The sequence below is a fragment of the Camellia sinensis genome, chromosome 3 (genome assembly GCF_055761805.1).
Source record: "Camellia sinensis isolate YWXY chromosome 3, ASM5576180v1, whole genome shotgun sequence".
NCBI classification, from domain to species: Eukaryota; Viridiplantae; Streptophyta; class Magnoliopsida; order Ericales; family Theaceae; genus Camellia; species Camellia sinensis.
Genome location: NC_138963.1, coordinates 89,941,576 through 90,085,754, shown reverse-complemented (window position 1 = coordinate 90,085,754; position 144,179 = coordinate 89,941,576). Strand labels below are relative to the sequence as shown.

The 144,179-nt window shown below is 34.6% G+C and overlaps 3 protein-coding genes and 3 long non-coding RNA genes across 20 annotated transcripts; 3 read left to right on the top strand and 3 right to left on the bottom strand.

Annotated features, from left to right (window-relative positions):
- Positions 1-35,943: 35,943 nt before the first annotated feature.
- Positions 35,944-40,157, bottom strand: LOC145821674 (protein FAR1-RELATED SEQUENCE 5-like). Its single transcript, XM_082918224.1, has 2 exons — positions 39,948-40,157; positions 35,944-36,660 (listed from the first exon to the last, which is right to left on the bottom strand). Exons 1-2 carry the CDS (start codon positions 40,155-40,157, stop codon positions 35,944-35,946), a joined length of 927 nt encoding a protein of 308 aa, XP_082774350.1.
- Positions 40,158-59,850: 19,693 nt separating this feature from the next.
- Positions 59,851-69,680, bottom strand: LOC114264033 (uncharacterized). 14 transcript variants are annotated; one of them, XR_014364292.1, is made up of 12 exons: positions 69,286-69,680; positions 69,127-69,206; positions 66,359-68,534; positions 66,164-66,250; positions 65,291-65,439; positions 64,475-64,580; positions 63,427-64,000; positions 63,256-63,345; positions 62,521-62,606; positions 61,187-61,667; positions 60,974-61,102; positions 59,851-60,210 (listed from the first exon to the last, which is right to left on the bottom strand). It is a non-coding gene; the product is annotated as an uncharacterized LOC114264033 (long non-coding RNA). The 14 variants fall into 14 exon arrangements; XR_014364293.1 differs by lacking the exon at positions 60,974-61,102 and having other exon boundaries at positions 61,187-61,285; positions 61,617-61,667; XR_014364290.1 differs by lacking the exon at positions 60,974-61,102 and having other exon boundaries at positions 66,359-66,571; positions 67,547-68,534.
- A 3,810-nt stretch (positions 69,681-73,490) lies between these two features.
- LOH2 (LAG1 homolog 2) lies at positions 73,491-95,657 on the bottom strand. 2 transcript variants are annotated; one of them, XM_028204633.2, is made up of 6 exons: positions 95,198-95,657; positions 87,657-87,865; positions 86,455-86,610; positions 75,725-75,910; positions 75,456-75,634; positions 73,491-75,001 (listed from the first exon to the last, which is right to left on the bottom strand). In XM_028204633.2, the coding sequence occupies exons 1-6, from the start codon at positions 95,312-95,314 to the stop codon at positions 74,919-74,921; spliced, it is 930 nt and encodes a 309-aa protein (XP_028060434.2). In that variant the 5' UTR covers positions 95,315-95,657; the 3' UTR covers positions 73,491-74,918. The 2 variants fall into 2 exon arrangements, with proteins under 2 accessions (XP_028060434.2, XP_028060436.2); XM_028204635.2 differs by having other exon boundaries at positions 73,491-73,917.
- Positions 74,632-84,158, top strand: LOC145822660 (uncharacterized). The gene is made up of 2 exons (XR_014364280.1): positions 74,632-74,959; positions 83,746-84,158. It is a non-coding gene; the product is annotated as an uncharacterized LOC145822660 (long non-coding RNA).
- An 18,035-nt stretch (positions 95,658-113,692) lies between the features above and the next one.
- Positions 113,693-114,656, top strand: LOC145821058 (uncharacterized). Its single transcript, XR_014363098.1, has 2 exons — positions 113,693-114,151; positions 114,570-114,656. It is a non-coding gene; the product is annotated as an uncharacterized LOC145821058 (long non-coding RNA).
- Positions 114,657-120,188: 5,532 nt separating this feature from the next.
- On the top strand, positions 120,189-122,380 carry LOC145789199 (diacylglycerol kinase 2-like). The gene is made up of 4 exons (XM_082917667.1): positions 120,189-120,244; positions 120,460-120,517; positions 120,594-120,758; positions 121,993-122,380. The coding sequence occupies exons 1-4, from the start codon at positions 120,204-120,206 to the stop codon at positions 122,011-122,013; spliced, it is 285 nt and encodes a 94-aa protein (XP_082773793.1). The 5' UTR covers positions 120,189-120,203; the 3' UTR covers positions 122,014-122,380.
- Positions 122,381-144,179: the final 21,799 nt, after the last annotated feature.

Sequence of the window (144,179 nt, the reverse complement as noted above, 5' to 3'; positions counted from 1 at the left end):
CTCTCTTGCTAACCCTTTGGTTAGTGGATCCGCTATGTTGTCTTTAGACTTAACATATTCTATGGAAATAATTCCATTAGAGAGTAGTTGTCTTACGGTGTTATGTCGACGACGAATGTGTCATGACTTACCGTTATACATATGACTCTGTGCTCTACCTATAGATGATTGACTATCGCAATGTATGCATATAGAAGGCACCGGTTTTGGCCATATTGGAATATCTTTAAGGAAGTGGCGAAGCCATTCTGCTTCTTTCCTTGCTTTGTCTAAAGCTATGAATTCTGATTCCATAGTAGACCTAGCAATGCAAGTCTGTTTGGAAGATTTCCAAGATACAGCTGCCCTACCAAGAGTAAAGATATACCCACTGGTGGACTTTGAGTCTCTTGTATCTGATATCCAATTTGCATCACAATATCCTTCAAGTACTGCTGGATATCTAGTATAATTCAGCCCAATATTACGAGTAAATCGAAGATACCTTAGAACCCTTATAATAGCTTTCCAGTGTTCTACTCCCGGATTACTCGTTTACTTACTGCATAAGGTATATCCGGGCGAGTGCAGTTCATCAAGTACATTAAGCTTCCAATAATTTGGGCATACTCTAATTGAGAAATACTTTCCTGTATATTCTTAGAAAGATACAAATTAACATCTACAGGTGTTCTAGCAAGATGATCATCATCTTTGCTGAATTTGTCAACTATTTTCTCAATGTAATGAGATTGTGACAAAGCATATCCTTCTGATGTTTTGGTAATTTTCATACCAAGAATTACATCAGCAATGCCCATGTCTTTCATGTCAAAATGTTTATTCGACATTTTCTTAGTAGTTTTAATCATGTCATTATTTCTACCTATGATGAGCATATCATCTACATAAAGACATACAATGACATAACATTTGTCTGTGTTTTTAATATAAACACATTTGTCACACTCATTAATTTTGAATCCATTTGACATCATTGCCTTGTCAAATTTCTCATGCCATTGCTTTGGCGCTTGTTTTAAACCATATAATGATTTAACCAATTTACACACTTTCTTTTCTTTTCCTGGAACAGAAAAACCTTCTGGTTGTTCCATGTAAATTTCTTCCTCTAACTCACCATTTAAGAAAGTGATTTTCACATCCATTTGATGAATTTCTAAATTGTATAAAGATGCAATGGCAATTAACATTCTAATGGATGTTATTCTAGTAACCGGTGAGTATGTGTCAAAGTAATCAAGACCTTCTTTTTGTCTAAAACCTTTGACCACAAGTCTTGCCTTGTTTATGTCAATTGATCCATCTGCTTTCATTTTCCTTTTGAAAATCCACTTGTACCCAAGAGGTTTACAACCTGGTGGCAAGTCCACTAATTCCCAAGTGTGATTTTGCAAGATGGATTCAACTTCACTGTTAACAGCTTCTTTTCATAAAGGAGCCTCAGGATTGGGCATAGCCTCTTTATAAGTTAAAGGCTCATTTTCTAACAAATATGTTAGAAAATCTGGATCAAAAGATTTTGAGGTTCTAGCATGTTTACTACGCCTAGGTTCCTTTTCCTCATTTTGATCTAACTCTTGTTTTTGATCATGTTCTTGATCATGAGATCTTTTATTGTTACTAATCTCTTATCCAGTCTTATTTGGAAATACATGTTCAAAGAAAGATGCATTCCGAGATTCAATAATAGTATTTACATGCATTTCGGAATGTTCTGATTTATGAATCAAAAACCGATATGCACTACTATTCTTGGCATAACCAATGAAAATGCAATCAATGGTCTTAGGTCCTATCTTAGTCTTTTTAGGACTAGGAATAGCCACTTTAGCCAAACACCCCCACACTTTTAAGTATTTGTAGGATGGTACTCTTCCATGCCACAATTCATAAGGTGTTTGATTCACTTTCTTTCGGGGTACTTTATTAAGTATATAATTAGCAGAAAGTATTGCTTCCCCCCACAAGTTCTGAGGTAATCCAGAACTTATTAACATGGCATTCATCATTTCTTTTAAAGTCCTATTTTTTCTTTCAGTAATTCCATTTTGCTGAGGTGAGTAAGGAGCAGTGGTTTGATGAATTATTCTATGTTCTTTACAAAACTCACCAAAAGGTGATTCATATTCACCACCTCTATCACTTCTAAGCTTCTTGATTTTCTTACCAAGTTGATTTTTAACTTTATTCTTATATTGAATGAAAGTTTCCAAAACTTCAACCTTGGTTTGAATTAAATAAACATAACTATATCTAGTATAGTCATCTATAAAAGTGATAAAATATTTTTTCCCACCTCTTGTTTGAATTGACTTAAAATCACAAATGTCACTATGAATTAATTCAAGTGGTTCTGTACTTCTTTCAATTGAATGAAAATGAGTTTTAGATAATTTTGCCTCAACACAAATTTCACATTTATGATTTGAATCAATTGCAAATTTAGGTAAACATTCCATATTAATTAATCTACGCAAAGATCCATAATTAACATGTCCTAGTCTACCATACCATAAATTTGAAGACTCAAGCAAGTAAGAAGAAGATGTATTATTATTAATAACTGAGGGTACAACAGTCATTACATTTAACTTGAAAAGGCCATCAGACATGTTACCTTTTCCTACATACATCCCATTCTTAGTAAGTACAAATTTATCACTCTCAAATACTAGCCTAAACCCATTCTTACTCAACAAAGATCCGGAAACAAGATTCTTGCGAATGTCCGGTACATGTAGCACATTGTTGAGAAAGTTCCTTTCCTGATGTCATCTTTAGTACAATCTTTCCTTGTCCTACAACTTTGGAAGTTGAGGAGTTGCCCATAAAAAGTTGTTCACCGTTGCCCACTGTAGAATAAGATGTGAACATTTTTTTGTCGGCACAGATATGGCGAGTAGCACCAGTGTCCACCCACCATTCTTTAGGATTTTCGACAAGATTTGCCTTGGAAACAACTGCAGAAAGATTTATGACATCTATACCATTGAAAATTATATCCATTTCGGTCATTTTGGCTTTAGCAACCTTCTTACTTGATCTTCCTTTGCCTTTACGTTTGTAACGGCGATCTATGGCGCGATGTCCCTCTTTGTTACAAATGTAACACATGCCATTAAACTTGTATTTCTTAGCTTTCCCTCCTTTAGATAGCATTCTCTTCTGCCATCTTTTAAAAACAGTTCCTAAGAACTTTTCTGGTTTTTCACCATGATTCACTGGTACAGTCCCAACATAAGGAGAGGTTGGCGTAATGACAATCACCATATCAGTATTGGTTTGAACATTAGTTTGACTAGTTTTAGTAGCCATAAATTCTAAATTATAAAATTAAATTATAATTAGAATTTTATACTACACAGAAAATTTAAACCAAAAAACACAGAATTTTAAATTCTGTAAAAATAAAAGAAACAAGAATTGTAACTTTTATTTCCAATTAATTTGAAAATAAAATAAAATTTTATTTAAACAAATTAAACCAAAACTACAGAAATAAATTCTGTTAAAATAAAAGAAACAAAAGCAAAAAGTAACTTTTATTTTCAATTAATTTGGAAATAAAATAAAATAAAATTTTATTTAATCAAATTAATTCCAAAACTACAAAAAAAAATTCTGTTAAAATAAAAGAAACAAAACAAAATGTAACTTTTATTTTCAATTAATTTGGAAATAAAATAAAATGAAATTTTATTTAACCAAATTAATTCCACACAGAAAACTAATCCAAATTCACAGAATTAAATTCTGTAAAAATAAAAGAAACAAAAATGTAACTTTTATTTTCCAATTAATTTAGAAATAAAATAAAATTTTATTTAACCAAATTAATTCCACACAAAAAAATAAATTTCTGTAACACTTCAATAATTAAAATACTGAAACAGAATTTTAATTAATGAAAATCCAGAAAATAATTTCTAAAAAACCCAAAATTAATTTCTGAAAAAATTTCACAAAAATATATTCTGAATTGTTAATGACACCAGTATCGTACTACTAGTTATCAAAGAAAATAGACAATATATTACTACCATCTGTCAAATAGCATATAATCACTATTTGTTTTTCCAACCAGGATATTATTTTGTAAATCCACAGAAAATAATTTTCTTAAACGAAAAAAGAGAAAATGAAACAAACAAAAAATTCTGTAAACAGAATAATTTGTGTCTGTCTTAAGATTGTTGGAACAATCTTCTGTGTAAATAAAATAAATTAAAACAAAGTCAAATAAAATAAAATAAATAACTTACCGAATTTATTTATCGAACCGAATTAAAAATAAAAGACCAAGTCGAGTGTGTGACACTCTGTCCTTAAGACAGATTCGCCCCGCTACGCTGCTTACGGTTGAGTGGCATCTATCTCCCAGGATACAATGATCTTCACAAATTGTAGTAGCACTCCAAACAATTTATTCGGTGAACCAAACCTGTGTTCTAACTCTCTGAAAATTACCCTAAAATAATATGAAGAATAAAGGACGCAAGAGAGCAAAATAAAGGCAAGGAAAATGAATTTTCGGAATCAATCAAAATTTAAATGGGGCTGCCTTTATATAGGCTTTGTTGGCACCTTTTCAATTTGAATAGAAAAGGTATGAAGAAGGGACATAACCCCTTCATTTAAAATAAAGAGACACCATAAAAGGTTTGCACCCTTTCATTCAAATGGAGGTTTGACCCTTTCTATAAAACAAAAAGACACCATGAAAGGTTACACCCTTTCATTCAAAATGGAGTCTATTTCAATTCACAGCTACCTCTTTATAAATTTTCCAACAGAATCATGGAACAATTGCATGAATTGAAGCATCTATAATTAGTTTTGTCTTTAGAGCAAACCCACATATAGATATATATATATATAGCAATGAAAAACATGAAAGAAATCTAAGCAAAATCATCAAGGAAAATAAAGAAAACTTGCTTGATTTTGCAAGAAATTTGATGAAGATTTGTCATTTTAGAGAGTTTTAGGGGAAGGAGATAGAGACTTTTGGGTGTTAGGGCTAATAGCTGCGAAGGGGAAGTGAGAGAAACAAACGAAGTTGGGGGTTTTAAACTGTCTAGGTGGCCACCGGTCGACCGCCCGATTGACCACCCGGACGACTAGTTAGGCAAAAACATTCTTCTACTTACTGGGCTATTGCGATACTCTTGCTAGTTTGCTTTGTCAAAGGCTAAGGGTAATGAGGATGATTTTATGAGGTTAACCGTGTATAATTGTATATGTAATACCATATTAATTTCACAAAGCAGAGAAGGTTGACAGATTTTAAGTATGAGAAGAAGAGAATAAGTATAATTAGTCAAGCAACATATTCATATTGATGAAAATATGTATGAGTGTTTTTTATAGCATTCAATTGATATAAATATTTCCATTAAAAAAATTAAAAAAAAATTCACAGTGTCAACAAAAGATTTAAATGAAATTCGACATTCTAACTTTGCCATGAATAAAATTGAAGCGATCCTTGCTAAAAAGGTTTTGTGAAAATATTTACCAATTGCTTGTTGGTGCATACAAATTCAATAATAATATCCCCTTGTTGAACATGATCTCGCAAAAAGTGGTGCCGAATTTTAATATGTTTTATTTGTGAATGTTGAACTGGATTTTTGCCTAAGTTGATAGCACTAGTATTGTCACATTTAACGAGAATATGATCATAATGCAATTCAAAATCCTCTAGTTGTTGTTTCATCCATAGTATTTGAGCACAACAACTTTCGGAAGCTACGTATTCAGCTTCGGCAGTTGATAAGGCGATATAATTTTGTTTTTTGCTAAACCAAGATACAAGTGAGTTACCAAGAAAGTGATAAGTACCGCTGGTGCTTTTTCTATCAAGTTTGCACCCAGCAAAGTCAACATCTGAGTAACCAATCATGTCAAAAGCTACACCTCTAGGATAAAGAAATCCCAATTTAGAAGTCCCGGCAAAATATCGAAAAATACGCTTAACGGCAGTAAGATGAGATTCTTTTAGACACGATTTATATCCTGCGCACATGCAAACACTAAACATAATCTCAGGTCTACTAGCGGTTAAGTAAAGAAGTGAGCCGATCATACCTCGATATTTTGTTTGATCAAAGAACTTACCCTTCTTATCTTTGTCCAGTTTAATAAATGTGCTCATGGGTGTTCCGATTACTTTTGAATCCTCCATACCAAAGTTTTTAAGTAATTCATTTGTGTACTTTGTTTGGTTGATATAGATTCCTTCTTTAACTTGCTTGATTTAAAGTCCAAGGAAATAATTGAGTTCTCCCATCACACTCATTTCAAATTCACCTTGCATAACTTTAGCAAATTTCTTGCACAAAGATTCATTTGTAGCTCCAAATATTATATCGTCAACATAAATTTGCACAAGTAACATATCATGATTTTTTGTCTTGATAAAAAAGAGTAGTGTCAATTTTTCCTCTGGAAAAATCATTTTTAATCAAAAATTTTCTAAGTCTTTCATACCAAGCACGTGGAGCTTGTTTCAAATCATATAAAGCCTTGGTAAGTTTGAAAATATGATTTGCAAATTTATGATTTTGAAAACCAGGAGGCTATATACTTCTTCATTTATAAAGCCATTCAAAAATGCACTTTTTATATCCATTTGGTAAAGTTTGAAATCTTTAAAACATTCAATGCAAGTAACATGCGAATAGCTTCTAATCTAGCAACAAGAGCAAGTGTTTCATCAAAGTCAATACCTTCTTCTTGATTGTAACCTTGTGCCATAAGTCTAGCTTTATTTCTAACAATGGTTCCGGATTCATCAAATTTGTTTCTAAAGCTCCATTTTGTGCCAATATTAGAGTGATCTTTAGGTCTTGGAACTAGATTCCAAACTTTATTTCTCTCAAATTGGTTGAGCTCTTCATGCATAGCCATCATCCAATGTTCATCGAATTCGGCTTCGTGAAAATTCTTTGGTTCAATCTGTGAGAGAAAAACCAAGTTACCACAAATATTTCTAATTGAGGAGCGAGTAGCAATACCTTTGGTTGGGTCACCTAGGATTAAACCCTTAAGATGATTATGAATAAATTTCCATTCTCTTGGTAGATCGTCATTGTTTCCTCCTTCTTCTTGAGATGGGAGAATGGGTTGTTCATCCTTTTTGATCTTTTCACATGGTTGATCGTTTTCCTTCTGGATGCTTGAATCGTCTAAGTTATTTTCCAATTCTACAAAGTCATCACAATCAACTTTCTTTGGAGAATAAATGGTAGATTCATCAAATGGCACATGAATAGATTCTTCAACAACAAGAGCTCTTTTATTGAAAATGCGATAAGCTTTACTAGTTACGGAATAACCAAAAAAATAGCTTCATCAGATTTTGAATCAAATTTACCCAAGTTGTCCTTACCATTATTGTGCGCATAACATTTATAACGAAATACATGCAAGTGACTAATGTTGGGCTTTTTACCATTCCAAATTTCATAAGGAGTCTTTTTGAGAATTGGTCGAATCAAAGAAGGATTTAAAATATAGCAAACGGTGTGCACGACCTTGGCCCAAAAATATTTAGGAAGATTGTTTTCGCAAAGCATAGTTCTACTAATTTCTTCTAAGGTTCTATTAGTCCTTTCTACTACACCATTTTGTTGAGGGGTTCTAGGTTTTGAAAAATTATACCCAATACCATGTTCATCACAAAATAATTTAAATTTTTTATTTTCAAGCTCTCTACCATGGTCGGTTCGAATATTAGTAATAAGAAAACCTTTATCACTTTGAATTTTGTGACAAAGTTTTGTGAAGGAAGAAAATGTTTCATCTTTGTGTGTTAAAAACATAACCCATGTAAATCTTGAAAAATCATCAACAACAACAAGACAATAATATTTACCACCAAGACTAGATGTCATTGAGGGACCAAATAAATCCATATGCAATAATTGTAAAGGTTTAGTGGCGGAAATATGAGATTATGACTTAAAAGATATCTTGGTTTGTTTTCCTTATTGACAAGCACCACAAAGTCGATCTTTTCAAATTTAATTTTTGGAAGTCAAATACCAAATCCTTTCTCAAAAGTTTAGAAATTAAATCCATGTGAGCATGACCAAGTCTTCTATACCATAACCAACTATCATTAATAGCAGAAAAACATTGAATATCACTAGCATAAAAATCATTCAGATGAAAAACATGAACATTATCGAGATGATTACCAATAAATAGTGCTTTGTGATCAATTGAATTTTCAATGGTGCAAAGTGATTTATCAAAAATAACACGATTACCTTTATCACATAATTGACTAATGCTAAGTAAATTGTGCTTAAATCCATCAACAAGAAAAGCGTTTTCAATAGTAAGGTTAGGAGAAATACCACATTTTCAAAAGTAGGGTTAAGAGAAATACTAATGCTACCAATACCAATAATTTTTCCTTTCTTGTTATCTCCAAAAGTAACAAACCCTTCATCTTTGGGAGATAGAGTGGTGAAAAATGATTTGCCTCTAGTCATGTGTCTTGAACATCCACTATCAAGGTACCATCTTCCTTCTTTAGCTTTAGACTTGAGACAAACCTACAATAATTGGTATCCATGATTCCTTGAGTCCTTCATGGTTAGTGTGATTAGTTCCTTTTACAACCCAAACCTTTTTAATTTCCATGTTGATATTTTTATTAAATGGACAATTAGAAATATAGTGACATTTCTTTCTACAATAATGACAAGTGATATGAGGATGTATCATATGAGGAATTTTTTCAAAAATTGGTTTGAGTTCATTTTCTTTCTTAATAGGGTCATATCTAATGCCCGCTTTATCAAAAACACATCTTTGATTTCCAAGTACTTTGTTGAGATTTTCTCTTCCTTTTACAAAGTTTTCAAGAGTTTTGTAGTGTTTTTCAAAGTATTTTTCTCATTAGAAATAACAATAAAATCATTCTTTAACTCAACATTTTCTGTCCTTAGTTCTTCCACTTCATTGGATAAAGATGTGATTAGTTTCTTTAACAATTTATTTTTATCACAAACTTTTCTAAATTCATCATGCATTTCTTCAAAAGCAATTTCAAGTTCTTTAAATGTTACCTCATCTTGAGTCGTTTCTTCATCTTTGAAAGCCATAAGACATAGGTTGGCGACTTCGTCATCATTGGCTTCATCATTGGAGCTATCATTGTCACTTTTTCCCCAAGTGGCTACCATAGCCTTTTTGTTTCTTTTATGATCTTTTCCGACTTTCTTCAATTTTGGACAATCTGTTTTGATGTGTCCCGGATTCTTACATTCATAGTAGATGATAGGTTCTTTCTTTGAGATGTCATCTTTGTTGTAGTCTTTCTTAAAAGGCCTTCTTCTTCCAAAGTTCTTTTTCTTGAATAATTTCTTGAAATTTCTTTTGAACATGGAAAACTCATCATCTTCACTTGAATCAGCATTTTCTTCTTCATGACATGAGGCTTTGAATGCAATTCCTTTCTTCTTTTTGTTCTCATTGTCCTTTTGTTCGTTTATGGTGATTTCACGAGTCATAAGCGATCCCATCAGTTCATCCAATCCTAGTGTAGAGAGATTCTTTGCTTCTATAATGGCAGTGACTTTTGCTTCCCAGGATTTTGGTAGACACCTAAGAATCTTTCTCACCAATTCACTATTAGTATAAGTTTTGCCAAGACATTTTAAAGCATTTACAATTTCAGTAAATCTACTAAACATACTTGAAATAGATTCATTATATTTTATTTTGAATTGTGAACAAGCATATCAATACAAGATTCTTTCACTTGGTTAGTTCTTTTATAGGTAACTTCAAGTTTATCCGAAATCTATTTGGTTGTGTTATAACCAGAGATTCTATTATATTCTTTTTGAATCTAAACCACATACCAGAGTAAGTTTTGCCTTAGCATTTGCCTGCAATAGTCTATGATGACTTTTATCACATTCTTCTTAAATTTTCGGTATGGTGATATTTTTTACCACTTTGGTAGGAATCTTTGGACCTTTTGCGACAAGTATCCACATAGCATAATCTGTGGCTTGAAGATATAGAGTCATCTTATCTTTCCAATGACCATAATTGTTGCCATCGAACAAAGGTGGCTTATTGGTTGCTTGACCTTTTGTAGTGGTTACTATAGATCGAAAACTCAAATATGGTTAAATCTTAAACAAGAGACCAATCTCTGATATCAATTGTTACTCAAAAAGGCAACCCAAGAGGGGGGTGAATTGGGTTTCTATAAATTAATTTAGCAATTACCCAATAAAAATTAACAACTAATTTTGAAGATAATTAAATAGATGAATATCACAAAAAATATGAAAGTAAAAGAGATAAAGGAAGAGAGGACAAATAAGATTTATAGTGGTTCGGCTTAAATCAAGTCTACGTCCACTCCTCAAGCTTCACTTGAGATTTTTCACTAATCTTCAATTTTCAAGCTTCACAGAGGTGCTAACAAACTCATACACAAGAAGCAATTCTCCACAAATTCCCTAGCTTTACTGGACAACGAGTGACCTCTTACAAGTTGGCGATAAGTGATTTTGCTCTCAGAGAAAGCTGAAGTGATTTTCTCTCTTAGATACATACATAAATTTATCGCTCAGTATTTTTTAGAATAACTCTTAAAAGTGAATAAGCCTAAAGCTTAAGTACAAATTTTTTTTTTCTTCTAAAGAGGAATAAAAATAAGAATGAAGATTAATTCAGAGAATTAGGAGTAGAAGAATGATGAAGAATATGACAATGCATAGCTCTGTTTCATTGTACTTGTTGTTCTTTTCTTCTCTACACAGCTCAATATATATATACAGAGTTCTGTACTCTGCTTCTCGTTTGAATTGTTACCGTTAGGTTTGATAGACGACAGAGAATATCCCAGAGAATGTATTCTAAGAATGTTTTCCACCCACATGATATTTGTTTGTTGAAGTGTAGGCGTGAATTAGATAGTCGTTGCAACGTTGGATTTTGAAATAGAGTCGTTGTAGCAGAACTAATTCAACATACTGGTCGACCACTCAGATGTCCAAACTTAACATTTGCATTAGGTGGTCATCTGCCCGGTCGACCACCTGGACGTCCGATCATGTCACGGTCATCAAAGGTGACTATCGCGGTCGTCGAGCATTATGTTGGTCTGACAACCGAACAGAGGCAGAATTGAACTGGAGTGAACTAGGCCAAATTGCCATGGTTGGGCAACCGCCTCTTTGTGAGTTGGTCTCATTCGGCTGTTGCTCTCTACTGCTGCTATGGTGTACTGGTTTGGTACCTGTTCAAGCTTCATTTTGAACTAAAAAACAACATCGTGACAAAGTAAATTGATATGGATAAATTATAACATTTTTACCAATTTAATTCATTTAAATAAATCAAAAAAAATAAAAAATAATCATTAAAAATGCAATATGTCTAAAAATGATATATTTAATTAAACGAACCAGAAAAGTGAAGAAATAAGAAAGTCGACACACCTAAGGGAAGTGATGGCATTATCAGAAGTCCCCACAAAAAGAATGTGTTGTTCCAAATTAAAGATCGCATTCTCTGATGAAGACCTGACATGGATTCATCATCCTCATAGCGATGCTCTGGTAGTGACCTTGCAGATCGGGGAATTCATTGTCAAAAGGCTATTGATATCAATGAAGCTCTTCGAAAGTCATGTATATGAACATTTCAAAAAGTTGGGGCTATCGCATGACGGCCTACTGCCAACAGATTCACTGCTATATAACTTCAATTCCAGCCCAGTCTTCCTTTGGGAAAGATCTTCTTGCCAGTAAAAGTAGGAGTGATAGTTCAACAAGTTGAATTTCAAGTAGTAAATGTGTCTTTCCCGTACAAGACCATATAATGGGAATGGCATGGCTCCATAAAATGAAGGTGGTCTTATCTACATTCCACTAGGTTGTACGCTTCCCAGAAGGGGATAACATAGGCAAAATAACGGGAGATCAGGCAACGACAAAGCAATGCATGGTTGTGTCCACTACGAATCAGATAATTCAAGAGGTCCGAACACATGAGTTAGAAGAAGAAAAGGTTGGCAGCAAGCCTAGTGCCAAAAGCATAGAAGAACTTGAAAAACTACTAATCGACCTCGCAGATGAGAAAAAGTTCTTTCTTGCAGGAAAGGGTCTCACCTCAGAGGAAAATAAGCAATTAATCCACTTTTTACTTTGGTTGAAGGACGTGTTACATTTTTTATCGTAATGTGGCATTTGTTCCATGAGGAGGAAAAATTCAAAACCTCTATAGTGCAGATTGCCCAAATGTGTAACTTTAGATTTGGAGAAACCCACTTTTATCCTTAAAAAATTAAACCCAAACATGTAAGTAACTACCATTTTGTATAATTTTCACTTTAATAAGACTTTTGGATTCATAAGAAAAAAAAGGACTAAACAGTTCACAATATCACATTTTGAGATTTATTGGTGCTTCACCCAATATATATAAATCTTATATCCAATAGTTTTATATTTAGATTATGATTTATTCCTTCATTTATATTTAGGACTTTCTTTTACCCTAGATAAAGCAACTTTGTACTCATGTTTCATTGTGTTCAAGAATACAGATATTTTCTCTTTTTTCTCTCTCTTCATAGAATGATATTAATAGTAAGAATAAATTGACTAAGATTATGAATATGATGCAATTGTTTGCTAGTGTGGTAATATTAAGTTATGGGTAAACTACACTTTGTTCACTTTTTATTTGGCAATTTTCTCACTTTAATCTTTAAAGTTTATTTTTTCTCACTTTGGCCTTTCATGATTTAAGTTTTTTTTTTTTTTTTTTTTTTCAAATTTACTTCTAAGGTAAAATTATGTTCAATATTAGAAAGAAAATACCAATAACTGTCATATAATATAAAAAATATATATTATTATATTAAGATTTAAGTTTATGTCAAAAGTGTGAGTTATATATAATATAATATTTTTATGTTACGTAACTGTGAATGTGTTATTTTTTAACTAATTTTTAACATAAATTAATTTTATGAGTAAATTTAAAAAAAATTTGAAATATGAAAGCGAAAGTGAGAAAGTAGCCAAACTTAAAGGGCAAAGTGTAATTTACTCTTAAGTTATTAATAAATTGACTAAGAAATGATTAGCAATCTCTCCACATGAGAATGTTAATCTCACATGATCATATAGTCTATGTAAACAAATGAGTTTTTATTTGTTTATTTTTTAATTGACAAAGAATTTTTTTTATTAAAAATATTGAATTTAATGGTATAAAGAAAAAAGATGTATTGAGAGATTTGAAGAGTGCAAACTCTTTTACTATTGTTATTTGCATTCTTACAACTAATCCCTTGACTTTATTTTATTATGATTTTTATTTTTTTATTTTTTTTTTTGAGTTGACAGATTATCTTCTTCTTTTTTAACCATTGATCATGTAATTCAACGATTATCACGCGCTATTATGTATGGACTTAGGGCTTGTTTGGCAAGGAGGGTTGTGCTAAAATAGTCACATAAGACAAAATAAGTTATTTTAGTCAAATAAGACAAAATGTCGCATCTAATCCATAATCATTTTATTTATCTTTATTGTATTTGAATTCTATAAATAAATAAATAAAATGTTATTATTTTTTATATGAATGCTACACACTACATGCGTCTTGTGCTGTCTAGCACTAAGGTGTGGTTTGGGATCTTTGAAAAAAGATAAAAAGACAAAAAATTACTAAAAAAGTTAAAAAGTTGTCACTATTCACCAAAAAAATTATAAAAAAAATATTTTTATACAAAAAAGGTACAAATCACGTTGATGTGAGTTGTCTTTTGTTAACTTTGGTGAGAACAAATTACACAGGTGGAGGCAAGCTTAATGGGCGGTGTTGTTCGGCCCATAAGGGGGCCATCACGGGTCCCATTTTGATAGTCTGAGCCGTTTAATGTGTAGAACTCGTCAAGCACTATATGCTTGTAAAAAATCATGTTGATCGGATATTGCTAGCTATATGATCAAATCAGTTTTGTATAAAAAAAAAGATGGTATTATAGTTAACAGTAGACAAAAAAACTAATCCAATCAAATAGCTATCGATATCCGATCAACGTGATTTTTTACAAACATATAGTACTTGATAAATTCTACATATTGAACAGTTCCAATTACCAAAATGAGACCCGTGGTGGCCCCCACGCGTTGAACATCACCGTCCAATTCAATGCCTGAAAAAGAGGTAAGCATATCCTATATGCTAGTCTGCCACGGCTTTGCCAAGTGTACGGCCTATTTCTCTCTCTTCTCCTATACACTAAATTATATAATTTTTTAATATACATTTTTTTTTTGTAAAAATTTAAAAAGTTAACTCAAATATTCATATTTTTTTCTCAATTTGTGAATCTAAAAAAATTAAAAAATATATACTTATATAAGACACCCCAAACAATCTCTTAAGTCTGTCTTTTTGGAATTCTAGAACATTGTGTAATAAAGCTGATAATAATGTCTTATTATGATGCAATCAATCAATGATGCAGGTGTACTTGGTCAACGGAAGGGAATGAATGTGATGGTGTTCTTGTTCAACGTGGGGAGGGAATGAATATGATGTTGATATTTGGTGGACTATTTAATTAATTGGACGGTGCAGTCATTTGAGTTTATTTCGGAGTTTGTTTTACTAGCGTAAGTAATTTTTTTTTTTAATATATCACGTAAAATATATTTATAAAAAATTAATTTAATTGGATATTAATAATTCTTTCATCAAATTATATTTATATTAATTTTTTTTACATCAAATTATATTTGTTATTTATTTTTATATATATAAATGTAATTCGATAAAATAGTTAATATTATCCGATCAATTTGATTTTTTACAAATATATTCTAATCAATATATCTTAAAAATTAACTATTTAAATTATCGAAACAAACCCTAAAATGGGCCCAAATGCTTGGACAACAATGGCTACTATGCGGAGTGACTGTTGTGCTTCACGTATAGTAGCCACCGCATCACCGACTAATTTGCTATCATAACCTTTTTGACTTCTACCTTTGACCAATCCTAACCGTCACATTTGTCGGACACCTATTGTTTGTTTTTTAACTCTACTTAAAATTTCATTTTTAGATCTATGGTTAAAATTTTTGATATCACAAGGATAATATGATATAGTTAAGATTAGTATGATCTATATGTTATAGTATTATAAGAGTTAGTTAGAGATACTTGAGTTTTTATCTTATAAATAAGTGGTTAGACCCCTCTAGTATTAAGTATTATGATATTTTGAAATTGTATTTTTAGAATGTGAAAGCGCTTATACCCATTTTAAAATTTTTTATCTAATAAAATCTCTTTCTTGATTTGGCTCCATCATTTTGGTATCAGAGCTTCAGGCTCAGATTCTTGTTCCTAGTCTATGCATTGATTGTATGATTCGAGAGAGAATTCACTTGGCTCTGTATAACCAGACCTGAACTGAGAGAAGAGCTTTCCCATCAAGAAACGCAAGAAATCAACTAAAAAACTCAAGAGAAGAGGGAATTCCTGTGTCTCGTTTCATAAATTGACTCAAGAAGCTCGATTCTTGTCAATTAAACTGAAAGTGTTGTGATTTGATTTTCAATCTTAAAAGTGTTGCATCACAACTTGGATTCAACTTTCAACAAGTTCTTTTTACTATTGATCTAACTTCGCAAATCTGAGTTCAAGGTCGAGTTCGCAGTGTATTGCAAATTGATCTGAGTGTCGCACGTCTCTGATTTCCAAATTTGATCTCAGTTCTGGAATTGTTTTCGTGATCTAATCTCAACCTGGACAATCAATCTTGGGTACTTCTTGACCTGTTCTTGGTTCGATTCTCTTGGTCAAAGACTTGAGGTTTCTATTGAACATATTCAGAACTCTGGTAGAAAGTTGGGTTGCTGCGAATATGTTCTTTGATTCGATTTTGTAGTTCGAGTTTTCCCTAGATCTCGACTTGCAATATGAACAGAGGCCTCCGGTTTTGACATAGGTGTTCGCACTTCAGATTTAAATCAAAGCCCTGGATTCGACTTCGCGATTTGAATTTCAATTGGGATTCCATTTCGTGACTGAAGATCAACCTTGCTTGACTTGGTTCCTTGTTCATGCATCGACCAGCCAATCAACTGTCGTAAGTCAACTTTATTGAGTTCTTGAATTGATAGTGTTGTGAGTCCATTCTTGATTCTTGATATTTGGTGAAACAATAATTTGAGAGAGTGATAGAGAATAGAGAGAGAGAAATACTGAATTGTTCAGTTGTTGTATATCTGTATGATTACAAGGAGATTTACACCTCTCTTTTATAGAGAGGAAGAGGGACATTGGGTGCCTTTGCACCGAAAGCATAAAGAGAGAAAGGGAACAACAATTATGAAAGCATAAACATAATAATAGACTACAATGATGACTATACAATATGAATATATAATAATATACTAACATCCCCCCGCAAACTCAAGGAGGGAAAGCATCAACCAAGTTGAGTTTGGAAACAAGATCATGAAAGCGGCCAGGAGGATGAGCTTTAGTGAAGATATCAGCGGGTTGATCGACTGAAGCAATAGGAAGAAGATGAACAGTACCACAGGTAACATGCTGGCGAATGAAGTGACAATCAATCTCAATATGTTTGGTGCGATCATGAAAAACATCATTGTGAGCAATCTGAATGGCACTCTGATTGTCACAATAGAGAGGGGTAGGACCAGAGGAAGAAACACCCATATCAGTAAGGAGCCAGCGAAGCCAGAGAAGTTCCTGAGTAGTATCAGCAAGAGCTCGGTATTCAGCTTCGGTACTAGAGCGGGCAGTGAGGGATTGTTTTTTGCTACGCCAAGCAAGAAGAGAATCCCCTAAGAAGAAGCAGAAACCTGTGGTAGAGCGTCGATCCGTAGGATCCCCAGCCCAATCAGCATCGGAAAAGGCACGCAGTTCAAGAGAGGAGGAAACAGAGAAGTGAAGGCCATGGAACAGAGTGCCTTTGAGGTAGCGAAGGATGCGGAGTAGAGCAGTATAGTGGGGAGTGCGGGGGGCCGACATGTACTGACTGACAATGTGAACAGCATAGGCAATGTCAGGACGAGTGACTGTGAGGTAGGCAAGACTGCCGACGAGCTGGCGATAAAGAGTAGCATCAGAGAGAAGAGTCCCATCGAGAGGAGTGAGACGAATCTGAGGATCAACTGGAGTAGAGGTAGTTTTGCAATCAGTAAGACCAGCACGAGCCAGAAGATCGGATGTATATTTGGCCTGGGACAAATAGGAACCAGTAGAGTCATGAGAGACTTCAAGGCCTAAGAAGTAGTTAAGAGTACCAAGGTCCTTCATTTCAAACTGTCGGTGGAGAAACTGTTTGAGGTGGAGAATACCAGCTTCATCATTACCAGTGATAATCATATCATCCACATATAGAAGAAGAAGAGTGGTACCATGAGAAGTAGATCGTATAAAAAGAGCTGAGTCATAGGAGCTAGAGGTGAACCCGAAGTCATGAATGGTAGAACTGAACGTAGCAAACCAAGCACGAGGCGCCTGCTTGAGGCCATAGAGAGCACGCTGTAGTTTGCAGACCTGATGAGGTTGAAAAGTGGACCCAGGTGGAGGTTGCATGTAGACCTCCTCAAGAAGATGACCATTGAGGAAAGCATTTTTGACATCCATCTGAAAGAGCCCCCAGTGGCGAGCAGCAGCAACGGCAAGTAAACTGCGAACAGAGGTAAGTCGAGCAACAGGAGAGAATGTCTCCTCATAATCAATACCATATTCCTGGTTGAAACCCTTGGCAACAAGACGAGCTTTGTAGCGTTCAATAGAGCCATCAGAATGTGTTTTGATTTTGTAAACCCATTTGCAGCCAATTGCAGTCTTGCCAGGAGGAAGATCAACAAGATCCCAAGTATGAGCTTTGTCCAAGGCCTGGAGTTCATCAGTCATAGCTTGCTGCCAAAGAGGATTAGTACAAGCCTCACGATAGGAGGTAGGTTCATAAGTAGAGAAGGCAGCAGATCCAACAATATAATCACGAAGATGGAGAGGAGGTTGAGTTACCCGGCGTGGTCGACCCGTAGGAGGATCGGTGGGAGGAAGAACCGGTGGAGAAGGAGGTGTGGCAATAAGAGGTAGACCTTCAGAGGGAGCAGGCTGGACAGAATCAGGAGTGAGCAAGGGCGTCTCGATGAATGAAGACCCTGTATCAAAATCAGCAGAGAAAAGATCGATGGAAGGACTAGTAAACAGTACAGAAGTGGAAAGTGTGGGTAGGTGAAATGAGGAGAGCGAGGAAAACATTTGGTGTTCCCAGAAAACGACATGGCGAGAGATACGAAGACGTTTAGAGATAGGATCCCAACAGGGAAAGCCTTTATGTTCAATTCCATATCCAAGAAAGCAACAAAGACGAGAACGAGGTTCAAGTTTGGTGTGTTCATGAGATTGAAGAAGAACAAAGCAGGCAGAGCCAAAAACCCGGAGATTGGCGTAAGGAGGAGGAGTGCCATGCAGACGTTCAAAGGGAGTTTGATTAAGGATGACAGGGGTAGGAGCACAGTTGATAGTGTAAACAGCAGTGAGGGCAGCTTCCCCCCAAAAGTTTTCAGGACAGGAAGAAGACAGAAGGAGAGCACGAGTAGTGTCAAGGATATGCCTATGTTTCCGTTCAGCGTGGCCATTTTGCTGGGACGTGCCAGCACAAGAGCGATGAGGCAGTGTACCATGATGCTGAAGAAAGGAAAGGAAATCTGAATCCCGATATTCCATGGCATTGTCAGAGCGAAAAATTTTGATGACTTTAGAGAATTGGGTGTGGACCATTTGGGCAAAGCGATAATAAATGTGTTTAAGTTCAGACCGATGTTTCATGAGAAAAAGCCAAGTAAATCGGGAAAAATCATCAATAAAGACAACAAAATAACGAGATCCCCCCATAGTAGGAGTAGGGGAGGGTCCCCAAATATCCGAATGTATAAGATCAAAAGGTGCAAGGGAAACAGAAGTACTTTTATTAAATGATAAAGCAGGTTGTTTAGCAAGTTGACAGGGTATACAATCGAAATGATCGGGAATTACATGACCCAACTGTCCACTAGAAACCAAAGACTTTAAGCGATTAACAGAAATATGCCCTAAGCGACAATGCCAAAGATGAAAGGGAGATAATGAGGAAGTAGAGGTAGGAGCAGCGATCTGAGGAGAGGTAGGAACATGAAGGTGAATGAGTTCATAGAGACGTCCATGCTTACGGCCGATCCCAATAGTCTGCCCCGTCTGAGGGTCCTGTACCAAACAATCAGTAGCAGAAAATGTGACAGTTAGACCAAGTTCACATAATTGACCAATGGAAATAAGATTTAAAGTGAGAGCAGGGATATGATAAACTTGAGGTAGAGATAAAGAAGAGGTGGAAACAGTACCAACATGACGGACAGACATGAGGGAACCATCAGCAGTATGAATGGAGGGAAAAGGAGGAGATGAGGAGGAGGAAGAAAAGATAGTAGAACTGGAGGTCATATGATTACAACAGGCAGAGTCAAAATACCAAGAAGAGTTACCTGGGATTACAGACAAAGCAGTAGGAGGAGGTGTACCAGATGAGGAGAGAAGTTGTTTGAGCATGGCCTCTACATCTGTCGGAGAAAAGCGAGATGTAGACGGAGCAGGTGACTCAGAGAACTCCGCAGAGGCAGAAGCATCAGTGTGATGAGACTGATTCCCGGAAGCAGCAGCAGCAGTGTGATGAGACTGATTCCCGGAACGATGAAAGTTTCCCCGGGAAGAGCCACCGCGAGAGGAGTGGCTGTTGGAGGATGATCGGGAAGGATTGCGATAACAATCCTGTTGTAGATGACCAGGACCAAGTTTGTTGCAGTAGCGGCAGGATCTGACGGGGCAGTTGACCAGGAGATGGGTTGAAGAAAGGCCCCGATTCTGACAATAGAGGCAAGCAGTGGGCCGCTGGGTAAATGATGGCCGGGACGGAGGAGTGGCAAGAACAGAGTCCACATGATGAGTTTGAAGTGTACCAAGACGAGTCTCCTCTGAGAGCAACTCAGAAATTGCTTGTTCAAGAGTGGGCAATGGATGGCGATGAAGCAGAGAGGCACGTACGGGCTCAAAGGAGGAAGTAAGAGCCATGAGAAAGTGCACCAATCTTTGCTGGTTGCGATAGATAGTAAATAAAACAGCATCTTCGTGGTTATGCCAAGTTGGTTCCGAAAGAGCAAGCTGATCCCAAACAGAGTACATTTGAGAAAGGAAGTCATTAATGGACTGAGTGGATTCTTGGCGCATGCGATGAAGTTGGTTCTGAAGTTGATATTGATGGGCAAGACCAGTAGTCTGGTATCGTTCTTTCAAAAAATTCCATATGTCCTTTGCAGGAGTATTTACAGAGTCAAGCTGAAAGCGACCAAACTGAAGACTGATAGAGGTAATAGATGTATTACGAAACCAGGTAATGATTTGGTAATTTTTACTGTCCCATTCCTCAAGTTGGTCTTCATATGTAGCAGTATGAGCAGTAGTTTCAGTAGTGACACTGTCTTTAACCGGTTTAGTCACATCCCCGGTGACAATTCGCCAGAGCTTCTTGCCTTTGAGGAAGGAAGACATGGCTTGGGCCCACAGAACATAGTTGGAACCATTCAAAATAACGGAAATGGGATGGGAGGCATCAGGACGATCCATAATACGAGTTGAGTAGGATTTAAAGCAAGAGGAATAGACCTGTAGGAGCAAAATTAGGTAAAACAGAGTGTACCAGTGAGTCCGGAAGGTCGAAAATAGCCAGGAAAGGTATGCTGGACAGAGATGATGTCAGCAATGATGTCAGCGGCGCACGTTAGCAGGCTGCAAGAAGGAGCACGTTAGCAGGAAGCGGCAGCGCACGATAGCGGACAGGCGCAGGCGCGGCGCACGGTAGCCGTTTTGGCGCACGCGGGTGCACTTTAGTGAAGCGGCGCACGAAAGGCGCACAGTAGCAGGCGCGGCGTACGGGAGTGGTAGGGCTGACGTCAGCCGCGGTTGTGTGGGCGCGTGGAGGCGCGTGGCGGAAGCAAGGTGCAACAGATGGCGCGTGCGGGCGCGTGTGAGAGTGGTGGCGGAGGTGGTGACGCGCCGAAGACAAAGGTGGCGCGTGAGGGCGCGTGGAGCGTGTTCTGAGGACGGGCTTGGTGCCGTTGGAATCGTGAGGAAATTCCGAGCGGTTTGATGTATGCCACTGTGTACGGGACTAAACACCAAAATCGAAAATTGCCAGAAATGCAACACTGGGCTCTGATACCATGAAACAATAATTTGAGAGAGTGATAGAGAATAGAGAGAGAGAAATACTGAATTGTTCAGTTGTTGTATATCTGTATGATTACAAGGAGATTTACACCTCTCTTTTATAGAGAGGAAGAGGGACATTGGGTGCCTTTGCACCGAAAGCATAAAGAGAGAAAGGGAACAACAATTATGAAAGCATAAACATAATAATAGACTACAATGATGACTATACAATATGAATATATAATAATATACTAACATTTGGCATTGATTCCTATTCTGAAATACTGCTTGAGAGTACTTTTGAATTCGGTGACATTGAGTTGATTATTGATAGTGAAATTGAATCTGGGTGACAGGAATTGATCTCTGCTATAGTGTCCATTTATTCTTTGGGTTTGCATTGAAGGGTTTGTACTACTTTGTGTTATTTCGTTGAAATTCTGAAATTGGTCTTGAAAATCGCTCAACGAGGTAGGGTTCATAAAGGTGGTCGTGGTAGGCTGTATGCTCCGAATTTGGGTGAAGAAATCGAGATGAATCCCTTAATTGAAAGGAATATTGGAAACCAAAATCAAAGGAATGAGATTAAAGAGTTAAAGTTCACAAATAACTACCTTGGTTAGAAAAGTGAAACATTTGCAACTTCGAGTAATAGTTCCAAGCATCATTAGCTTGATGATTCATTCAGTGCTTCGCATAGGTATAGAGCATATTCACATGGGTTTGATTCTAAATGGAATTGCACCGTAAAGTATTTAGTGTTTTCCAAATTCCATAGAAGTTACGTTTTGAATGTATTCGAGGAATTGTTGAATATAATTGAGAGTCATTTGGAGTGTTATAATGTACCGGAAACATGTAAGGTGAAATTAGTCTTTCAAAGCCTCAAAAGTTGTACCTTTGATTGGTGGAAACAATTACAAATTGGTAGGCAAAGAAAAGATCAAGAAAATATTAGAGAGTAGAAGAAGAAGAGGAAGAAGCTCAAGGAATACTAGTCGTAAGTTAGTATTATTTCACACTAGTTGATGGTGGTTGTTTGGGATTCATCGTTATTAATTCATGCTGGTCATTATCGGTAACAAACCCATTGAGTCTATCTTTAACTCATGCACTAAATATATATATATATATATTAGTAGTTAACCTGTGCAATGCACAGATTAATTTTTTTTTTCTTTTTAAATAATATTTTATAAAATTAAATTAAATTATTTATATATGCTTATATATAAATTATTTTTAGAAACATGTTGCAATATATGTATTATAAAAGAATAATATATATCTATGTATACATATATATAGAACTATTTAAAAAATATATTATGAAATATGCAATGCAATTTTCTTTCTGTTAAATTATGAAAGTGTAGTTTAAATATATATATATATATATATGATACTTTTGTAGTTAATTTCAATACAATAAAATAAACATTCATTTTAATATTAAAAATAATGATTAAATTGGAGAAAAAAAAGTAATTTAAAATTAAAGAATAATTCTAATTATTTATTTTGATAATCTTAATCTTATCGTTCTATAAAAGTGTTATTCAAACAAATATATATAGTAATTTTATTTCAATTATTTATGTGCATTTTGATAATCTTAGCCCTATTGTGCTATAAATGTGTAACTAAAAAAAATATATAATAATTTTATATGATATTAAATTATAACATAGGAAAATAAATTGGCATTAATAATAATAGTTAAATTGGAAAAAAAAATAGTAACATACAATTAAAAGTGATTCTATTTATTTATTTATTTTATTCAGTTGGAAATATTAAAAAAAAAAAGTAAGTATGGAAGTTATAAAAAATTATTTTAAAAATTAAATATAAGTATGTTGCGGTTAGATTAAGAAAAAATAGATAGATTAATTATGTTGACTATTAATTTTTCTTTAATATCTATTTTAAAACTATTTATTAGGAAAGTCCAGTTTAAATTATATATGTGAAAAATAAGTATTTCTCAAATAGAATCTATATAAAATTAGTTATTAGAATTGAAATTGAGTTTGTGTAAAACTTTCTATGTAAATGGAAAAGGCATGGCATTATGACTTAAAAAAACTTTAGAATGTGTATATATATGAAAAATAATTATTTCTTGTCCATATAAAATTGAGTTTGCCTAGAACTTTATATGTAAATGGAAATGGCATAGTGATGTGGCACTCTTAGAAAAAAGTAAGATATTATAATGTGTTACCTAAATATTTGGGGGGGGGGGGGTTAGTTTTCTCTCAAAAAGTTCTAAAAGTCTATTCTTAAATTTTCATAATTTTAAAACACTTTCTTTCTTATGTGGCAACCCTCTTTGATTGTATTTCATGTTTTTTTTTTCTTTCATTTTCTAATTGTTTGATTAATTAAAATGAAAATTAATTCCATGTCTTATGGATAAAGATTTCAATTTCAAAGTTCCTCCCTATAGATAAACATATAAAAACTGATAAATAATTTAGAAAAATTAATTTCATGATCTACATATAAAAATTAAAATTAAATAATTAATTTCATGACTTAGAAACAAATATTTGAATTTTAAAGTTTCTCTCCATAGAAAAACATAAAAATAATTTATAAAAATTAATTGCATGGTCTACAAATAAAGATAAAGATTAAATAAGGGGCATTTACATGCAAGTCCCATTTTGTAAACTTATAATCCATTCAGTCCTATATAAAATTATTTGCTCCTCCAAGTCCTATTAATTTTTAATAGACCAATTTACCCTTCCAAGACCTCCTCACCAGACACTCTCTTCTCCAATGCAAAAAGTCAACACCAAACAAAAGTAGAAATTTCTCAAAATTGATAATTATAAATTTCTTAGTTTGGATAGTTTTGATAATATTTTCAGTTCATACTAGAAAAAAAAAATTGAGAAAATTCTTAGTTTTGATAATTATAAATTGAGAACATTCTCAGTTTTGAAATTGAGAACATTCTCAATTTTGGGATTAAAGGGCAAAACTTCTTTTTACCTGTACATGGGACTTATTCGTTCAAATTTTTTTTGATAGGACCTAAGCTATCACCAAATGTGTAGATAGGACTTTTAGGTAATTAACTCATTAAATAATTTATTTTTAAAAATTAAAATAATAAAATTTAGATAAATATATGATTTATTAGTCTATATCTATCAAAAACATATATATCTAAATTTTTATTTTGATTTACTCATATATTTTTTCTTCTTCCATCACATATTATTCCTTTTTACTTTTAATTTTTTATCTTCTAAAATGTCCTTATCTACAACTTCTCATCTCCTTTTAAATTCTTAACATTCACCTTACAATTTTTATTATTTGTTATTATCTATCAAGTGATAAAGATATAACTTTTTTTTTTATTGGCTCTGAATGAGAAGCGTACTAATAATGGGATGATAAAGGCTGCAGAGGAGGAGACAAAAAAAAAATATCACAAAATTAATTTTCATCATTATATTTATCCAAGGTAATAATTTGGTGTTCTTCCTTTTAGTTGTTGAAAATAGTTTGCATTAGATCATTGCGATTGTAACGCCTCGAAATAAATCAACATGAACTAGCCACCTTAATTGGCGTTTACTAAACAACATCAATAAACCTTTCATCATTGCGTGATTAATAAATGAGTTTATACAAAAGTTTCACATGCGGGTATACATTCAACGATATAAAGAGCACATGAATCTATAGCATGTGAAGCATCTAGTCTCAAAACAAATAAAATGCCCTTAAGGGCTTACATCTTCTAAGGCAATAGCCTGGTTACACAAAATGGTCTCTCGGACCCATACACGTTTAGCCCTTGGCTTACAAAAAGATTTACAACAAAAATAAGAGAGCAATTCACTCTTCACGAAATATCCACGCCATCAATTCGGCAGGATCACCACATCTTTACCTGCACCAAATCCCATAGGAGAGAGCATAAAGCCCAGTAGAGAAATACCAAACAAAGTATATACATTTATGTAAGGTAGTCAACATTGAATACATATGCAAATGCGATGCAATGCCTTTTCAAAAAGTATTCACGCCTTTCTTGAGAAACACCATGCATTTCATTAACAATTGCAATCTCGTCAATTTCCCAAATTTCCAATTTTAAATCATAAAGGGGCGATAAATACGACACAGGTAATTCCTAGGTTGGTGTCTACAAGTAGGCTCTACGAGCACTACCAATACCCCACTTTACCGGATACTAATCGGAAGGGAAGTGGTACCTCCTCCGCGCGTGTTTTCGGTCTTTCACCCCGGACACTCAGGCCAACTCATCAATTCATCTACACCTCCTAACCGGACATTACCAACGTACCCCTTAAACATTTTCCATGGTTTACATGACAACATAATCTTTATCAAAGTAAACGTTTTCCAATTCATGTCAAGATGTGCGGTAATGATAATAAATTGAATGGGAACATGATGCAATACATAATATCTCGAAACAATTCTCCATTTCAAACATCTCTACAACAATATCAATTTACTACGTTATTCATTTCTTCTCCTCAATATTATTTCACAAATGACCACACCATCAATCATAGCAATACAATCTCTATTCAAGCCCAATTCACAACAAGTTAGCCCCCTTTCAAGACTACATGGGATGCTTTTCAAACATCAACTCCAATGTTTACAATTTTCACTAACCCAGGGTGCACAACCATTTATTATTTCACAACAATACACTTTCAAATGTTAAACAATAATGTTAAAATAATAACTCATTTCTCATATACTAAGGAAATTGCCATATTTGCTAAACATATGATGAAAGCTCACTCTCTAATTATAAAGCAACAAGATGCCCCTAAACATGTTTACATCTTTCCAAAAATCCCCAAAATTTCTAGGGTTTTATGTCCAAAAACCAAAACAAACATCTCCCCCTCTTTTGAAAGAGTTTTCTCTCAAAATACCACTCCTCCTATAATGTGAATTAAAGTCCTCAAAAAGATAGTTTAAGAGAGAGAGATCAAAACCCATTTTTGAAACCCTAGCATTTATGAGACAAGACTAAACTTTCAAGATCATTAATGAAACCTTTAAATCAACCAAATCTAACATAAACATATATATAACTCAAGGAAATTTCCCTACCTCAATGTTTGATGATGAAAGAGATGGAAACCCTATCTTTGATAGAAAATCCTTTAATATTCCACTACACCAAGAGGAGCTCTAGCTTAGATCTCCAAGATTAGAGAGAAAGAGAAGGATAATCTAGACCCAAGGATAGCAAGAAATCAAGTGTTTTAGTGCTTGATGATGTTTTCTAGAGAGAAAGGAGAGTAAAAATGTTATTAGAGAGAGAGAAGTGTGAGAGAAATGAGATATAACCAGCCCTAAAAGAGAAAGAAAAACAGATCCTCGAACTGCCCAAAAGTCCCACATGTAGGACACGTGCCCCGCACGTGCGGAGCCTCATTCCCGCACATGCGGCTCCCAACCCTGCACGTGCGACCCTCCCCGCACGCACCTAGCTCCGCACCTGCATATATTGCAGTGTGCTGCCCCAATTTTCCCCTGAAATCCGCACGTGCAGCCTCACTCCCCGCACGTGTGGCTAGCCAACCAGTCCATAAAATTTTTGGTTCAACCCCCGGGCGCTCCGGACCTGACCTCACGCCCTCCGGAACAAGTGAAAACCAACATCGACGAAAACAAGAAGAAGAACAATAACTTTGTTTGAAAGGAAATAACTTATGAACGTTTCAAACCCAACGAGAGCCAAGAGAACGGAGTGAAGATGAAAGAAAAGAGAATAAAACAAGGACCCGGTCATCACAGCGATTTTTCTTTTTTTTTAAAGGCTATCATTTGTTATAGTATTTCTTCAATCCTATCTCTCAATTCAATTAGTCTCTCTTTGAAAAATTTATTTTTCTAATAATAAGGTTTAGAACCAATTTCTTATTAAATTTGTTTCTTGGTGCTTATTTTATTGAAGGATCTAGACGAGTAACATTTTCATATGATATATGAAATTAGTGAACAGAATATAATCATGGTAAAAAGGTACTACATATTTGTCGATCTCTCTGTCTCTATTATTATTAGTTGATTTGCTAAACTATATTATCAATTTAGAGTCCATATGATATATGGGTGAAGCACCAATGAATCCCAAAATGTGATCTTGTGAACTATTTAGTTCTCCATTTCTTCTTATAAACCCAAAGGTCCAATTAAAGTAAAAATTACATAAAAGAGTAGTCACATACATGTTTGGGTTTAATTTTCTAGAGATAAAAGTGGGTTTCTCTTAATGTAAAATTACACATTTGGGCAATCCGCACTATAGAGTTCTTGGATTTTTCCTCCTTCTGGAACAAATCTCACATTACGAATAAAAAATGTAACACTTCAATATAATATACTAAAAAATTCCTTGGTGCATTTTTTTCTAAACGTAACAATGTAACACTTCAAAAAAACTCATTAGTATACTTTTTTCCAAACGTAACACCTTAATGCAACACACAAAAATACTAAAAAAAATTTAATGTACTATTTCCAAACATAACACTCACAATTTCAAATTATATGTTTGCTCAAAACTTACTATGGAATTTTTGTACTTCTTTTGGAATGGTTTGAAGAATCCTACATCGTTTTTTAGGAGTGTTACACTAAAAAGTTTTTTTGGAGTATTATATTGAAGTGTTACATTTAAAAAAAGTACATTAAGAATTATTATTTTTTTTAAGTGTTACATTGAAGTGTTATGTTTGAGTATTATATTGAAGTGTTACAGTTTGAAATTATACATTTTCCCAAAGTTCACTAAGGTGTTTTTGTATTCCTTTTGAAATGTTTGAAGAATCCACACCCTTTTGGAATGTTTAAAGGATTCCATATTTCTAGTCATTTTTGTACTCTTTTTGAAATGTTTTTCAAATAAAAAAGATTCTCATATAAAAATTCATTCCAAAGTTTAATTTCCATAGATTGTGTCCATTACCTTTTTAGCACAAAAGAAAAAAAGAAAAAAAAGAAAAAAGAAACATAATAGAAATAAGGGTATAACCGTAAATCTAATTTTCAAATAATATATTAAATCTACCTTGCCAAAATCAATGGGACTAATTGGTCTATAAGAAAATCCTTGAGACTAAATGGATAATCATTCTTCAAAATGGGATTTATAGGAAAAATTTTCTATGATTTAATTCAATATCCATGACTTTAGTTGCATTCGACTATTTTTTCGTTGAGTAGCCTATATAATATTTTTGTTGGTATGTAATGATTAAAACTATCATTTGTTACATTTCTTCAAATACAATTCAAATAGTTTGTCTTCATTTTGTTTTATAAATAAAATGGATTAAAACTATTTTCTTATATAATTTTTATAATCCTATGAAGATCTTTTCTTGAGTTATTTTTTTAAATATTGTAGAAACTATGCAAGTATTATTTAAGCTATGGAGAAGAATTTATACTTCGATATGATATGCATGTGTCATTGGTAGAAGAGATCAAAGATAGAAAGTTACTGACATGATCAGCTAATGATTTGTTTGAGAAATTCTTTTTATGAGCAGGACAACAAATTTAGATTAAAAAAAATTAAAAACTACTTAGGAATTATAATTAAAGGTTAAGATTTATTCATAATTTTGTCCTACAATAATAATATACACCACTAATTTGAAAGTCTAAATAAATTTATGATAACTTTTCTGAGTTTATAGAGTTTCTCTCTTTTAATGTTTTTTATTTTTATTTTTTTTCTGCATGAGACTATAGTTTGATACAAGTTATTTATACTATACATCAAGTAATTATGATATTATTACCCCCAACAATTTTTAAAATGAACAATTTTTTTATGCATATCAAATTTTATTGTGAAATTTAGTAGGTTAATTATTGTTAACATCTATCAAGATGACCTAACATCATGGCTTATTGCCATTAAGATATAGGGCAAATTACATATACCCCCCTCGAGATTTGGCTAAATTATAGATACCCCCTGAGGTTTGAGAAATTACAAATTCCCCCCTAAATGTTATATTTGCATAAGAAATTAGGGGGTAATTTGTTATGAAATATAAACCTCAGGGGGCAAATTATTATGAAAATACAAACCTCAGGGGACGGGATGTAATTTCCGAAACCTCAAGGGGGTATCTGTAATTTAGCTAAACCTCGAAGGAGGTATATGTAATTTGCCCTAAGATTTATATAATTCAAGGTTAAGATAACTTATTTATCACACAGAATATAAATAGTCTATTCTCTCGTGCATTGCGTGAGTTATCGCTAATATTATATATATATATATATATATCAATGGGCAGGACTATGAATTGTATTCAGCCAAACCATTTCACTTATATAATCTGTTTTAACTTGGAATCGGAGCAAGTATGTCCATTATATCTTCTTCTTCTTCTTCTGCAGCAGTCTCTGTTACTGTCGTTTCTTCTTCTCCGACAGTTTCTGTTAGCCATGCCCACCACTTCGTCTCTCTAAAACTCACCTCCAAAAAATTTTTATATGAGAAGACCCAACTTCTTCCTTATCTTCGTGGCTATATTGATGGGTCCATTTCTTGCCCACCCACTAAAACCATTATTGCAGATATTTCTACGCCGAACCCATCCTACATAGCTTGGCTAATCCAAGATTGTTGAGATATGATTTATATCTCAGATTCTTTCTCATCATCTTATCATTGTTTATTTTTATCCTTATCATATAAAGTGCATAAATATAATAGAATATGTAATACAAAATATTCATTGAATCTGATCAATATATAGAAAATTGTTCTAAGTTGGTATTAGAGTCATGGCATCCGAAAAAACTTCTTCAAGCACTGCTACTTTGTTAGCAACATCACCTTCACCTATCTCTCTCAATCATGCTCATCATTTCCTCTCTCTTAAACTCACATCTTAAAATTTTCTCTATTGGAAAACTCAACTTCTCTCTTACCTACGTGGCCAACAACTATACCAATATATTGATGAGTCCCGATCATCGGCCGCACTTCCCTACGGCCCTCCCTGCCGCGCTTCAAAATGACGTCATTTTGAATTTTTTTTTCCTTCTTATTTTCAGCCCCTTTTCATTTTTGAGCCCTAGCCCCTCTAAGAGAGACGAACATAGCTAAACAATCTAAACGAGAGAGGCAACGAACGCGAGGCGACAAGAGACAAAGATAGAAAGGCGGCGATAAGGCGAGTGGAGGCGGCGACAGACGAACACAAAGGGCGACGAACGCGAGGTGACGAGAGACGAAGATAGAGAGGCAATGGTGAGGCAAGTGGAGGTGGTGAGATACAAACATAGAGGTCAACAAACTCGAGGCAGCGACGAGGTTTGTTTCTTTTGGTGTTTGTGGTTTCACACTGATTTGATTTCTACTTTTCTATCCATTTTATCATTGAATGGAACTATTTGTTGAGGTTTACTGATCCCGGAGCTTAAAAAAGTATAGGCCTTGTTTGGTTTGTGTTTCTCAAAAAATTTTGGGAAAAATTCTCTACAAATAAGTTTTCAAAAGTAATCAAACCAAACAAATTTTTCCAAAACTTGTTTGGTTTACAAGTTTTTCAAACAAATCTCTCTCTCATACACATCAAATCAATCACTTTTTCCAAAACTCTCTCTCAAAATAATTTTTCAAAACATCTTTTGAAAAAAAACCAAACCAAACAAATTTTCGTACTTTTTATTTCAAAACATGTTTCTCAAATACAAACCAAACAAGCCCATAATTTTCACTATATATATACATTTTATCATCTAATGGAATGATTTGGCTGAAGTGAGTAGTATGGAGAAAGAGAAGGGGGATAAGCAGAAGGTGGGTATGAACCAGAATTGGGAGATGGGTTTGGAGGTGGAACCTAAGGGTATCCATAGCCATAGCCAATATTCTAAGGATTGTAATTATCCATCAAATGTACACACTAACATGTTAGGGTTTTTCTACACAGATGCACAACAAAGAGAAGAAAATCAAAAGGGTTTTGTTCCTCATTTACTATTTCAAATTCAATACCCCAGCTTGGTTAATCCATTTGTTCTTTCTGTCTAATATGATTTAAGATTGTAGAGAAGAATAAAAAAGAAAAAAAACAAATTCAACACAAATTTAAAATCCAAACACATCATAATCTATTTCTTATGAGAATTGCATAAATGAATGAACAACAGAGCCCGGCTAAGTTAAAGAAAAATGAACGTTGCTATCAAGTAAAAATTGTTTCAAATCAATTACTTGTGAAAAACACACTGTTGTTAAATAAAAATATAATAAAATTATACTTATCAAGACCACAAACCAACAATTTCAAACCCTAACAAAATAAATGGCCAATTTACACCCTTACTTGAAACTAGTTTATTTCCAAAGCTAGGGAGGTTAACTTGCCTAGTGCAACTATACCACCTTTATGAATGACAAACCAAATGGTCATTGAACATCTCTAGTGGATAGCTAAAGCCTAAAATAGCTACCACTACCAAAATTGCTCTTTACTATGGCAAATTTGGCACAAGGCTTGGCAATGCCTATAACCTACCATATCATCTTTCCCAAAGAAAACACCCAATATCTATGCCAATATCTATAAAATTGCTCTTTACTTTGCCAATATAACCTACCTATAAAATTGCTCTTTACTATGCCAATATCTATGTATGTGTTGTAGTGAACAAAGTTTTGAGTTTCCTTTCATGCTTATTTCTAGGTTTTTGGTTTCTGGGTTTCAGGTCATAAAAGTGTGTTTAAAGGATCTTGATCTCTTGGAAATTTCATATTGACAGAAATGAACTCTTTAATTTTTTACACGCTTAATTAGCTACCTAGATTAGGGTTCCATGGTTGCATCTGAATTTGAATTTTGTGTTTACTTGTAATTAGGATTAACATGTCAATGGTTTCAAACAATGATGCTAGATTCTTGCAAAATAAATGATGCAGATGTGGGAAAAAAGTAGGAGTGTACATATCAAAATTAGAGGAAAATCCAGGGAGGTTGTATTTCAAGTGTGCAGATAAAATTTGTGACTACTATGCGTGGAGAGCAGTTTCTACTGGGAATGCATCAAATATCCAAATGAGAAGTAAAGCTAAAGAATGAAGATGAGAGAGGGTATGATTATGATTTTGAGAGAAACGCTGAAGTTATGAATAGATTGGAACAACTTGAGGCAAACCAAGGAGCTATGAAATTCATTATGTTTACAACCATAGTGATGGTTGGTTTTACCATGCTAATGGTGCTGCTCAAGTGAATGTAACCACTGCTTGTAGAACTTGTATTTGGTTTGTGAAGCTTTTATACGTGCATGTAAAATCCAAACAATGCTTAATTAATGAAGTTACCTATGCTATGTCAATTGTGTTGATTCTAAATATTAGTTATTTGAGAATTGTAGATTCCTAACAAAATCTGAATGAAATTGAGTGTTATTTATAATTAACAACCAACATAATGAAATTGGGTGTTATGTATATTCATAATTATAACAGAATTGTTTTCGCTTGTAATGACCAATAACAATTTAGATGACCCATTTGAAATAAGTTGTACCAATTTAATTCAAATTTAAAATTTAATGATTCAATTGACTAAATTAAAATTTAAAAGAAAAAAAATACAAAGTGCATTACACTCAGGACATCATAAAACAAATAGATGTACCAAATTACCAAATATGTATATGCATGCATTAAACAAAAGTAGGAGGCCACATACTTATCATTTGAGAAAGAATCTGTCCATCCCTATCTCAATCATACACCCAACACCCAACAAAATACCAAATATATATATATGCATGCATTTTGCTCCCAATAGTTAAACCAGTAAATCCCTATCTCAGTCATATAGCCAACACCCAACATAATAAAATTTGAATATTCTTCTCATTCATAGCATAAGAATAAAAAAATAAAATCAAAAAAGACCTAAATCCTTTCCAAACATTGTTCCCATTGCAATGAATGAGAACAACATTGCTCCCAAACATATCATTTCCAACATTGTTCCCATTGTAAAAAAAATAACATAAAAAAAGACCCAAATCCAAACAACATAAAAAAATACACCCAAATCTGAAAATATAATAACATCGTCGTTCGGTGCAAGCCTTCCAGTGATGTCCATCTACATGACTGTCAACAGGACTATGTGAGGCTTGCGACAGTTGGACTGCAAAGTGTTGAAACTAGTACCTCGAAGCAACTCCTGAAACGATGAATGAGTGCGATAGACTAAAGGCATTGACTGAGGCGTGTTATTTCCCTACAATAGTGCTAAATTTATTAAAATATTGATACAATGTATGCTACCCTTTCAATGTAATGTATGTAAGCAATTATAACTCACATCATATGTAGGATACATGACATGATGAACACTTGTACAACCCATGGCAAAAGGAAGTTGAGATTGAGATTGAGAAATATAGACACCATGAGCATGACCCTAAAGTAAACCAACATAAACAAAATAATATATGAAATGAAAAAAAATTTATCATGCATTTCATTTAAAAAAAAACACACACACACACACACACAATATGAAATATTACCTGAACATAATTACTACCCATGGCAAAAGGACGTTGAGATTGACCTTGGGGAATATAAATAGCAACATCCAATACAACCAATGCATGAAAAAATAAATAAATAAGAAAAAAAATTCACCGGACTAGATTGCAAGAAGAACCAATTGAAGATATATGGGAATCTTAGTTATCTAACAAGATTAATAAAGTAAAACAATGGTTTTGTATGAGGTTCAATTTCCTTAAGGTCTATGCATGTCAAAGGTTGCATACAATATTAAATATTACCTGAATTGAATGAATACCCAAGGCGGAAGAAGGTTGAGATTGAGCTTGGGAAAAACAAAAAGAACCACCCTACATGCATCAAAAAAGACTCAAAATAAAAAATATCACCCTACTAGATTGCAAGAATAACCAATCCAACAAGCTTAATACAAGGTTGCACACAATAGTAAATATTACCTGAATAGAGTTATTACCCATGGCGACAGGAGGCTCAGATTGACCTTCGGGAGTACAAAAAGCATCACCCTACATACGACCAATTTATTTAATTCATTATTTTTCCAACACACATCACACAAAATTGGTAACACATATCACATAACACATAACAATCACACATTACACATAAAAAATATCACTTAGTCATATGCAACTTTTTCGTGTAATTACCTGCTTAGATTGCATTCTTTTCTTCTTTGCAATAGATTTTTCAATCCCACCCTTGATCCTTATTCTTCCCTTACTAGTTGCTTGTCTTTTCTTGAGTCCCTTAGCTTGTATTGGAGAATCTACTTCATCACTCTGTGGGCATGTGCTAGTTGCGGAATTTCTCAATTCAATGACCTCCACTTGACGACAAATGTGCACACTTAATTTGTCTTCAACCATTACACTAAATTCTTCACCTTTTGAAAGTGACAAATGATATGTTTCTTCTCTTTCAGCAGTTCTACTTGGTATTACTCTAAACATATTCATCAATGACCTATATCGGTCGCTTTGATGTACTGTCACATCAGCCTTGACGTCATACCCACGACTATCTTTCACACTTTCAGCCCTTGCTTTTTTAGTCCATTATTTCAATATGTATTGTGCAGGAAGGTCTGTTGCATTGAATATATCTCTAAGCACTTCAGACAATATCGACACAATATGCCATTCACTTCAAACTTCTTGCAACTACAACTCAAAGAACCATCTCTATCAATTGTCATATTCTTATCTTTTTTTCCATCTACCACTAGTCTAATTGTGAATATGGTACTTTCACCATCATTAATAGTGCCTACAGTGGACGCTTCAATGGACTGCACGTACTCATTTTCGAATTCCTCAAAAATTGTTTTCGTGTAAATCTCTGCCACTTGCTTTAACATCAAAGTTGGAATTAAAACCCTTGGCAATTTTTGGGACAAATTATACTTGGCTTCCAATTCTTTATATCTCTTCTCATAAAGCACCCTCTAAAAATGCGCGAAAAATTCCATCAAGTTATGATCACAATTGAGATAATCCTTCAAAAATGCATTGAAGGATTCACTTCGTTCAGTAGTACTCATTCTAGCTGCCCATGAATTCATAATATATGGTCATCTCCATTTCTCCTTCACACCCAACCAATGATTGTTGCGTGCATCATACCTATCAAGCATTTGGTCCCATTGTATTCTGAATTCTTCTTCGTCATCATTGTCATGCATAAATTTTGAAAACACACCCTTCACGCCTACATCTTCGAAAAGAGAACTTACATACTTGACAACATTTTGCATCAAATGCCATGTGTAAAGTCAGTGGTTTGTATTAGGCATGACAATTGGAATGGCCTTAGCCATCATAGCATCTTGATTTGTGAAAATAGTTTTCGGAGCTTTGTTTGACATTGCCTCCAAAAAAATCTAAAACAACCATGTGAATGATTCAGTAGTCTCATCATACATCAACGTTGCATCATACATAACTGTTTCTCGATAATGATTAAATCCAATAAAGGTTCCAAAAGGTCTATGCTCGTTATTTAATTTGTAAGTAGTGTCAAAGGTCACTACATCACCAAATTAAGCATAGTCCATTATCATTTGAGCATCGGCCCAAACTATATTACTTATCTGCTCTTCACAATCTAATTGGACTGCATAATAAAAGGATGGGTTTTCCATAGTTTTGTTACGAAAGTACTGCACCACATTACTCATTTCTCCATATTCCAAATCTTTTTGTCTCTTCGATCTCAAGTAATTTTTTTGGTCCAATTTCGTGAAGCCAAGTGATGCTCTTCCACCAGATTCCCTACCAAATAGCTCATAAGCAGACCTAAGAGGAATTCCAAATTCTGAAGCCAATTTTGCTTCAATTGCTTGGGTGGTAGATAGTTTTCTTTGGGATGGCAACATATGAATGCACTCTTGAGGCACTAGGTCATGATTATGATGTTCAACCAAATCAATTACAACATATTTTCCTAAATTTCTGTCTAATTTGATACTAAATCGAGCACCACAACCACATCTCACCTCTTGTCTCGGAAATTTTACTAGTGGATCTCGCTTGTCAATACCCCGAGTTCCCTCTTTGTAATATACAAAAGTCCATGAAGTTACTTTTTTAATCTGTTTGTTCTTGTGTGCATACGCATTCCTAATACTAAAGCCCACCTTTCCGCCATAGGTATTGTAAAAGTCATACGCAGCTTGTTCAGAGTCAAATAACATGTCCAATTTCGGCTTCCAACCATAATTGGCCAACTCATCAACAACATTATTTTCTTCCATTACCTGCAATTCAATTTATAGGCACAATGAAACAATTTATATACCTGAAAACAATTCACTATGACAACTTCATATATACCATATAAATATAACAATGTAGAAAACAATCTATATTATTTGGATTTATTACTTAGATTTTTTTGGATAGGCATGATAGTGTTTAATTTTCTACCTTTGTGTTTCTACTTTAATAAAGTACCTCTATGTTTCTAGTTTAATTACATCAGCAATCTATCAAAATATACCAACTTTCTAATGATGCATGGACATGGGTTTGGAAAAAACCTAATATTTTGTAACCAAATGTTGGCTTGATTTGATTTTGATGGCCATGGTCATGCCTTGGCAGCAAGCTTAGAGATAAGCAGCAACACTGACTTCGTCTATGGGTCAAATTGAACATGCTGAAAGATGTAGCATTGACCCATATAGGGTGGAGTTTCAAAATTTTAGTTTTACAGACCGTTTAAAGAAATGAATTAATCTAATTGACTTGAACAAACTGGATGTTTTCTGCCAATTTATCAAAGGGTTTGAACTAAACAAAATGAGGTGTGATGTCATAACGACAGATTTAAATGATAGGAACAACCCATTGACATATCAGTTTGCAAAGTAATTTTGTTGGTATAGCATTGCTAAATGTTTTATATAGGGAAAAAAACAGAACTTTAGCTTCAAAAGCAGATACGCATTGAGTAGGAGGTTTAAATTAACACCCTTTCTAAATATAATTAACACCCTTAAATGAGTTTTCAACATATCATCAAACCCATTTCATCAAACATTGTGCATATCAGCAACAAATCATTTATATCATCAAACCCATTTCAAAAATACTCATTTCATCAAAAAGAAACAGAAAAACTATATAAAACAATTATGTATATGTATATATGTATATAGCGGCGAGGAAATGAAACAAAGAGTGAAATGGACCTCGTCATGGCTACAATGTCGCCTTGCCGCCGTCACATCACCGCCAAACTCGCATCCCTCCGCCATCCTCTGTCCTTCACCGTCGCGTCCCTCCACCATCTCTCCCCGTCTTTGCTGATTGTCTCTCCGCCTCTCTCTCTCTCTCTCTCTCTCTCTCTCTCTCTCTCTCTCTCTCTCTCTCTCTTTGTCCAACTGCACTTCTCTTCTCTGTTAGGGCTAAATAGAGACAAAGATGAAAGTGAAAAGAAAAAGCGGGAAACTCAAATTTTGAAAAAAAAAAAAACACTAAACAAAACGACGTCATTTTTGCCAAATAAACGTCGTTTTGGTGAGCGTGGCAGGGAGGGCCGTAGGGAAGTGCGGACAAGGATCTAGACTCTATATTGATGGTTCATTCTCTTGCCCACCATCAACTATCATTACCAATGACATCATCACTCCCAACCCTACTCATTCCGCCTGGCAATGTCAAGACCAACTAATCATGAGCCTTGTCATTGCTTCTCTCTCGGATGAAATTCTACTTATTGTCATCGGATGTACCTCTTCTCATGATCCTTGGCTCATGCTTGAACAATCCATTGCATCCCCGTCTCATAATCGCCCTCTTTAACTACACTTGAGCCTTCACCAATTGAAACAAAATGATCCCTCTGCCACTGCATTCCTTCATGATGCCAAAATGATTGGCGATGAACTCGCTTCAGCCGGCACTCCACTCTCTCCTTCTGAGTTTAATCTCTGTGTTTATCAAGGCCTTCATTCTAACTTCAAGGATCTCGTCACAACCCTGACTGCTAGATTGGACCCTGTTTCGTTCTCTAAACTCTATAGCCTGTTGTTTAGTCATGAGTTTCTTCATTACAACACAACAATATCTGTTTCTCCCAATGTTCCACAAGCTCACTTTGCCAAACCCACATCTCGTGGTCGTTCCCATGGCAGCTTTCCTCGTGGCCGTAGTCGAGGCCTTGGACGAGATAGGCATGATAGAGCAATCTATAACTCTGGTCCCCGCTTCTCCTTTTCTAGTTCTAGCACTTCGTATGGTGGCTCAGGTCTTCTTTCTACTCCTCCCACAGATACCCGTGTCCGCTGTCAACTCTGCAATCTACCCAATCACAGTGCTCCTCAATGCTATCACTAGTTTAATCGAATGGTTGCTCCAAGTGCTAACTTCACTAGTTATAGTTTCGAACCCTCTTCAGGTGCATGTGGTGGCTTGAGTTCCTCCAATTCCTCTCACATCAATTGGTTTCTAGGTACTAGTGCAACCCACCATGTCACCCCGATCTCACATCTCTCTCCCAGGTTGATGACTATCATGGTACCTCTCATCTTTGTGTCGGCAATGGTATGGACATTCCTATTACTCATGTTGGTTCCTCCACTCTTCATTCCCCTTCCCACTCTTTTAGTCTTAATTCTATTCTACATGTTCCTACATTCCAAAAATCTCTACTTTCTGTCCATCAATTTACTAAAGATAACAATGTGTTTTTTGAATTTTATCCCTTATATTTTTTGATTAAGGATCAACTCACCAAGAGAACTTTTCTTCAAGGCATGAATGATGATGGTCTTTATCGGCTCTCTCTAACGTCTCCTCCAACTCCTGCAACATTCTCCTCTAAAGTTGTGTCCCCTCTGTGGGATATCATCACCCCATGTGAGGGGTGATCCTCCATGTGTTGCAAGGTTGGCCATGTTAGGAAGCCAACACACATGAGCTGGCCATGTGAAGCCAGCACACAAGATAGCTGGCCATATGCAAGGCCAGCCTCTCCATCTCCATTCTGATTGAGTATAAATGGAGGCTAAGGGGAGGGTTTGTAATAGAGCAGAGCAAGCCACAGATAGTGAGATATGTGAGGCGGAGAGACCGTCTCCCTCGGTGTGAGCGAGGGAGACGGGTGAGTGGGTGAGTGAGGAGAGTGTGAGCTCCTCCTCTATTGTAATCTTTCTGTAATATCTCCATTGTTATAGTGATAACCGGCTACTCTCCCGTGGACGTAGGCATTGAGGCCGAACCACGTTAAATATTGTGTCTCCTTGAGTGTGGGTGTGTTTTTCTGCACGGAATAATTTCTACAAGGTCTTGGGCGGGATCCCAGATCCCAACAAGTGGTATCAGAGCCTCGTTGGTGGCGTTTCGGAACAAAAACAGCGTGCTGTTTGAAACTGCCCAGAAATCAAGTTGCTCGAAATCAAGTTTTGAGCATACCAGGAGCAAGGGCTCGACGAGAGGAGTCCAGAAATATAAAGCAGACACCCAACGGAGGCCGGACGCGCCCCACGCGCCCCTGGAAGAAGGCGCGTGAGGCCCAGTCTCTGCACGCGCCCCCACGCACCGTGAAAGCAGTCGGCGAGTCGTCCCAGTCACAGGCACGCGCCCCACGCGCGGCGGAAGGAAGAAGGTAAGTGGGGGAAGGCGCGTGTAAGGCACGCGCGTACCACGTCAGCAGCGACGTGTCATCAACAACGCCACGTGTCATCCACGTGGCAGCCCCGTCAGCAGTAGCGTCAGCAGCCAGGTCATCGACGCGTGGCAGCCATGTCATCGCCACGTCAGCACGGTTGTGCCATGTCATCTGCCACGTCAGCATCCAGGGAGGGATCCAGTGCTACGCGGCAATGGTACAGCCGCTTGAGGAAGGATCCAGTGCTTTGCGGCGAAGGTACAGCCGCAGATCTGAGGCGTACAAAATGTTTTGGCTAGAACGAAGCCATTTGGAGTCCGTTTTTGATGATCCAATAGTGGTTTCCGACTATTTGGAGTATTCCGGACACATCCGTGCGGTCAGATTTTGGAGACGGAGTTTCTGTAAAAAGAAGACAGATTAAAGTGGCGGACGGCGTCAGGTGCAGTGGACGGAATATTCTGTTGGTACACGGAATATTCCCTGAACTTCTAAAAATTGCAATTTGGCCCAGAATTTTCAGAAAATTGTGGTGTGGCCCAGCTTTCGGGGATAGTTTTCAGTGAGGTCCCCGAAAATGCAGCAAAGATTGGTTCTAGCTAAACGGACCGCTCCGGACGCAACCGCGAGGTCAGAATAGTGAAATTCTGAACGGTTTGGAAAGATTGTCAAAACATGGGTGTTTGTCATCTTTAATACTCGAAGGAAGGTTGCTGGATATTGTGGAACGCTGCGGATTCACTGAAGATGTTAGAATGGGCAGATTCTGACCAGATTGGACAACCAGATACAGATTGAGATAGATCATTGAAGACCAGAGGAGATCAGGCTTGATCAAATGGCAAATCAAGGGAGATCAGGATTGGTCAGGGGTGATCAGAGGATTGCAAAGATGATTATCTCCGGAGTTCGTTGGAGGATCTGGTTCAATCAAAAGAGAAGACCATTCATCGACGGATAGATGATTTGGCAACCAGTACAGGCTCAGGGAAATACTGTGGCTGTTGGAGCTACTGTATACGAGTAAGTACTGGTGGTATGTGGACGTGTAGAACAATAGTTGCAGAGGAGCATACTAAGCGCAGAAGCACAAATGCAGACGTGCAGCAGTGCAAGGGTACGGTAGAGTATCGTACAGAGGCGCAAGAGGAGTATGCAGCAACGGGTTGTTGAAAGTTCACAGGAACTTCCAGACAGAGAAATTGAGACAGGTAAAACGCAAGAGTACGTGTCAAGGAGTGGCAAGTCTTTTTTCTCTATGGTGGTTTCTTTAGTTCCATGGTAGCAGATGATAGAGTTGATGCAGATCTCTCAAGCAAGCTTGACGCAGGGAGACCAGAAGCCATGGGTGCGAGCACTATGCACGAAGTTGCATAGTGGTAACTTGTACAGACCGGTGGAAGTTGTCTTGGCAGAAGGGCTAACTGTCAAACATCAGTACGGACGTACAAGTGAGACAGAACCGAACATCAGGGATTGCAGCACAGACAACGGGCGTATGAGATCGCTGGGAAGTTGTTCTGAAGTGCAGAAAGCAAAGACTGGTTGTTCAGAAATAAGCTCCGAGCAAGGAAAATTGAGGATGTGGATGTGTCAAACTCTGAAGTTTTCTAGTTGCTCCAGTGTTCATCATGCAAGGAGTTGCACGGTAATGCATGACAGTCAAGGGCATCCCAGCAGGGGGTGCAGGACATCCAATCAGGTGGTGTCGGATATCTTGGTTGCACAAGTTCAAGCATAGCAGGTATAGACATCCGAGACAGAAGCGTGGAAGAGATCTGTGGGAGATAGGAGCAGAGGCTCTCTCCAAATCAGAGAGTGGTGTGAATTGAGTTGAGGATGTAGGAATCCCTCCTCCTCTTATATCTCTGGTGTATTATCTCTAGCTTTAGGGGGTGCAAGCATCTCAGTGAGGAGATGCAGACTATGCTGAAGACATCCGAGACAGGAAGCGTGGAAGAGATCTGTAGGAGATAGGAGCAGCGGTTCTCTCCAAATCAGAGAGTGGTGTGAGTTGAGTTGAGGATGTAGGATTCCCTCCTCCTCCTGTATCTCTGGTGTATTATCTCTAGCTTTCAAGGGATGCAGCGTCTCAGTGAGGAGATGCAAACTATGTTGAATTTGGGCGTGACAAGATTAGCAGCAATGTGTGTAGTGGATCACCTCACATGGGTTGAGGGGGTGATTTGTGGGATATCATCACCCCATGTGAGGGGTGATCCTCCATGTGTTGCAAGGTTGGCCATGTTAGGAAGCCAACACACATGAGCTGGCCATGTGAAGCCAGCACACAAGATAGCTGGCCATATGCAAGGCCAGCCTCTCCATCTCCATTCTGATTGAGTATAAATGGAGGCTAAGGGGAGGGTTTGTAATAGAGCAGAGCAAGCCACAGATAGTGAGATATGTGAGGCGGAGAGACCGTCTCCCTCGGTGTGAGCGAGGGAGACGGGTGAGTGGGTGAGTGAGGAGAGTGTGAGCTCCACCTCTATTGTAATCTTTCTGTAATATCTCCATTGTTATAGTGATAACCGGCTACTTTCCCGTAGACGTAGGCATTGAGGCCAAACCACGTTAAATATTGTGTCTCCTTGAGTGTGGGTGTGTTTTTCTGCACGGAATAATTTCTATAAGGTCTTGGGCGAGATCCCAGATCCCAACACCCTCTATGTTGGCATCGTCGTCTTGGTCATCCATATGAGCATGTTCTTTGTTCCATTCTACAATCTCACTCTTTTCCTGTTCAGCATCCACAAACCCGAGGAACAATGTGTCGTGCATGTCCACTCAACAAGTCCTCTTGACTTTTCATGTTGTCCTCTTGTAGTTGTAGTCTGCTCCTTTGGATTTAATTTTTAGTGATGTCTGGGATCCGTCCCCATTTATTTCGAGTGAAGTTCATCAATATTTTGTAATTTTTGTCGATGACTATTCTAAATTTATTTGGTATTTTTTAATGTTTAATAAATCTGATGTGTTTCAAATTTTTAAAAATTTCAAAATTTTGTTTAAACATCAAATTTCTCACAAAATTAAAATTATGCAAACCGATTTGGGTGGTGAATATCATGAACTAAATTCATATTTTCAATCCTTGGGTATTATTCATCGCCTTCCATGCCCACATACACATGAGCAAAATGGTTCGGTTGAACGACATGATCATCACATTGTTGAAACTAGTCTTACCCTTCTCACTCATGCTTTTGTGCCGCATAAATATTTGGCATTTTGCATTTGACACTGCCGTTTACCTTATTAATTGATTGCCCTCTAAAGTCATTAACAATATCTCACCAATTCAATGTTTGTTCTCTATATCGCCTGACTACAAATTTTTTAAAAAAATTGGTTGTCTTTGTTTTCCTTTTCTTCGTCCCTACAACACCCATAAAAAAAATTTCAGTTCGCCCCTTGTGTGTTCCTTGAGTACAGTCCAACCCATCGTGGTTATTATTGTCTTAACCCCTCTATCAGTCATCTCTATATTGCCTAGGACGTTCGGTTTGGTGAATCCACATTCCCTTTCTCTACATCCTCTGCTTCCTCTTCCCACCAGCCCAACCCACCATCTTCTCATCCATATGCTATTGCACTATCTCATGTATCCATCTTCCTTCTCCCATATTTGACCCAACCCCGAACTCTAACTCACTGCACGTAGTTCACTCATCCTCCTCACCCAACTGCTTTGCACCAATCCACACCTCCACCTCACCTTGCAACACCGACCCAACCCAGACCTCTTACCTACTTGGTCATGTCTCCACCTGCTGTTGCATTCCTTTCACCCAAACAGTCCACCGCCACTCCTTCATCACCTACACAGTCCCCTCACTCCCTTGCTTTGACCTCCATTACCCTTGACTCCTCCTCTCTCCATTACACCTGTGGCCTTAATCTTGTTGTTGACCTCAACTCCCCACCCATGCCCACCTCTATTCCCAAATGACCCTATCCAATGGTTCTTCGGAATATGTCAACCAAACCCAATGCCTTCTTTGGCACCTCCGCCTCTACCGATTCGGTCGAACCTACATGTTTCACCACAGCCAATAAATCTCCTATTTGGCGCAAAGCTATGACTGACGAACTCAATGCACTAATTCGTAATGGCACTTGGAGCTTGCATCCGGTCACTCTTGGTATTGTTGGCTGTAAATGGGTATTTTGAATCAAACGGAGAGCTGATGGTTCTATTGAGCACCATAAAGTGTGCCTCGTCGCCAAGGGATTTCATCAACAAAAGGGGCTTGATTATTTTGAAATGTTTAGCCCCATGGTTAGACCTACCACCATTCAAATAGTTTTGTCCATTGCCATTTCCAATAATTGGTCAATTCGGTAACTTGACGTACATAATGCCTTTCTTCATGATTCACTTCAGGAAACTGTATACATGCAACAACCACCTAGGTTTGTCCATGCCAACCATCGGTCATTTGTCTGCAAACTTCACAAGTCACTATATGGCTTGAAACAAGCCTCGCGTGCATGGTTTTCTTGTCTGACGAGTTTCTTAATTACACTTCAATTCAAAGCATCTAAATCTCATAGTTCTTTATTTGTGTATCGCTGTGACGGTATTGTGGCTTACATTCTAATTTATGTTGATTTTTTTTTTTTTGATCGGCAAAAGAAAAGCTTTATTGATGAAAAACATAACAAGTATGATAAGAATACATCAATAAAGAAGAGGGTGGCTTACATTCTAATTTATGTTGATGATATCCTAATTACCAGCAATTCACCTTCTTACCTTTAGCAACTAATTCACACTCTCAGCAAGGAGTTCTCCATCAAAGATCTTGGCCATTTGAACTATTTCTTGGGCATTGAAGATTGCACATAATCACAAGGTCTTTTGCTTTCTCAACGCAAGTATATACTGGACTTCTTACACAAATCCATAATGCTACTCCATAAGCCGGTTCAAACAACAATTGCCACCAATACCAAGCTCACTTCGGCAACTGGCACTCCTTTGGCGGACCCTACACTCTATTGCATGGTGGTCAGTTCTTTGTAATATCTGACTTTCACTCGCCTGAACATTTCCTTCTCTGTCAATTGGGTGTGTCAATTTGTGCACTCTCCAACCAAAGAACATTTGCGGGTTGTCAAATGAATCTTTCAGTATCTCAAAGGCACATCATATTATGGTCTCTTACTTTAACCCACGTCTTCCACATGCCTTCAAGCCTTTTCCAACACTAATTGGGTTGCTTGTATTGATGATCGAAAATCCACAGGTGGTTATACGGTTTATCTTGGTGACAATCTGATTTCGTGGTGCTCTTGCAAGCAACAAACAGTGACGCGATCTTCTGCTGAGTTCGAATATAAGGCCTTAGCCGATGCTTCTGCTAAAATTTCGTGGCTACAATCCTTGCTCACTAAACTTGGCATTCAGTTATCCTCTCGTCCAATTCTTTGATGTGATAATCTTGGCGCCACCTACTTGTCTACCAACCTAGTCTTCCATGCTCGTACAAAACATGTTGAGATTGATTTCCATTTCGTCCGAGAAAAGGTTGCCCGCAAGGAGCTTCAAATTCAATTTATCTCCACTAAAGATCAATTTTCCGACATCTTTACAAAGGGATTGCCTTCTCAATCTTTTTGATTCTTTCAGGACAAGCTGAAAATTCACCCATTGGAATGTTTCACTTGAGGGGGTTGTTGAGATATGATTTATGTCTCAGATTCTTTCTCATCATTTTATCATTGTTTGTGTTTATCATTGTTTATATTTATCCTTATCATATAAAGTGTATAAATATAATAGAATATGTAATACAAAATATTCATTGAATCTGATCAATAAACACAAAATTGTTCTAAGTAGGATCAACTTCTTATGAGTCTCTTAATTGCTTCCCTCTCTGAAGATGTGCTTCCTTTGGTTGTTGGTTGCTCCACCTCCCACAACATATGGAAAACACTTGAATCTTCACTTGCCTCGTTATCTCACACCAGTATATTACAGCTTCATTGGAGTTTGCAAGTTCTTCAGCAAAATGATCGACCTGTTACCACTTTCTCACAAGATGCCAAGACTATCGTTGATGACCTTGTTATTGCCAGTCGTCCTGTTTCTGATGCCGAGTTCAATCTTTATGTGTTCAAAGGCCTCAAGTCTGAATTTTGTGATCTTATCACCACCCTTGCCGCTCGAACTGAATCTGTGTCCTTTTCTGAACTCCATAGCCTCCTACTCAGTCATGAATTCTTCCATACCGATGTTTTTTCATCTCTGACTTTAGCTCACTCAACAACTTCTTCAAGCTAATTTCGTCCTACTCAAGCCAATCTCATTCAGGCTCTATCTAATGGGCGTGGTTCATCTAATGGTCGAAGTTCATACCACTGAGGGCGTGGTCGTGGTCCCTCTCATGCTTGCAGTCATGGCTCTTACTCTTACGCCAGTTCTCATGGGTTTCCAGATGCCTCCCATCCCCGATGTCAAATTTACAATCTCTCCAATCACTCTGCTACAACCTATTATTATCAGTTTGATTGCAATGTTCAACTTGCTACCCAATTTACTACTCTCTCTAGTTATCCTTCTTCGCAGTTGGATTGGTTTCCCAATACAAGCGCTACCCACCATTTTAACCCAGATCTCTCCACTCTTTTCACTCATGAGGCTTTTGCTTTCCGAATTAGGTGTTTCTCAGCCACATCCTCCTCTCTTGTGGTGTGATAATATTGGCGCCAATTATCTCACCGCCAATCCAGTGTTCTATGCTCGAACCAAACACGTGGAGATCGATTTTCACTATGTCCGTGATAAGGTAACAAGGCAAGCTCTTTAGGTTTAGTTTATTTCTACCAAAGATCAAATCACTGATGTCATGACAAAAGGCATACAATCCACCCATTTTCAATTCTTTCGAGACAAACTGAAAATTCAATGTTCAAATTCCCCAAATTGGTGGGAGATAATAGTGATAAGTTAGTATTAATTTGCATCATCTGATAGTGGTTGTTTAGGATTCATAGTTATCAATTCATGTTTGTCATTATCTGTAACAAATCCATTGGGTTTATCTTTAACTCATGCACTATATATATATCAATGGGCTAGAATATGAATTGTATTAAGCCAAACCATGTCACTCATATAATATGTGTTAACTAGGAGCACTTCTTGCCTTCTAATTGTGTGCCACCTCCATTGGTTGAGAAGCAACAAAATAAGGGCATTTCAATTCCGGACATCAATACCAAAGTGGCTTTGCAATTGGACAACCATTCTATGACTATGGCCCTGTTTGGTAGAGCTATGGGAAAGTGATTATAACTTATAGCCTAACAGCTTATAGCTTATAGCTGTAAACATAAGCTGATTTTTGACTTATAAATTAAGCTTCTCCTCCCCCACTCAAAGAATAAGTTGATTTTTGACTTACAAAAAGCTATAAGCTGTATTGTTAAGCTGAACCAAACACATCAAAATAGCTTAAATTAAGCTAAAAGCTGAAATAAGCTGAAAATAAGCCCTACCAAACAGGGCCTATGTCCAAGTTGGTTACTCAACAAGCGTTGGAATGAAAGAGACTTTTGATGATGAATGTCATTCTAAGATGCTCTTTAGTGATGAGATGGTTGAACCAAGATATGATGAGGAAGAAGCTTATATTTTTGGTGAAAAAGACATGGAAAATAATTGTGGAAAAAAAAAAAGATTATGGTCAAGCTCTTTCCATTTGTAACGAAGGCATTCCCATATGTGATCAAGATGTGGAACAAGGCTATGATCAAAATGTTGTCATATTTGACGACGACAATGAAGTGTTGGCTTATGAGGAAGCTATTGTTTATGAATATGATGAGGAAATTAATATTTGTGAATATGAAGGAGTTCCAATTTTGACTATGATGATGAAGATGACTATTTTTGTCGGGAGTGAAAGTGTCCTTGAAGATGAAAGTTTTGTAGGTGAAGAAAGTTTTTTTTCTTACATTGCTTCCCATGAAGGAAGTAGTTGCAATCCCACCTTCTATCCCTTTTCTAGATTCCGAAAAAATTACGGTGGAGAGTGATGATATTGAAGTTTCATGGGTGTTGACTGATCTTTGCTTCTGAGAAATGCTCTTATGGCATCTTCCAAGCCATTTGTTCCACTTTGTGTTGATTTGGTACCCAGCCCGGCTTGTGGAGGAAGAATGAGTTTATTCTTGGGCCATGCAAGAAGTGCTATTTTGATGACATCTTGCTTCCAAAACGACATGCTACAACGTGACCTATTCACACCTCAACATGGCTTCAGTTGAGGTGCATAAATGATAACTCATGTTATGGAAAGATATTTGCCAGGCTGAACTTGAATAAGGACTTACAGCTATTTAGTCATGCTCGTCGTTATATGTCTGTTATACTTCCATGAGTCATTTTGATGATGTTGTTATCTTGAGTCATTTTGTTATAATCCCAACTTGATGATAAGTTGTTTTCTTTAGAGGGGAAGTCTGATGTAGCTAGGATTAGTATGATTGACATGTTTTAGTATCATATGAGTTAGTTAGAGTTAGTTGGGTCTTTTATCCTATAAATAGGTGGTTAGGCCCCTCTAGTATTCAATTTTATGATATTTTGATAATATATTTTCAAAGCTTGAGAGCGTTTGTACCCATTTGAAATTTTCTCTCTAATGAAATCTCGCTCTTGATTTGGCTCCATCACAATAGCATTGTGAAAAATTATATTACTCATATTTGTTCACGTGTCTTTTATTTGTCTAAATGTTATCTACATGTTCACATGTCACCCCCTATTTACCTATATATCCACGTGTCACTTATCTTTTCATCTATTTGTTAACTTAATTTGTTTATCTGTTCAAATCATCACCACCACCCTTGTCATCCCCTGTTAGCCACATTTTTCAACGACTTTTCCAAAGTTAGCAAAGGTGGTGTATGAGGATGTAACAATGCAAAGGTGAAAGGAAAGAAAAATTCTTCAAAATAATAATTTGCCTTTTTCACATAAACTTTGTTATCATGTCCTTATGTACAAAACAAATCAATCATTAGACCTAATGCCATAAACACTTGTGGAAAAAGACTGTTCACCATTTTTTTAAGCCTTAGATTCTTTCAAGTTTAAATATGAACTTGAGGGAATCTAAGAGGCTTCCCCACATATGAGTCATGTTTTGATAATCTGAATCGTTCATTTTGTAGCGCCCTCAGTGTATATCATCTATGGAAAAAATTAGATCGATTGACAACATTTTCATTTTATCACAAATGTCTTCGAAAAAATAAACGACAAGTATGATTTTGAAAATATACTATCTATATTTTTGTAGGCAAACACGATAAAATAAAAATGCTATGATTATCAGAACGATTTAATTTTTTTCAAGAATGATATACACGGAGGACCCTATAAAGTGAACGATTTGAATGATTGAAATAAGACCTGTAATGTGCCCCTACGAACCTCTCAAATTCTCTTAAGTTTAGTTGCTAAACCATTTTTTATACTAGTTTAATAGATGAAAATTGTATTTTATTTAGTAAATTACTGCAACGATTTTTTGGAGCTGCTTATAACAACTACATTTTTCTCATTAGTCTTTCAATTCTTTGATTTTCACCTACCTAAATTGCTTCCTATCATTTTTTTTCTCCTTCTTTTTGAACACCCACCTTGATTCCAATTATACTCTCATCCCTATCAATTTGAAATCTTAACCTTTGTCACCTCTAATCACTGCCACTCCACCTTAGATAGCCCCCACTCTTAGCCAATGCCCAACCCTAGCTCCTTATTACGCCCCAATTTTCAAAAGTTGATTAGGCAAAATCTAATTAACCTAAGTGTGAGATTTTTAAGTAAAAACTCCCATTATTACTTAATTGTTTCTCAAAAATCATTTTCTTTAGCCAATTCTCATTCAATTATGACAATTAGGTTTTTTTCCTTCTAAAACAACCCATTATCTTTTGATTGAAAATCAATGGAAATATTCTTGTTATTCATTTTTCTCTTGTAAATAAAGTAGATGTCTTTCTCAGACATAACACTCACCCTCATATGGTATGCAAACCCATGCAAATTGGAATACATACATAACAAGAACAAGTACAGCATTAAGTTTATAGACCACAAATTTGTTACATTAATTCCCCAAATAAATAACAAGGCTCACATACCCAACTAACTAATGATCTAATCATTACACTACCAAATAATTGCTCTAATCAAGTCATGGTTGAGCGTGTCCATTTGAACATAACAAGTAGGGAGTGAGTAGTGATACTCACCTGATAATAATCTTATTTATTCTAAGTAGGGGTGAGTATGGTCCGAATTGGTCTGAATTGGGGTAAAACCAGGACCAATCCGTTATCTACAGTTCTTGAAAAATTAGAGCCAATCCAATCTGTTTAAATTGTGGAACCAATCCGTTTAAACACAGATTGGATCAATTTAGGGCCATAGATTCACATAATTAAATAACAAAAAAATTATATAGAACATTTAAAGCAAACAAAAGCAAACAGCATCATGTGTTAAATGATCAACAAAAACTACAACATATAAAATAACAAAAACCATTAAAACAGTATCACTAATTCTCCAAAATGTCATCTTATGTAACAAAATTCCAAGCAAACAAACAGCAACAGTAGTAGACAACAAGAAACAAATTTAGCAGTAGTAGACATTTCCCTTTCCACAAATTCTAAGCAAACAAATAGAGATAAACTAGTTTTAGACAACAACAAATAAACAAACAAAAACATGAATAAAACAAAAGCAGCAGCACAGAAGCAACACAGCAGCAACATCAACAAACAAAAGCACCACAGCAACAACAATAGTAGTGCAACAGCAATAGCAGCACAACAACAACAACAATAATAGCAAATTCCACATCACAGCAAGCCAAATCACTTTCCAGCAGCAATGTTGACATTGGTTAGAGCTGCAGAAAAATTAATTTCAATTTAAAGTAAAAAATAACACAATACATTAATGTAATTTAAATGATAAATTGAATATTAGAATTCTATTACCTCTTTCTATATCCTCCAAATCTACAAATTTTTCTTCCATCTCAAGTGGCAATGGCAAAGCACGCAACCAATCTTGTGTACAAATTAAACTTTCAACAAGCTTTGGAGTAAGAGACCTACGAAATTGGTCAAGGATACGACCTCCTGTGTTGAAAGTAGACTCGGAAACAACAGTAGAGACAGGAATGGCCAAAATATCCCTTCCAACTTGACAAAGAACTTTATATCTTGAAGAATTTGTCTTCCACCAACTTAAGATGTCAAAATTTGCAACTTCCTTTTCACAAGATTCTTCCAAATACCTATCTACTTCTGACTTGCTTTTTGAAATTTTGTCATAAGAGACACTTGGTGCTCACTTGCGCCAATGTTTACTTGATCAACAATGTCTCATGAACCATTTCATTGCAAAATGAAGCAACTTTCTCAAATTGTTTATACTCATCAAAAATGTTATTCAAAGTCTCTCTTACTTTTTGAGTGAGCTCACTCACCATGGCAGGTTAATAAACTTCAAAATAACAAAACCTCACATACTTCAACTTATAACGAGGATCTAACACAATAACAATCAATAACATCATATTCATTTTTTCAATTTTTCCCCAATACTTGTCAAATTTAGTCTTCATTTGTATTGCCATGGCTTTTAGAGAATGATCTAAACTCTTTCCCTATTCAGTTAAGGCACTTTCTATAGCACAAACTTCAGTGAAGTACAAGTTGGAAGTGACATACAAAGAACCAGACAAGCGAATAGTTGCATCATAAAACTTTTGCAAAAATTGTGTAAAAACATGAGCATCTTCCCAATCTTGAGTGGTAGGAGGTCCATGATTAAGTTCTAGTTTGAAATGTGGGTCCTTATCCTCTAATCTCTTAAATACTTTTTGAAACTCAAAGAGTCACTGTTTTTAGAAAACTTCATTTTCACATATGCAATAGCTACATCATTTATACCTGCATTATCCACAGTGATTGTATTAATCTTCTCTATACCCCAATCAACAAAACATGATTCTACTGCCTTACCAATTGCCTCCCCTTTGTGACTAGAAATCACACTAAAGTTGAGAATTCTTTTTTGAAAATTCCAGTCTTTATCAATAAAGTGGGTTGTTAGGCACATGTATGAAACATTTTGTAGAGATGTCCATGAATCCGCAGTGAGACAAAGTCTATTGTTTGATTTCTTCAACGAATTTTTTAGTTTTTTCTTCTCACTACAATATAAATCCACAATATCCCTTGCCACTGTAAAGCGTGAAAACTTTTTGAAATTAGGTTGCATCACGCTACAAAATTGACGAAATCATTCACGTTCTACAAACCTAAATGGCAACTCATCAATGATTACCATTTTAACAAGTGAATCCCTACATACTTGTTGATCAAATTTCCAAACACCAAGAGTTTTTTCACCTTCTGTAACAGGTTGAAATACCAAAGTCTTTTGTTTTTTATTTTCTTTATTCTTAGGGGACTTAGGACAGTTTGTAATATGTTTTCTCAAAGTGCTAGTTTCATTTGCACTAATTCAAGCATAAGAAGCTTTACAATGGTTACATTTAACACATACAACAGTCTTACTTCCTTCTTTAAAAATTTTGGTAAAATGCTCTCAAACTTCAGAATATTGTCGAGCTTTTGGATTAGGAGAAAGGGGGCATACCTTTGAACCTTAAGGAGTTTCAGGCTGAGGATCATGCTCTGGTTCAGATTGAGACTGAGAGAGATTGATGACATCATTTGTCTCTCCAGTACTTGACATCTATCAAACAAGAAAAATAAATGCATCAAAAAAATAGGATTAATATTATTAGAGAACAGAAATCATACCAGAAATCAAAGAAAAAACATAAACTGTTTCGCTCCATACCACATAAATCATACCAGAAATCAAAGAAAAAAATTTCAAAAACAAAAAAAATAAAAATAAAAACAAAAAAAGAATAAAAAATAGCTCACCAAGAGAGAGAGAGAGAGAGAGAGAGATCACCCATTTAAGATAAAAATAGAAAAAATAAAAATAGAAACTCTTACTTATACGCCCACACACATTTCAGAAACAGAAAAATAAACACACCCATTTCAGATTATTTGAGATGAAATCACAATCAAGATGTTTTAACTTACATTTATCCATTATAGATGAGATCAACAATCGATTTGAGATTAAATCCATCGATCTGGCATGAAATCCACAAAAAAGGTAACAGAGTGTTAGAGAGAGAGAGTTCACCGAGAGAGAGACAAGCAGCTACAGCTACCAATCTGATCTGAGATTGATGATCTGAGATGAGATGGATGATTTGAGTTGACTGCGTTTGAGAACAAAGGAACAAAAATAGTGTCACCGAGAGAGAGACAAAGAGCTCATCGAGAGAAAGAGGGAGAGAGCTCACCGCGAAAGAGACAAGCAGCTACAGCTACCGATCTGATCTGAGATGGATGATCTAAGCTAACTATGTTTGAGAAGACCGAGAGAGAAAGAGAGAGAGAGAGAGAGAGAGAGAGAGAGAGAGAGAGAGAAAGGGAGAGGGCTCACCGATCTGATTTGAGATGGATGAGAGTGTGAGAGACAGACAGTACCGAGAGAGAACTCAGTCTGAGATGAGAAAGAGAAAAGAGAGAGAGAGAGAGAGAATACCAAGAGAGAGATGAGAGTGAGAGGCAGTGAGTGAGTGAGTGAGTGAGTGGCGTGAATTTGGTTAGAGTTTAGCTTTTATATGAAACAAGAAATGATATTATGTGGAAGGATATATAGTATAAATATAGAATATTTCTATATAGTTCAGATCGGTTCCAATCCAAAACCGTGGGGTTCAATCCGGAACCAATCCGTGGCCTATGAATTTTTAAATTTTCAATCTGGAACCGAACAACAAATTAAAAAAAACTAATCCAAACCTACCAGATTGGACTGGACTAGATCAGATTACGAGTTTTACAAATTCCTTGCTCAACCCTAATTCTAAGTAAACATGCAAATGTAGAGTCCAGTGAAATCATGTAATGATGTGCCCCATTTGTGGATTAACTTAATTTTATAAAGCTCTTCTTATTTAATTAACTCATACTAGAATAATTAAATAGAATAAATAACACTCATCATACTCACTTTATTTAATTAACTCACAGAGTATAATTAAATGAAAGAAACAATACATGGCAAGTCCACTATATTTAATTAACTCACACAGTATAATTAAATAAAAAAATAATGCCCATTCAATCCACGTTACTTAATTAATTCTCACAGTATAATTAAATAAAAAAATAATGCCCATTCAATCCACATTACTTAATTAATCCTCACAGTATAATTAAATAAAATAAATAATCCAAAAAAAAATAAGTACTTGCCAACAGGGCAATAAACCGTCTCGTCACCAATATCGTGACCGAGCCACAAAATCAAACTCTGGTACGAAGTCCAAAAATAATCCCACCAGTACAATGTCCGAAAAATCAATAATAGGTCCCACCTAATCACACCTCAAGCTCCCTCTCCGAGCTGTGTCAAAAAACCACCTTTTCATAGTTAGGATAGTCTTCATTACATAACCAATTTTCAAGAGTCCTCTTCAAAAACAAATATTGTGAAATAAAGCATATACATATTCTTTCTTTCATTTCATCAATATCAACCTCATCAAATTAATCATTTACTTCATTTTAACTAAAATGTTCCTTTGCCCCAAACGAGCTAAAATCACAACTTTTCTCTATTTTTATCAAAAGTCACTCAAATAATTTTAACATCTCAAATAGAGATTTAAGATTTTAATATACCACATTTAAATCCTTCAACTAGTAACACTAACAATCAAATACCAAATCAATTCTTTTAATTCCAACTTTATTCCATGCCAAACAAACTAATCAAATGACTTTCTCAAATATCACACCTAGTCACATCTCAAAAATGTTACTCTTAAATATTTTTTAACACTTAGCCATTTTCTCAAAAATACTCTCAAGACATCACTTACCATTTCACCCCAATTAATCCCAAGTTAATTCCTTACATGGAAATTTCAATAAATTAACCAAAAGTATTCCCAATTGACTATTTTAATTACTTCTAATGAACCAAAAACTATCGGTTTGCCCTTGTAAGTCCCACTTACAATAAATTGAACTCATTTTAACTTATGATTAGTCTAACTAAACTATTTTCCCCATTTTCACAACACTTTAAACAATTACCAAAATTTGAAGTGTTCCAAATAACATACTTTTTACACCATTAATCTTGCAATATGCCATAATTTACACTTTTGGAGATTTGACATAGAAATTCTAAATTTATTAAATAATCATTTTCTTGATTTCAAATAAAGCATAACAACATCATACTAGAAATTTATGAACTCATGCTAGAATAACACTTTTTGAGATTTAAGCAAAAGGCCCCAAACTTATTCCACAATAGTTTGAAAAATATGAGACAAATAATACAACCCAACCAAATCAAACCATCTTTATAACGGGAAGTTATAAGGTACTTCTGGAGTACGACCATGTGATACTCCAAGATATTATGATTGGTAGAGAAGGGGGGTTCATGATTTTTTGTTAGGTAATTGAGAAACATGAAGAAGCATGGTGAATGATGATCAGTGGAGGAGTATGGACTCAATAATTTTCCCTTTATAACTAGGCTATTTAATCCCATTATTAGCCCAACTAAATTATTTTTCCCAACTTTCCAATACTTTAAAGATTTAACAAAAATATAAAGTTAGAAAAATGCTAGGGGAAAAATCTATCCGAGATGTTGATTCGTGATTATGTTTCAATTTTAAATAGTGAATACCAATCACAATCAAACAATCAAGAACAAATCGACACAACAATTTAACGTGAAAAAAACCATAATTGGAGAGCCTCCAATTGTAATAAAAAAAAAAATTTAAAAAAACATGGATCAAAACCACAAAACAATCTACTAAGAAGACAAAAATGAATTACACATGCATACCCTCAATTACCTAGCGAATCATCACCCGAATTACGACTCCGATTTGCCTCTTCCACCACCATCTTCACCTCGAAATTGTCTTGCCCAAAGTTGAATCCACAACGCTGATATCAAATCCACGACGATGAGCCACTCCGGAATCCACCGAAGCTTCAAGCCCAAGTTTTCCAAAATCCACCAAAAAACACCTCTTTCCTTTGTGAATAAAAGATTAAAGATCAACCCCCTGATGATACCAATATGAAACTCGTAGATCCATCGATCACTTTCAAATCATCAAGGACATACTTACAAAAATACCCTTCAATATAGAAAACCTTGGTAGCTCAGCACTCCTAGAATTTGGATAGCTTAAATCCTGAAAACAGCAAATGACGCACTTTATAATAAACAAAATTGCGAAGACCGCCCAAGCGTACACTTCGCCACTCGAGCAGTGAGAGTAAAGGCGGTGCAAAACATATAGGCCGACTAGTCAAGTGCACATTTCACCGCTCGAGCTGTTTCTAGAAGTTCAATTTGCAGGCAAAGATACTAGATGCTCTTATTAACTGCTCGAGCGCACAAATGATCGCTCAAGTGGTCAAACAACTTTGGCACATAGTCAGCAAAGTGACCAGGCAGCTTAATCCCCATACATAGTCAGCGAGATGGCAAACATAAAAGCCTTATCACAAATTCTTCTACGCAATTCAGATTGAATTCACATCTCAACACTCACATCCTCACTAAACCAAAAGAACAAATAAAATTATAACTGAAAAGAGTTTTGTCAAACGAGATTGCCAATTACAAAAATATAACACTAGGCATCATGAAAAATGCTTATGAGGATGATTATGAAAGAATCTCCATCCTTGTATTACACATTATAACTTATTGCATGTATAATCTAAGGGCCAAAAACCTATCATGATCATTTTCATGAAATGAAATAATTTTCAAGATACCTAGCATTACTGATAAAGTTATCCAAAAATTATGTCATTTACATAAATAAAAATCTTAAAATATGGCATAAATAACTCTTTTTGAAATTTGAGCAAAAAGTCCCAAATTTATTAAATAGTGTATTTCTTGAAATTAAATGTAACATAGCAACATTATACTTTAAATTCATGAAATCAACCAACTAAGACACTTTTCAAGTTTGGAATATGAAAATCTAACTTTAACTCAAAAACTACTTCAAGGTGCCATAAACTAACATGTGTATTTCATGATTTAAATAAAAACAATTTAAATCATACTTTTCATACCAAATCATGCCAATAACATATGAAATCAAATTATTAACTTGAATAAACCCTAGCATGTTGTTCTAAGAAGAAAATGAGAAAATCCCTACCTCAAACAAGGTTTAAATGAACTAACAATCGAGAGATAAGATTGAGATGGGGTGTAGGTTTCAAGAATATACCGAGTTCTTCAACAACACCTCAAATTAGATCTTTAATCCAAGCTAAAAATCACTCTCAAGCACTCAATGCACTCTCTAACCTAAGTATATAAGCTCGCAAACACTTATTCTCTCACTACCTTGAATAAATCAAGATCAAAGCAAGCTTTAAAAGTGCATTAATGGTGAATAATAAAGAACAAAGAGGGAGAAAGAGAAATAGAGAGATAGTACGGGTAGAGAGAGAAAGGAGAATAATACAATTTTCTTCTCATCTTTTGTGTATTAAAACACTCTCATTAAGTTATGTAATGATCACCCATTAATCCATTCACTTATTATTTCATCCAATGGTTCAAAATACATCTCAATCACAACCCTCCATTTTAAATTCCATACAATTGTACACATGTATAATAGGATTCTATAGGTTAAAGTGTGATTGGCACAACAAATGATGATTCATTTCTCCTTCCAAGACTTGTTTAAGTGAAGGACCAAGTTGTGTAAAGAAAGGGTATAAAAGAGGAAAAAGATGAGATAAAGAGGAGAGAGAGACGGCTGGCTAGTTGACTCCTCTTGGACTCTAATTTTTATACGTTTTGCTTTGTTTTAGGGTTTTGGGCCCAAAACCCTAGATCAAATCAATAGAGTTCGGACACAGAAAATGTATGCTTTTTGTACTAGAATAAAATAAATAAAATACACATAAATAACACAAAATTAATAATGATTGGGCCCAGAGAGTCCATCTTCTGACTCTCAAATTGGATTGGCCCTGCGTGCAAGCATAACGAGACAAATTGTGTATTGAAATTCCTAATTCACCAAAATGTGCCCAAATTATTAAATAACAATGTGTTAACATATTAACATCTACTAACGGGCTCAGGAATTCCATCTCTCGGATCTTGTGTCAATTCGGATCTAGGTGCACACAAAACACAACGGTCGTCGCGCTGTCTCTCTCAACAACTAATTAAACTCTAATTTAATAGGATTGATCTTATGGTCATATTAGCATCGTACACAGAACCCGAAGGGTTTGTCCCTCAAGTCTTGGGTTGGCTCAAGAGTTAATACACGTAAATCGAGATGACTGATCACATAGAAAAATTAATCGACGAAGGTCTAAACTGAAGCACCATGACTCCATTGGGGACTTTATAATAATTATTCTAAGTTATCTAGGCCTCTAACACAATAATTAAAATTTCAAATTTACCTGGTAATTGCACTCCTCCTATCCTCTCCCACCACTATCGAACCCTTCATATCCATATCACTCCAGCTCTTAGCCTTCCCTAGCTCCTCTCATCCTCTTTTCCATTGCCCAATCCCTCTCAACCGTCTCTTGCCAACCCCCAAGCCCTCTCCTCATTTCCCACCTCTACGAACCCCCTCATATAGCCCTTCTCACCCTATGAACCCCTATTTTTTTTCTTTTCTTTCCTTCTTTTTTTCATCTCTCTCTCTCTAGTGGTCGAGAAGGTGCTAAACGGTGGCTATAGCAGTAGTAGTGAAGAGTGAAGTGTTAGTTTAAGAGAGTGGAAAGAGATTGGAGTGTAGTAGAGAGGGGCTTAGGAAGGTAGGAAGGAGCCAGGAGTGACAGTCGAAAATAGTGGTGATAGATGATAACTGGGTAGGGAAGGTTTAAGGTTAGGGTTTAGATGGTCATCAATTAAAAATTAAAAATAGCAAGACTAAGGATCTAAAAAATTGGTTGCTAAAAGCCTATTTTTAGTCGGCAAAAGTTATCCACGACCAAATTTTTTGGTCGCTAGTTTGGTCGCCAATTGAGGGTCTGCAAAAGTAATTCGCGACCAAAATTTTGGTTGGTTGGGAAAAGTTGGATTTGCCGACTAAATTTTTTGTCGCTAAATATGTCATTACTGCGACTAATCCATTTTGTCGCTAAAATACTTTGGTCGCAAAAAGTGATATTTTCCCAACCCAATATCTTAGTCGCCAATTGTCACATTCCACGACCAAAAAGTTTGGTCGCCAATTATCACATTCAACAACCAAAAAGTTTGGTCGCCAATTGTCACATTCCACGACCAAACATGTTTGTCGCCAAAAAAAATGTTTGCGCAACTAAACTTTAGTCGACAATAGACCTATTTGCGACCAAATCCTTTGGTTGCCAAAATTAATAATTTTAACGACTAATTATTTAGTAGCCAAATGTGCTTAGTGATACACCGACTACTTTATTTAGTCGGCAAAAGTATAACTGATCTTTCTCGACTAATCAATTGGTCGACAAAACCAAAATTTAGTCGCCAACATCCAACAAAATAAACCTGTAATTTATAATAATCCATCCAATTTATTCAATATAATCTGTAATTTGCAAAAATCATTCAAATCAACAAATAAATTGAATCATGAACATTCAACAAAATACATATATCAACCATTTCTGAATCTGTTTAATTAAAGTCAGCAACTATTATAAGTTTTCATCCACAAGTAATTCCAAACTACATATTTAATCTAGCATAAAAATTTAAAACATAACAAGTACTTATTATTATGTTTTAAATTTTTATCCATGGGCATCAACCCAAAAATATAACTAGTAGTCTACCAAATATTTTCCATACACACCCATCCAAAAATATAACTACTACTGTATCCAAAAATATAACTACTAGTCTACCCTAATATTTTCCATATACATCTATACAAAAATATATAATCCTTCCAAAAATACAAAAAATGCCAAAACTCCTGTACAATATAGCTTTGTGCACGAGTTCATCCATCTGTACCAAAGAAAAAGAGAAATAATGTCAGGTAAAATTGGACAAATAATGAAAAATGTCCATGAAAAGTTAAGGTCACATTAGCAAATTAAATGACTATCATTATCAAATTGTACATAAAACAACAGCATTCTTATGTCTATAGCATTACCACTTTGGTATTTCATTGTTTAGTTTTTTGAACGGACTTAAATGTAATTCAAAGAAGAACAAGTCAAAAATAATTAAATAAAACAACAGTTCACAATAATATGCAATGGACTTCTCAACTAGCAGAAAAGTGTGGAGTGCTAAATTGTAGTGTGGAGTGCTAATTAACCAGAAAAGTGTAGTTTTTTAGTTTTTCCTATAACTACTGTAGCGTGGAGTGCTAAACTATTGTGGTGTCTGTTTTGCTATGCTTGGTTTGGGTTGGTATTGGTGCAAATGGGCTACTGATAAAAGGAGTAATTAATGGAGTATGATCAAATGGAGTATAATCAAAAACCCAAGAAATACATAGAGAGAGGATAGTAACTAATGCTTCGATTTTCCCATAATCCAAACGAACAACAAAATTAAGAATTCAATTAACTAATGCTATCTACTTGTACTACGCTAAGTTGAGTAAAACATTTTACATTCCCAATTCAAGTAATGCGAAACCTAATAAATTCAAAATTTTCCTTCTCTTTACTAGATTTTCTAGGAAACCAAATGGAGTATAATCAACAACCCAAAAAAAAAAATAGAGTTAAGAATCCAATTAAAAAATCCTGTTTACTTCTAGGTGGCTGCTAAGTTGAGCAGAAACTTTAAAAATCCCAATCCAAGTAATGAGAAGCGCAATAAATTCAAAATTCTACATTTGAATTTTGATGTTTCTGCTCAACTAATACATTCAACTTGGCCACTGGTTACAATTGAAAAAGGTATCTGTTTAAAAGCTTAAAGAACTGATAGAAGTGTCTCACATGTAAAATAGTTCCAGACTTACATCCATGTAGAGGCAGTGCAATGGCAGAAGGATTCAGTGCATCAGCATAATCAGCAGGTTGATGGTAGCTTCACCGAGGATGGCAGATTGTGAAGAACCCTGATGCCAATTCAATTCAAGATATCATAAAGTTAATCACTATGGGATAATGTGCCTAATAAGTGCAGAAAAATACATGAGGAATAAGAATAAGAATATATTTGAACTCTTTACTACTTCCACATTATATTTATAAGAATAAGAATAAGAATCATTATGGGATAATGTGCGTAATAAGTGCAGAAAAATATATTTATAAACATAAGAATCAAAGTGAAGAATTGGTGAAGAATAAGAATTAATTTGAACTCTTTACTACTTCCACATTATATGGCATATTGGACAAGTTTGTTTATTCCTATCGGGAAGAGTTAAGACAAAAAGTGGTCACATTGCTTTCTTCCATTAGAATCCCCTTAGCCTTCTCGCATAACACCCTAACCTACAACAGAGAGAGAATATGTCAATGGAGAACCCTTTTCCATTACACTAAAACAGAAAGGTATCCACTAAAAGGCGAATACTATAGCATAATAATAACAACAGTTTCATAACATGGATAAGGCAAAGTACAATATATAGATGTCCTGGGTAAGAGTGAAATCTAGGACCTCAGCTTAAATGTGAGCTACATATATAAAGGTTCCTTTTATAATAAATGGTTATTCATTCATCATAATAGAAGAATACTCGAGCTGTCATGGTTCTTCATTCTCCATTTTTCAAAACAAAATAAAAAGGAGAAGAAGAAAGACAAATAGAGAACGAAAGACATAATGAACAAAAGATGGTTATGGTTTCATCCTGTCAAAGATTTCATGAGTGAAACTTCTGGAATCTCGCTGCAACGTTTAGGCAATAATGCCCATGATTATGAATACTTATTTATACCACATGTTCTGTCATGATTGAGTAAATCAAACCATCTCATCCTATCAGTATACTTCTGGTATAATGAATCTAAATCTGCCTCCCTGCTCTGATCATCAATCAATTCTCGTCCCATGATGCCTGAATCAGAGATGCACACCGATGGCAAAGACATATCCATTTCCACATCTTCAGTGTGTGAATCAGAACCACAAGTGGATGATGAATCCTTAGTCATATCCATATCTTGAGTGTCTGAATTGAAACTGCAATCAGAACACACATACTCCTCCAATCTTATATCTTCTTCAACATGCACATTTGGTTCTCCTACAGTCTCTTCCACTAGAAGTGAATTGTCATGTACAGTTTTAATATTGTTCAATCTAATGAATGAGAATAGAGAGACGATACAAGTTATAAACCTGAAAATGCTTGAAGCTACGAAACAAATAGGAAGAGAGACAATGGGTAGAAGCCATGTTTGTAGCAGTTTGATCCATAGGAAGATCTGACAGAGAAAGAGCAAAAGAGGGTGGATGTAGAAGCTCAAATAACACCACTTCAGAAATTCATCTGGGATGATGATAGATTCAATGATGAGCCAACAGGATGTGAGCAAAGCCATCCTCAAAACTCAAACATCGCTTGACTATCTCTTATCTTGGAGGTTTAGCATTCTACTTGCGTGGAATTGGCTTACTTTCTAGCACAAAAATGTTATGTACTTAGAAGAAAATACCTAAAAGAGTGTTCAAAATTTGAAAATTTGTGAATTAAATACTTTCTAAATATGACTTATATCATATCAAATTTAAATTTATATTATAAATTCAAATCTTGAGCACTTTACTGCTACTTTCCAACTATAATTGTGTTGGTTCATCAACATCAACTTTCTAACATCTCTCCTCTTTTCTCTCTCATACACATATTTTAGATCCATATGAAAATCAGTCAGGATCTAAAAGCCTAAATCAATTAAATTGAAACCATAAACAATAGTGCTAGTGATTTGAACGAACTTGAAATCCAAATTAGAACCCCAAATTATGTAAACAATGAGTTTAGATGAAGCTGGACCTACAAATTATGTAAGACTTAAAAGTAGAGAAAAGAACTTAATCAATTAATTGAACATCAAACCACATAAAATTCACCTTCTCAGCCTTGGCAGCAGCCTTTGTAGATTTTCCATATAATTCTTCTCTAATAGCAAGCTAACCTTTCAATTTTTTATCTCGTAAACCCTGCAAATGTATATGATTTTCAGGGCAATAGAAGAAGAAAGAAATAAAAGTGCCTAAGAATCTCAAACACAAGTGTCATACCCCCAAATTAGCACCTTCACCTCTAAGGTACTTTTTTACTTTCATATTTATCTCATCATTAATCTCCTGTAAACCAAGATTTTGAAGTTTCCTGGTGGCATTTGGAGGGGAGGGAGTTCATCAATTTCATGTTTAGCTTCATTCAGCAACCAATCAACCACCTTGTTGGGCTGATTAAGACCTAGCCTTTCTTGAAGATCATACAATTGAATGGCCATTGGGACCGAAAGCCTTACCCGTCTATCTCTCAATCCTCTCACAGTGCAGACTTTGCTATGCCGGTCCTTCCTCCAAAAGCTTGCGAGACGCGCACAATTCGTGGATTATTCAGCTTTGACCATGGGTTTTTGAACTACATGAAGCCTTAGAGTTGTTCTTCCCATCAACTGTGTTGCCTTCCTGTTTTGTAGTAAGATCTTCTTCCCTTGAAGTTGTAATCATCTTATGTCTCTCATTATCGGTGCAAAAAAAAGCAAACGACCGACTGAATTGCCTCAGGTTACAGGTTCCTCAGATTTTTCTTTTCAGTCTCCTCGAATGGCCTTCCTTATAAAAAGTTCCTTACAATTCTCTTCTTTATGATCCATAGAAAATAAATAAATAAATAAATAAGTATTAATAGAGAAGCAATGATATAATACTGCAATCACAACCCTACTTGTCAAAAACTTACACAAACTAGGTTGGTCAAAGTTCATATACCCTATATGAAATTAGCATCTACCACAGTGGATTTGCATAGCCTATGAGTATCACATATATTCACAGAATCACACACAAAGCAAGGGATGATATTCTTTAGCTAGATTGATCAATTGCTTAACAAGTTCTCAAGTTAATGGCAAGTCTTAAGTGCTACAATCAATTTTATGATGATTTGATGTTAATGAATTGGAACTATACAATGATTTGGTGTTAGTCATAGAAAATAGTCAAGATTACAAGTGAGAGCACCTACTTGATGAAGAAATTAAACTCATCATGATGATAGATCATATATATAACAACAACTGATGTTTTAAATTATTATGGTATGAAGCAAACTTACATCTGTAGGGTTTTAGATTTTGGTCTGGCACTCCTCTTGAATAGTTGCAACTTCCTGAATTTGGTATTCAAATCCACCAAGCTAGCGGTGTATATGATTAGGTTGTCTACAGTGAGAAAATTCACTTTCATGGGAGAGAATAAACTTACTGAGAACTAGGTGCAGATTGAGAAAGAGAAGATGCCGGAATTCAACCGACCATGCTCCACAGAAAAATAAAGAAAAAAAGCATGGTGAGTGCACGGACGTGGCAGACCTCGGCATCTATCCATTTAATGTGTAGAGTCAAAATCTTATCATTTCTTTTCTTCTTGTTGAGTTGCAGCTGTATGATGGGTTATTAATTTTGTATGAAACATATGTTTATTTGTTGAGATAATATTGTTCTATGCATTAATTTGTGCTACTCAACCTTCTTTTAGTTACTAAAAGAAGTTCAGTAACTTGTCTAATTAGGCAACCAAAAGGAAGTTTCAACATTTTAATACTAGGAAGTTTCAACATTTGTCTGATTAGGCATGCCATGGTTGGCAAACTTCAGGACCGCCACAGTCTAATAATACAGTTAGGGTGATTCAAGAACTAAACTTGTTCCATACAAAATTATGAATTTTGCAAAATCAATACCTAGGTAACCCAACCAACCCACCCTAGCCAAGCAAACAAAAATCAATATGTAAGCAAAGTCTAGCTAAAGCTCAATTTCAGTCTTGCAATCAAAATGAAGCTCAGATAATAGCAGTAAGCAAAGCTACGTCAAACTGTTCATAAGACCAGATAAATGCCAGCAGGCATGAACTCTGAGGAAAAACTGACCTGTTAGAACTCGTCGATTACGGATCCCAATGCAAACAAATATCCACTCATCTGAAGTATCAACAACTTTGGCAAGATCATCATTGGAAACTTGAAGACTTGGTACTTCAAAACCACATCCAACTAGTTTGCAGCCTTTACTGACAAGCCTGTATAAATTCAACCCCAAAATCATAAGGCAAGCAAATGATTTCTCCAATGAATTATCAGAAGCTGATTTGAGATTTCCACATTCAATCCATTGAACCAAATAAGGATCAACTTGAAACATATATGTGCTAACCATATATGTGGTAGTTAGAGCTTAACTTGCGTATAATCACAACATTTTGAAATATAATATATTAATATTGAGTTACATTTGGATAAAAAAAAGTATAACACTACTATAAAAATCAGTAACTATATCACAAATTATTACAACTTCACTTCAAAAACTGCATATTGTGGTAATCATACCAAAAAAATTACGTAACATTTATTACAAAAATTCATATTCACCAAAAAATAAGTCATAAGGTCATATCGAAGAAATTTCCTTTGCAAATTCGTCATAACAATTTATAAACAGCGCACATTAAATGATACTTTTCTAGTGCTCAATAGACAAACATAAATGATCGTTCATCTCCAAATTTTTCTATCCTCCGTCCCAAAACATTCAAGGCATTGGATCATTGAAAATCTCAAAATGTGATGATCTAAAGACATAATCTAATAAATGTGAATGTTTTGAGACAAGGGAAGCAGAAAATTAGAGACAAAAAGACTCCATATCGTAGATAATATATGAATTTTCACATGGCTTCCCTGTTGTACACACAGAGCATAGGCACTAATGGAAGCAAGTACTGAATGCTTAACATGATTTACCTTTACCCATTACTACCATGGCTTTGGTCACCTAGCAGAGTGTGAGTGTTGAATCTTTTTATTAAGCCCAATTCTCAGGTAAGCTTCCTATAATTTGACACAAGGACTGGCTCAAAATTTATTCTAATAGGAAAAAAGTTAGATATTGATGTTCTTATTATAACAATAACAAAAGAACAAAGAGAAGAAAAATACCCAATACAATGACTAAGCTGACTTTTGTTGGCTATATCGTAGAATACCATATACGTCTATAATACCAGGAGGAAACACTGGATCAGTTGCAGCTCTTACAGCAACCCGTGTCACTGAATTCACGTTCACTGGAGGTGTAAACAGGGGCTAACCAATGGAATTTGGTTGAGTGGCTTCGCATGTTGGAGAACCTGCAGTGGTAACTTAACAACACTATTCTGATTTCATACCAGAAGTCATCTTCTTTATCTCATAATCAATTGGAAGAAATTAATTATCTAAGAATTGTGCCAATGGTTGAGGGTATGAGAATTCTGGGAGCTTCTAAATGCACCCACTAAACTTTTCTCTACACCCACATGTACAAGTATTTCTCCATAAGATAAAAAATTCTACAATGCATATGGTGGGTGTGAAGACAAATTAAGTGGGTGTATTTAGAAGCACACAAAAATAACATACACACATAATTAGTTGCAAATTTCAATTATAAATAATCAAAATTGCTATTAGTCATGATGCTCATAAGATGATTAAAGGATCTTGTAACAGATTATAAATTTATAATTGCCCTTAGAGTTGTGTTGTATTCAGTATATTAAGCTCAAACTGAACCTTCCCACAAAGAAAATGTTCTTTGTGACAATAAAGTCAAAAGTAGATCTTATGACATTCATTTCAATCATTCATAAGAAACTGAAAAAAGATTTGAAGAGAAAAATGAAAGATGAGATGACCAGTTCAATCAGATACCCTCACTGATAATATCCTTCAAAAGATACAACAGTATTGCGATTGTTGCTTGTTATGTTGATTTTCAACTGGACACTCCAGCAGCTTAGGTCCTATTACCCCAATAAAGAAACTCAAGTTCGGGTCTCCTTAACTTGCCTATTAAAGGAAAAATATATTTCCAATTGCCCAATTGTTGCTTACTAGGGAGAAGCTTCAATTACTTTGAGGTAATTGAACCCAAGTATACAAATTGATCAAAGGTAGCACATACAACTTGATCTTAATACGAAATTATTGCCAAAGAAATTGAAGCACAAATCCACCAAAGATGTCCTTTATGCAATGGAACACTTTCTTTCTCTTTTTTTTTTGGAACACATTGACTGAATAAGAACTGTGATGCTGTGCTAAATAGAGATGTCAATAATCTTGAAGAGAGAATAAGAATTTTACCTCCATATGGGAACCTAATCATTAGCTCCGTTCAGCTGCTTTTTGCATCAGTTTATAAAGGTTACATTAGAAAAAAGAGAATGACAAAGAAACTTCAAAAACAAAAGAAACAAAATTGAGATATAGTAGAAATTATTAATTACATGAGAAACATTGCAGTTGTCGAAATTATTTGATGTAAATACAATCTGGAGATATTCTACATTCTGTGTATAGTACTCACCTTTCAGCATTAGTATTAGTTCACATTATACATCAATGCAATTTCTTTAACTCTTTATAATATATATATATATATATATGCGTGTTTTTAATTAAACTAAACAGTAGGGACCATTCACTTCAGTGCCATCCCCTGGGTTCAACAAAACTTTTAATTGCGAAATACAAACAAAAAATGTTTGCACATTTTATTTTTGTTTTGCATAATTTGTTTGCAGTATAAAAATAACTAGAAAGCCAAATAGTACCTTCCCCTCATAATATCCTTATGGCAGGAAATTTGCCAAACTAATTTCCTAAACCCATCAAATACTTTTCAACAAGAACATCAAAAATATATTTAGACAATATTTTCCTATGGTGTACTTTTTCAGCAAGAACATAACAATGTATGCAAAAATAGGTGTAGATACAAACTCACCAGAGAAAGAGGCTACAAGATCTCGAGTCTCTTGACTCCAATTGAACCCACGAATGGCCTCGTGCACACCCACATAGTCCAGCATCGAAGAAAAAGTTTGTGATGCAGCTAAAGTTCTTTAGCTAGTTGCTGGAGTTCAAAGTGATCATCTGTCAAAGGTAACCTTGATTCTTCACAAGTACAATACAATTCTGGAAGTCAGAAACCATGATTTAATGGGATAAAAATAGTCTGGTCACCATAAAACCGAGAAAGAAAAACTTGAAAGAACTATATGGGACATGAAACAAATTAACCTGGAAGCAAGGTAAGCCTTTGATGTCATCTTTAGTGACAAATAGCCACCTAGAAAAGGAAAAATATAAAAAATATAAGAGCATAGAAAAGAAAGAGATAGAAGTTTAGAGGCATAACCAAATGAAATCGAAGAGGAAAAGAAAAGATGCCATGCCCAACAACGGTTCATCCAAAAACCACACTCAAATCAAACGAAGTTTAATACTTTCAGAATCACACCCTTATATCTCACTTTCAAAATCATACTTTCAGAATCACACCCCTATACTTTCAAAGAAAGGAACTAAGAATTTTAAGTAGGATCACACCCCTATATCTCACAGATTGAACAATCAAAGCTAAATTCAGAATCTAAAAAAAGGTCTACTCAACCACCATACATATAAATCAATAAAGTTCCACAATCAAAATCATCTGATTAAAAAAAATAAACATAAACCCCAGAATTCAAATTGACAATCAAACAAGAAACAAAGTGAGACCAACAATGTCAAAATTTTACACATAGAAAAAATGACACTGAACAATCGAGCACTATTACTGCAATACAAAACATATATATATATACATAAACCCTAAAACCATCGTCAAACCCCAAATCAATGACACTGAACAACACAGTCATACAAAATCAACTCACATGTCGTCGATGTAGATGTGGCCTAGAAGATGAATCGAGTAGGGCCATTCGTCCTAGAATGTAATCCCCTGCGTTGAAACCTAGAGAGAGAGAGAGTAAATTAGGGTTTGATAAGAAGAGAGATCAATAATGAAATAGAAGGATGGGTAGTGTGTGTGCCTGGAGGATGAGGTCGTCGCAGATATCGGCGATCTTGTCGTAGGATTTGGAAGCCATTGCGTCGCTGTGGTCATGACGGTTAGATCTCAACCTAGGATTCAAATCTGATTTAGATTTCGACGATCTTCTCGAATCCGGCAGAGGCACCAGTGGAGGAGGAGGAGGAGGAGGAGGAGGAGGAGGAGGAGGATCATCAGTGGTGGGTGTTTAGGAGGGAGAGAGAGAGAGAGAGAGAGAGAGAGAGAAGCACCAGCGGAGGACGAAGGAGGATCATCGACGGCAGTGGGGATCTGCGGCGGTGGCCGTGGCGATCTGTGCCGGTGGTGGTGGTCTGCGGTGAGGTGAAGCTTGGCGGTGAAGGAGAATCTGTGTGAGAGGTTTGAACAAATGGTTGTAAACAGAGAACAGGGGCGGTGATATATATCCCACTAAAAAAAACATTTCACCTTTAGCGACTAAATTTGTTTTTTGTCGCAGAATCTTAACATATAACGACTAAAATTTGGTCGGCCATTGTCTACCAGTGCATTTAGATATCAAAACGACGTCGTTTTGATATCTGCGACTAGATTGTGTTAGTCGCTAAAAGATTTTACTGTTCCGGCCCAATTTTTCACCTCCTGACATCATTTTTAGCGACTAATATTTTAAATTGGTCGCAAAAAATCACCTTTTTGCAACAAAATTACTTTAGTCGGTAAAAGTATCAACTTTTAGCTACGAAATGTTTTTTGGTCAGCAAATATCAATTTTTTGCAACCAAAATTTTTTTAGTCGGCAAAAGTGGTCGGCAAATGTGTAAATTCTTGTAGCTAATTAGCACCATGTTTGTTTATTATGTTAAAATAGCACATATTTTCTAATAGTATTATATTTTGTACTATTTTTTAAAAAAATAAATTACACTAGTCTCTCTTGAATAAGTAAAATACAATTAAACTCCAAAATGAAAATATACACACCATGCATCCTTTAATTTTAGGGGAAATTACCACTCAGTGGCATTTCCACAAAGTTATTAAAATTTGATGGACAATTTTAAACATTTAATTATTAATATTTCTAAAGTTTATCATTGACCTGTAATTATTTGTTAAAATAAATCTACATTGCACTGAAATTTTTCCTAAATTTTTCTTTTACTTCACACCATTGGATTAGTGGCGACTTAACAAATTATTCGTGTTACTATCCGTTTGGATTATAGTTGTATTCATAAAATTTTAAAATGTGAAAACTAGAATTTAGTGTTAACTTTTGAAATAATTATAAATTTTTTTAAAAAAAATTAAGATTTTAATTATTAAAGTTTGTAAACTTTATCACCAATGTGCAATTTTTTTTTTAAACCCTACATGGTATTGTTATTTTCCCAAAGACTTTCTATTAAACATATGCAATTGTTTTATATCCTAGATTGTTTTCTCTGGAGACTTAAAACCTCTCCATTGTGTATTGGTGTGTTTACTGGTAAAAGAATGGGTAAATTACAGTAAACATTTTTAAATTAGGACTTATTTGCACTTTGTTTCTCTAAACTTCAAAATACAATAGATAGTTAACCACCTTGAACTATTATCTTGTTACACTTAACACATTCTGTTAGGATTCTGTCATAGGATTTAAACAAAATCAAATCATGTGTAAAACACACAATGATATCCGTTATTGATTTTTTTAAGATAATAATATCCTTATTTAGTGATTCCATTTGCACTTTGTCTTTTTTAACCTAGTAGTAAAGTGAAAACGAGATTACCATATACGGGCATTATTACTCTAAAAAATCAATAAATATGTCATGTACTTTGTATATGATTTGATTTTGTGTAATCCCTAACAAAATCCTAAGGTAAAGGATTAATTATAACAAAATAATACTTTGAGATGATTAACCATTGAATTTTGAAATTCAATAAGGAAAAATGTAAATGGGTCATAGTTTAAGATTGGTTATTTAATTTACCCTAAAAGAATTGTAGTAATAGTGAAAACCTATTTTGTGTTAAGAATTTGTATATTTAGTGAGTTCATGTTAAATAGAGATATTAAAATGTGTTAAGTGATGTATATATTTTTTATATATTAAAAAAAATAACTGTGTATAAATTTAATGCTTCTCACCCCTCTTCTCCCTTTCTCTCTTCTCATCTCCCCATTTTTTCTCTCCCTCTGTTCTTAACACCGGTCAAGTCCTCTTTAGATTGTATTTGGTTAGGGGATTTGGAAAGAAATTTGGAAAGAAAAAGAAAAAAAGGTAGAAGTGTGAATAAAATATATTTACATTTCACCTAATTTTATGCACTTTTTTTCGTCTTTTCTAAATCTTTTCCTAAATCTCCAATCAAACACAGTTTTAGAATATCCATAGTGGACACTGTAAATGCTCCAATGGAAACATTTTGAGAACTTTGAACATGCTAGTGGTTAACTCAACTGCATAGGGGAGAGCTATAGAGAAGGAGAGGAGAAGAGGCAGAGAGAAAATGACCAAAGAGAGAAAGGGAAGGGAGAAGTGTCAAGAAGAGGGAAAATTAACATTTTTGTTGTTATAAAATTAACACTACAAATCTAAACTTATAAATCTTGAATTTATTTACTAATTTCACGCTTCATCAATTTAATCTCCACTATATAAACATATTTGGGATAAATTATGAATTGATAAAAAGTGTGTTCATAGCATTTTTGTTATAAAATACATAATATCGACGCATACCATAACATATTCTTTAATATCTCTATTATAACACTCACATACTCACTAATCTAACAAACTTTAAAATACAAAATTAGATCTCACTTCTATTACTTTTTGTCACATAACGTATACCAACAAAACAGTTTTAAAATTTTCATTCTCTGTCCCTCACTCCTCTTTGGTAAGCCTATCACTCCAGTTAGTAAGGGTTTTAAAATCTAACTCCAATAGAGCTTTAAAATACGCAACGCCACACTAATTGCATATAACACCTGACCCTACAACACTTTTAGCAATGCTCTTGCCCACCAACATAAGCTTACTTTTGGACACTGAGAGATATACTACATAGTTTAGAAGATGGCAATCTGTGGTTAATTTATTTGATTTTCTTTTCCTTCGGTAGAAAACAATTATTTTTTTTGAAATTTGGACTAGTTCAAATTGCTTGCATAATAGCACTCTCGTAGTACATTTTGCATGTTGAGATCATCATCTCCACCACCCCAAAATCTGGATTTCAAGTTTCATAAAGAAAGACATTTTTCTTCCTCAGCATCATGCAGGCCCATTAATGTAATATGGGTTTCATGTCCTTGATTTTGCAATGTAGCTTCTATTTGGGTAAATTTACACTTAGTACTCTTGCACTTTTATCAATATCTCATTTTAATCCCCTCACTTTCAATTATAACAATTACTACCCTACACTTTAAATCAAATTCCAATCTCACCATTCTGTCCATCTAACGTTAATAAAGCTAACGAAAATTAAAAGTGAATGAACTAAAATGAGATTTTGATAAAAGTGCAAATGTATTGAAGTGAAATTTTAATGAAAATGAAAGGGTGCTAATGAGACAATAAAAATATTACATGCGTTTCAAATGACAAATGCCATCAACTTTATATTAACACTAGATGGATAGAAGAATGACATTGTAACTTGACTTAAAGTATAAAAGATTGACTGTTACAATCAAAAGTGAATGAACGAATAAAGTAATATTTTAATAAAAGTGTGAGTACTATTTGTAATTTACCTTTTCTATTTTAAATTTGAGGACCTGTGAGAGGTCTTCAACTTCTACTAGTGTAGATTACAAATGAACTATGTTGCTCGCAAACTCAACTTGGCTCAATTTCGTAAGGGTTTCAACTGCACTCAGTTCATTATATATATAAACGAGCTTGAGTTAAATTTTTAAGGTTCAAGTTCAAGCTCAAATAAACTTGCTAGTTTATTATTTATTTAATTAATAAAATAAATATATTATTTACATATTAAATAACTTATAATATGTTTCATAGACATATTGTAATATATAAGATTTAACGAGCCAGCCAAACTCGATTATCAAGCCGAAGTTTTCCTTCATCAAGTTTTGCGCCGAGCTATTTGAAGCCCTAACTGCTGGGCTAACAGGGCTCCTGCTTCATGTTTTGTAAGATAGAATTTCAAATAGCATATAAAAACAAAACAAAAAAAAAAAACAAAAAAGGAGAACATGAAGATGATTACTCTTCTTATGTTTTTTGTAGGATCACTACTCTCAAAACAAGGTACATTATCCGTTTACTGAGAGAAAAATAATTATACATTAATACCCTATTATTTTTACATGAAATTTTAACATAATACATGGTCCTACCTCATTTTCTATCCTAAGAAAAAACAGTTGAAAAAAAAAAAGAGGAAAGAGGGTAGAAAGATAGAAGAATTTTCAACCCAGTTGAACTAAACTGAATGCCGAGACAAACCTGCAAAACAATAATCTTCCCATGGCTAGAACATCTCGAAATAGAACAAAAAATTGAGCTGACGAAAGGTATAAAAGCCATGGAAAAGAAATCTTCCTGTGGCGAAATATCTATCAGTGCTATAAATATTAGAGCACAATATTCCACCACCTATTCATCATCCTCTGAATCTGCATTTGGGTTGGAAGAAGTTAACGACTGTTTAACAGAACAATAAAAAAAGACCACAGATGAAAAACAATGCAATTAAAATGAACAGATGATAAATGAAAAAGAATGCAATTAAATTGAACACGAGCAACAAAAAGAAGAGACCCATAGGATATCGTTTTGATTGGCCAGTTTCCATTCAATTGGTTTACATGATGAATTATAATAAAACCTTAAAAAGCCAGGACTAAGTTTTGCCAATGAAATCTCAACGGATAAGAGCTTTGTAATATTTTCTAATCAAAAAAAAGTTCATTGTGGTGACAAATTACATTTTTATTTCCCTTGTTTTTTCCCCTTGTTCCATTTTCCTTCATGTGATCAACACAAGTGCAGGGGGAAAGGGTATTTCACAGAATTTTCGTGTAAATTCAATCTATGAAGCATGGGTACTCCAAAAATGTTGCCGTACAAGTACCAGGTACTTACCGGGTACGGGTACGGCTGCACGCATACCGGGTACGGAAAAAACATATCCGGTACATTTTATACGACCTGTATATATCTGGTATGCCTTGGGTACTCCATTGGTATGCGGTTGGGTATGCCAGGGTCAAAACAAAATTTTCAGAATTTTTTAGGGGCACCGCAGCAAATATTTTTGCCCATTTTGAAAAATTAAACAAATATGGGGTGTTTAGTAATAATAAAAAACATAAAAACTATCATCATTTGAAGAAAACCCTAAATTATTCCAAGAACCAGAGGTTCAAAAGAGTCAAGTCGACTTCCATTCAAAGAACAAAGCTGTTGAATTTGCTTTCCATCAAAGATGACACTGCTGATCGTCAACGAAGCTCAATATTCTGGTGAGTTCCTCTTCTTCTTCGATTTTTCTTCCTCTTTCTTCTTCGCTGGTGAGTTCCTCTTCGATTCTTCTTTCTCTTTTGGCGAAGCTCTTTCTTCTTCAACTTTGCTCTCCATCGAAGAAAACCCTAAAATTCGAAGAAGAGACCTCATTTTACAACACTACGAGTCGTCGACGAAGCTCTTTCTTCGCTGGTGAGTTCCACTTCTTCGATTTTTCTTCCTCTTTCTTCTTCGCTGGTGAGTTCCTTTTCTTTGGTGAGTATCATTTTAATTATTAAATTAAAGAATTATAACAGTTGATTTCTTAACTCATTTATCTTTTAATATTCCCAACTCGTTTCTGATTTTTTCTGATCTATTTGTTTCAGATTTTTTTTTTCCTAATCTTCTATGTACTGACATTAAAATAGTTCGAGGACTTACTTTAGTATTATTGATATTGTTGAAGAATGATTTATTTTTTGATATTGTAATTTTTCTTGGATGTTTAGTTATAAATAAAATAAATAAATAAATAAATTGACGTACCCAGCCGTACCCGTACCCGTACCCTACTTTTTCTAGAATTTGCCGTATCGCCATACCCGTATCGTACCCATACCCGCACCCACACCCGTGCTTCTTACTTGATAGTCTTGCGGAAATGGAATATGAATCTAATCTTGATTTTGATATGCAAAATGCTTACCAGATCGTATATCTTCTCCAACTTTCCCCCTATTTTTCAGCTGCCTCGTGATCATCGAGCATATAAGAACCCACCAGTATATGTGGAACACAAGTAGGGTCAATAACATAGTGTTGAAGACATAGTATAATGACATGGGATATGCCTCCGAACACCTCAAAAACTCACAAATGTGATAGCTGCAATATACCAACCATTCAAAGGGTTATGCTGAAGCATGACAAAACGGTACTGATTAGTGAAATAAAACATTTGGTTTGAGGACAAACCTTGATGAATTTATAACCCAAAATGGGAAGACTATCAGCCTTAGTATCAGCCATGAAATAGCAAATAATCCAAAGAACACACTCGCTCCCAGCTCCTTCTCAGAATATTTGAAAACTTTAGCAGCTTCCAAAAATACATCACTTGCATCATGCAGTGCGAGGATAATTGAGCCAATCCGGAAGAAGCTGTAAAACACACATGAAGAAAAGACGTGATGCAAGTGATGTAATGACGCTAAAAAGAGTCTGCGGTGTGGTGTCCGCTAATTGAAGAAAAGTTCAGCACTTAAGGTAAGTTCCTTCACACTACACATTTCATTATCAACAATAAATATACCCATAAAAAATAAATAAATAAATAAAGAAACAGGCATGAATTATCTTCACAGAAGAACAGCCTAACAGCTACAATTCAACTCAACTGAACTAAGACTTTTTTGGGTGAATACTGAACTAAGACTTGTATCCAAGATTAATTGAACAAAAAGAACTTGAACAAACAAATAAAATTCAGAAAAATAGAAGCCTTGTCTCAACTATTTGAGATTAGCTCAGCTAACCATGCTCACCACCCTGCCCTGCTTCGTGGGTTTCCTGCCTTTGCTATTGCTTTGATGAGTCCCCACTACTAGCTGACACACAGCGCTTGTGCCCCACCAGTTGACACAGACTCCTGGACTTCGTTGTTTTGTTCTTCATCTGTACCGTTGCTTGAATAAAGACCACCCAATCAGCCCGACTTCCCCAAACTCCCACCACCAGCCCTTCTCATTTGCCGTTAGTCCGTCTAACACCTTTCGGTTGGGGTCTTGCACTCTCTCTTCACATGTTCAAGAAGTGGATTTGTGAACCTTGTGAAGACAGAGGTTCAATAGAGCAGCGGTGGATGTTGAGCATAGGATAAAATTCACATCAAGTTGGAGGGCATCTTATTGATTGGCCTCGTTCCTCTATGTCAAAATGCGAGATACCCTCTAGCCCAGGCTAGCTCTTAAAAGACGGATGCTTCCTCTTCTCCGTGTGTATTGAATGATGGAATGAATAAAGCCAAGCAACGTGTAGCATAGTGAATGTTGAAAGCTCTGTGAAGTGTTCTTATTCTTAATGAATAAGTGGTCATCAACTAACTACAAGACGGTAGCTGGCTCACCTTTCCTAGTTTTCCTGGAATGGTGGGCTTACAAGACTAGATGCCATTGGGGGCTGACCAACTATGAATAAATCGATCATACAACAGTAGGAACATCTATTAGTCCATATTGTGGGTCTACTAGTTACAAAAGCTGAACATCTCCATTCCAAAACCTTCACATAGGTCCTCAGGCAAACATTGAAAAGGGGACAAAACCAGAGTCGGAACCATAAGAAAAGTACCAGTTGGAGGGAGCACCCACCGGTAAAGTCATTTCTTGATCTTTGACAACAAGCAATGTTAAGAGAGGCGGAGTATTCATTCACAATGGGTACTACAGAACATGTACAAGCGCCTTCTAATGGAAAAATAAAATTCACTGAAAATTTGGTACATCCAACATGTACACATCATGGGCATCCTGCTTACCAAAGATCCTACTTCTACAATTAGTAGATCACCAGGTTATTCAAATAAGTAGTGTTTTCCATGGTCATGTTAGTGTGTCGGCAGCCCTGTCTGTCGCACTGTCAACTCTATCTATTTATTTTATTTTCTTTACTACCACTCATTTTCCCAAGAATTCATACACTTCCCTAGGAATTCCACATCCCCTTACAGAGTAATTAACTTTAGCCATCAGCTACAAAAAGTAAACCACCCTTTTCCAAGCTTGGATTCACTCTCTGAAGGGGCAAGACGCAGAACATCACACAATACAAGTGTCGCCAAACAACTACAAAAGAGTTGACTAATGACAATACTGAACATCATACTACCATATATATAAATAAAGGGGAAAAAAAAAGTGCATCACCATATTGTCAAAAACACGACAGAAAATATTTCATTTACAATTTCTCACACTTAGAACATCCCTACGAATGCATGAACCATAGATATTAATCATTGTGCAATTCTTGCAAGTAAATCTACATTCTGTCTGGCATGGAAGCCATTGTATGTTGTTCCAGTAGTCATGAACTCAGTTCGTGCTGTCATTGGACAAGGCAAAGATAAGTCAAAAGACATGATTTGACATTTCTTGCTTCTCTATAGATTGCTGCTCACTCCAAAATATATAAAAGCCTCGTTAGGTCCCAACTTCTTGGCCATGACAAACATATTTCATTTTAATTCATTATCATTGACCTTGGGCTTATTCAGTAATGCTATGCACACATAGGACCAAACACAGAACCAAACACAAAAACTGTTCATCCAAGCGACCGGCCGGATGACCATGTGGTCAACCAACCAGAGCTTGTCGACTGCGGCTATCATCTTGTCAACCACAATTGTCATCTTGTCGACCACGGCTATCATCTTGTCATCCGGTTGACCACCTGGTCATCTAGCCGGTTGTCTGGATAAACAGTTTTTGTGTTTGGTTCTGTGTTTGGTCCTCTGTGCATAGCATTATTGTGAGTTTATTTTCAATTACAAGCAACTCTTCATCGAATGCAATTTCACAAACGATCTCTTGGTTTTTTCCGTGGACAATAACTTAATGTTCATGATTATATCATGTACAAAGTAGCAGCTTAACTTGTTAAATTCTCACTAGTCTAAGCCTCAATAGAATCCTTACCAATTTTAGTTGTAAGCACGATTCTACACTGCCAACAATTAATGGACAAGGCCTCCACGAAAGGGCTAAACAAAAGAAAATCAATTCCAACATTTAGCACTTGTAGGGAAGGGTGAAAAAGAAAGAAAGACAGACAGAAAGACAGAAAGAAAGAAAGAAAGAAAGAAAGAAAGAAAGAAAGAAAGAGAAGAGAAGAGAAGAGAAGAGAGTAATAATCACAACATTTTGTGATTTGTGATCAAGTAAGTGATTTCCACTTGCCCACTTCTCACTGGAACAGGTAAAATTTGAGAAAACAATACAGGCAAGGGCATTTTCCAATAGAGCATGCAAAACTCATATGTTATGGATAGTAACTCATACGTTATGGATAGATAGCAGCAATATTTTCGTAGCTCTGCCTTCAGTAAGCATAACTTATTGGAGGACTGACCGCAGAAATTTAACATGATCTTGAACTGGGAGACAAACATCTTTATAACATTCCCTGGGGGTTAAACTTCAATGGAGCAGTAATCCATATTAATAGAACTACCTTGTCGAATCTTATCTTATGCAGATTCCAAGAAAATGTTAATTAGCTATGTATATATTTTCACAATTTGGTTCCTTGAGATACATCAATCTAAAAAAGCTCCCTCATAATCATTGACAAAGGGATCAAGTCACTCAAACTGATTTCTAAGGTGCTTAAATTACCAATAGCTGCCCAACATGAAGGAAAAACATCGGATTAACTCCTTTTTTTTCAACTTATTGTTCAAATATTTACCGGTCATAATATGCCAGGATGGCAAGTGCTATCTTCCCCAGTACTGAGGCACAAGTTCTAGTCACAAGAATCATCCTCTCCACAAATGTGAAGGTAAGGTTGCCTACCTATTACCTCTCCTAAACCTTGTTGCATGTAAGAGCCCTGTGCACTGGGTACGACATTTTCTATTGAATTATTTAAATAAAATGCACTTTGGCATCAAGAATCAGAGACAGAAAGCATTGTCGTTAGCTCATTTGCATTTAATGTGGTTATGGTAGAGGGAGGAAAATAGGATCTTCCAAGGAGTTGAGGAGCCTTTACACAGGCTTAAGAGTAGTTTTTGGCCATGTTCTATAGTTAGGTTTTAACTATGACACACATGTATGGGGTACGGGTACTAGAAATGGTACTTTATGGGCACGTCAATATGGTAAAATCTAAAAAAAGTACAGTACAAGTACAGCTAGGTATGCTCGTAAAAAAAATATTTACTTTTTAATTTGAAGTACCATAAAAATCAATTAAATGGTTTTGTTAAAATCCAACTTACAATTCACATTTAATGCCAAAAGTAAGCTATAAACTAAAATTAAATGTCATTAAATTAAATAACTTAAAAATCAAACCTTAGTTTTAAAATCATACTAAGCATTTAAAAAAAAAAAAATTTTAATTTCACATCTACATGGAATAAAATACTATTCTGGCTGAGATACGACATGAGTATACACTAGATAGATTAGAAGTACAGCAAAAATTAAGTAGAAAAAATTTGAATGTGTTTTGTATACCTGGTATGTATGCAGAAGTACCATGCAAAGTTCTAGTACCCGGTACGAGTACGGCATGCTTGTCGAAGCACCCATGCTATAGGGTTTTAGCGAGTGTTTGCTTCAATCTTGATCATTTTGTAGATTATAGATTCTCTTCAAGTATAAGAATCTTTAGGATTTTTTTGGACATTTGATTGTACATGCTTCTTCTTTTTCCTTTCATTCTTTACAAGTCTTGGTTATCATGGTTTAACCTTTTTCATACATAGGCAACATCCTCTTTTGACGCTCTTTTATTTCAATTTACTTGCACACACGCACACACACAAAAGTAAAGGCAATTTATTGTCCTTTTCATATCTTATTTTATGTTTTTATGGGAAGAAAAACAATAATTTGCTAGCTAGAATTTTATGGAAGCTTGAAATAGTGGATGTTAGCACCAAGAAGATTGTTTCCTTGTACCTTAGGAAGCATGAATAGTATGAAATGGATGCCTTGTCCGTGTTTGACATGTGTCAGACACAAACACAGTGTGGACACGTGTCCACGTGTTAGATACGCCACATGGGGTGTTAATTTTCTAATCATATATATATATATATATTTCATAACACACTAGGAACAACCGATGAAGTATAGATGTGGATACAACACAACAAAAACACATTGACATGGCAAATTCCAAAAAATATAGGACACGGACAAGGTTTGTACACACAACAAATAATTATATATTGATATCATATTATCTAGGAATATAATATAGGGGGGAATTCAGTTTAGCCCCCCTCAGTTTGAAAGATGGAACACTTCACCCCCCTGTGCTTCAAATATAGGCAAAGAGCCCACGTGTTTTAAACTACAGTGCAATCCTAACTCTATTAATAGCATAGATGAAATGGCCTCAATACCCATCCAGTGTCATTAAAGGTGTGCCTAGGCCCAAGTCCCATCTAGGCCCAAGGTTTGCGCCTTGTAGTGTTCCAGGCCAGGCGACTTCAATAAGGCGCGCCTAGGCGTGCGCCTAGGCCCAAATCCTGTCCGGGCCCAAGGTTTGCACCTTGTAGTGTTCCAGGCTAGGCGACTTCGATAGCACTTGACTGGCCCAAGGCTTGCATCTTAAGGACTTCTTTTATTGTTGCTTTAATTGGTTTTTTTTTAAATCTGACCATTGATTTAATATGATATAACTACAGAAGATCCTTACTCTTATTACAGATACCGATACATTGGGCATTTAACCCCAAATCAATGATAGAAGAACAATTAGCCCTAATTCTTAATCTCCAAAAAACACTAAATGTTTGCCGTTTGGTAACACTTACATTTTCAGTTTTCTGTTTATATTTACAAAAATTTAAAAACTCAAATAAAAACTTGTTTGGTAAAATTTTTGATTTATAAATCAGTGATCCCAGTTTATAAATTTGGCCAAAAAATGAAAACACAAAAAATATGTTTCCATTTTCAGTTTTCAGTTTTTTTTTTTTACCACCCAACACTAGCTACCACCCGCCACCATTTTCCACCACCGTCTTCCGCCACCACCACCCACCACCCACCCCCACCTGCCACCACCCACCTACCACCACCAGCCGCCGCCACCCACTCGCCACCACCACCCATCCCTCGCCACCACCACCACCACCCACCTGCCATCCACCCGCCACTACCATCCACCGCCCGCCACCACCACCCGCCACCTACTTGCCACCACCACTCACCACCCACCTGCCACCACCATCCACCACCACCCACTCGCTACCACCTACCACCCGCCACCGTCACCCACCCATCCACCACCACCCGCCACCTACCTGCCACCACCCACCATTACCTGCCACCACCACCCACCACCCACCACCCGCCACCACCACCACCACCCACTCGCTACCCACCGCCATCCGCCACCCACCTGCCACCGCCACCCACCTGCCACCACCACCACCCGCCACCCGCCACCGCCACCCACCTAGCCACCGACCATCACCATCCACCCGCCACCATCCCACTATCCGCCACCCACCTGCCACCATCACCCACCACCTGCCATCACCACCCACTCGCTACTACCCACCACCAGCCACTGTCACCCATCCACCCACCACCACCACCCGCCATCTGCCACCCACCTGCCATCACCACCCACCACCACCACCCACTCGCTACCACCCGCTACCGTCACCCACCCACCCACCACCACTAGCTACCCACCACCCACCATCACCACTTTTCACCACCATATTTCGCCACCACTTGCCACCACTTGCCATTTCTCACTCTTTTTTATATTTTTAAAATTTTTTAAACATTTTGTCAATTACCAAACGCGTTTGTAGTTTATGTTTTTCTAAAAATAAACAAAAATCAATTTATAAAATTTTTGTAAATATAAACTGAAAACATAAACGTTACCAAACATTAACATTTCATTTTATTTATGTTGAACTCTAAATTATTTACTTATGTTAAAAAAAAAAAATTTCCGTACAAGGTGCGCCTCGCCTTGCGCCTTAAGCCTAGGCTCTAGGAGACCTTGGTGCCTTGGTGAGCCTATTGCCTTTAATAACACTGTACCCATCTGACTTCATCTTATTTTTTTGCTTTTCCTATTTTCTTTCTCACTTATAGTATACATATAATTTATAAGTTAACATTAATTTAATTAAACCACAAATTAACACTAAATTCTTAATTATTTATTCTTATAGTTGTCAAATCGGAAATAAAAAATGGTCTTGTACTGAATCGCGAATTGAATTGAATCATAAATCGTAAAGATTCAGTCATTTTCTCTAAATTACTTATTTTTTATCAATAATTCCTAATAAAGAAAAAAAAAAAACTAACTCTCAATTTCTAAGTGACAATAACTTAACAACAATGTTGAAATTTGGACAATAAACATACATACCAATCCAAGTAATAATGACCCAATAATAAGAACGAATTAATTCGAATTCTTTATTTTAGAACTTGAAACATTTTAAAAGATATATATGTTTATTGTTCAAAAAAGTTTTTTTTAAAGAACCCGTATAATCCTTAGTTTTAACTGATCTCGCCAATGTAATATTGAATTATATTTATTTCAATAAAATAGCAATAGATAATTCATGATACAAATTACTTTAACCTTAAATATCTTTAAAAGATATATTATGATTTAAAACAATTGAGAAGAAAAGGTTAAAAACATGACTGAATTTGATTGGATACTATTAAAAACTCATTGATCACCAAAATAAAAACAAGCCATGTATATATTGGTTATTTTCGTATTGAACACTATTAGAAATTGCATTATGTTATTTTCACTAAAAAGAGGAAGAAAAAAATAATCGAGATATGTCAAACACCACATTTTCAAGAATTACATGAATTGTAAAAAGTGAATCAAATCGTGAATCGATACTGAATCATGCAACTCACCATAGATTCACTTCAAAAATTCGTATCGATTTTGCAAAAATTGTGAATCAAATCACGAATCGTAAGGTTCAAAAAATATTCTAAATAACACTACTACATTATGTACATAGATATATACACACCATACATATACATCTCAGAAGCTAAATCTATATGCATAGATAATAGATATATATATATATATATACACACACAATATACATAGAACATCTGGTTATTGTTTTTCATTTGTTTTGATTTTGACAGAGTAAATGTATTGGATTTGAAAGTTTGGGATGGAATAAGATAATAGTTGATTCTAATTTGGTGTGCTTTGAATTCTATTTTTGCAAGGATGGCCATTGTGGTCGAGAATTGAAACGGAAGCACCAGCAATAGTCAAGGAGGGAAAAGTGCTTGGCGATGGTCGTGCAGAATTGAAAGGGGCAGTGGAAGAGGTGGCAGTAATCGTCGGGAGAGGGAGGCAGCACTGGTCAGGGAAGAAACAGGGACTGTACTGTGGCTTGGAGATGGAGATATGGGGGTGGCTGTAAGTGTTGGAGGAGGAAGGGTTTCAGGTTATGGTTATGGGTATGCATAGGATTATGGTTTTTAGGGATTGGGAGTAGTTGATGAAGATGAGAGGAAAAATAGTCTTTTTATTTTAATTTTTTTTCTAAAAACAGCTCACTCTAAAAAATAAGCATTTGTAGCTCACTCTCTGCTAGTTTGAATGGAAAAAGTGACATTTGCACTTTAGTCTAAAACCACGTGGAGGTTCTCTGCCTATATTTGAACCATAAGAGGGAAAAGTGCTCAAGCCTTTAAAGTACAAGGAGCTAAACTAAATTTTGACCTATATTCTAAGAAGCACGGACACTTCTAGGAAGGTGACGTATCCGTGTCGGGTACGTGTCGGACACCGACACTCTTTGGACACTCTCAGGACACGTGTCTGACACTCTTCAAAACGTGTCCTATTATTTAAAGACTTGGACACTCTTTGGACACTTGAAGGACACACGTGTCAATCGTTTAAACACACATGTCTAATGATTAGACATACGTAAAACTAATTATAAGTTTGAACAAAATAACTTAAGATACAATAATAAAATAAAAACCATATAAATTTATAAGAATTAGTATCATATTGCATTTTTTATGATCTTTGAATGATATATTCATATATATATAACATATAATAAATATATAAAATTATGTATTTCATGCGTGTCCTCCTCGTGTCGTGTCCTGCATTTTTTGAAAATTAACGTGTCGGCGTGTCCGTGTCGTACTCGTGTCGTGTCACGTGTCCGTGTCCATGCTTCTTAGCCTATATTATATTTTTATATATGTACATAAAACATACAAAACTAAATAATTACTGTATACTGAGTAAATCTTGTATGCAATTCTCTTACATTAATTTTTTAGACTACTGGACTATAATAGTTAAAAATCAAACAAACTATAGCAAACATATATAATTGCAACATTTCCCTTATGTGAAATTTCTATAGGATTATTCTTAATAATTATACATTTTTTAAGGGTATATGATATTTATGTCAAATTCTCAAACTTTAAAAATCATGTGTTAGCAAATGTCCAAGAAGCGTTGGTCTCATGTTTACTCGTCAGTGATAGACATGGCCAAAAAGTAACGGACACATCACAACATGAGTGCCGGAAGAGTGTCCAAAATTAAGTTTTTTATTTTTAATTATGGGCATAGAAAAGAGTATCGGACACGTGTCCAAAGAGTATATGTCTGACACGTGTCCAACATAGACATGTCACCTTTTTAGAAGTGTTTGTGCTTCTTTGATGGGGAACATGTCACAGACAAATGTGTCCTATATTTGGATACACCTCAGGTCACTTTTGTGGTTTTTTTATTTGTACTTTTTGGAAACTAATGTGAGATTAAATAAAGGAAAATATATGGAAACATATAGGAGAAAAGTGAAAGAAAAAAAATGCACCGAACATATATTGATGTTGGGGAGCACTGATGGAGCGAAACCTTATCAAAATCCTACCTTTAACTTTTTTATACTCTTTAGACAGGGCAAAGCTTTAATTGAAGACATTTTAGTATCGTTTCGTTTGGCCTCTTATATCTTTGTGTCGCAAATTATATTTATATACATGGCAAATAAAAATATTTAATTTTTTTTTTTCATATCCCTGCCATGTCCATATCCTAATTTTTTTAAAATCACAGTGTCTCATGCTTGTGTCCATGCTTGTGCCTATGTCCGTGCCCACGTCCTTAGTTATTAACTTCTACCATTCTACCTTAGCCATCAAATGTCTCATTATACAGAGTTCATATTTTTTCCTCTACGACCTTCCAAATACTGTGCTTTATCTATCTATCGATACTATACTATTATAAAGTGAACAGCTTTGGTGGTGTCTTCTTGAAGCCTTATCTCCTTATGCTGCCAAGTGTTCATTTTCCAATTTAAAACAAAATAATTAGCTAGATGGGAGGAGTAAGACTCGAACCTTGAAATTTGAGTCTAATGAAATAGACTCTTACCACTTGAATGGCACACAATATATAGTAAATATTTTGTTCTACATTTACTTATTTGAATTGCACACGCATTGCGTGTGTCAATTGCTAGTGATTCTAAAAGTGAACAGTTAAAGAAAACTTATGATGCACAGCTATGCAAACCGTTAGACCTAAAGATTTATAACAATCATCTTTCTAAACACAAAGTCACTGCAACAAGGGAAGGAGGAAAGTGGCTATGATCAATTTCTACTTGGCCGGTTTGAGTTCGGCCATGACAGACTCAGGAATTAAATTCAAAAGAACAGTGACTCATACAACTACGATACAAGTGAGGAATTATGGTTCCAGAATGGCTAAGAATTTTGAACTGCAAAGATCTATATACCTTTTCATTCACAGTTCAGAGTTCATGCAACACCAAAATGGGATTTGATCTGGGACGCAGTGAAACAATGATAGCAAACTAAACTGATGCTTGCATGAATGTAAACAAGATTTCAGTCAAACACTCACAAAAACTAGAGAGATACCTTGCAATATATGAATACCCAATCAAAATAACTGTGACCACATGATGAGACATCATCACAGCAAAATCTTTCCTCCGAGTTTCCCATGTAAGAAGGGCAACAATGCTGTAGACATAGAACCCACACTGGCACATATAGAAAAGCTTTAACGGAAGCCTGAAATGATAAATCAAACAGGTCATTTCAGATAATTAAGAAAATTACCAACACTATCAGTTTAATACTGAAAAAAACCTATAAAACTATAAAACAAAAAAAGAAGACGCAGCATTCCAGAGTTACTAGTTTTAACTTGTTGGTGATAGCAAGTAAAACTTAGTTTAATAATAAAAATAAAAATTATTTTGTATGCAACAACTGCAAACTTAATCAATCTGTTCTGGGAAATTGAAAATAATCTCAGCAGACAATGTAATTTCAGTGTCACTTCATAAGCAACTGCAGATAAAATGTCTCTTCTACCGGAAGCAATAATTCACTAATATTTTGTTCATCAGAAGGGACAAGAATTATTTTTTACTGTAGAAGATGAAACCCCTAATTAAAGGGTCACCTATAAGGAAATCAAAAAGGGTGAAAAAATCCAAGCATATATGGCAAGAAATAACACTGACAAAATTAAGATAAAAACATTTTCTAGACCCTTCTTCAAATTCCCAACTTACAGAAAACAATTAGAAGCTCACAAAGAAAAAGGTTGGCCAAATTTTATTTTTTTTTCCCCTAAACTTAAGCAAAATTATCTGCAATCACCATAATATTAAGGTAAGTTGTCCACAAAAAGATGATAACTTCCGGGTGATCAAAGATCACTGACTTCACCACACAAAATATCTATGGCTTTGTCCAAACTGAAACAAGTTCCAATAATAGAAGTTCCCTTTCAACTCCCATGTTGACAACCAGGTAGGTTAGCATCATCCATTTCTTGCAACGAGGCATATGCTAAGATGCTAAATAAGATAGTCCATTAGTTTGTTCCTCCTTTTGTTTTAAACATGCAAAGGTCTTTTATGGCTTAAAGGAGCATTCTTTAGTTCCTGCTGTGGTTGATCAAAATAGTGATGTTTCTAGTACAATAAAGCTTGATGTGTTAAAGATTAGCAAGTTGCAGATTTATAGTGCTTTCTATTAAACATTCAACAAATGAGGTTTATCTATAAAATAGGCCAACAAAATGGATAAGCAAATTTATTACTCACTTCAACTCTTGATTTGGCCAGCCTCTAAAGTATCCTTTTGTATCTTTAAACCATGATTCGTGGTATGTAATTGTTAGAACACATGCTTCAACAGTGGCATAGTATGTCAACTTCCACATAGACTCTGAGCATTTTACCATCTTTGCCCGTGTAGCTTCATTAATCTTTAATGGGATGGCACCGTTGCACAACAACCAAATGGCCAGCCTCTGAAAAGGATGCAAGAATAATTAGAAAATAAAAAATAAAAAAATACGAAGAAAATAAGTGTTGAATTATCAGAAACATTGCCTTTTGTTTAGAAATATAAAAGTCCATCGTTGTCTTCCTAAAGTGAGTTTTAGTTATTATATGTACCAACATTTTATGAGAGTATTCCATTCAATTTTTCTTTATTCAGTCAGTTCCTTGAACAAAACCACTTGATGTCTATATTTCAGTCAGCACAAAAGATGAAAATGCCCAGAGAGGAATCCACAAGTCAAGAGACAATATCCTCTCTCATACTTCTTCCCATGAATCAGCTTTCACAGCTGAAAAGTTAATGAGTTAATGTAAGTTTTCCTTCTCCATGGAGGTCTCAAACCATTTGAATAACTCCAAGCCTCTTGTAGCCATACCATCAGTTGAAGTGCAAAAGTATGGAAAACGTAGAGTAGGGTTAGAGAGAAGGAGAGAAGAAATAAGGAGAAGAAGAAGAATATTATTAAATGTATGTTTTAGGCTCATTAACATAAACCTAAACCATTACTCAACATAAAAATAACATAAACATATTCTAACATCATCTATCCCATGCCAAGGGGCACCAAGTAACAAATAAAAAAAAGAATTTTCTACATTGGCTCAAACAAAGGCAAATACTAGTACGAGGTACACCGATACGGCAAGCCTAAAAAATAAGATACGGATACAGCTGGGATACGTCAATAAATTTTTTATTTTTTATAATTTATAGTTTGAGATTCAACCTACAAATCAAAATTCAATAACAAAACTAAAAGAAGAAATTACAAAACCAAAAGAGAAATCACAGTTCAACAACACAAATACCAAAGCAAGTCCATAAGCTACTTTAATGCCATTAAATACGAGAAACTACTAAACAAAATTTCACTCCAAAACTATGAAGCACAGATACTCCAAAATAGGTCGCATACGAGTATCGGATACGGATACGCATCCGATACGCTTGGATACAGCTAGAAAGTAACCCATTTTTTTTATTTTTTATTTTTAGTGAGTTTCAGATACGGCTCGAATACGCATGGATATGTGAGATACATTCTGGATACTTTTGGGATATGGCGGGGCAGACCAAAGATGGCATACCTGGATTTGAAGCAAGCAAAGTCGAACAAAGAACCCAGAAATCACGAAGAGTAATGTCGACTTGCAGATCTAGGATAAACTTCAAACGAGACTTGCGAACCCTACGAGCAACTTCAAACATGGTTTGCGAAAACTCAGTACCAAGCCTTCCAAGAAATTGCGAGCGAAGCTCCAAAACCAAGTCTGACTTTGAGCCAAGATAGCAACAAACCCAAATCTGACGTCAATTGGCGAAATCAGATTAGTCAGCAAAGTCGATGTGCAAGTCGATCCAACTCTCTCTCTCTCTCTCTCTCTCTCTAATATAAATTATTTATATTATAAAATAATTATATACATAAATTATTATTTTATTTATTTATTATATATATAATAAATTATCTATTTTTAAATATATATATATATAATAAAATCATATATAATATAAAATTAATAGGAATCCCTCTATTCATTAATTTGCTTTAGGTTTTATTTTCATGCATATTACATTATTAAAATTATTTAAAAAAATATTTTTTTTTACGAACATATCCCCGCCGTACTCGTATCCTACTTTTTCAGATTTTGACGTATCACTTTATCCGTATCGCTGAACCTACATCCGTGCTTCCTAGCTCCAAAAGCAAGCTAAACAAAATTTGAAAACTTGAAACTTCAATTTTCACTTCCATCAACTTCATTATTGCTTAATACACCTTTCATTTCTGGCACATTAAGTAAAGGATTTACAATTTCAAGTAAATCAAAACTCTCTAATAAATTAAACGTATCTCTACCAATATCTCATGACTTGGTGTACCTCTAGTGCACCCATCTCGTACCCACAGAGTACCCAACTGCCAAAGAATGTATAGAACATATCCGATACGCATACAGCCTTATCAGTACGCGTAGCAGTACCTATCCCCAGTAAGTGCCTGATACGAGTATGGAAACAATTTCAAAGTACCCGTCCTTCATAGAAGTTAACCCATTGAAGACTAAACAAAAGCCACAGAAAAGGCAGCAACAACCCTTTTCTCAAGCCCCTCTTATACCTCCAACCATCTTCACCCTACCATCACAAATTGATGGTGCTAACCAAATACTTTAACTCCCCACCACATCTAGTTGTAATTCCCTTGCTTCTTGCAGCCATACCATCCATCTTTGGCCTTATTTTTGTTTCGATTGCCACTATAAGCTTCAAAGCATCCTTGTCAAATCCCTCGAGAAGGAGCCAAAAATAAATTGTTAAATCCTTTAAAATTCTTCATTAGAAGAAATAATAATTTCCTCCTAAAGCACGGCCACATGTTGCTCCAAAAAACCCCCCACAACCAATCGCAAATGCCCACCCTTGCTGGCAAGACCTACTACTATGTTAGTATTAGGTCCCACCAAACAGGGTGGTTATCTCTGCTTGGAGGCCCTTGGAGTACCACATGATCTTGCCTTAGGAGCACCCAATAGTCACTGTGTTACCTATCACACCTAATTCCCTTCACCCATGTCAAGAAACCCCATTCTTCACCCCTATCTTCTCCCACCTCAACAAGAATCCCCATTTCCTCATCCCTATCTTCTCCTTCCTGATGCTCCTTCCTAGAATAAATTACCATGATGTCTTCACATGGCCCTAGCACTCCCAAAGGCTTATTGAGAACTAGAAGATTGAAGGGAAAAAAATGAAGGAAGATTGAAGAAAATGTTTCCTATTGAATTCAATAGATTAAATGAAGTAGACAAGTGCTGTCAAAATGCTGTGCAATTATATGATAAGGGAACACTTCACAAGCTGATGTTAGGGCTAATCATACTTTATACTTTTAGTACTCAAAAAGCATGTTTAATGCAATGAGTATAGCTGCAATGAGAATTTTAAGATGGATGAGTAATAATAAAAGAATATACATACGTTTGGGAGCTTCTATTTGCACCACAAAAAGTAAGTTAGGCACCCGATTACTTTGAGCACCCCAACAATAAATTTGAAATTTTATTTATTTGTTTGGACACTCCAAATAATACCTATACTAACCATAAAAACCCTATACAAATCTACTTTGTACACCCCATTACAAATCAAACTGCATTTGGGATCTCTAGAATTCCAAGCAACGAAGAGAGATTCTAAGTTCATTCGAGACGAAGAGGGATTCCAAGACGAAGGTCTTAACTTAGTGAATCAAAATATATTTGTCCAGATACTTAATTTTGAACCTATGAAATTTGTTCGAATACACAGTGCCAAACACAAGGAAATTGGTTCCAATTGTTTCATATGGATATTCAGTGCTAAATAAAATATATTTATCCGGATACTTAATTCCGAACCTAAGAAGTTTGTTCGGATGATACTCAATGCCAAACACAAGAAAATTGGTTCCAGTTGTTTCATATGGATACTCAGTGCCGAACAAAATATATTTGTTCGGATATGTAATTCCAAACCTATGAAGTTTGTTCAGATACTCAATGCCGAACAAAAGTTGTTTCATATGGATACTCAATGCCAAACAAAATATATTTGTCCGGATACTTAATTCCGAACCATAAAGTTTGTTCGGATACTCAGTTTCGAATCAATTCGGAAAACCAACCTACCAAAAACGATGAACAACAATTAAAAATTTACTTTCTCTACGGAAAATTGCTTGGAAAAGTCTTCTTTATTGTCCAATTATTGGTTTCCATATGAAATAGAATGCAATAATGATGGAGCAAATACAGTTGGGTATGAAGATGCAAAGTGATGAAAGTAGAAAGAGAAGAAAGAAAAGGAATATTGGGACTGATGATGAATGGGGAGTCCAAAACACTTTTATGTACACTTTTTCCAAAGTCAAGTACATTTTGGTCATTTTAAATAGGGACTAAATAGTAATAAAAAAAATATCATTAAATTGGAGTGTCCAACCTACTTTTTGGGACACAAATATAAGTTCCCCATATGTTTTATCCATATATATATATATATATTGATAAATTACATATATATATATCAAATGCATTTGTTAAAAGTTAGAGGTTACACAAATTTTAGACAAAGTTGAGAGCAAGTCATTTAAGATGATATGATCATATATAATGAAGATTAAGAATTCACCAGCATAAATGAGGAATCCAAGAGTCTAGATTCATTTGAAAGCACTATCAAAACAAAAGGATGGCAGGAAGAACACATTGATACTTAAAAAGGCAATGAGAGTGGGGCTCCTCATAGATTTTCATAGAGGAACATGATTTGAGTAGTTGGCAATTGCCATGGAATAGTAAAAACCAATGCTTAATTGGGTTGACTAAAGTTGGATCTAGTCATTGTTCTAAACTAAGATGAAGCAAGGAGGTGAAAAGAACAAAACCATATATCACAATGTTTCTTTTCTTACTTTTTCCTTAAATAACCATAGATTAAATAAATAATAACGCTGTGATTGGAGAATTTTAGCATTGAATAGAGTCCTACAAAATCCATTAAAAGAGCAATATCTCCCACTTCCCTGTGATGATTTTCAATAAAAAGGTTTTCTAGATAGTTTAAATTTCAATTTGAAACTTAGGAGCTCACCATATAGAAATTTATGTAAATAATTTCTTTTAAATGCTAGAAAACAAAATTGATGCCCTCACAATGATTAACCATATTCACCAAGTTTTGCTACTCGCATAAAAAATTATTGTGGGGGGTGGTTAGAAAAGGAAACAAGAATGGACAGTAGCATGTTTCTGTTCATGCTCGACACATTTTTGGATTCTTCAATTTTGAATTATTTTCAAGAATGACTTTCAATAAATAATGAAAAAATGAACACAACATATGCAAAATATATAATTTTATATATTTATTATATTGTCAAATATAAGAATAACTAAGTATTATAATTTATGTCATATTTATAAATATTTAGGTCTAAAATAATAATTTTTAAAGTCTAAAGGAGGGGAATAGGTATAAATTTACATTGCTTTTATTTTTGTTTTATCATTGGATTCTAACTTTTTTATTCAAACTTGTATGTGTTCCATGTCTAAGTTTTGGGAAGTGTCTGTCATGTTGATGTCGGACACCACATGTTAATTTTTAGATTAAGGCAATCAGAGTTGTTTGCTTCCTCAAAATGACTATGCTTGGGTTACAATGACAATCAAGGCAACGGATAGAATAGAATTTGTAAATGCAAATAAATTTCTGAGTAGTTTCATGGAGTAATTGTTCTTCTGAGAACTATTATGAGCCTTCAACAACCTCTTAGTTGACTAACTAATGTACAATTTGATAATTTGGCGCCTAAAAACTTCAATTGGCAAGCCTCAATCAATTCTCCTCAATTTAGTTAGACACCCATGGGCCCTATGTTACCTAGAACATGTATTGTTGTGATACGTGAAACGGGAACGGGAACGTAATATGTCATATGCTCTAAAATGTGATATGATAGGATAGATATGTATATATTATATTTAAAAATTAATGGTACTTCTAAAGTAATTTTCTTTTAACTATTGAGCAACCAATAAATTTTTATTTTTTAATTTTTTAGATGTTTTTGTCTTGTCAAAACTCGACTCACCTTAGATTTTAGTTCATTTTTTTTATTTTTTTTCCTCCTAAGGTAATATTTAAAGAAATATATTGAAAAAAACTTTTGGGATCGCTTTGGATAACTAAATTTATCATTTTGAAACGAAAGTGTACTATGATTTTGAACATGCGTACCTATGAAGCACGGATACTTCAAAATAGGCGCCATAGCGGTATCGAACATGGGAACACGTACGGTACATGCAATTTGGCATGTCCCTTTAATTTTATTATTTTCTTGCAAGGGACACGACAGGGACGTGTTGGGTACACAGTAGGGACACGCGTGTCCAAATCTGGACACATCAAGGGACACGGCCGGGGTATTTTTTAATTTTTGTAAATATCTTTTGGGGTCAAAGTATAAAATTCAGAAAGTAAAAAACAAATATTGTTGAATGCTAAATGTTTTTCCCTCATTATCTTCCTCTTATCGTTTATTATGTCTTTTTTATGGATGGCTGATCTATTAATTCGTTGAAATGTAGCGATTTATATATATTGAATTAAAGATAGTTTTTATTAAGTTTGATTGCTTGGTAATATAATATTAAGCTACATAGAAAATATATATAATAAATATAGAAAAAATTCCATGTTCCCACCGTGTCCGTGTTCTCATTTTTTTGAAATCACTGTGTCCCGTGTCCATGTCCGTGTTTGTATCCATACCCGTGCTTCATAGGTGCATATCAATACGTAATTTGTTAGAGTATTGGTGTTTTCTAGTAATACAGCATGGGCCATGGCATTGTAGATACAATGGATAGATTTCTCAACACAGCATAAAGTCCAATGGCCTTAAAAAAAATAAAAAAATAAAAAAAGAAAAAACAAAGAAAGCCATATCATCATCAAACCAAATCAATTTTGATTGAACAATTAAGCCACAATTTGCTCTCTAAAGAATGGTATCAATACCATATGCCTTTTCTAACCAAATTTAGTGGACTCACACAACGCTGCCACATCAGATAAAACAGACTACCTTGTTCTATCATCGATATATCTTCCTTCTTGATATTTTCAGCCTTTATTTTTTTTTTTTTTGCATAAACAAAATTAATGGATTCACACAATGCTGCAACATAAGACATCATATAATAACTCTCCTTGATATTTTCACTTTTGTTTGCATTTCTAGAGGCCCATTCGGTTCTTTTAACTGCACAAAGCCACAAAGTTGCTCTCCCTAAAAAAAATAAGTGTTTCTTTATTTACACTTTGAAAACATACTTAATTATTAAAGAAAAGAAACAAAGCTATATGAAAGCACTCTTATATCATTGAATATAAATGGAGTGGCATAATGTGACTACAACCATCAATTAACTCAGACCAGACCGAATTTAAGTGACATCGAAATGGCATAAATCTTATGTACTTGAGCTTATCTTATGCTTGTTTGCATTCTAGAGATTGATTCTCTCTTGTACCTTTCTTCGAATAGGTGTGAATATGTATATATTGTATGTGCTTGTATTTACAAAGTAAATTGGGCAACAATCAAACATTTTAAGCATCACATGACTCAAATTGAAGATGCAACAAAAACAACAAAATATCTACATTAAAATGCTTGAAATTCGAAACGAAACCGAACATTATAAAAGAGAATGTAATACAAATATAGCAAGAATCTTACGCGAAAGATGAATCTATCAAGGAAGAACCTGGCGGCGACGAAGCCAAAAGCGAAGTATAACACCAACGAAAAATCCCAAGGGCTTGGGACGCTATTTTTAGTCCAGATCGAGTCCATTACAGGCTTCCAACGTCAAATTCAGAGACACGCTTCAATCAACGGATCCATCCACCGCTATGTTCGATCTTCGCTTCAAAAATCAGCAATACCACACCAAAAAATGCATGCTTTTCAACTATCTAATTTGCCCTAATCTCAACCAACGCCAGAGAGAGAGAAAGAGAGAGAGAGAGAGCTTTTGTGGAAGAATTATTGAGAGAGAGAGAGAGAGAGAGAGAGAACGAGACGAGGGACGGGAATGAGGAAAAGCTGCGATGTGGGATGTTGATTAGCGTGCACACACCATGGAGCGGCCCACATGATTTTGTTTGAGGTCCTTCCAAAAAATATTCCATAATTTGAACTAAAATGGTGGGGGCTTTTATCATATTAAGTCAATTTACCATCTTAATTTTCAAATTAAGTTTAATTTGAACGAAATTTTTAAATTAGATTAAAGTGTTATTACAAATCATATTTTTACTGTTTGGAGTCAGAAATGTGATGAATAGTGAAAGCACTATTATAAATCATGCTTTTAATTAAGAAAGCATGGTTACAAATCACGCTTTTAACATAAATTTTTTTTCTCAAAAAACGTGATTAGAAAGCAGGTTTTTAAGCAAAAAAAAAATTCTATAAAAAACGTGATTGCAAACCACGCTTTTACTGTGCAGAATTATTTCCTTAAGAAAACTTTTAATATGTATTAAAATGTTATTAAAGCTAGACTTGAGTTCTTTGTATCCCAAATGGTAGTACAATTGTTATGCTTGGCCGAGGCTTGGGTTCAATCCATCCTAACTCCTTTTTTTTTTTCTTTTTTTTTTAACTCTATACTTTATTATGTAATTTTTTTATCAAAAAAAAGTAAAACATTTGTTTGGTTAACTAAAAAAATTTTCTATAAAATACAATTTTTTTCAAAATGTCAACATAATTGTTTAAAAAGTATTCAGTGTATTTGGTTTGAGTTTTTTCGATTTAGTTATTTGAAAATTGAGTTTTTTGATTTTCGTATTTTTTTTTTGTTTTTAGTAAATATTTTTAAAATTTTAAACATTTTTTTTACTTTTTAGATACACCTTAGTTAGATGTATCTAAAAAGTAAAAAATTTGTGAAAAAATATTTAAAAAATTAATAAATACACAAAAATACAAAAAATGAACTGAAAAAATATTTTTGTATTTTTAGTATTTTTTCAGCAAAATGTACTCAAAAAAATATGCACAATGAAAGCGTACTCAAAAAATGTACTCAAAAAATATTTTTTCAACAAAATGTACGCTTTTAAAATGTAGCCAAGTTATGTTGTATCATGTTTCTAACTGCTTTGTTTCTTCCAATTAATCCATTTTGTTGTTTATTTGATTAATCTGATTTTTAGTTCATCTTAATCACCCAAGAGATCGGTCTGTGTTTATCCACCTGGTTTAAGTCACCCACTTTCGTTCCATGTCCAGAGTAAGTCCTTAGAGTTAGGCAGTGTAGGACACTGGGGTCTTCCGAATAGGGTCTGTACTCAAACCATTTTGGTCTGTGATAACATGACTAGAATAGGGTATGTATTAAGATATCTGTAAAACTGATTAATTAAACAAAACAATGAATCGATTATTTCGAAGTAACTCATCAGTCAGTTCTAGGTCAACTACTTTGCCCTCACTACCAAATCAAGGATTAGTAATAAATGAAGAAGATGTTGAAATACAAAATGATAAAATTGATGCTAGATGGAATATACCTAAATTGTCAATTAAAGAAATTTATAAAACTACTTTTATACAGAATGTTTTTAAAATTATTCTACATATTAAAACCATTGAACAAGTTTATGCTTTGGAAAAGCCCCGAGAAACCTGTCAATTATTTGATGCAAAATTAATTAAAAGACATTTAAATAATGGTTACAATTTTATGCATATTGGTTTAATTCAAGTTGGTGTTAATCCATTAACCATAGTCGGTAAAAATACCTCTGTTTTATTATGTTTACGCGATGCTCGATTTCTTGATTACAATGATAGGTTAATGGGTATGATGAAAACTGGTCTGCATAAAGGTCCAGTACATTTTAATTGTTTTCCTGATTTTACACTTAGTTTACGTGATCCACATATTTTAGATGCATTAACATTAAATATTCAATTACATAGTTCATTTACTAACATGAAAGATAAAGTTCATAATATTGCTTTAATATATCGTGTTCATTACAAATGTATGCAAACTAATTTAAATGTTCATGCTTTACATAAGAGTCCCAAAGATAAAACTCTATTAATCCAAAGTAGTAGTAGTGATGGAGAATCACACATTAATGTTCCTCAAATGATTGAATGGAAAAATGTAGATTTACCTGATCAATGGATTACTGTCAATGAAAATTACAAACATAATCAACAACAATCCACAATTCAAGATATCCAAGATATTCACCAATTCAATGATGGTTCTGTTCGAATTAAATTCAATCGAAGTCAATCCTCTCGACATAGTACATCTAGTGTTCCAACTGAAATTGAAACCGAAGATGAAATATTTAATACCCCTTTATTTAGAAAAAATAGTCAAATCCATTTTGGTCAACCTTCCACAAATAAACTCAAAGGCATTGATAATACTACTTCCTCTCAAATTAGTAAACCTGTTTATTCTACACATACACATCAATCTGCAGAAGAAATTGCTTCTAATAATTCTCCAACTCAAACTGATTTTGAAGAATTTATACCACCTGTTAATCCTCAATTAATGACAATCAAAAAAGAATTTAAACCTGATCTAGATAAATTACTTATTGAATTTAAATCTTCAAAAAATAAAACACTTAGACATGCTTACTATGCTAAATATAATTCTATGCAACTATCCCAAATCACTAGACAATGGTATAATTATATGGTCGAATATCGTTTTGAATTACCTCTATTAGAATATGTTGACAAATATTACAAAAAGATTAATACAATCACCAAACATAAATGAAAAACTTCTGACACCACTTCTGTTAATTCTAGTCATCCTCCTTTAGAGAAAATAATTCTTAATCAACAAGGGTCTGAAATCCCTGCTTCTCCTTTCAAATTACATGGTAATGATAATGAGATTAAAAAGGTTATTGAACAAAATAATTATACTAATAAATGTTTAAACACAACTGGTAAACAATTAGACAAAATAGAAACCAATTTAGAATCTGTTCAAACTACATCCACTAAACCATCTTTAGATTCACCTTTACTTAATCTACCCAGTAATCGTTCCAAATGATCAATCCACAGTCAAAGCTATTGAAAAATTATTCACTAAATTATCTACCTCTGATAATGCTTCACCCTCTAAAGATAAAGGTCTTACTGTTTTAAATCAACAACCTAATAATGAAATTGTTTCTACCCAGTCAGACACTGAATCCTCTAATGATGATATAAATCAATTAGCCCAACAATTTCAATCTTCCAATCAGCTTGCAAAACTTCATTACCCTAAAGTTAATCCACAAACTACAAAAAATTGGTACTCTCGACCAACTCCTGTTGATCTCCAATTTGAAGAAACTAATCTTAATAATCAATTTTCTGTTTCTGCTAAAAAATTATACGAATGGAATATTGATGGTTTTAGTGAAGATCAAATCCTCCAAAAGTTAAATCATCTATCTATGGTCTCCAATAGTTATCTCTCAAATTATCCCCAATATACTCAACCTGAAATTGTTAATTTAATTACTTCTGGTTTCACTGGTATACTCAAATCATGGTGGGAGAAATATTTAACTGAAGAACAACGAGAATCCGTTATTTATGCCAATTAAACTGACAATAATGGTCTGCCTATTTTTGATGAATCAATTGGATGTTGCCACCCTGATGGCATTAATGCCTTAATTTATACAATTGTTAGACATTTTATTGGTAACCCAACTAATATTTATTCTCGCATACATGATCAGCTTAGTAATCTGACCTGTCCAACATTAAGTGATTTTCGATGGTACAAAGATGTATTTACCTCTAGAGTTATGTTAAGAGAAGACTGTACTAAATCATTTTCGAAAGAAAAATTTATTAATTGATTACCTAGTTTATTTCCTCACAAAATTAGAGATGTTCTTAGTCAACCTACTGGTGTTATTGAATATGATAATCTAACCTATGGTGATATCATTAGCACTATTCAAAAAGAAGGTTTAAAAATGTGTATTGATCTTAAACTTAGTCAAAAAGCCACTAAAGATAAACACAAAGCTAAATATGAATTAGGAATTTTCTGTGAACAATATGGTTTACCTCCTGTAGCACCCTCACGTAGGAAATCACATAAATATTCTAAGCACAAATATAAATTCAAATATTCTAATAAATACAAAAAGCATTATTCACCTTCCAAATCCAATGATAAATTTTATACTAAACCCAAGAAAAAGTATTACAAAAAATCACATCCAAAATCTAAATCTAATAAAGATATTACATGTTATAATTGTGGTCAAAAAGGTCATTATTCTAATAAATGTAAAGAAAAACAAAAATTAAAAGATAAAACAAATCAATTACAAATAAATGATGACTCTAAAAACAAATATTTGAAATCTTTCAATTAAACCAATCTGTTAGTAGTTCCTCTTCTGATAATCTCGAAACTTCTTCTGATGATCATTCATCCAATACTGATTCTGATAATAATATAACGTTAGGATGTAATGATGTATGCTGTAAACCAGTTAAACAAATTACAGTTCTTACAAAATCAAATCAAGAAGAATCTGCTTTAATAGAACTAATTAGTAAATTAGATGATCCTAATTTGAAACAAAAATATATTGATAAATTAAAATCTTTATTAATTCATTCTGATAACAAACCTAAGTTTGATAAACCAATTATTAGCTTATCTAAGACTCTAGAAAGATTTAAAAATAAAAATAAAGAAATCACACTTTAAGATTTACAATCTGAAATTAACCAAATTAAACAAACCATTCGAGATTTACATAACAAAGATAAAAAATTAGAAGATGAAATCATTACTCTAAAACTTAATCAAAGTTTAGATAATTTTCACCCTAATCCAAATATATCCGAAAACAACTCTGACTCTGATTCTAATCATTCTAATCCAAATAAACTTTTATTTGATGATCGATCGCATCAAGATAATCCTACTAACCTTGAAGACAAACGATTAAATCTAATCAATAAAATTTATATTCAAAAATTAAAATCATTGTTGAAAATTTTGAATTAGAATTAATTGTTTAATTGATACTGGTGCTGATTTAAATTGCATTCAAGAAGGATTACTTCCTACTAAATATTATGAAAAATGTCATGAAAAATTAACTTCTGCTAATGGTAGTCAAATGTATATTAAATATAAATTACCTAAAGTTCATATTTGTCAAGATAATGTATGTTTTAAAACTTCATTTGTTCTGGTTAAAAATATGACTGATAAAATTATTTTAGGCACACCATTTATTTATTTATTATATCCATTTACTACATCTAGTGAAGGCATAACTACTCATGTTTTGGGCCAACCTGTTACGTTTAAATTTTTATCTCCACCCGAAATGCTAGAATTAAATCAATTAAAAAATTGTTCTATCTCTCATACAATTAATCGTCTAACTCGACATTTAAATTTTCTTAAAGAAGAAATTAATTATAAATGAATTGACCAACAATTAACTGATCCAGTTATCATTTCTCAAATTAATGATTTCAAATTAAAATTAGAATCGACTGTCTGTTCAACTTTACCTACTGCATTTTGACATAGGAAAAAGCATGTAGTTACTTTACCATACATTAAGAATTTTAATGAACGACAAATACCTACTAAATCTCGACCTATTCAAATGAATCATGAATTACTAGAAATGTGTAAAAAAGAAATTAATGAATTATTAAAAAATCGAATCATTAGTCCTAGCAAATCCCCATGGTCTTGCCCTGGTTTTTATGTCAATAAAAATGTTGAATTAGAACGAGGTGTCCCTCGCTTAGTCATTAATTATAAACCATTAAATGCTGTTTTAGAATGGATTCGATATCCTATTCCTAATAAAAAAGATTTAATTAAACGACTTAGTCAAGCTGTTATTTTTAGGAAATTTGATCTCAAAAGTGGTTTTTGGCAAATTCAAATTCACCCTAAAGATAGATATAAAACTGCTTTTAATACACCATTTGGTCAATATGAATGGAATGTTATGTCATTTGGATTAAAAAATGCTCCTAGTGAATTTCAAAATATTATGAATGATATATTCAACCCGTTTAGTCATTTTTCAATTGTTTACATTGATGACATATTAATTTTTTCAAAATCAATTAATGAACATTGGAAACATTTAACTGCTTTCTTTTATATTATTAAAAGTCATGGGTTAGCTATATCTGCTCCTAAAATTAAATTGTTTCAAACTAAAGTGAGATTTTTAGGTTATGATATTCACCATAATACTATTTTACCCATTAGTCGCTCCATTGAGTTTGCGTTTAAGTTCCCTGATGAAATTCTAGATAAAATCCAATTACAAAGGTTTTTAGGTTCCCTCAATTACATTGCTGAATTTTATAAAGACCTTAGGAAAGTCTGTCAACCCCTGTTTGATAGGTTAAAGGATAATCCTCCTCTTTGGTTTTCTGTTCATACTTCTATTGTTCAACAAGTCAAAAAATATGTTAAGTCTCTTCCTTGTCTTGGTATTCCTACTGAGAATTCATTCAAAATTATTCAAACTGATGCTTCTGATATTGGTTATGGTGGCATTCTTCTTCAGAAAGTCACTCCTCAATCATCTGAACAAATTGTTCGTTATCATTCTGGTGTCTGGACTAAAGCACAATTAAATTATAGTACTATTAAAAAAGAAATTTTATCTACTGTTTTATGTATTCAAAAATTTCAAGATGATATTTTAAATCAAAAATTTTTACTTCGTGTTGATTGCAAATCTGCTAAATATGTTTTAGAAAAAGATGTTCAAAATCTTGCTAGTAAACAAATTTTTGCCCGATGGCAATCTATTTTAAGTATTTTTGATTTTGATATTACTTATATACCTGGTTGTCAAAATTCCCTTCCTGATTTTCTTACCCGGGAATTTTTAGAGGGGGGTAAGGGATGAGTGCTACTCCACATATTTCCTACCTTCACACCCAAATTACCTATTACAAAACCTTGATTTGCCAAGTTCAATACCGCATTCATCGCCTCAAACTAGCCAAACCCACTACTAAGAGAGCCCAATACATCAATTACCACCAAATTCAAGCTCGTCGCAATTTACTTATTGATTACATCAATCATTTGCATTACTACCAGAATTATTTAGATCTTCTTTCTGGTTGCTAATCATTGTTCCTAATCATTGTTTCTTACTTCACAGATGTCTCGCCCAAGGCCTACTTCCAAGGCTTTGGTCCCTTCTTCCAGTAAACCTAATCAACTTCTTGTTCCTCCTCCTTTGGAATCAATCACCCAATCTCAATCTTTTGAGATGATTAACCGTTACCAAGTTCTTGGTAATATTTACCGACCTAATTACTCATCTGCTTTGGCCACAGATCCTTTTGCTTCTTCCAGCCAAGCAGTTTCAGTTACTCCACTCCCTGCTAACCCGGTTAAGTCTTCCCGACCTGATTACACCAAATCACATATCACTAACCTGTTTTACAAAGAACCCAGTCACCCTAAGAGTCAAACCATTAATGAAATTGTTCAATCCTATTTTGGCTCTGGATGCCATTTCATCATTTCCCATCCAGAGAAAACACTCTCCTATTACAAAGACATTTTGATCCACCATCAATCAATTTTGATTAAACCAATTCAGGATCGAACTTATTCTTACAAGATCCTGTATCATTCAATTTATATTCACAACATTGTCTCCTTAGCTGAATGGGGTCCTCCTTATCAGCTTCGTGATTTACCTGGTCATTCTATTCAATACAATTACCATGATTACGTTGATGCCTGGTTCAAGATCTTCTTGTACCAAAATGAAACCTTCAGTCATTCTTGGTTCATTTCATTTGATCAAAATTCAAGTCTGAATTACCATTCTGGTTTCTGCGATGGTGGACTCATTATGGTGCCATCACAGATATCCTCTCTGGTGAACTTCATGAACTAATCCATTATTTTGCCTCTGTTTACCCATTCACCACTCACCAAAGATAATTTCCATTATTGTTAATTTTTATATCCAAATATAAAATCTCTTAGATATTCAAATGGCATTATGGACTTGATGATAAAATAGTCATTCGTCAGCATTCAGTCAAATGGTGGGCTAAGTTCAATCTGCCCCGCATATTTGAAATTGTTCAAGAAGAATTCCCATCTGATCAATGTGCTCCTACTCCTGCACTTGCTAAAGCCCAGCAGAACCCAACTGCTGCAATCAGTCAAGGAAGTCAACCCAGTCTTCCTCCAATCAACCTTGGAAGCCCCTCATTTAGTGGTTCCAAGCCCAAAATTCAGCTCACATCTGATAAATCAAAGTCCAAGGCTAAGCCCAAAAGTCCTATATTGCCAGCTCAGCCCAAGACTCAATCAAAGCCCAAGTCAAAACCCAAGTCCAAGACTCAGTCAAAGCCCATTTCGCCTCCTGCTCAGTCCAAAATCAAAACTAAAAGCAAGACCAAATTATCCAAAGATGAAGTGCTCCAGCTAGTCCAACAATTTATGGATCAAAGTGAGGCCCATTCATCCAGTTCAAACAATTCAAAAGACGGTTCAGAACATTCACACTCTTCTGAAGGATCAATCCCGAGTTTCAAGATGCTCAGGATCCATTTATTTAATCAACATAGGATTCCCTACAAATACAAATTAGCTTCAATCAAGACTCTTTTGAGAAAAGCTGCCAATTTGTATTTATATTGATTCCTTTATTCACATAAAGTGATGAATAGTAAAAGTTACTATTCACCGTCACTATTCATTCAATCAACTTTTGTTAAAGCTGCTCAACTGCTCAATTAATTAGCCGAAAGCAACCGACAGCATCTGCTTTGCTCCATGCGCTGCCAGCTGCCTTCGTCAACCACAAGCTGAATAGTTAATTTGTTTTCTATATATTGAAATCAATTGTAATCACTTAGCAATTCCAAAAATTTTCTTCAATTCCTCTATTGTAAAAAACCAGAGTTAAGATCCTTGCAGTTGCTACTATGTAATTGTAAGTTATTTTCTGTATTTTAATTAAAAGAGTTTTATATTAAATGATGTTGGTTAATTAGTGCATTAATATTTTAAAAGCGTACATTTTTTGAGTACATTTTGCTGAAAAAATTAATATTTTTCTGAAAAAATACTAAAAATACAAAAATATTTTTTCAATACATTTTTTGTATTTTTATGTATTTATTAATTTTTTAAAATATTTTTTAACAAATTTTTTACTTTTTAGATACAAATAATTAAGGTGCATCTAAAAAAGTAAAAAAAAATGTTGGGGAATTGACCACTAAATCCCATTTTGTGGACTTGTAATCCATAAGGTCCTAAATGTTTTCTTCGTGACTGGATGGTCCCTTAATTTGTTTGTTGACTGTTTTGCCACTGTTAGTATTATTGGTTGATTGGTGTGGGTTTGTATAGGGAAGGTGAATGGGTGTTTGTGTGTCACGTTGATTGGAAAAGCACACTAATACCTTTTTTAATTTAATAGGTTTGTAACACTCACAGAAGTAAAATGTCGTTTCGTACGTGACGTGAACTCAAGAAATAAGGCACACCAAAATGGTTTTGGATTTTGGTTTCGGATTTCTTACGACCCGAATTCCGAAACCCACGTTACAGATGGAGTGAGTAGGTTTACGTTATAGTTCATTTCGTTTCTTGATCGCATTTGAACCGGTCACGATCGCTTCAGAAGAGGCACTGTGACTCCTCACAAACAGAGTCGGTGGAGGAAAAGCAAGGTTCGGTTCCTAGAGTTTACCGTCCGGAACCGATTCAGAGATTGCCTCATCTTCCTCACAATCACCAAGTGAAAAACAGATCTATTGAACGGAAGGAGTTAGCAAAGATGATCCAGCGAATTCGTTCATGTCATCCCTGACGGGAGACACCGATAGCCTACGACGACAGTGAGTCACATTTTCCTTTGCTACGACGACAGTGAGTCACGTTTCTATGCAGCAGACGAAGTTCACATTTCTGTGCAGCAGACGAAGTTCATGTTTCTGTGCCGCAAACAAAGTTCACCTTCACGTTTCTGTGCAGCGAACAAAGTTCACATTCCCTTTGCCTAGGACGACAGTGAGTCACGTTTCTGGACAGTCCAACCAAACCACAATCCGTTTGCTACGATGACAGTGAGTGACGTTTCTGTGCTGCAAACAAAGTTCCCATCCCCCACACCAAACAACTGAATCCAAAGTAATCCTAATCCCACTGTAAAACCTATGTAAACGGCTTCCCTCACCCCCCAATAAAAATGGGATACGACATACCAAAAAAAAAAAAGAATAAAATCTCCATATATCATGGCAGGGTATATTCGTCCAGCAACACTCCCAAACCATTCAAATTAGGACTACCCAGTAACAAATTATGCCGTAAATGGACTTGGCAAACAAAGAGAAAACCCATGGGACCAAATAGATCACAAGATACTCAAATGGGACTTTCTAATAATTTTCCCAAAAATGTTTAAAATTTAAAAAATATTCACTAAAAAAAAGTACAACATAATTGATGTTTTTTGGTTATTAATTTTTTCAGTACATTTTGCTGAAAAAATTAATATTTTGCTGAAAAAATACTAAAAATACAAAAATATTTTTTCAGTACATTTTTTGTATTTTTATGTATTTATTAATTTTTAAAAATATTTTTTCACAAATTTTTTACTTTAAAGTAAAAAAAAATGTTTAAAATTTTAAAAATATTCACTAAAAACAAAAAAAATACGAAAATCAAAAAATTCAGTTTTCAAATAACTAAATCCAAAAAACTCAAACCAAATACACTGAATACTTTTTAAACAATTACGTTGACATTTTGAAAAAATATTGTATTTTATAGAAAAAAATTTTAGTTAACCAAACAAACGTTTTACTTTTTTTTGATAAAAAAATTACATAATAAATATATAAAGTATAGAGTGAAAAAAAAGAAAAAAAATTTTAGTTAACCGAACAAACGTTTTACTTTTTTTTGATAAAAAAATTACATAATAAATATATAAATTATAGAGTGAAAAAAAAAAGAAAAAGAAAAAGAAAAAGGAGTAGGAGTGGATTGAACCCGCCTCTACCAAGCATATCAATTGCACTACCATTTGAGCTACAAAGAACTCAAGTGTTGCTTTGATCACATTTTAATATATGTTAAAAGTTTTCTTAAGGAAATAATTCTGCACAATGAAAGCGTGGTTTGGAACCACGTTTTCTAACAAAATTTAATTATAAGCATAGTAAAAGCATGGTTTGGAATCACGTTTTCTGTAGAAATTTTTTTTTGCTTAAAAGCGTGCTTTCTAACCATGTTTTTTTGAAAAAAAAAATTATGTTAAAAGCGTAGTTTGTAACCACGCTTTTTTAATTAAAAACGTGGTTTGTAATAGCGCTTTCACTATTAATCACATTTTCGGCTCCAAACTATGAAAACGTGATTGGTAATAGCGCTTTAACTTAATTTGAGAATTCCGTCCAAACTAGGCCTAGTTTGGGAATTAAGATAGTAAATTGGCTTAATATGGGAAAAGTCCCGAAATGGTGAGATTTGGGGGGCTTTTCCCAAATTAAGTCAAATTAGTAACCTATTTTCCAAACTAGGCCTAGTTTGAACGAAATTCTCAAACTAGGCTAAAGCGCTATTACAAATCACGCTTTCACTGTTTGGAGCTGAAAATTTGATGAATAGTGAAAGCGCTATTACAAACCACGCTTTTAATTAAGAAAGCGTGGTTACAAACCACGCTTTTAAGGTAAGTTTGTTTTCTGAAGAAAACATAGCTCCAAACCACGCTTTCACTGTGGTTCCAAACCACGCTTTCACTGTGTTGTGAAGAAAGCGTGGTTAGAAACCACACTTTCAACACTGCCCCAAACACACAAACACTATACTCACAAACACTCACACTCTCTCTCTCTCTCAGTCGGACACAAATACAAACAAACACACACACGACTCACGCACACACTCACACTCTATATATATATATATAAATTTTAATATATATTTATAATTTAATATATATATAAATTTTATTTCATAAAATTGAAATCAATATTAAATATATATATATATATATATATATATATAATTTATAATAACAAATAATAATTAACTATATAAAATGATTACTTTTTTATTTTAATTCTTAATTTTTTTTATTTTACTGTTTAGGGATAAATTTTTTATTTTTATTTTAGGGTTTAAGGTTTAATTCTTAAAATTTATTTATTTTTATTTTAGGGTTTAGGATTTATAAAAAAAAATAAATTTTTTACACACTCACACTCAATATATATTTATAATTTATAAAAAAATAAATTTTTAAAAATTAAGCCAAAAAAATAAATATAAATTTTTCCCAAATTAAGCCAAAAAATAATTTTTACAAACCACGTTTATAATATGTGTGATCCCATTGTCATAAATAATAAATATAAATATAAATATTTTAGGCTTGAACAAACATATTTTTTAGTTTATGTTTTAAATTTTTTTTAAACATTTTGTTCAAACCAAACACGTTTATAATTTATGTTTTTCTAAAAATAAACAGAAACCAGTTTATAAAATTTTTATAAACATAAACCAAAAACGTAAATGTTACCAAACGCTACCTTAGTGTTTAGGGATAAATTTTTTTATTTTATTTTAGGGTTTAGGGTTTAATTCTTAAAATTTATTTGTTTTTATTTTAGGGTTTAGGATTTAGAGTTTAGAATTTATAGTTTAATTCTTAAAATTTATTTTTTTTTATAAATCTTAAACCCTAAACCCTAAACCCTAAAATAAAAAAAAATAAATTTTATCCCTAAACAGTAAGATAAAAAAAATTAAGAATTAAAATAAAAAAGTAATCATTTTATATAGTTGATTATTATTTGTTATTATAAATTATTATATATATTTAATATTGATTTCAACTTTATGAAATAAAATTTATATATATATATATATTAAATTATAAATATATATTAAAATTTATATATATATATTGAGTGTGTGTGTGTGTGTGAGTCATGTTTGTGTTTGTTTGTATTTGTGTCACAGTGAGAGAGTGTTTGTGAGTGTAGTGTTTGTGTGTTTGGGCAGTGTTGAAAGCGTGGTTTCCAACCATGCTTTCTTCACAACGCAGTGAAAACGTGGTTTGGAACCACGTTTTTTTCAGAAAATATATGCACAGTGAAAGCGTGGTTTGGAACCACGTTTTCTTCAGAAAAACAAACTTACCTTAAAAGCGTGGTTTGTAACCACGTTTTCTTAATTAAAAGCGTGATTTGTAATAGCGCTTTCACTATTTATCAAATTTTCAGCTCCAAACAGTGAAAACGTGATTTGTAATAGCGCTTTAGCCTAGTTTGGGAATTCCATCCAAACTAGGTCTAGTTTGGGAAATAGGTTACTAATTTGGCTTAATTTGGGAAAAGCCCCAGGATTTGGTGTTAGTTTTGATTTGTTGCACATTTAAATATATAATTTCCAACTAATGAAGTTGAGTCTAAATTATTAATTATTTTCGTACATTAATTTGAAAGATATTAATTGTGTTGTTTAATGAAAATCAAAAATTAATTAAAAGTATAAATAGAATTTGTAATTCAATAGGAAAAGACTAATGATTTGAACTCACTACTATTTACATATAAATGTGATAAAACTAACATTTTTATTAAATTTTGTGCCAAATTTTAATATCATGGCACATTATTTTGTTTGAGAAGTGGATTGATTTTTTTGATTATTTTAGCATATGGTTAACAAGCCTTGTTTGAGAAGGACTTTTTGACTTTTTGTAAGAGAAAAAATGTAATAATTATAAATTAGATATGGTGTTTCGTCATATTGGATTAAAAAACCTATTTTGTCTTTTTGTAGTTAAAATAATCTCAAACCCAACTCAACCCAATCCATCTTCCCAAACAAAGGTTAAAGATAAATTTTGAAGAGTTACCATTAAATTTTGACTTTTAACTTAGTATGTTGTTCAATATTTTTAGAAAAAGTGACATGTTAGCCAAAGAATCATATCGAAACTGTGCCCTTCAACAGTGCATGGCCTTATATTTTGACTTGAAGGCAAACATTTGGGTTTGGTTTTAATCTAAGCCTCAACTTTCGTCTTAAACAAACGTCAGTTATATTACAATTTGCGTAAGAAATTCTTTGAAAATATTAAAAAAATTCTTCAAAAAATTAATTCAGTAAAAAATATTTTAGAAATGAAAATTTAATTGTGTTCTTCAATTTTTATTTTTTTTGGTGACCCAAAAATATTTTCATCAGCCCGGGTTCATGCCACGTGGTCTAATTCAAAAACTACATCCACAAATCATATTATTAACTGATACTTAGCAGTTATTACAACATTTATAATGATTGTACATTTTCTTACATGAATAGATTTTTCAATGAACACCCATTTCATGTTTTTGTTAACCAATGTTATTAGCTTGTTTACATGTGGCCTTGATTATACATAGTTTACTCATCAAAAAAGTTGTGCTAGCTCTAGCTTGGCCTTAGTTGATTTTCATTTTTTTCCCAACTACCAGTAGTGAGACCCTCGCAAAGAATGAATATTGTTATTGATCATTTATTGTGGTTGAGACTTGGCCTTATCAAATGAATTTCATTCTCTACCCCAAAAAAAAAATGAAATACATTTCAGTTGTCATTGGAAATCAAGTCTACCTTGCTAGCAATAAATTTAGTTAGGCAATGTTTTTGGTAAGGTTTGTGAAACTAGGCCACTGTGTTTGGTTTGTGTTTTTTGGATTAAGTTTTTTAAAAATTAATTTTTTTGGTTTTTGTATTTTTTTGTTTTTAGTGAATATTTTTTAAATTTTAAACATTTTTTTTACCTTTTTAGATAGACCTTACTTAGATGTATTTAAAAAGTAAAAAAATTGTGAAAAAATATTTTAAAAAATTAATAAATACATAAAAATACAAAAAACGTACTGAATTCTTGTATTTTTTTTGTATTTTTGGTATTTAGTGAATTTTTAAAAGATTTTTTTTACAATTTTTTTTACTTTTTAGGTGTATTTATGTTAGGTGCGTCTAAAAAGTAAAAAAATTACTTAAAATATTTAAAAAATTCAGTAAAAATAAAAAAATACGAAAAATAAGAAAGTAGAGTTTTCTGAAAAGTGTTTTGAAAAACTGGAAACTAAGCAAGGTGGCACTATCCGATATTGAAGAAAGGTCTTTATTTTTTAAATGAATTTGTTACGTCCTATCGTCTGCTAATCCAAGTAATTTAAAAGAATTATTTTGCTACTTTGTAACTTAATTTAAGATTTATTTTGTAGCTTGTGTATTATGATTTATAAAAAAGGATAACGATGATGGACTGGCAATGTGAATTGGGTAACTAAAAAGGGCTCAATAGAGGGGTTTTGGCCAAAAAAAATTATAAATAACTAGAGTAACACATTAAATGATAAGATAAATTTGTAAAAATAAATAGATGATTGTTGTAGCATTATTTAATTTTATTACAAGTGGTGAAATAGTTTTTATTTGAAAAGACAGTAAAATTCACTACAGAAAATTATGGATTTAACGTCGTTTAATTAACGGCGTTTTAGTAAACGTCACCTTTTCTAATGATTAACGATGTTTTTTAAACATCGAATTTGTTATAAATTAAAACGGTACCGTTTTGTGAATGGAAGACGTTTAAAAAGCGCCTCCAAATCCCGTTTCTCTTTTCACCCTCTTTTGTCTCTCCAAACCTTTATTTTGAAAATCCTATTTTGAGCACTGCCGTCAAGACAATCGAATCCTGTCTCACTCACTCTCTTGCTCTCTCTCTCTCTCATGCTGTGTTTGGTTGAGGTCTCTTATGCTGTGTTTGGTTGAGGGATTTGAGAAGAGATTTGGAAAGAGAAATGGAAAAGGTAAGTGAAATGTGAAAAAAATATACCTATATTTCACATAGTATCACACACCTTTTCTCTTTCCCTTTTCAAATCCCTCCCCAAATCCCCAACCAAACACAGCATTAGAGAATCGAATCTGTTTCTCCAAATCTCTTTCTCTCAGAGGATCAATTCTTCCGAGTCTCTTACTCAGTGATTCTTCTTCGAATCTTCTTCAGTTCGGTGATTCATCTCGGGATTGCGATTTAGAAGTTTGATTTTGAGCACAGCTCCGTGATTTATGTCTTCGATCAGAGGTTAGTTGTTCTGTTTGTGATTTATCCCTGTTTTGGATCAATGTTTTGCTTAGTGAATACTTTTGTTTAGGGCTCTATATAGGTCTTAAGCCCTTAGGGCTCTCAATTTTCTTCACTTTCTTAGTGATTCTTCTTCGATTCTTCTACAAGTCGGTGATTCATCTTAGGATTGTGATTTCGAAGTTCGGTTTTGAGTACAGCTCCATGATTCATCTCCGTGGATTTGGAACTCTTTATCTTCTTTGATCAGAGGTTTGTTTTTCTTTTTGATCTATACAAATTGCATGTATATATATATATATATATATGTATTTATGTGTATGTATGTATACGATTGTGTTTATGAAGTTTAATTTGATTGTTGATTGTTTGTTATTTGAGCTTCAAATCTGTGATTCTGTCTGTGTAGTTATTGAAAAACAGTTTGCTTGAATAATTTTTCTAGAATAAATCACTTTAATTATTCGTTTTTGATCTGTTCTGTTTCTCTGTGATTATTTTGATCGATTCAATTCCTTATTTTCGAGAGTGTTCTACCTAAGGGGTTTGTATCATTTGTATGAGATGAGATGACTTTGCAGTTTGAATCACAAAAAGGATAACCTAGAGCTAGAGGTGTAAGATACTGCTAACGCATGGAATACTGATAGTTTAACAATAAGGTTGGTGGTGTTAGTATACGTTTCTTTAATTGTTAGTAATTATTTGTTAAGTTTTGATATTTAGTGATCCATTTGGGTTGTATGCAAAAAAAATTGCAGGTCAATTCATGCATTTCTTGGGATTGGAATAGCCATGTGTGCCATAGCATGCCTTGGCCACATTGCTGCAGATACTGCAAATGCATGTTGCCCTTCTTGTGTATCCTCTTTTGTATTCAATTTTTGTATTTTTTTTTCTTCAATCAAAGGGGTTTGAAATATATTTTTTAAGCTGTGATTTTTTGAGTTGAAAAGACAAATAAGCCGAAAACTAGAAAAGATACTTAAGCATGAAATGAAAAAAAAAAATAAATTGTTAAAATAAATTGCAAATAGATTGCAGCCATGTCAAGTTCATTAGATTAAGCATGAATTGCAAGCGATACTATATCATTTTTTCATTCCAATCTGTTCAAAATGATGAATTCATTAAAAACAAAAAAAAACACTCAAATCACATTCCCATTATCCTATGAGATTCCTACCATCCAAATTAACTGTAAGCATATGCAATAGAATAAGCTATGAATTTTCAAGATATGTTTTGTATCCTTTGGTATATGTGTTTGAGTATGTTAAACCTTGATTTGGGAAACAAAGTACATGGTTATGATATTTGTGCTTCTCCTGATGGAGACTGCATTCATGGCAGACATATTCCTAAACTCTGATTGGGAGAAGGTATGTAATGTTCTCTTCCCCAAAACTCTCTCTCTCTCTCTCTCTCTCGTGTTTCTTCAACTTTCTGACAGCATTTATATTTCTTACACAATCAGGACTTGCCTGAAGATCCAACAGGAAGGTTTGATGATTTCATTGACTTTGTCAAGTCTAATTTTGACACTTGCAAATGGATGGCCTTGCTCACTGTCTTAGCTCAGGTATTCTCTCTCTTAATTTCATTAGATTGTGTGACACTGTTACAAAAATCGAACTCATGAGATATCATGTAGACTATATTTGAATTATAAATTTAAAAAGAAAAAGAGAAAAAGTGAGTGGAATATGAATGAAATATAATTACATTTCACTCGTCTTTTCTCTTTTTCTTTTCAAATCCATAATCCAAACATAGCCTTAAATGAAAGTGATTCAATTGTTGGGATTTTCTGAACTTTCAGTTTATTATTTACTTGTGAGTTTGGATTTTTAAGGGAAGTCTTAGTGCATGAAGCTATAGATACAAGTCGTCTTACTTTATATATGGACAGACGGTTTCTTTGTTTAAACCTGTGAGGCCTAAGAAAGTACAAACACTCGTCCATGTTCATGCCTGCACATCAAATATTATTTTCATTATTTTCTTGGTAATTTATAGAACTTAACGTGGAAAATATTACATCTTGTAGCAAGTTCCAGATAGTGTGTTCACACATAACCCTACTAATAGGCTTTAAAACTGTTTTTAACATTTTTCTTCTCATAATCATAAGTTAATCAAAACATGGGATATAATACACAATTTAAAGAGATCAATAATTCTAAAGCTAACAGACATTAATTTCATCTAATCTAATCTATCCTAACAAATATGTCCTAAATGGACAATGATCTCTAATAGCGTTTCAAAGTTGTTTTCATTCATCTCAAATATGTCCTGCCTTTACCTTTTGGCAGAGCTAATGCTTTTTGGACTTGTGTCATTGGTAATGGGTCATTGGATCAATCAAGTGAAAGCGTTGTTACATAATTTTCCCTCTTGTTGGCTACAGCCGGGAATGGTAACAACTGATCTTCTGTTGTCTGGAGCTTCTACAGAGCAGGTAGAATGTGTATTGCATATTTCCTTGATTTCTTTTGTGAAGCTTTTGGATCAATCAAGTGAAAGCATGGATCATATACTTGCTTTAGATCTAGTTAGATTGGATCATATACTTGCTTTAGATCTAGTTAGATTGGATCATATACTTGCTTGATTACATAATGGATCTATGTAGTCAGCACATACGAGTTTTGAAGTCAAAATTGTGTTTCCTTAAGCGTGGTACATTGACTGCTTGCCTCTCTTCTCTGTATTGGACAGTTTGTATTCTTGCTTCCCATCTTTCAGTCCTTTGAATTTGTTCACCAAATCTTTGCCTTTCTGCTATGTTTGATAGTTTGTTTTTCTTGCTTTGTATTTGTTGAATTTTGGTATATTGTTCGGATAATACCCTTAACACATTTATAATTCCTCTGCAGTAACATTGTGGATGTGAACTCATATAATGAGTTGAAAGATGCAATTAGTCAGGGGAAATGGGCAAGGGGTCTACTACACTTGTAAGGTTAGTCACCCAAGTCAAAGCAACATTGTGGATGTGAACTCATATGATATCTTTTTATTTGATTCTTAAAATTGTCTTCTGAAATGTTCAGTAAATGACATTCCTAGTTGTCTTAGACCAATAGTTGTCTTCTTATGAAATACATGTTTTCTGGAGGAGAATATTTCTGATTTTATGTTGCAGCTTATTCCCTGTAAATTTCTTCAGTTACAATGTTAATAAGATATCATAAATAGCAGGAAGAAAAAGATTGAGAGGTTCCAAGGGTTCTGCATCTGTATACAGCTGAAAGATTATCATCATTTGGAGAGCTGGCACTAATGTGAGTTCTCTTTCTCTCCATTAAATTTTCCTGTATCTGGGATTTAATTGTCAGTAGCATATTTTCCATAAATGCCGTTCATGTTTACTTAAACGAGTAAAACTCTCTCCATTAATAATTTTCCTGTATTTGGATTTAAGTGTCAGTATCATATTTTCCAAAAATGTCGTTCATGTTTACATAATGAGTAAAATGGTGTATAAATAATTAGCCCTTTGAATAAGCAAAAGCGAATCATCAGCCACTACATTTGTGGATCCCACCTAATCATTGATGGGTTGACTTTACATACTCTTTATTGGTACCTAAGATCAAAAGGTGTAATACCCAAGTTTTAAATATGATTATTTTATTGGATAGATTAGTAATTAAATTAATTTATATGGGTCATTTATTAATATCAAAGAATTACTTATGAGATGGCATTATATTTCCTATTACTTAGATGGGTAATTTTGTAACTTTGCGAAATTAGGTTAATAAGCCCACCTATTGTGGCTTTAAGTCTTGGAGAACAAACAAAACAGAGGCTGTGAATTGCTCCATAGGCGGCTAGGGTTTGAGAAGGTAAAAGAAAAAAGAAAAGAAAAAGAGAAGAGAGGCTTGTGCTGCAGAAAGGGTTTGGAAGAGTTGAAGGTGAAGGCAGCAAGCAAGGGTTTGGAAAAGTTTAAAATTAAAGAAAAGAAACCCAAACCAAGGAAGAGGGAGGATTCATATGAGTGGTGGTTTTGCTTTATTCATCACTTAGGTAAGATTTATTTTATTGTATTCCTATCTATGATTTTAGTGTTAATATATCGATAGATGATTTTATGGGCATATATGATTAAATAGATATATTGATATAGTCTATGTTGGGAGTCTCAATTTTGCTCAATTTTAGAGTGTATTTTGCATCCCATTTGGGTGATTCATATTTTGAGATTGATATGTGATGGGTTAAGTTTAATGGTGGTGTATTTGTGGGATACACGATTGACTACAAGTAATTACAAATTGTTACGTGTATATAAACAACAATAGAATAATATGGGTTGAGAATTTCCGAAACCGTAATGGTTTTGTTTTGATGCTAAATTGTGGGAGTTCCTAATAGACTATTGGGTTAATTTATTCTATTCTTGTTACAAGAAGAGATGAATGGATGCACATAATAATTGTTTATGCGGTGTAATATTTTATTAGGTTTGTGAGATTGAGGTGGATCTTGGTAAATTGAGATTAGCTTGGAAAATATTATTTTAGCTGTTTGAAGGTAAGTAACCCTCTATCACTGTTGGTTCATTTTTATTCCTATCGAATCGTTTAAAATTATAAATATTTATTTATAGCCTTCGTGTTCTCTTAAAATAAAATATGGGTCAAGTATAAAACAACATCGAATATTATTATGAAAATTATTTGAATATTTGGTGAAACTATTCTGAAAATTGTACTAAACGTTTATTCTAAAAATATCGAATGTTTTATTTAAAAGTTGTGTATTGTTTGAATTTTGAACATCACTCTAGTCTGACTATGATTTGGACCCTAGCCAATGGGGGTTATTTATTGGCACAGAAACTAGTTTCTTTTGGGGCTTTACCACCGGCCTATGTGTGGTTCTGGGCCTTGTCACGGGCTATGTGACCGTAGTCAATAAGACTTGGGTTTTGTGAATCAAATCATCGAACCATCTGAATATCGAACCATCGATTTGAACAACGAATTTCTTTGAATTATCTTGTTGGCTTTTCATTTAAAATGTATTGTACATTGTTTATTTTTAGCTATAAAACCACCTTACAAAAAATTGTTCATTTATTGAACTATAGAAAAAAAATTATATTTATTGGTTATCGATTTATTTATTTATTTTTGTATACTTGATCCAGCTAGCAGTGATGGTTGGTTATTTACTGGGCTATCTAGCTTACCCTTATTTTTTTCTAGATTCTGAAGAGTAGAGCTGCGCGGGATCTTTTTTTTACATGTGGGAGTGCCGAGAGTAGGACCATGATTTAAGTACTTGGATTATTGTTTTGTTAGTGGATTAAATTAGTGGATTTGGTGGGCATTTTCATATGAGAACTATTTATTTTTATGGATTCTGGCATTATGACAATTAAGAATTTAATTTGAGTATTTTATTTTATGGGTTATGTGATTGGATTCTTAGCCTTGCATGCTCACTTATATGAGTGTGCGGCGTTGTCACAGAGCTTGCGGCGTGACAATTTTATGGTATCAGAGCCAGGTTGTAATTTTAAAAGTTGGTATAAAATAGTGGTGAGATTGGGTAGATGTAGTATTGGGAACGCTTATAATTTGATATAATATTAATTTTATTTACATGTTATAGGGACTTGAGAATAGAATAAGATGAGGTTTTATTATTGATGCATATAAGTTGCAATGAAACATGAGGAGACATTGGCAAATATGGCTAGGAATACACACCAGGGTTAAACGAATCGACGGACTGGTAATAATAATCGGTGAAGGAATGTGACTAATATTGGTAGTGGTTCTCAAGCAGTCGAAGAAAATCAGGGGCAAGAGTTGAAGGAACAATTACAAGAGTTACTAGATAAGGGCTTTATTAGGTCTAGTGTTTCTCCTTGTGGTGTGCCCGTTTTATTTGTGAAAAAGAAGGATGGTAGTTTTCACCTTTGCATTGATTATCAAGAGTTAAACAAGGTGACAATTCGAAATAAATATCCTTTGCCTAGGATAAATGACCTATTTGATCAATTGCAAGGAGCACAAGTCTTTTCTAAGATTGACCTTCGTTCTAGATATCATCAGTTGAAGGTTAAGGTGGAAGATATACCTAAGACAGCCTTTCGAACTAGGTATGGGCATTATGAATTTTTAGTGATGTCGTTAGGGTTGACCAATACGCCTGCAACTTTTATGGATTTAATGAACAAGGTATTTAAACCCTTCTTAGATCAGTTTGTGGTAGTTTTTATTGATGACATTCTTGTGTACTCAAAGAGTGAAGAGCAGCACGACGAACATCTGAGAATAGTGTTGTAGTTATTAAGGGAGAATAAATTATTTGCTAAATTAAGGAAGTGTGAATTTTGGCTGGAGAGTGTATCATTTTTGAGTCATGTGATATCTAAAGACGGGGTGTCTCTTGACCCCAAGAAAGTGAGGCGGTGGTAGAGTGGAATAGGCCTACTAGTGTCACTGAAATTCGTAGTTTCTTGGGTTTAGCAGGATATTATAGAAGGTTTATTGAGGGATTTTCCCGAATTTCTATGCCTTTGACTCGTTTAACACAAAAAAGGGTTAAATTTGAATGGTCTGATGATTGTGAGAAGAGTTTTCAGGATCTAAAGAGTCGATTAGTGTGTGCTCTAGTACTTATAGTTCCGCCCAGAGATGAAGGTTTTACCATCTATAGTGATACATCGAAGATGGGCTTGGGTTGTGTCCTGATGCAGAACGATAAGGTAGTGGAATATGTATCTAGGCAGTTGAAGCCATATGAGCAGATTATCCTACGCATGATTCGGAGTTGGCTACAGTGGTGGTTGCATTGAAAATCTAGAGGCACTAACTGTATGGGGCGAAATGTGAGATATTCACTGATCATAAAAGTCTGAAGTATATTTTCACTCAAAAAGAATTGAATATGAGGCAAAGGCGATGGTTGGAGCTATTAAAGGACTATGATTTGACTATCAATTATCACCCAGGAAAAGCCAATGCAGTGGCCAATGCCTTGAGTAGAAAGACGCCAAGTAATTTAGCTACCTTGATCACTAACCAAAAGAATATCTTGGAGGACTTGCGAAGGTTAAATATCGAGATTAAATGGCATAACCATGGAGTGCAGTTGGCAAACCTTTGAGTTCAACCCACATTGATTGATAGAATTAAAGATGCTCAGGGAAAAGATCCTCAGTTGCAAAAACTTAAGGCTGAAATGGAAATAGGGCTACAGATGGAATTTTGTATGCATAAAGATAGAACCTTGAGATTTGGAGAGAGGTTATGTGTGCCTAATGATTTAGAGCTCAAGAGAGAAATCCCGAGAAAAGCTCACAGTTCAGGGTATACTGTACATCCAGGGAGCACTAAAATGTATAAAGACTTGAAGAGGAACTTTTGGTAGAATAATATGAAGAGGGAAATTGCTCAGTATGTTGCTCAATGTTTGGTATGTCAACAAGTGAAAGTTGAACATCAGAGACCTGCAGGTAAGTTACAACCCCTTCCTATTTCCCGAGTGGGAGTGGGAACATATTACCATGGATTTTGTGACAGGGTTGCCTAGGACCCAAGGTGGTAACAATGCTATTTGGGTTATCGTCGATCGATTGACCAAATCTGCTCACTTTCTAGCTTTTAAGGTAGGGTTCTCCTTAGAGAAGTTTACAAAATTGTATATCAAGGAGATTGTGAAGTTGCATGGTATTCCGGTGACCATAGTGTCTGATAGAAATAGCAGATTTGTATCTATGTTTTGGAGGAGTTTGCATATAGCTTTGGGCACTAGTTTGAATTTTAGCACTGCCTTTCATCCTCAAACTGATGGACAGTTGGAGAGAACTATTCAAACCTTGGAAGACATGTTGAGGGCCTGTATTAATGATCTTGGAGGTTCTTGGGATGAGCATTTGGCCTTAGTGGAATTTTCTTATAATAATAGTTATCATGCGAGCTTTCAGATGGGACTTCTTTCTGCCCTGATTATTTAGACTGGTTTGGAAATGGTGCAATTGATTCACATTCCAGAAATGCTGATCAATCTGTTCTTTCAAAAATTTTACAAGCACATCCTGCTGATTTTTCTACCACTAAATTGCAGGTCAGGCCATACTTTTTGCGGATTTTTCTGAAGTATGAATTTACTTTTCCTATAATAGTTTCATAATCTTCTTAGATAATGTTATATCTGTTTCATAAACTGCTTGATCTTTATGGCTTTGTAATGTTATCTGTTATTTTGTCCATTGGTTCTTGAAGTGACTGTCTGTTGAGTTATAACAATTTTATTGAGCTTATCAAACATTATTGTTTAATATTGCTTTTAAGATTTGATTGATGTCTAATATTTGCATTTGGTGTTTGTATATTTTGTGGTTGTCTTTGGGTATGATGCATCTAATATTGTAGAATTTGTTTCTGACTTAGAATTCTTCCTTTCCTGTAATATGATGCATCCTATTATTCCTTGTCATTTTTTTGTTATGCATGTTCCTTGAATTTTGTGATTGAAAAACCTTTGGTATGTTTCAGGAACAAACCAGGATTGTGGCCTCTATATCGAGGTAACTGTCTTTCTTTTTGATCTTGTTTTAGTTCCTATTTAAAAGTTTAAATTTTACAACCCGAAGAATTTGTCCCTTCTGGATGGCCTAAAGGACATTTATTTACCCCAACCACCTCAAAGGAAGATATTTAACGCTTGACCATAGCTGAATGTTGTCTGCCACGTATTCTCCATGTCCATATGGCTAATTCTGTAATCAAATTACTTCAACAGGGTTGAGCACTTGCTGAGGGATGTGAAGGATACAACCATTAGCACCCTTGCAACAGAGGTATTCTTTCTTACTGTTCTGGTTTCCTTTTCAATTGGACTATTTTTAATTTTTTTCCTTTTAACTTTTCCTCCAGGATGCTGAGGGTTTAATTGTGCTCAGCATAGGCAGCTATATGGGTGGAGTTGATCTTTGGCAAAATGATTATGAGCATGACGATGATTTCAATCTTCAATCCATGCATGACAAAACGCTTGAGGTGGTGTGCATTTTTGGAGCATGGCACCTTGGCAAACTTCAGGTACAAAATCTTGGTTTCTACTAATCCTCCAAATCATTGTAATAAGTGATTGAAATGGGTTCACCCAGCTGCCAAAATGTATGCTTCATAGTAAGTTTATTTGTATATGCTACCACAATGAGTTCTGTGTGTATACCTATGTTTTGGTTTCGTGGGTACTGTCCTTTTCTTTTCTTCTCTTTCTTCCTTTCCCAAAATCCCTTTACAAGTGTGTGGGAGAGAAGAAATAAAATTTACTTTTTGGAAGCTAAAATCTTGTTAAAACAGGTGTTTAATTTTTAAAAGATTGTTAGATGTTATCTTCAATGCTAATTTAAAAAGTATATGTGCATGTCAAAAGTTTATGTTCACCTTTATAATGCCTAGCCTTTCTTACTACTATACTATATGAGCCTAAGCCTTGCATAGGAAAACCTTATCTGCGCAAATCTGTCACAACTACTAGAATTTTGGCTCTAGTATCCCCTAATTGGTTTGTACTACTTCATTTGTATTATGTTAATCTGAAATCTGAATTTGATTGCTTTTTAAATATACATAAAGGACTCTTTTTATTTGTCTTCTTCTTCCTTTTGACTAGCTTGTTTGGAAATGCACCTTACTCTCTGTCTCTATCATCAAATCACTGTATTAGAACATAATATTTTGGGTTAATTTCATAGATATCTCTTCGGCTATCATTTAATATCTCTTAAATCTGTCTCTCAATTAAAAAAATCGTTAGACTTGGACATTGCAGCACTTTTGTTACTGCCTTGTAAGGGAAATGGTGAATTGTTTGGTGGATAGACAATAGTACTGTGCATAGCAATAGTATCAGGAAAGGAAGCATTATTAGAAATGGCTGATATATATATATATATATATATGCAGATTTGAGTCTTGAATTTGACGTACTTGGAATTAAGTGGGTGCAAAATTAGAATGAGATATGCTGTTGCAAACTTGCTAGCGTAATGTCCTATTGGGTGATGGATATATGGATATATGTTTTATATTGAACTTTATGATTACTGATATCAATATGGATTGATGATTGTTTTCTTTATGAAATTTTCTTTTGTTGAGAATTAGTCTTTGTAGCTTATATTTCCATTTCACTGTTATAATTACCTGTTGAGAATTAGTCTTTTGTTGAGAATTAATTGTTTATGGATAATTGTTTTCTATTGTTTATGATTATTGATATCAACTTCTCTCTCTCTCTCCCCCCAATTGTATACATGTTTTTAAGTTCATGGAACAACAGAGATAAATGGAAAAAGTGCATCGGAGACAAAGATGAAGAGGCTAGATTACAAGTCAACAAAACTCAGATTCCCAATGTAATTGCAGAGACGCATGACACTGCATAAAGGGGCATCCTATTTTGGTGAACTAGGTTGATATGGTAGGAAAAGGATTTGTACGTGAATGTGATTATTGCGAATGAGAATATGAATATCGAGTTGGCTTAAATGCCCAGATTCCTATTTTGGCTCAAATAGAAGGGCATCCTATTTTGGTGACTCCTTAATGTTGTTCAAATGATTTGTGTGTGAATATTTTTTTTTTTGCACAATGATTGTGGACTACCATTTGATAAGATTTTACTATGTGAATGGGAGTTATTATTTCATATTAGTGCTATTTTTTAGTTTTATTATCGGTATTTTTTTAGTTCAATAACATAAAATCAGCACAATTTAAAAAAAAAAAAGGGCTATCACGGCATTTCTAAAAACGTCGCTAAACGGTTGGATTTTTCTTTGGTGAAAAGAGATAAGACGGCGTTTTAAAAACGTCGCTGAATATAACTTTTAGCAAAAACGCCGCCTATAGTAATATAGCGACGTTTCTAAAAGCGTCACAAAGTTATAGCGACGGCCGCATCTTCGGCGTTTGCTGCTAAACGTCACAAAAGTTTTTGATGGAGTTTTTGTGACCTTTAGCGGCGTTTTTTAAACACCGCTAAAACCCTCATTTCCAGCAGTGATTTCACTATTAAAAATTTGTGAATATCTTGAAATAATTTCTAAATTTATATTCATTAATTTGAAAATTTTAACCCATAAATTTAAAATCATGTAGTCTGTTTTTTGCTATTTTCTTTCTATTTTGTATTTTTTTAATTCACAATTTGAAATTCATCTACTTTAAAAGACAAGAAAATTTAACTGCTCCAAAACAATAAAATTTTACTATTCTTTTCCAACATAATTTTCAATGTCAATTATTTAGGAAGATGGAACTCAAAGTTGTAGGTAAACAGCAATCTTATAGGTTTAGATCAAAAGTTATGATATTTTTTTAATTTTGAAATAATTTTAAAACTAAAGTTGCATCATAGTAAAATTTTACTGTCTTTTCTTTTTAAACATAATTTTATATTTATCACGAATCTTGAACAATATAACTGTATGAGAGAATTTCAAAATACCTAAGATTTTCTGAAGAAGTTTTAGTGTTTTAAAATTTTGAAATTATTCTAAAAGATAAGTTACAAGATGGAAAATTTTTATTGTCTTTTACATATATATATATATATATATTATAATGAATATAGGTTTTGTTAATAAGTTTCGACGGGAAGATTTTAAAAATACCAAGATCTACAAAAAAGTTATGTATTTTAAAGTTTTGAAATAATTATAGAAGAAAAGTTACATGATAATAAGATTTTACTGTCTTTTTATTTTTATTTTTATAATTTCATAGTTAATATAGGTCTTGCTAAATACATTTTGACGAAATTTTTTTTAAAATATTAATTTATTAAAAATAAATATCAATTGAAAAGGTATACAATTTTAATGATTAATAACTAAACTAGGGGTCTTTTAGTACTAAAGATTTATTTGTGTGCGCTCTTATCCTTGTAACATTAAAATCTAAAATCTATAACCCTATCCTTTTGGTGGTACACTTGGGAATAGATTGGCCTTTGGCCAGATGTTTAAGGGTTTTTTGGCAAAAATTCTTCCATTGGGCTCTTTTTTAGTGAAAACTAATAAATGAAAATAAAATAAAAAATTTATTATATATTTTGTGTTAGTCAAGTGGTAAGAGTGTTATTTATTTGATATAAATCTAAGGTTCAAATCCCCTCTACTTATCTATCTATTTTTTTTTTAATTTTAAATTAAAAAAGTGCACACGTGGCAGCATAAGAAACAAAGCTTCAAGACATCATAAGAGGTGTTCACTTTATAATAGTATAGATAGATAGACAGATATAGATAGAAGATAGATGTGCAGTTCAAACTTTTTTAATTTGTAAACTCTCCATAGAAGAAGCACCTCATTCATGAAGGATAAATAAATGGGTAATTCTTCTTACACAACTCCCTATATTTGATGCCTCCCTTCACTGTTGTCGTCTTTTACCTTCTTCTATTTTTTTTTCTTCTATCATAGATCTCCCTCTCTCTATCACTTCACCGCCGCGACCATCACCATCGTCGCAACCACCTCCTTTTGCAACACTTTCATATCTATGTTCCCGCAAGGATAGATCGCCATCGCAACCTCTTCATTCATTGCGAGAGCGAGAGAGAAAGAGAAATGAAATCCTAGGATTTTTAGATCTGAAGGAAGAAGAAGAAAAAGAAGAAGGATAAATAGGAGAAAGGGCGACGAGAGGAGATGTGGGCGATGGAAAAGGGTTAGGGGTAGCGGCAATTGACGGTGAGGGGCTGGGTGGCTGCGGCTGGCAGTGAAGAGCTAACTAGTGCCAATGGGGTGTCAGCAATGGTAGGCCAGTAGAAGTGGTGGTGATTTAGTAGGATATAATGAAAAATTAGGCCTTGTTTGGTTTGATTTTGGGAGAAATTTTTTGGAAATATACTCTACAAACATTTTTTTAAGAGTAATCAAACCAAACAAATTTTCCCAAAAAAACTCTCAGAAATGTGTTTGGTTATCCAATTTTCAGGATTACTTTTGAAACATGTTTGCAAAAAAGGCAAATCAAACAAGTTTTTGTACTTTTATCTCAAAAACTACTCCACAAAAAGGCAAACCAAACAAGTTTTTGTACTTTTTTATCTAAAAAACTACTCTACAAAAAAAACAAATTTATTTTAAAGAGAATATTTGGAAAAAAACAAATCAAACAAGTTTTTGTACTTTTTATCTCAAAAACTACTCTACAAAAAAAATCAAAGTTATTTTAGAGAGAATATTTAGAAAAAAGGCAAACCAAACAAGTTTTTGTATTTTTTTATCTCAAAAACTACTCTACAAACACAAACCAAACACACCCAGGTTTTAAAAATTTTAAGGTGAAAGAATATTTTATTAATTTTATACCAGGATTGAAATGTAATAATAATAAATTAAAATTGAAAGGTGTATTGAGTTGAACCAGTGGTATATGTACATTACCCCAATTAAATTTCTTTTCATTTTTTTATGGACAGATCTTTCCCTTAATAACTAATTTTATACTTCAAACTTTAAAATGATTTATTTTTTTTATCTATATCTATTGATTTTTAATAAAATTAGTATTTTTAGAATTATCTTGTCAATATCTATCAAACAAGATCCATGTTGACCATAAAATTCCTAAAAAATAAAATAAAATAAAATTTTTACCATCTAAACTAACATCAATAATAAAATTTTATTCTGGTTTGGTATGGCAATATGTAGTCTGTCTTTTGATTGTTGATACTCTATTTTAAATTAATAGTAAAACTTTACTTTGTTTGAGTATTGTTTGGTGATGATTATATATATATGACAGTATAATTTATTTTGGTTTATTCATAAAACTGATATGACAATCTGGTTTGAGTTTTGTTTGGTGACGATCTAGTTTAAAATTTGATAGAGTAAAATTTTACTGTGAGATAGAGTAAAATTTTATTGTTGACGTTAATTTCGATGGAAAATTTTTTATTATGGCTAACATAGATCTTATTTGATAAGTCTTGAAGAGATAATTCTAAAATTACTAATCTTATTAACAAACGACATCTAGATCAAAATTTATATCATTTTAAAATTTAAAATATTAAATTACTAACTAAGAATGTAACAATAATGCTGGACATCATAAAAGAAATATCATGAAGCCTTCATGAAAATTTTTCACCATTGGATTAATTTGTAGTGTTTTAATGTATATTATGCAACCATCATTGGATTAGTTTCATGACTTTTCATGATATTTATTTCATAATGCGTAACATTAGTGATATATGGTAGACTTTTGAAGGAAAATTTTTTGTGCTTATCTTTAATGCATGAAAGTTTTATTATGAAGGGATTTTGACCAAATTTCCTTATTTTTAAATACAAAAATATTAAGAATGATATAATAATTTCATCACTTCCTGTAACTACTGACACCATACCTTTTTGGGTATAAGTCGCATTTCCACACAATGTTGCACCAACTTGCTTTCAAGAGTTGCCACTTAATTTCAAGGGGAACTAAGAAACCTTTAACAATGAAAACAAAGTACAAGACTTAATTCGTCACAACCAAATAATCAAGGTTCGGGAACTAAGGTACAAAAGGGGAAGGTCACTGAATAATGCACCTTCTTTTGCCCAATCTAGTGATTGGCTTGTACTAATATTCTATTTTATGAAGTTAATGATTAATTGTTTCCCATAATCCATTATTAACCCTAAAACCATTACTATCCCTATCAACTAAGTGATTTAAATGAATAAATACCATTCAATTTAGATCTAATGAATAAAGCCATGTATTTTTCACAAAACAATAATTTTCTATCAAAAAGGTATTTTTAAGTCACAATGGCTATAATCAAAAACTAAATCAAGCAATGAAGTGGACTTAACAAGCAATGAGTTTTGCAATTTGAACAGGAGGAAAACATTGATAATGAATCACGTTTTGTTAAGAATGCAGCAATATCTGAATCAATTGATATTATTTCAAAGATCCACACCAAAAGACACTGCACACACTACCCAAAATCTTTTCTACATAGTCTCACGAAACATGAGTTTCAACCAAGAGACGCTACTGAACAATTCTCTCAAGGAGATACAGTTTTTACTTGGAGTTCAAAGAAGCAATCGATAGTAGCACTCTCCACATATAAAGCTGAGCACTTTGCTGCTACATTATGCAATTGTCATGCAATTTGACTGAGAAATTTGATGAAGGATTTGCAATTTGCACAAAAGGAAGCGACCGAGATCTTGGTTGATAACTAGTTAGCGATTGCTTTGGCCAAGAACCTAGTGTTTCATGATCAAAGTAAACACATTGATACGAGGTGTCATTTTGTTAGAGAATGTGTAACACTTGCACTTTATAAGTTAATAGAATAAATTTAATTTCATTATTTTGTTATTTAAAATCCTTTGGTTGATGTATCTTCGTGTTGGTTGAATGAAAAATTCGATCTATACTTTGATTATGATGTTAACTTGCACTCAGATCTGTCAGAAAAGTACTTTAGAACTTTGAATCTCTGATCTAAGTGTCGACACCAAGCTTCAGGATGTTAACACTTGCATTCCTCTTTGTTCTTTCTGAGCATTTTGCTTTTGAGTTTTGACACCAGAGCCTTCCAAGGTTGACACCTACATCCATGCCATTTTCTTTTGAACCTTTTACTTTTTGGTATCGACACCACATTTTTTGGGTGTCGACACCATCGAGATAGGAGAGTCCCAAGTGCACATTACTTGGAAGTGTCGACACCTAAGCAATCCAGGGTCAACATTTTGGCTATGTTGAACTCTTTCCTTCCCGCTTTAGCACTCAGGTGTCAACACCCCTTCTTTCGGTGTCGATACTTGATAGGACAACAAACACATATAGCCATGTTTTGGGCCCCACTTTTTGGGATTTTTGACCTTCTATCTCAAGTAATCTTGGGCTCCACAAGTCACTAGCTTCCTCCACTATAAATAGAAGCACCCTCTCACTTCTCATATTTTCTCTCTCTCCTTCACGGATCTCTCTTTCTCTTCCATACCTTCATTTTCGAAGCTTCCAGCTTGGGTTTCATCTATCTAGAAGCAAGATCTACCCCTAGTCCTTGAGGTAAAAAGTTAGATCGCGTCAATAGCTTCATTTGGGACCGATTTGATCGTGTTTTTGTGGTCATCAAAGTTTGGGTCTTCAACCTTTCTCTCTCATCTTTGAGGTAGGAGTTTGCAGATACCCTATTTTTGACCGTCCTCAAGACTTGGACGTCACCGTTTGAACACTTGGTGATCATTCATATCCGTGTTCGTTTTGAGTTCCCAGAGGTCTCGGCTACGCGCCTTGCCTCAGGATCTCTCAATTCGGTTGTCTTGTGCTTGGTTAGACCAAACACTTGTTGGTTTTTGCTTTGGGAGGTAGATAATGGCTTGTCGGCCATTCCCACGCCTCACTGGCCATGTCTTGAGACCACCGGCCGTGTCTTCTTGCCACCGGTCATTGGTGATGGCCAGTCGGCACTTTGTGAGGTCGGCCGACTATTTATTTGGTCGATGGACTCCTTTTCTGGCCGGTACCCCCTTTTTGCCTTTTTCAGGCATTGTGCATGCCAGCTGTGCCAGCTGGAGTGCACGGACCTGTCCTCCATACACGTGTATAGAGAAATTGCACCCTTTGCACCCTTTTGGTCTAGCTTCTTGGGGAAGCTTGGACCTTTGTCTTAACTTCCTCAAGAAGCTTAGACACCTGTCTCAGCTTCCTAAGGAAGCCTTGGCCCCTTTGCCTTAGTTTCTTTTAGAAACCTTGACCCCTTTTGTTAGCTTCTCTTGGAAGCTTAAGCCTCCATCTTGCTCTATATAAGGAGACCTTTCCTCTCCTTTGAGGGGGTTCAACAAAACCAGACCTAATGCATATATATCTGATATATACACCTTCTCTCTCTATATCTCCCTCTCTCTCTTCATTTGTGTGTGTTAGAGAGCCAAAAAGTGTGTTTTGTTCTTAGTTTTGCACTAAGTCACCTAGCATTACACCACACTTCGACTTTGGAGGTGTTGAGGGTTTGTTCTTGAAGTTTTGAGCTAGTTTTGATCAGAAGAAGGCGGCTGGACTTGCTGTTCTTGAAGTGTTCTTCAAGGGTAACACTATTGCTTTATTTTTCCCAATCTTACACTAGCTTTTAACCCCCTTTGCATGCTGTTTTGAGCTTTGTATATAACATATAAAAGTTCTCTTTTTTTGTGTTTAAGACACTTCATTAAGGTCATTTTGGTGTTGGGGGTCGACCTCCCCCTCTTAGGCCTTGTTTGGCCCTTTTTGTGCTCTCCTTGTTAAGCTTTGAATACCTTTGTGCATTGGCCTTCTCACCACTGAAATCCAAAGGATTTTCAATGGTGAAGAATAGGTTTTAAGGTCTTTCATAGGGGAGGGACACCCCTCTCCCTTTGTGTCTCATTTGTTCATGTTTTTGGCTCACAAGGGTAGCATGTATGCTTAGTTGTTTTTGGCTCCATTTCAAAGGTTTTTGGGTGTTATATGGTCATATTATATCTCTGTCTTTGGTCGGATTTATGGCCTCTTGCATGTACAATGTACTTGCCTTGCATTCCTCCATTTTTCCTAGAAGGGTACCATGCATTTAGGCCTCCATGCTTGTATGTTCTAGCTCGACTTCATGAAGCTTGTGGTCATATTTCATCATGCTTGAGGTCTGTTGGGTACTGATTTGATCATGTTTGTCATGTTTGGTATAGCCTCTTTGCATTTTGGCTTGTAAGCCTTGAGTATGTGGGTCACTAGCATGCTTAGCTTAGCTTATTCTCATGATTTGGCATCATTGGAGATCATATTTCAATCCATAATCCATGCTTGTATGCTTGCATTCATCATTCCTTCCATGCCTTGAAGAGGTGTCCTTTTGTGCCTTGAAATGAAGCATTGTGCATGCCTATGTGTTTGAGGCTTTGGGTTGCCATATCAGTGGGTTTTGGGGCTCATTTGTGTATGATAAAACTCTGTTTTGCCTTGAAAAATCCATGCCATGTTTGCTTAGGGTAGGTGTTGAGTAAATCTCGCATCCATTTCCTAGCATGTTTTGGCATCATCCTTCGCATGCTTTTCAGAGTTTAACATGAGTGTTTAATGTCCATATTTATCACCTTTAAGTGTCCTTGAAAGTTGCCCCTTCCATGCTTAGGTGGTAGGCCTTGGTATGTGTATGCTTGCATGCATGATTTATGTCCTTATGCATCATCTATGGCCACAGTTTTGGGGCATGCCTAAGGCCTCCCATTTTTGTTTAAGTCCACCATTGCATGTTTTGACATGTTACATTACTTTGGTCTCATGTTTGCATTATATCATCTTTGCATGTTTACATTGTTGCTTAGCTAGTTGCACATCATGTTTGCATTGCATGTTTGGCACATTGCATACTTGCATTATAGGCCACATTACATTTGGCATGTTTTGGTACTTTAGCCTCATGTGCATACTTGAGTCACATCTCACTCATGCATTGCATTTTTGCTTGGTTTGGGGTGTCAAACCGAGCATGAGGAATAAGGCGTGTTCGTACTTAAAGTGACGAAACACGTCACACGTCTCACTCTTCGGTCGCCGATCCCCTTGATCTCAACATGATAGGGCGTTAGCACTCATTTGTTTTGTTGCATGCATTTACATTGAGTTGCAAACTTGATGCCTTTGGCCACCATGCATCAAAGTACGTGATTGGTGGCCCGAGTACCGAGGGCCATACTCCCTTGAGTCTATAGCATGATTGGGAGAGTAGCCATGCACACATTGCTTTGAAAATTCTATACCATGCACTGTCTGTCCTCTGCTGTTGTCAAAACAGGGCTCTGCAGATAGAAATGGCCGGTCGACCACTTTTTGTGCCAACCGGCCATCATTGTCCAACCGATGACACAAGATTTGGCCAATAATCCCATTCCCATGGCCGGTGGAATTTTGTTCTGGCTAGTGGAAATCCAAAACACTCAGGAGGAAGTTCAAAGCAGTTCTGGAAACTTTCATATCTTTCAGAGGAGCAAGGCAGTGTAAACAGAGGCAACAGTGGCATGGTACCGATTTCCGGGCGCGGCAAATCGAGCATATATCATTCCATCATTCCGAGGCAGGGCTGCGGCCACCTTCTTTTTGTAATTAATTTGTTGATTAATTAGAAGTTTTGTAATTAATTAATTAGTTAGTCAGCTAGTTAATTAGTTAAATTTGTATTATTTATTCGGACCCTCCGAGTGAGGGCAATTGTGTATTAAGTGTGCGTGAGTGTGTGTATGTCTTCCAACCCCACGTCTTTCTTCCCTTTTATTTACTAGCTTTCGATGGTTAGTTTAGGGCATGTTTAATTTAGCATACCTTATACTATGCATGCGTGCATCATTCATCAGTCTTGCACGCACCGGGCTCGGCGCATCATACTAACTGCATAGTATTTCCATTCCAACTTGAATACGTGTATCGAGTTGTCGCATTTCACATGCCATTCTTAGATTAGCTGAGCCTATTCTAGTTGCATTCTATATGTGTTGCATTAGCCATCTTAACATGAACTAGGATCATGCATTTGATTACTAACTAGTTTTTATTTTGGCTTGGAGTACTAGGTAAGCTCTTATGCTTTAACATCTTGCATGCATGTGAGTGTTGCCATATTAACATGCTTACCATGAGGCTATATGCTTGTGTGATATATCTGCCTAAATGCCTGTAGGTGAAGGTTGGGTTGTCTGAATTGGAATAATGCATTGACTATAAGTTTTAAGCCCACTAGACAGTGGCAAAGCCATCTTTTCTAAGCCCACTAGACAGTGGCAAAACCATCTTTTCTAAGCCCACTTGAGGGTAGCAAAACCTGCATTTTAGCTTACTTGCGAGTAACAAACCGTTTTCAAAACAAACATGAAATGCTTTGTCCCAATTCAGGCGACTCAGTCTATACTTGTTATGCTGTGCGCATCACATAGTAAATCTAGGCTAATAACCGGAATAAGAACGCATAATGTTTTCAAAACAAGATATCATGGTTAGTAGAGGCCGATCTTCGGATCGGGCGAGAGGGGGTGCTCATAGCTGACCTTTCCCAATCATACCCAAGTTCCCTAGCCGAGGCAACTCTGGTGATGACGGACACGTGGCCTTAGGCAAACGAGTCAGGGTTTCCTAAATTCCCCCAAAATAAAATATTTAGGTGGCGACTCTGTATCTGGCAAAGCAGTCCATGTTTGGCACTTCTTTACAAAAATCTGTTTTCCAAAACGATTTGCGGGATTTGGACTCTTTGGTTCAGATTAAGAACCGTGACAATTTGAGTCCGAATTGTAGTAAGCCCAAATGAACAAATCAGGATTTCCCTCCCGGGACGTTCGGGGACGTCTTCAGAGTTCTGTTAGCTTCGTATATCTATGCTTTGAAGTGATTGTGTATGAATTTGGTTTAGATCATGATGATTCAACTAAAATAGTTTTGATTTTAAGATGCTTGTGAAAAATAGGGAGGGTTTACTCAATTTTGAGATAATCTTTTAGATCTTTGCATGTATGTGTTAAAAGTTGATGATTTTGAGAATTATTGAAAGATAGGAGGAAAATCCCAAATTTTTGTACAAACCCTAAGTTGGAATGTTGATTGAAAAGAGGGTTTTGAGTTATGATTGTTTTGGAAACTCAAAGAATTGTTAAATAATTAAATCTTTTTATTTATATTGAAAATTACTATTGAATATGAAAAAATTTAAGAACTTTGAAATGGAAATTATTATGTTTCGTCAATGAGAAGTGACAAAGAGTTGAAATGAAGAACAGAACGGATGGAGTTAATGATTTGAGAAATGTTTGGAAATAATGAACTGTGGATGATGATAATGTGGATTTTGGTAATATGATTACATTATTATCTAATTAATGTTTAGCTATCGTTGAGAGAATTCTATTGTAATTTATTGTTTAAACAATTATAATAGTTGCACTTCATGCATAGCATTGCATTTGAATGGTCTTGGACCAGTGTCAAGTCTTCATTGGGATACAAGGTTTTTTTTTTTTTTGGAAAAATGTTTTGGGAATCAATGTTTATTTGAGGTGCCCCTTGCCCAATTATCGCAGGCTTGATGCAAGATAATGTGAGGGAATATTGTCTGGTGTCTAATTGTCCCTCTGTGCTTGACGCTAGTAAATGTGGATTTATTTTTAAAATAAAATGGGTGTCCAATTGCCCCTTCATGCTTGACGTTGGTACAAATGGAGATGTTTTCAAAAATGTGAAAGCTGTTCAATTGCCCTGTCTCAGGTTAATGCTGGATGAATGTGGAAAATGATGTTTTCATGGTGCTCAATTACCCTTCCATGCTCGATGGCCGGTAAATGTGGGAGTGATGTTGGAAAGTTTATGATAGATGCCCAATTACCCTTCCGTACTCAGTGGTCAATAAATGTGAGAGTATATTGAAATACATATTATGGATTTTGTTGCAAAATGGGGTTTCAAAGATTTAACAAGGTCCAAGCAAGTGAGACAACATTTTTTATTTTTTATTTTTTTAAAAAAAGACGACACATATTGGTTTTGTGCATAGCATGTGCATTGCATGAGCATGATTATGAGAAACAAAGATATTTAAATCGGTAAGATTGTAATGCCCCAATTTCTAAGCCCAAATGTTAATACAACAATCAAGGTTCTTTAAAGGAAAACCGAAATAAATTCTCATACTTGCATTAGATGACACAAATAGTTCTCATGTGATAATACATTCAATTCAAAACAAAATAAAACAAACAAATACATACTCTCAAGGGTTTACAAGTTTCCAAAGCTTAAGCCCAGTTACACAAAACGGTTATTCAAACCCACACAAATACAGCCCTTGGCTTACAAAACAGAGTCACACAAAATGAGAGTATTGTATTCCCAACGCACACACTTCCACGCCCCTAGTTGGGTGGAATCACCACATCTTTTCTTGCACAAAAATCCCGTAGGGTGAGCATAAAGCCTAGTAGAAAATTCTTAATAAAGTATATACATTTTATACAAGTCTCAAGAGATGAAATGCACATGCCATGCTATGCCCTTTTTGAAGATAAATCACATTTTTATCATTTGAAAACCATCGTGCTCAATGATGTCATGCAATTTCAATTATTCAAAACTTAACAATTTATTTCAAGGGCGGTAAATACGACTCTGGTAATCCTTAGGTTGGTGTATGCAAGTAGACTATACTAATACTACCAAATTGTCATTTTTACCAGTATTAACCGGAAGGCTCGACACATATCCGTGCGGGTTTTCAGTCTTTCACCCCGGACCCTCAGGCCAACTTATTCAATTTCATCTACACCACCTATCAACACTTACCAATGTATTTACCTCAAAACCATTTTATGAAAACTTGTTTTCTCAACATTCCTTTCTCAATGCAATTTTCAAATCGACTTTCAAAGTTTAATGTAATCAAATGAATTGATATGTCAATGCAACAACAATCAATACAATGTAACAATTCTTCCACATAATACTACCATTGTGATCAAAATTCTCGTTTCTCATTTCAATGTAATTTCACAAGATAAATATAAATACTTTTATCCCAATTCATCATCCAAGGAATAGTACGATTCCCTCTTCTCAAGTATTCTCAACAATTAGTCATTTCTAGACTATAGTAATATTCTGGATAACAATTTTTAAAATGAACAACAATTCTCAAATTCTCCAAAATTTATCATTTATATAAATATAAATAAGAAAATTTCCAAACATTCATTTATTTTGACACGCAAAATAAATATAACAATATCATTCATGGATTTTCAGTCTCTTAAAATTTTTTTTCCAAATTCTAGATTTTCTTACCAAAACTATACAACTCAAATCTTTTGAAGAAAATTTTTCAAAATCATCTTTTCTTCATTCAACGAAGATCAAAACCCATAAGATCATTTTAAAAGAACAAAAGACAAACCCACTTTCAAAATCGCTCAACTTCTTGAATCAACAATCAATTTTCAGAAGCTATGAAAGGATGATTTCGAAAATCATCTAGATCTTACAAAAATATATATATATAACTCAAAGAAAATTCCTACCTCAAGTTTTGAAGAGAATTTGAGATGAAACCCCAAAATCTACGGTGTCGAAGCTCAATCTTCACCGCACACAATGAAGCCCTCAAGGTGATAACCAACTTTGGTGAAGAACTTAGCCTAAATCCCAATGGATTTGGAGAAATCAAAGAGAGAATATGACTTCTAGAGAGAGAAGCTCTAGATTTGGAAATTTGGAGAGTTTTAGAGAGAGAGAGAGGGGTGCAAAAAGTGATTTGAAACCCTAATTTATGGACTGATATAACAAGGTCGCTTGAGCGTGAAATACACTTTTCCGTAAGCAATTTCGAATGCATTTTGCATTTTTGCTTTCGGCGAGCTGACCGGGTAGCTCGACCCTCGAAGTTGACCGGGTCAAAATCGGGATCGCTACAAAGATTATTTCTACTGGGCTGCAACACTCACTTTCTATTGGACTGAATATTCGAACTTCCAAGTTATGCTGATAATGTGCTTTTATAGTGTGACGAGTAGTGAAGGCTTTATTGGGGCAAGAGAGCTCCTCTTGATGATTACTTGTTGACAGCTACCAAGCTTACTTGTTCGAGACAGGATTGTAATTTGTTGTGATCAAGGCTTTAACCTTGAAAGGTGCAAGCCCTTAGGGCACTTTTATTGTATCTCTTTATCTTTTTGGTATGCTCTTTTCAAGAAAATCCTTTGGGGATTTGCAATATAATCCAATGATGTAATTATAAAAGAAATTATGAGAAAGAAATGTATTTTTTTTATAAGATTGTTGTATTTTACTTTCTTTATTCACACTTATATTAAAAAATTGGTTAATAATAATGGGTTGGTAATTATAAAATGGTTTACAAATATTGGGGCGTTATATAATGCATTGCAAAGAAGGAGGTGCAACTAAAGTTTGTGAAATCTTGTAATCAAATTGCTGACGTATTCACAAAGTCACTCAAGTATGAAGACTTCACCGAGTTTCAAACCTTGCTTGGAGTTACTAAAAGTCAGGTTTAAAGGGGGTGTTGAAATAATAAACATGATTTTATTTCAATTAATTTACACATTTCTAAAAGTATCTATTTATTTATTGTTCATGTATTGTCAATGTTCATGTATTTCTGAGGTTTATAGATGTAACTAGGAAGATTTATATATACTACATTGGACGAAGAAGATGTACTGGTCTCTTGGTTTGTCCATTAAAGCCTATAAATACCTCATGTACCTAAGTGTTCTAAATATTAAGAGTTCAGAATTCCTCTTCAAAGACGAATTCTTAACATTTGTGTGATCCCTTATATTTCCAACAACATTTTCTAGAGGCAATCCAACAACATTTTGAATCTCTCTAGCATTTGTGTGATCCCTTATATTTCCAACAACATTTTCTTTTTGCATCAAAGATGAAGCTTTCTTTACAGATGGAGGGTTGTCTAGAGGCAATCCAAGCCTCTGCCTTCTTCTTGCTTGCAAAAAGAATACTAATCATCTTGTTTGGTTGAATGCTCTAATCTGAAATTTGAGTTTTTTATTTTTCGTATTTTTTTTTCACTGAATTTTTAAATATTTTAAGTTTTGAGATGCGTCTAATATAAATATATTTAAAAAGTATAATATTTGTGAAAAAAAAAAAATTTAAAAAATCACTAAATACCAAAATATACAAAATTAAAAAATTCACTAAAAAAAAAAAACTCAAACTTTTAGAATATTTGAGTTCAAAAATTGGAACCAAACAACGTGGAATTGCAGTGAATTGTAGCAATAATTTGAATAATGAATAGAAAGAGAATATTAGAAGAGTTTAAGAATTAAATGCTTCCTAGACATTATTGTTCCCTAGATGCTTACTGCTTCCCAATAATATAAAGCAACAATTTGAATACTGAACAGAAAAAGAAAATTGAAAAAGTTCAAGAATTAAATGCTTCCTAGATTCTTGGCGCTTCCCAGATATTGAATTCCAGAGAACAGTTTTCAGCAGGGGTTGTGACTGTTTATGAAAAGGGCACACCTATTCACTTGAAGATGCAGAGAAAAGCTATGTCTTGAAATTCCATGCGGTATTTTCACTTGGGAAAACTACTATACATGCAATCAATTGTGCAACAATGCTATAGTCTGAACATTTGACATCCGTAGCAAAACGAAAGAGAATTAAAAAAGAAAAAAAAAAGAAAAGAACTTATCTTGCTATAGTTTCTGACGAATTTTATCGTTTTCTCTATTCTCTTGCTCTTTCTCTACTTTCGGCAAGGCTATAAAGCCAAATAAAAAATAGCATGTGAAAATTGTAAGTAGCAACAAAAAGAAAAAAGAAGACATGATATGCAATGTACAACAAGTGTAACTAAGACTCCACGACAGATCGTTTTCTTTCATTTTCTTCCTAAATTCTCTTTGCCTCAAGCAGTTCCTTACCTGTTTTTATACTCCTTTGCAAGTGCATAACAACTAAATTATTTGATGTTCAAAATATGAGATAAGGTCCGTCAACAAGACCTATAAAAAGCTAAAGCAAATACATAATTAATAAATTGATGAAGCTCATAAAACATACACAATCAAAGGGTGTAACGAAAAATAAGGTCTGCTGTTAAAAAAAGCACTCTCACACAACACAGTTAGATGAGAGATTTCAAGATTATAATTAAGCTCCAAACAATTGTGAAGTCTAGGTATGATTCCCAAATGAGGTTTCCCTAACTGAAAGATCCTAACTCGACACCGTAACAAGCCCTATATATAATATTTTATCCTCCAATGTCTTATATAAAAAAAGGCATCATTCATTTTTTAAGTTCTAGAAATCTGTAAAGTGGGTGATACTAAGGAGAGACCAAAACCATGTATCACAGAACTGCCACATATTTTCCATGTGCAAAGAATAAACTCTCTCCATTGCATGGGGCAAATATGTGCTTACTAGGGTTGAAATTGATATCTTTAATCTCATAAGGATAAGAGGTTATACAATGACTATTATTTCGTACAAATAATGAAAAAAAAAAATTCTACTTCTAAAAAATTTATATAAAAAAATAACACAAAATGATATGGTAGTGTCACTTTTGTAAATAAAAAAACATCTTTGTAAGTGTTTATTTTCAAGTAAAAAGTTCACAAAGAGCAACACTATCATTTTGTATATCATCTCAGCATAATATTACTAAATCTACAAAGTCAACAATTAAATGCAACTTTCTTAAATTTTAATTCAGTAGTGTTTTTTCCCCCCCTTCCTTTAATAAATGCTTTGAACACGAATTTTGGAGAGTTCCATAATAGAAATCCATAATCTGCTATGCAATGGGGCAAAACCTAAATAATCTGCTATGTAATGGGGCAAAACCTAAATAAGCAGAATTAGATTGAGAGGGAGATTTCCATCGGGATGGTAGGCCGGGTGAAGCCCAATAAGGCCCAGCTTTGGCGACCTAGAAATATAAAAAAAACATTTCACACACTTGGGGCATAGCACAAGTGTTGGGTCAAATAAAAGCATCCCACGTACTTAGTGTGTTGCACAAGTGTTGGGCCGAGCTCAGTTCAAGTGATGCGCTTTGACCTTCTAGAATTATGCTAGGCAATGGGTTTTGACTTGACATAATTGTGCCAGGCAATGGGCTTTGACCTGGTAGAATTATGCCAGGTCAGGGTACTTAGCTTAGGTTAAGCATGACACGCAACCTTAGTCCACAACTTGGTAGCCTTTGGGTAAAAATGAGTAAGGAATGGCTAAATAGTTGAGCAAATGGAGAACAGTCAGACAAATGGTTTTCTCGGCCTGGTTATCGGCTCAGAAATAGATAAGCTTCAGAGAGACCTAGTAGGTCAAGTTGCTAAGGATGTGCTTTATCCTTAGGCGATAGACTCCTAATGGATTGAGGTTATCAATTCGAGTTACAGTTCCTTAGGATTCTACTATGCTGGAATTTACAAAAGTCGATTCTAAACACTTAACTACTCTAGAAAGCTTTTTCCTGATTTGATCCTAAATTCTAACTTAGGCATCGGAGGGGTTTTCCGACACACACTCACCAGCAAGCTCACTGCTCTTGTATTTTTAGGTCATACGACACCATTCACAAAGGTTCTTATCTGATCATGAGGAGTTAACGTGTGGAAAAAATTTTGTGTTTGCACAATTAGCGTTGTTTGTGGGAAGTTTTTTGACTTTGTGATCTAGTTTCTTGTGTTTCAATGGCACAAGATGTACAACCACTTTCTGCCTTGGATGGAACTACGCCTGGGCCAATCAGACAAAAGGCCAACCGCCGTTGATCCTGCCGATGAAAAACCTGGATACTCCTAGGAGAGGTCCTCCGAGGGAGGGGCAACAAAAGTACGCAAGAAGTCCTCAGCGTTCTCGGAACCCAAATAGGCACATGCGACACAAGGCTTCTGACCTTCATCATTTAGAGGATCACTTGAAGAGGCAAGACGATTTAATTAAACAAAATAATTGAAGAAATGGAGCACTTAAAGCGCCAAGTAAAGGGAAAGGGCGTTGTTGGAGTGGAGATCCACGAGGAGCGCACTTAATCTCACCATTCCAACTCGCATAGGAGGCATGCGACTCCTGTTCTTTCTAGCAATGGAAGAATGCCAAAACAGGTGCGATTGTGTTAAGAAAAAAGAGGTTATACACGGAAGGGAGTAGCTACCTTCCTTCACGCTCTTATCCTACCTCCAGGTCTACATATTTTGCAAGGTTAGAGGACCTAAGGAGCGTGGTTGACAATAGAGCACAGAGAAGGTAAGTAGCACAAAGAGTGGCCTTTAGGAGCTATGATAGTAGATATGTGAGAAAGCCAACCCCACTCATGGTGGTGCAAATCCCCACTGACAAGGAGTTGGCAAGGTTGAATGCCACACCTTTTACTCTAGAGATAGAGAATGTTTCACCCTGAAGGGATTTTTCATAGCCCAAGTTCACCATCTAAGCAGGAAAGATAAACCCCTACATATACATAAGCCATTACGGCCAAGTTATGGTTGTACATAGGCAGAATGACGCCTTGACGTGCACAATCTTTCCCTAAAATTTAGAGGAGTTTAGCATGCATTGGTTCGACAGATTGCCAGCAGGGAGCATTTTGAGTTGGCAATATCTTTGTGACCAGATTCAAGACCAACACGAGGATCCCTATGGAGGTTGATTTGCTTATGGGCTTAAAGTTGGAGCCAAAAGAGTCTTTGAAAGCTTACAATGCTGGATATTGGATGACATTCAACGACATTATTGAATGCCCAAGTAACTTGGCCATTACCCACTACAAGTGTGGGCTGCCTGTGGAGAACTGTTTGAGAGATTCGTCGACCATGCGACTTCCTAGTTTCATGGAAGACTTGATGGAGAGAATCAACCAATACATAAGGGTTGAGGAGGACAATGCCAGGCTGGTCATGTAGTTGACTCCGACAACAGTTGAAAAAAAAGTTATAGGCAAAATTAATGCAATCGAAAGGGCAAACACTTGTGACAACAACAACAACCGCAATGATGATGAGAAGAGTAGAACAAAGCTTAAGGCCCATACATGAATTACCACTGTCTTCAAAGTGTCGATCTACTATCTCTTCAATGAGATCCGGGATGAGCGATATGTTAGATGGTCGATGCTATTAGGAGATGCCCAACGACGAAAGAACACCAATTACCGTTGCACCTTTCATTGTGAAAGACGACAAAAAAACTAAGGAATGCCAACCACTCAAGGAGTATCTTGAGGAATTGGTGGCAGCTGGCCACTTGGACAGATTCATTGATGGAAGAGCAAGATCAGCCGCTCAGACACAAGCCATACCAAACAGCCGAGCAAATGATGATGCCCCACAAGGAGTGATCAATGTGAACCATGGGATTATTGCACCCGAGCAAGTCTGTGAGCTCCGCGCAATGATCAAGAAGGCAGAGCACATTGAAAGGTTCTGCAAGTACATCCAACAAGCAAGAAGTTCAAAACCAAGCAGAATGACGTATTCTCTTTCTCAAGTAAGGACTTGGAGAGGATTCAAACTCTTCACAATGACGAGTTGGTTATGATGTTGCATGTCAATTCCTTTGACATCAAGCGAATCTTGATCGGCTAAGGTAGCTCAGTTGACGTCATATACTACGATACATTCAAATAATTGAAGTTGGAGGACAATGGCCTAGCACTAGCCACTTCTCCTTTAGTTGGCTTCAACTCTTAGCCAGAATGGCTAGTGGAGAAGATCATCTTGCTAGTTACAACATTATCCTAAATAGGGGGTGGCTTCATGCCATGCAGGCTATAGCGTAGACCTACCATCAAGTGATACGTTTCCCTTTAGAAAAAGGTATTGAGGAAGTCTGGGGGGATCAAGTCATGTCAAAGCAATGTTTTGTTGTCATGAATGTCAGGCAATGAAGGGCTATGTCCAAATGATTGAGGAACTGGACAAAGAAATTCTTGATGATATTGGTAAGAAGGCCAAGGAAAAAGCAATGAAAGAATTAGCAGAAGAAAGAATTGAGGAAGACTATTTTTACCTTTGAACAATTGTTCCAATTTTCATTCCTTAATAAAACGAGTAGACTGTTTTTGTTCTTTAAGAAATTGTTCTTTTGCTTTAGTCATTTGTTGAGTGAAACCTAACCGTGTAGTAGAGCACGGTTCGAGGACAAGTGAAAGTGCTACCCCTTGGTTAATTTTAAATTCTCTTTGCCAAGCAAAATTTACTCGGCGAAAAAAGTTGATGATTTGTTCACTTTGGAGATTCCTAATTGTATAGTGGAGCACGATCCGAGGGCAAATGATGTTGCTACCACCCCTTGGTTAATTTTAAATTCTCTTTGCTGATTGGAATTTGTTCGGCAGAAAAAGTTGATGATTCACTTTTGGAGAATCCTAACCATGTAGTGGAGCACAGTCCGGGGGGCAAATGATATTCCTACCCCTCGATTAATTTTTATCTTTTAGCCAAGCAGAATTTGCTCAGTGGAAAATTTATGACTTGCTCTATTTGGAGAAAATCATAACCATGCAGTGGAACACAATCCGAGGGCAAGTGATGTTGCTAGTCCTTGGTTAATTTTTCACTCTCTTTGCCAAGCGAAATTTGCTAGGCAAAAAAAGTTGGTGATTTGTTCTCTGGAGAATTCTAACAGTGCAATGGAGCATGGTCCAAGGGCAAGTGATGTTGCTACCCCTTGGTCATTTTCGATCTATTTATGTAACGCCCCAAAATAATAACAACCCATATCATAATATTCTGTAAAATGTGTACTTGCGATATATTAACGTTTCACTAATACTCCTCAATCATACAAAAGATGACATATGCATATATACACTTGTAAATCCTAGATCCTAAATCTATAACATATGACATGTGTACATGAATTGAAATAAAAGGAGATACATGTAAGATTATGCCTTAAGGGCTAAATCTTTCCAAGTCAATACTTGGGTACATCAAAAGTGAGTCAAAACTCAACACAAATAAAGCCCAAGGCTTATACAAAATTAATTATACAGAAGAAAAACAAAAGAAGCTCTTGGCTCCAAGTCCTCTAAAGCTATGTCCTTGGTGAGGCATATTATCAGCACCTGAAAGTTGTTTTCCATATAGGGTGAACTAAAACCCAATAAAGATACTCAAACACAACGTATGAAGCTTAATAAAATCATATGGTGAATGCAATGCAATGCAATGCCATGCCATTTTTCTAAAACATCATGTTTTCTTTTTCAAAACAATGCCATGTCTCAATTATATGTGATTCAATTCAATAAATAATACTTTTCTAGTTAGAAAACAAGCAGTGGCTACAAAACACTAGGAATCTTTAGATATATGTCTGCTAATAGGCTATACAAGCACTACCAAAGCTACTTTACTGGTACTAATCAGAAGGATCGACACCTAACCGTGCAAGTTTCTGGACTTTCACCAAGGACATGTAGGCCAATGTAATAACCACAGCCATACCCCCTAACCAGATTCACTAAGGCATACATTACTTTTTCTCAAAAAATACATTTTCAATGTTTAAGTATGAAACAATACTCAATGCAAGATGTATGAGTAATTAGTTTCAATTCACCTAATCCTCATGCAATTTCTACAACAATTAAAACTATCATACACCGATAGCCCAAAACAAATATTTCTACTTAACAGATAATTTTCCAACAACAGATATAATCTCATCATTTTTCAAAATTGGAGTAATACATATTTCCAACTCCACCCTCATTATCAATACATACATTCATTTCAATCTTTCAAAAATCCAACATTATTCCTTTTTCTTTCATAAATCAAACATTTATGATTTTCAAATCACCCACCCTTTACGTCCAAAAACACTTCTAAATAAACGATTTCCAACATTTGAACATAACTTAACAATAAACATATCCCCATAACCTTTCTCAAGAACCCATTTGAAAACCCCTATTTTACATTTCAAAATCTAAACCCTAAATCAAAATTCCCATTTTCTAAATCTCAATACTTGACAAGGAACACGTAACTAAGTTAAGAATCATACTAGAAGGTTGAAGAAATCCCTACCTCAAGATTAGAAGAACAAGAGAGCAACGGTTGAAGTTTGGCGAAGCCGAAAATGATATCCTCTCCGATTAAAACGAAACTTTCTATGAGCTCTACCTTTTTCTCCAAGGAACTAGGATGGAGAAATCAACGGATTAAGAGTATTTGGGGTTTTAAGGCAAGAACTAGAGGGAGAGAGAAAAAAAATTAGGGTTTGGAGTGTTTTAGAGAGAGAGAGAGAAGAAGTGAAAAAGTGACAAAAATTTTCTTTTTCCGATCTGATATACGCACAGACTGCTCGAGCGACCAAACCACTGCTTGAGCATCAAACACAATAAGTGACACTGTTTGAGCGACCAAAAACACCGCTCGAGCGCATAATAACCCTCTTTCAGAAGTTTTGCAAACTGCAAAAGACCACTCGAGTGCAAAAAATACCGCTTGAGCGAAAATCACTCTACTCCCAGAAGCTTTGCAGACCTGCAAAAATACTGGGAGATCTCAAAGACCACTTGAGCGACCAAAACACCACTCGAGCGAAGAATAAATGGACTGGACAACAACTCTTTTGAAAAATTAACTCCCAACCTGTTTCAAACACAACCAACAACTCAACTCAACTATCAATGAGATGATAAAAGGGCATGAACAACAGTTAAAGGCACAAAATCCCGGATCTAAGAGTATGAAAGGGTCGAGTCTAAACCGAAACCGTTATAATTTACTTAGTGGAATTTTTCCGATAGAAGTAAACAATAAAGCGTATTAAGGAAATCACACAAGTTTTGGCAAAAGAAAATATTTTCATTGATGAAGTTGGTGAACAAGTAGTCTGAAAGGAAAAAGAATTGTTGGTCACGTAGATCAGAAGTCTAGCAAGCCCGAGCTAAAATATTA

Bases quoted from the DNA above. Each gene is read 5' to 3' on its own strand.
- LOC145821674 (XM_082918224.1), bottom strand. From the start codon at position 40,157: ATGACATGGCTGCCACGCGTCGATGACCTGGCTGCTGACGCTACTGCT. The intron at 36,661-39,947 runs GTGCGTGGGGGC...ATTGAATTGCAG, and splicing joins ACTCGCCGACTGCTTTCACG to GTAATGGAAGAAAATAATGT.
- LOH2 (XM_028204633.2), bottom strand. From the start codon at position 95,314: ATGGACTCGATCTGGACTAAAAATAGCGTCCCAAGCCCTTGGGATTTT. The intron at 86,611-87,656 runs GTGAGTAATAAA...TTATCATTTCAG, and splicing joins TGGCCAAATCAAGAGTTGAA to GCTTCCGTTAAAGCTTTTCT. The intron at 75,911-86,454 runs GTATCTCTCTAG...TGTGTTTTACAG, and splicing joins GGGTATTCATATATTGCAAG to CTTCTTCCGGATTGGCTCAA.
- LOC145789199 (XM_082917667.1), top strand. From the start codon at position 120,204: ATGTTTCAGGAACAAACCAGGATTGTGGCCTCTATATCGAG. The intron at 120,245-120,459 runs GTAACTGTCTTT...TTACTTCAACAG, and splicing joins ATTGTGGCCTCTATATCGAG to GGTTGAGCACTTGCTGAGGG. The intron at 120,518-120,593 runs GTATTCTTTCTT...CTTTTCCTCCAG, and splicing joins TTAGCACCCTTGCAACAGAG to GATGCTGAGGGTTTAATTGT.